The 142,828-nt window shown below is 41.9% G+C and overlaps 3 protein-coding genes across 4 annotated transcripts in view; 2 read left to right on the top strand and 1 right to left on the bottom strand.

Moving 5' to 3' along the window:
- Positions 1 to 4,826: 4,826 nt before the first annotated feature.
- LOC126292092 (uncharacterized) lies at positions 4,827 to 25,579 on the top strand. Its single transcript, XM_049985907.1, has 4 exons — positions 4,827 to 5,253; positions 5,348 to 5,964; positions 8,995 to 9,463; positions 25,524 to 25,579. Exons 1-4 carry the CDS (start codon positions 4,827 to 4,829, stop codon positions 25,577 to 25,579), a joined length of 1,569 nt encoding a protein of 522 aa, XP_049841864.1.
- Positions 25,580 to 38,438: 12,859 nt separating this feature from the next.
- On the top strand, positions 38,439 to 120,258 carry LOC126291622 (replication protein A 70 kDa DNA-binding subunit). Its single transcript, XM_049985173.1, has 13 exons — positions 38,439 to 39,013; positions 39,809 to 39,856; positions 40,623 to 40,822; positions 55,348 to 55,520; positions 67,155 to 67,275; positions 86,344 to 86,506; positions 87,487 to 87,691; positions 96,061 to 96,173; positions 106,483 to 106,729; positions 109,173 to 109,333; positions 115,737 to 115,820; positions 117,369 to 117,560; positions 119,781 to 120,258. Exons 1-13 carry the CDS (start codon positions 38,981 to 38,983, stop codon positions 119,886 to 119,888), a joined length of 1,848 nt encoding a protein of 615 aa, XP_049841130.1. The 5' UTR covers positions 38,439 to 38,980; the 3' UTR covers positions 119,889 to 120,258.
- Positions 120,259 to 140,080: 19,822 nt separating this feature from the next.
- LOC126291624 (longitudinals lacking protein, isoforms A/B/D/L-like) overlaps positions 140,081 to 142,828 on the bottom strand; it is a 6,994-nt gene continuing 4,246 nt past the window's right edge. For both annotated transcript variants that reach the window (XM_049985175.1, XM_049985174.1), the window contains exon 2: positions 140,081 to 142,060. In XM_049985175.1, the coding sequence (XP_049841132.1) occupies positions 140,474 to 141,781 (1,308 nt within the window). In that variant the 5' untranslated portion in view covers positions 141,782 to 142,060 and the 3' untranslated portion in view covers positions 140,081 to 140,473. The remainder of the gene's footprint in view (positions 142,061 to 142,828) is intronic.

Below are 142,828 nucleotides of genomic sequence, written 5' to 3' on the forward strand. Positions count from 1 at the left end.
ATGATGACTGCAGTAACCGAGATGAGTAGAGCTATCCAGGCTCTCCCCACGACTCTTGCAGCAACTGTGGAGGCCACGATTCGAAGTGTCCTTCGACCAGCGAGCGGCTCTACCACACATCAACATGAATAGAGCGCGTCGTTTTGAAGATCTTCGCATTGTCACTTACAATGCTGATGGGCTGTATCACGATCTCCAAGAAGTCAAGCACTTTCTTGTGGACCATAACATCGACATCATGATGGTCACCGAGACGCACCTGAAGCCTGCTCTGAGGGCAAATCTCCAACTACAGCTGTCATCGTACTGATCGCCTGACGCGAGGGGCGGCACGGCCATCTATATCAAATGTTCCATACAGCATTACGCTGTCCCTCTTCCAGCCCTTCGGCCGATGGAAGCCACGGCTGTCGCAGTTGAGACGTCGGCGGGGCTCATCACCTTCATCTGCGTTTATCGTCCGTCGAAATATCATCTGGACGCTGACGATGCCGCAGCGCTGCTCCGGCTCCCTGGCAAGCTCTTCCTTGCTGGGGACTTCAATGCTAAGCATGCGGCGTGGAATTCTCTCCACACCGCCTACAGCGGCAGACGACTTCTCCAGGTCCTTGAACGCGCGAATGCCTACGCCTGTGGCCCTGAGGAGCCGACGTGCTATCCCTCCAGAGGCACGCCGGACATCCTAGACATCGCCATCACAAAGGGATTGCACCAGTTTCTGACGGCTGACGTCATTCACGAGTTAAACTCTAACCACCTGCCTGTCCTGTTCGACTTGGCGGTCGGCGCTGCCGCCAGACTGCGGAAGTACAACCTCCGCCGCACGGACTGGGAAGCATATCGCACCGACATCACGGCCATGCTGGCACCCCATCTCGACGCGGATCCTCCCGCAGTCGATGCTGGCATGGCAGTTTTTACTGATGCCGTCGCAGCTGCTCTGCACTCGTCAACTCCGCCATCACGCGGCCCCTCTCGCCCGCGCCCAGGACTGTCTGCCGATATCCTCGACCTCATCAAAGCCCGTAACCGCCTACTCAAGGAATGGCGCTTAACTCGCAATGTGGAGCTCAAGCGAAGGATCAATCAGTTCCGCCGGGACATCAAGGCTGCCACTATTGAGTACCGGAATAGCCAATGGGCGCAGAAGATCGAATCGTTCACTCCTGATCCTGATGCATGGGACACGGTGTGATTTTTCACCAAGAGGAGGGCCACTATTCCACCTTTGGACGCTGCAGCTGGAGTGGCATACACACCGTCGGATAAGGCCACCGCCCTCGCCGACGTTTTTCAGGAGAACTTCCTTCCGGTAGCGGATCCCATTGACGCCCAGCATGTGCGACACGTCGAAGGCAGCCTTGTGGCATATCTTACTGCAGAGGACGCAGATGACCGACTTCCACTTATTACCACGGACGAAGTCTCTTCCTGTATACGGGCCTTGGGTACCAACAAAGCCCCGGGAGCGGACGACATACCAGGAAGGGCGCTTAAGGAACTCCCTCATGCAGCGTTTACATGTCTCGCGCTGCTCTTCAACCTTATTCTTCAACTGCAGATTTATCCTGCAGCGTGGAAGCACGCTATCATTGTGGCTGTCCCCAAGCCGGGACGCAACAGGAAAAATCCACTTCATTACCGGCCGATCAGCCTCCTGCCGCAGTTAAGCAAGATCCTTGAACGGCTGCTACTTCATCGCCTCAAGCGGATCATTGATCGCCGGCAACTGCTACCCCCGGAACAGTTTGGGTTCCGCAGCGGGCACTCCGCGACACTGCAACTCATACGTGTGGTTGAAGAAATTACGAAGGCCTTTAACAACAAGGAATATTGTGGGGCCCTCTTCCTTGATTTCAGTAAGGCTTTCGACAGCGTATGGCATGATGGGCTACTCTGGAAGTTGACTCTGCAGTGATTCCCGCGATCAAGGACGGACCTTCGCTGTTCGCATCGATGATGCCCTCTCCACGGTTCGACCCATCGCTGCTGGCGTGCCGCAGTGATTGGTGTTGGGCCCCACACTCTATTCCCTGTACACGTCTGACCTCCCTCGGCCTCCACGCATAGAACGGGCCATCTACGCTGACGACACCGCTCTCTTCACGCGGAGCCGCTGGTCCCAAGCCCAGTATCGACGCCTCCAGGACGCCTGTGCCGCCCTTGAAACCTGGGCCACCCTTTGGCGCGTTGGATTCAACGCTCGGAAGACTCAAGCTGTCGTCTTCACCAGGAAACGAGTTAAACCTCCAGACCACCAGCTTCTGCTCTTTGGTGACGCTATCCAGCGGACGACGTCAGCCACCTATCTTGGGGTAACCATGGACAGCCAACTCATCTGGCACTTACAGGTAGCCAACGTTCGCCGGAAGGTGGATCAACGACTGGGAATGTTGTACCCACTCATTAATGAACGGTCTTCCCTGTCCATCAACAACGGGATCCTGATATACCGGATGTTCATCCGTCCAGTCATGGATTATGCCTGTGCTGCATGGGGTAATGCGGGAAACAGCCATCTCCACCGCCTCCAAGCGCTCCAAAATAAAGCGCTCCAAAGGATTTTTCATGTGCACCCGCAGTTCCCATCACGGTACCTCCATGACGCGGCGTCAGAACTCGAGGTCCTCACCAGATTTCAAGCAACAGCGCTCATGACTTATCACCAGGTCGCCGCCTCTGCTAATCCCCTCCTACAGGCGCTCGGAGCTCCATCGGATGACAGAGATGTGTATAAAAAACCTGTTGCGCTGTTAAACAGGTAACCAGCACTTAGCCTGAAGCGCGGCTAAAGAAACCAGAAACCCAGGATGTAATGACCTATCCCACAAATAACGAAGACACACTCAACTCCTGAAGCCTATCTCCTTCCTACCCATTGAAGCAGTAGTAAATGCCTTCGGGTAAATGCTACCTTGCCTCACTTGCAGTAGTTTGAAGACGTGGACTGGAGCCGCGCTCACCATTCGAGTGCGAGATGTCGCAGAAGACAGACGTGCGCGGAGCGAAGGGTGTGGCGGATCGCCGTCCGGCGGGGCTTGCCCCGTCGGCAGCCTCATCCGGTCCCCCATCTATGACGACCAGGGCTATGGAGGAGAGGAACAAGAGTATGACGGACCCGGCTTCGACCATGGATCTCGATTTGGCCGATTTCTCCGACACTTCCATCGACGATGACGTCGTCCTGAGGCAGACACCATCGACGGCGGCTGCTCGGAAGAAGAGGGGCACTGATGGTGGTCCACACGCGGCTGACGTTCCAGACGATGGCTTCTGCAAGCCACCAAAGAAGCGCCAAGCTCGGGCGGCGCAGGCACAGCCGCAGGCGGCGGATATTCCGGTACACAACCGGTTTGATGACATCCCTGAAGACACTGACGATGCAGCCCAGCCCAGTCTCCAGCACCAGGCGCAGCAGTCGCAACCGCAACAGCAGAAGCGCATTCCACCTATCGTGCTGCAGCTTCCCTCGTCGTATAAGGAATTTTACGAGTGGTTAAAACAGCACTTAAAGCAGCCTTTCACCGCTCGCCAGACGGGCGGCGACAAACTGAAGCTTTCGGTCTCCACCCTCGACGATTACACCACCGTTATGGACTTCCTGGGTGCGCAAGGGATTCCAAATTATACTTTTCCGGTCGTTCGGCCGCCGACGCTGAAGGTGGTTCTTCGGGGGATTCTGGATTCACTCCCTAACGACTGGGTCAAAGAAGAACTAGAAGACCTCGGCTTCGCCGCCACGATCGTGGACTACCACAAAATTCCGGGCACTAACCGTCGGTCAGGCCTCAGAATTGTAATCCTTCCTGACACGCCGGACCATCGGAAGATTTTCAACGTCACCCGCCTTTGCGGACTTGTTATGTCTGCAGAAACACTCCGCAAGTCACGTGGGGTGACGCAATGTTACCGGTGCCAGGGCTTCAACCATGTGGCTCGTGGTTGTACGATGCCCTTTGTTTGCGTCAAGTGCGGCGGCGCCCATGACAGCCGGCAATGCCCAGTACCGAGGGAAGAACCAGTGAAGTGTGGCCTGTGTGGTGGACGACACCCCGCAAACTTCAGGTCGTGTCCCAAACATAAGGAGGCCAGCCGACGGCAACGAGGGCTTCCCCCGCTCACCGCCAGGGATCGCCGCCGAAGGACCACCGTCGTCAGCAGCACTCCTGCCAGCTTCCGCCACGTGGGGGCCCCGCAGCAGGGACAGGGCTCACTCTCGCAGTCCCGTCCTCCTAACGCCTGGCAGCGGCCACTTGCTGCACCATTTGTCATCCGCAGAGACGCCCCTGCGTCCTCTGCCGCTCCGACGGACGTTCCAGACGGCCCCGCCGCCTTTCCGCCGTTGCGCCGCCACCATCCCGTCGACCACACTCTGCAGCCCGGCCAGCAACCGAGTGTCGACTCCCACGACCTCTTCACCTTACTCCAAACCATGATGACGGCGGTCACCGAGATGAGCCGCGCCATCCAGGCGTTGCCCGCCACACTTGCTGCCACCGTCGAATCGACGATCCGAAGCGTTCTTCCCACCACCAACGACGCTCCCCAACGTCATGGATAGGGTGCGACGTTTCGAGGAACTTCGTATTTCAACAAACAATGCCGACGGACTTTTCCGCGATCTTCTGGAAGTTAAGCACTTCCTTGAAGTACACAACATTGACATCTTTCTCGTGACGGAGACGCACCTGAAGGCGGCTCTACGGGCCAACATCTCCAACTACAAGTGCTATCGCTACGATCGCCCCACCCGCGGCGGCGGCACTGCGATCTACGTCAAATGGAATATCCGCCACTATGTCGTACCCACTCCACTCTTACGACAGATGGAGGCGACGGCTGTGGCTGTGGTGACGTCAGCGGGGGTCGTCACCTTCGTCTCCGTTTACCGTCCTCCTCGCTACCTGCTGGACGTCGACGATGCCTATGCGCTGCTCCGTCTCCCGGGGAAGCTCTTTTTGGCCAGCGACTTCAACGCCAAACATGCGGCGTGTAATTCTCTGCATACCACCCACAGCGGCCGCCAGTTCCATCGAGTCATCGACAGGGTTGGTGCCTACGCTTGCGGGCCCGACGAGCTGACCTGCTACCCGTCCCGTGGCACGCCGGACGTCCTTGATTTCGCCATCACCAAAGGCCTGCATCAATTCATGACTGCTGATGTCGTCCATGAGTTGAATTCCAACCATCTGCCGGTCCTCTTCAATCTTGCTGTTGATCCCGCCGTCAGCTCGCCTCGGCTTAATCTTCCACGTACAGACTGGATTGCCTATTGTGCCGACGACTCCGCCCGACATCGACGACGTCGACGCTGACGCCACTGCCTTCGCCACTGTCATTCACTCAGCGCTGCTCCGATCCACGCCGCTGTCCCGGGGTTCGCTGTTCCGGCGCCCGGGACTACCGGCCGACATCTTGGATCTAATCCGGATCAGCAACCGTCTCAGCAAGGAATGGCGCCTTACCCGTTACCCCCTTCTGAAGCGGCGCGTCAATCTTCTCCGTCGTAACATTAAGGCCGCCATTAACGCCCACAAGAACGAACAGTCGGCTCAGAAGCTGGCATCGTTCACCCCGGATCCCAACGCATGGGACGCGGTGCGCTTCTTTACCAAGCGGAAGCACCCTCTGCCCCCTCTGGACTCGCCGACTGGTGTTGCCTATACACCCGTGGATAAGGCTAACGCCCTTGCTGATGTATTTCAGGCGAACTTCGTCCCACTCGACGATCCTGTGGACCAACAGTTCGTTCATGATGTGGACCGTGGCCTCGAGGCCTACCTCTCTGTCGACCGCCCTGACGACGATCATCTTCCCATCTTCACCACCGATGAAGTGACCACCTGCATCTGGGCGATGGCCGCTAAAAAGGCTCCTGGCGCCGACGACGTCCCTGGGAGGGCGCTCAGGGAATTGCCTCCTGCAGCACATGCGTACCTGCCCCGCCTTTTCACTGCAATTCTGGTGACGCATAAATATCCGGCTGCCTGGAAGCACGCTGTCATAGTCGCCATACCCAAGCCAGGTAAGGACAGGAAGAACCCTAACAACTACCGGCCCATCAGCTTGCTTCCGCAGCTCAGCAAGATCTTCGAGCGGCTCCTCCTTCACCGGCTCAAGATTCTTATGGACCATCGTCGCCTGTTGCCTCCGGAGCAGTTCGGATTCCGGGGTGGCCACTCCTCTACGCAGCAAATCGTCCGCGTTGTTGAGGCAATTACAACGGCCTTCAACAACCAGGAGTACTGTGGCGCCATTTTCCTTGATGCCACCAGGGCCTTCGACAGTGTGTGGCACTCCGGGCTGCTGTGGAAGCTCTATATGCATGGATTTCCTCTGTCCCTCGTCCACCTGATGGCAAGCTATCTGCGGGGGCGCACCTTTGTCGTCCGCGTTGACGACTGTAGCTCGAAGATCCGTCCTATTGCCGCCCGCGTCCCGCAGGGCTCGGTCCTCAGTCCGACCCTGTATTCACTGTATACCGCTGATATTCCTACCTCTCCCCGGGTGGAGCGCGCGATGTACGCCGATGACACGGCGATCTTCACACGCAGCCGGTGGCCCCAAGCCATGTATCGCTGTCTCCAGGATGCGTGCGCCGCCCTCCAAGGGTGGGCGACTCTTTGGCGTGTACGGTTCAATGCCCAGAAGAGCCAAGCTGTGATCTTCACGCGCAAGAGGACGCCGCCACATGATCAGCACCTACAGTTATTCGGCGAGGTCATCCCCTGGACGCCGACAGCCACCTATCTCGGGGTCGTCATGGATCGCCAACTCATCTGGCAGCAGCAGGTGCTAGCAGTTCAACGGAAGGTTGAGCAGTGGCTGGGGGCGCTTTATCCCCTGCTGAACGAGCATTCGGCGCTCTCTGTCACCAATGAGCTCCTCGTCTATAGGATGTTCGTGCGTCCTGTTATGGATTATGCCTGCACTACCTGGGGTAATGCGGCGCATCGCCACCTTCACCGCTTACAGGCGCAGCAGAATAAGGCGCTTAGCCGGATCTTTCACGTCCATCCGCAGTTTCCGGCGCGATATCTGCATGAAGCCGCCCACGAGCAGGAAGTGCTCACTCGCTTTCAGGCCATCGCACAGAAGATGTACGACAAAGCTGCTGCATCGGATAATCCCTTAATCAGGACCCTTGGGGCTCCTATAGATGAACGTGACCTCTATCAGAGGCCCGTTGCACTGCTGCTGCGATAATGCCGGCAGTTGCAACTAACAGACACATCAGTTCCCACAGATAGTATATTCCGAAAACCACATCCTTAGACGCCAATAAAGAAACTCCTGATGTTCTTCTTTTCCGACCCTCAGCCGGTGTAGTAAATGCCTTCGGGTAGATGCTACATTCCAACACTTGACGAAGTTAGATGATCGTGGACTGGAGCCGCGCTCACCGACGAGGAGGTGGCCGTGCAGATAACGGCGCTCAACACCAAGAAGGCTGGCGGGGCTGACGGCGTCACCAACCACCTGCTGAAGAGCCTGCCGGCGGGTGCACACCCATCCCTGGCGGGCATCTTCAACCAGGTCCTTCGCTCTGGGGTCTACCCCTCTGTATGGAAACATGCAGAGGTGGTGGCAATCCCCAAGGCGAACAAGGACCCAAGGGACGCCGCCAACTACAGGCCAATCAGCCTGCTGCCGGCACTCTCGAAGGTGTTCGAGCGCCTGTACGCCAGACGCCTGCTCCGCCACGTGACAGCAGAAGGCATCATATCCGACGAGCAGTTCGGCTTTAGGAGGGGCCATTCCACCGTCCACCAGCTTATGCGGTTGGTAGAAGAAGCCATGCGCGCCTTGGAGACTCGGGAATACCTTGGGGCGGTGTTCCTGGACGTCTCTAGGGCATTTGACTCCGTGTGGCACGACGGCCTCGTGTACAAACTTTTTGCACGGAGTCCTCCTCCGGTCATACCTAGCCGAGCGGTCCTTCCATGTCAGGCTGGAAGACGGAGTGCCGCAGGGGTCCGTTCTTGGGCCCCTACTGTACTCCCTATTCACCGCCGACGCTCCGCGCGTGACGCCGGTGAAGTTGGCACTATATGCTGACGACACTGCGCTGTTCATGCGGAGCATGAAGGCGGTCGAGATGCGCCGTCTTCTCCAACGAGGTTGCGAGGCCCTTGGCGCCTGGTCGACCAAGTGGCGCCTCAAGCAAAACGCGGCAAAGAGCCAGGCGGTGGTGTTCACTAGACGACCACTGCCGCCCGATCTTCCGCCAGTCACCGTCATGGGCAGCCCCATCCCATGGAGCAAGACTGGCCGCTACCTGGGTGTCACATTGGACCACAAGCTGACATGGAAGCCGCACATCGAGGACGTCAGGGGCAGAGCAATAGGGCGCCTACGCGTCCTGTACCCTCTGCTCAATCCCTCGTCTGCGCTGCCACCTCACCATGGCATCACGCTGTACCTGGCGCTGGTACGTCCAGTGCTGGAATACGTGGCTGTGGTGTGGGGCAACGTGGCCGAAACACACATCAGCAAGCTGCAGAGGGTGCAGAACAGGGAGCTCAAGCTCGCTCTGCGCCTGCCGAGGCTATACTCGACCGCTCGGCTACACGAGCAGACCGGAATACCCCTCCTCTGCGACCGCTTCAAGCAACCGGCGCGGGCCTTCTATGAGCGGGCCGAATGGTCCGACAACCGGCTCATCAGGGATCTGGGCCATCCTGCACACCACAGGCCAACAACACCCTGGCCTGACCTGCTGCGGGAGTGAAAACTTCCACAATAGAGACAGGACATCCCCATCCAGAAAGAAAAAAAAAGAAACAAACCAGAGGCCAATCCACGAAGAGAGGTAGTCCCTCCGAAATGTAAGGCTTACGCAGGAATAGCAGTCGACTGCTTAGCCTGCTCCTGCACGGGTCAGGGCAGACCCGTAAGGTAGAACAGTGAGTGAGTCAGTGAGCGCCGCGCTGGGACCGCCGGACCATCAAGTCCGCCATCGTTGAACATAAGAACCGTCAATGGGCGTCGCAGCTATCCTCCTTCACATCGGATGCGCACTTCTGGGACGCTGTGAGGTTCTTCGCCAAACGGAAGGCCTTCATTCCTCCTCTGGGCGTTCCTGCCGGCGTCGCTTATGCACCTTTAGACAAGGCCAACGCGTTGGCCGACATCTTTGAGGCGAACATTCGCCCCATCGATGACCCCATCGACCTGCAGCATGTTCACCACGTGGAGGGGGCTATGGCCACGTACTTGGCGGAAGACACTGGCGAGGAGGACGATCTGCTCGTTCCCATCACTCCGGCGGAAATCAAGTCCACCGTTGCTGCCTTATCGTCGACCAAGGCGCCGTGTGCTGACGACGTTCCTGTGGGGGTCCTGAAGGAATTGCCGCACATCGCTTTCGTGATACTGGCCACTATTTTTAACAGCATCATCTGGACGTCTAATTACCCAACAGCTTGGCGGCGTGAGATTGTTGTGGCTGTTCCTAAACCGGGTAAACCCCATCAGGATCCTCGCAACTACAGGCCTATCAGTCTGCTGCCTCACCTCAGCAAAGTCTTCGAGAGGCTTCTGCTGCACCACTTGCGGGACTTCCTGGACCGCCGACGCATTCTGCCACCTGAACAGTTTGGCTTTCGGAAGGGGCATTCCACCTGCCTCCAGTTGATCCGTGTGGTGGACGAAATTACCCTCGCCTTCGACAATAGGGAGTTCTGCGGCGCCATCTTCTTGGATGTCTCGAAGGCGTTTGATAGTGTGTGGCATTGCGGGCTGCTGTATAAACTCAAGGACTTGGGCTTCCCGAAGAAGATCGTTCATCTCTTCGCCTCGTACTTGCAGGGACGCCGCTTTCAGGTGCGGATAGGCGACGCCCTGTCCTCGACTCGGCTGATAACGGCTGTCGTTCCGCAGGGCTCTGTCCTGGGCCCCACGTTGTATTCCATCTACACGTCAGACCTCCCTCGGTCTCCCCGCGTCGAGAGGGCCCTGTACGCTGACGACACCCTTCTCTGCACACGTAGCCGCTGGCCAGCAGCTCTCCACCGTCGGTTGCAGGATGCATGCTCTGACCTCGAGACGTAGGCGACGAGATGGCGTGTCTCCTTTAATGCCCTCAAGAGCCAGGCCGTCATTTTCACCAGACGACGCTCGCCACAAGTCCAGCCGATCCGCCTGTTTGGTGTGGACATTGAGTGGACCGACGCCGCCACCTACCTGGGGGTCATTATAGACCGTCAACTGACGTGGCAACAGCAGGCAGCGGCTGTCCGCCTTAAAGTGCACCAAAGTCTGGGGGCCTTGTACCCCCTCCTCAATGAACGTTCTGCTCTCTCCGTGACGAACGGGCTTCTCGTCTACCGCCTCTTTATCCGCCCTGTGATGGATTACGCCAGCGCTGTCTGGGGCAACGCCGCCACTAAGCACATTCATTGCCTTCAACAGCTGCAGAACAAGGCCCTCCGCCGTATTTTTCACGTTCCTGCCACGTTCCCATCTCGCTTTCTCCATGAGGCAGCTCAAGAGGAATACGTTCTGGCTCGTTTTCAACGCCAGGCCGGACTTCTGTATCGTTCCGCTGGGGACTCTGCGAATCCTCTCATCCGGAGCCTTGGTGCCCCGTCTGATGACAGAGACCGCTATAAGCGGCCCAGTGCGATACTTACTCGCTAAGGTGCAAAGTATAGCTCTCTTCTTGTGATTCCGATTTCTCCACCGCCTGCATGCTGACATATAAATGAATGTGATGTCCCTTCTTTCCTTATTTCAATCTGCTGTTAGTAGTAAATGCCTCCTTGGTAAACACTAGCTTTCCTAAGTTGATGACACTCTGATGATGCGGACCGGCCGCGCTGGGCGCTCCTTCTGCTGTCTGCGACCTGCTAGGTGCTCTCCCAGTCGTTTTTCGTTGAGATTTTAGAAGCTCCAGTGCTGGGTTCCATGCAGCACTAAGTTGATATCCAGTGTCACGGTTGATGAGGTTTTCACTGATCTTAATCTCAATGGATTCTTTTATGACACTGTCCCAGAATCTCGGCGTCTGTGTTACTATTCTGGTGTTGTAGTCCATGGCGTGGCCAAGTTCTAGGCAGTGTTCAGCCACTGCTGATTTCGTAGATTGTCCCAATCTGGTGTGCTTTTGGTGTTCCTTGCACCTGATTTGAACCGCCCTAGTGGTCTGGCCTATGTATGCCAACCCACACTGGCATGGTACGCTGTAAATTCCTGGCCTCTGTAGTCCCAGGTCGTCCTTAGTATTGCCCAATAGTGCACTGATCTTCGTGGGTGGGCAGAATATGCTCTTGATGTTGTGTTTGGCCAAAATTCTGCTGATTTTGGCAGATACTGGCCCTGCATATGGGAGGTATTCCACCCTCTTGGCCTCTTCCTCTTCCTCTGCTGGTTCCTTTGCTGCACTTACTGAGTGAAACGCCTTCTGGATGTCTCTGGCAGAATATCCATTCCTGTTGAATACTGACCGCAAGTGTGCCGTCTCTGTCATCAGACTGTCAGAATCTGAGAGCGTCTGTTCCCGATGGATAAGAGTTTTGAGCACACCATTCTTTTGTGCTGGATGGTGACAACTGTTTGCTTGTAGATACAAATCCGTATGTGTGGGCTTGCGATACACACTATGCCCAAAGGTACCGTCTGCCTTCCTCTTAACCAGCCCATCCAGGAAAGGAAGTAGACCATCCTTCTCCAGGTCCATCGTAAACTTAATATTGGGATGGCGTGAGTTCAGATGCTCCAGGAAGTTGTCCAGCTCCTCCTTTCCATGGGGCCAGATGACAAAGGTGTCATCGACGTATTTCAAGTGCAGAAAAGAGGGCACTCAGGCAACTCCGGGAAGATGAAAACATTGTGGTGATGCCAGCTGACAAAGGCAATGCCTCTGTGATCCTATTGAAGGCAGATTATGATAGGAAGATGCAACGGCATACCTCCCATATGCAGGGCCAGTATCTGCCAAAATCAGCAGAATTTTGGCCAAACACAACATCAAGAGCATATTCTGCCCACCCACGAAGATCGGTGCACTATTGGGCAATACTAAGGACGACCTGGGACTACAGAGGCCAGGAATTTACAGCGTACCATGCCAGTGTGGGTTGGCACACATAGGCCAGACCACCAGGACGGTTCAAATCACGTCCAAGGAACACCAAAGGCACACCAGATTGGGACAGCTACGAAATCAGCAGTGGCTGAACACAGCCTAGAACTTGGCCACGCCATGGACTACAACAACACCAGAATAGTAACACAGACGCCGAGATTCTGGGACAGTGTAATAAAAGAATCCATTGAGATTAAGATCAGTGAAAACCTCATCAACCGTGACACTGGATATCAACTTAGTGCTGCATGGAACCCAGCACTGGAGCTTCTAAAATCTCAACGAAAAACGACTGGGAGAGCACCTAGCAGGTCGCAGACGGCAGAGGGAGCGCCCAGCGCGGTGCTCACTCACTCACTCTTCTACCTTACAGGTCTGCCCTGACCCGTGCAGGAGCAGGCTAAGCAGTCAACTGCTATTCCTGCGTAAGCCTTACATTTAGGAGGGACTACCTCTCTTCGTGGATTGGCCTCTGGTTTGTTTCTTTCTGGATGGGGATGTCCTGTCTCTATTGCGGAAGTTTTCACTCCCGCAGCAGGTCAGGCCAGCGTGTTGTTGGCCTGTGGTGTGCAGGATGGCCCAGATCCCTGATGAGCCGGTTGTCGGACCGTTCGGCCCGCTCATAGAAGGCCCGCGCCGATTGCTTGAAGCGGTCGCGGAGGAGGGGTATTCCGGTCTGCTCGTGTAGCCGAGCGGTCGAGTATAGCCTCGGCAGGCGCAGAGCGAGCTTGAGCGCCCTGTTCTGCACCCTCTGCAGCTTGCTGATGTGTGTTTCGGCCGCGTTGCCCCACACCACAGCCGCGTATTCCAGCACTGGACGTACCAGCGCCAGGTACAGCGTGATGCCGTGGTGAGGCGGCAGCGCAGACGAGGGATTGAGCAGAGGGTACAGGACGCGTAGGCGCCCTATTGCTCTGCCCCTGACGTCCTCGATGTGCGGCTTCCATGTCAGCTTGTGGTCCAATGTGACACCCAGGTAGCGGCCAGTCTTGCTCCATCGCGGCTCCAGTCCACGTCTTCGAACTACTGCGAGTGAGGCAAGGTAGCATTTACCCGAAGGCATTTACTACTGCTTCGATGGGTAGGAAGGAGATAGGCTTCAGGAGTTGAGTGTGTCGTCGTTAGTTGTGGAATAGGTCATTGCATCCTGGGTTTCTGGTTTGTTTAGCTGCGCTTCAGGCTAAGTGCTGGTTACCTGTTTAACAGCGCAACAGGGTTTTTATACACATCTCTGTCATCCGATGGAGCTCCGATCGCCCGTGGGAGGGGATTAGCAGAGGCGGCGACCTGGTGATAAATCATGAGCGCTGTTGCTTGAAATCTGGTGAGGACCTCGAGTTCTGATGCCGCGTCATGGAGGTACCGTGATGGGAACTGCGGGTGCACATGAAAAATCCTTCGGAGCGCTTTATTTTGGAGCGCTTGGAGGCGGTGGAGATGGCGATTTGCCGCATTACCCCATGCAGCACAGGCATAATCCATGACTGGACGGATGAACATCCAGTATATCAGGATCCCGTTGTTGATGGACGGGGAAGACCGTTCATTAATGAGTGGGTACAACATTCCCAGTTGTTGATCCACCTTCCGTCGAACGTTGGCTACCTGTAAGTGCCAGATGAGTTGGCTGTCCATGGTTACCCCAAGATAGGTGGCTGACGTCGTCCACTGGATGCTCCATCGCGGCGCAGACGGTGGAGGCAGCGCGTGCCGCGGCGCGGACGGCGGAGGAAACGCCTGCCGCGGCGCGGACGGCGGAGGGAGCAGCAGGCGCCAACCAGACACACCCTCTCGGGAAGGACCAATCACAGAGCAGAGGACTCGGCGCGGTCCGCACACGGAACGCCTAACACCTAGGCGTAAATACTGGACGCATTCCAAACAGGGACAAGTCCCAGGAAGCACCTGAGGAAGACAGTGAGGCACACTGTCGAAATATTGTGCAAGTTTGACACGAACATCCGGCAGAACACCCGACTACTCCAGAATGTCAGCATTTCGCCGGGAAAGCATGAAATCATACAACCTTAAAATATTTTTGAATGAATAAATAATTAAAGTTAATATGTAATTAGAAAAGCAAGTCGAATCAGCTTAGTGATTTGTGGGACCGAGTATTGTATAAATTATAGATTATATTAATTAAATAGTCCCAAGAGTGATGTGGCAGCTGTTAAACTAAAAATTAGATACTCGAAATGCATAAAGTAATCAATATCAACAAAATTCTAAAATCTTTGTATAGTGGCATGTCTGCAACTGATATTTATATGCCAGCTGTTGGTAAGTTTGCTATAGCAGACGGCATTTCCGTCTCCAAGTTTTTTTTTAATATATAAATGTGTTTATGGCCCCTGATTTGTCCCGGTGTGAAATATATTTTTGGATGCAACATTTGGATTTTGTCTTCTTTATCTTTAACTGTTGTGACAGCTCTAATGCCATAACTTGCACTATAATATTAGTACCCTGTGATATGGTTTCAATTGACGCCATATTGAAAGTTGTGCAACTGCATAGAATTTGTAATGCCACTACAGAAAGACACTAGCTGAGGCACATACTAGTTGCATATGTGAACCCAGTTTGACTTGAACATCAATCAAAGTCGAAATATATATAAAATATCTTGAAATTCAATATAATATTAAATGTAATACAAAAAAAGCAATCATTTGCTTGACATGAAATTCTGATTCAATTCAATTGAGATTAAAATTTTTGAACAAAACCGCATGATTACAACATGACTGCATACCAGGCACATCACACATTTCAAGCATTTCAGCATTGTTATGCAGATAGAATTCATCTTGTGTGTAAAATTTCCCATTGTAATTGTTGTGAAAGTATTCCTCATCTTGAATGTTCATTACCACGATCTCTAATGGATATAATGATCATTCAAAATAATATCTTTTCTATTTTTACTTTCTTTACGCATTTTCAATAACTTTCACAGATTTGCAAAACTATCACAAAGAAATTTATTGAAATTTGGTCAGGACAATGTCTGTCACGTCAGCAAGTTGTCTGATAAATATTGCAACCTTCCCACTTTTTGTCCCTCTGTGACTCATGTAGAAGATGAGGCCTTAGTGCCACAATATCACCCAGAACAAGTCTCTTTCATTCACTCTATTCCACGTTTATCCATAGTCTAAGCCCTGCCCCAGACCAGTCGCCAGTTCCACCCACTGGAAGTTACATCAAAGTTGTTAGCAATCACAGATTTGTAAGTCCAAGACACTTCACCCAAGGGTAGAGAGACATACGTATGTTTGTGGTGTAACACATGCATAGACCATAGATAATGTCTATGAATACATGTTACACTGTGATGACATTCCCTAATTAGTGAGAAATTATAGTTTTTTCAAATACACACATCAAAAAAAGTTTTATATCACCTCGGTTCCGAGGAATCCGGAACCTGTACAAAAAATTGGAATAGAGATCAACATAAGCATCATTTCTGCCTTTTTTATTGTTCATGGGAATCACACATTGCATGTTGTACCACCATACAGCGAGAGCTTCACAGGTGATGGTCCAGATGGCTGTACACACTGTACCTCTAATACTGAGTAGCACATCCTCTTGATGTATTCCTGAATTTGTCATGGCATACTGTCCACAAGTTCATCAAGGCACTGTTGGCTCAGATTGTTCCACTCCTCAATGGAGATTCGGCATGGATCCCTGTGCGGTTGCTGGGTCACTCAGCCATAAACAACCCTTTTCAATCTATCCCAGGCATATTCGATAGGGGTCATGTCTGGAGAACATGCTGGCCACTCTAGTCGAGAAATGTCGTTATCCTGAAGGAAGTAATTCAAAACGCATGCACGATGGGGACGCGAATTAGCGTGTAAGAAGACGAATGCTTTGTCAGTATGCTGCCGATATGGTTTCACTGTCGGTAGGACGGTATTCATATATCATACAGCAGTTTCTTCCTTGACCACCAGAAGCATACATCAGCCCCACATGATGCCACCCCAAAACAGCAGGGAACGTCCACTGTGCTGCACTTACTGGAGAGTGTGTAAGACGCTCAGCCTGACAGAGTTGCCTCCGAACAGGTCTCTGACGATTACAACACGAGCCCTGTACCTCCTTCCTGGTGGAATGACTGGAACTGATTGCCTGTTGGACCCTCTTCGTCTAATAGGCGCTGCTCATGCTTGGTATTTACATCTTTGGTTGGGTAGGGACACCTCTGAACAGTCAAAGGATATTTGTCTGTGATATAATAACCACAATCAATTTCTATCTTCAGGAGTTCTACGAATTCGGTTCACGCAAAACTTTTTTGATGTGTGTTGTAACATAATATGAATGTATATTATTTACAAGCTAAAATTCACCCATTACACATGCAAATACTAATGAGATAAGTCACATAAGGCAAATATCGTACTACTTTCCTTGTGTATTTCTACTATATGTAATTCTTATATTCTTTAATTTTCATGATCAAATCATAGATAATTTGAACTTAGAGAAAGTGGAACCACAGTATAGTTGGAACTAAAATTTTGGAATTCAGATACTACATGTGAAACAAACACCAATTTTGACTGTATTTCCAGAGGGCAACCATATTACTTTGTTATTGCTAGATCGATCCAATCTGTTCTTGCATGTTATTCATGGAATAGTTTTGCTGTAAAGTCTTAAGGGCAGAAAAAACTAGCTCAACTTGAAGAAGATACGTTAATTTCATAGAACACTGTAGCATTTGTTTCTTGTAAACCCACAATGTGACAAACATACAAGTCGCCATTATCAAAGCACAAAAGAACTGGTTGTGAATTCCACGAAATTACATTCAACTAGTGCTTGATTTGTGACAGTACACTCCATATGTCATACAGGTAAAAGCGCTAAAATAGTGTATCAAGGCGTCTAAAATTTAAAAAGGTCTCAATACTGGAGCACAATTTCTTTTTACAAATAAAGTGCTGCATACAACTCTTGGTTAACAACAGCTACAAGAAAGAATAGCAACATATTATCTTCCTGAGACGTTTGCAGTAGAACATATAACACTGACTTACCACACAGCAGCAGTCAGAATTCGTTTTAGACTCCAAATTAATATCGTTTATAATGTGCAGGAATGACGTTGGTAGAATTTATAAGTTAAAATACGTCCATTGCACATGAAGATACAAATGAAATGAGTCATATATATGCGAAAATCTTATTGCTTTCATTGGCCATTTTTACTTTATGTCATTCTTATATTCTTTAATTTTCATGACCTAATCGTGGATATGTAAACTAAACGACTTTGACTTGTTTGGGTATAATGTTGATTTTAGACAATCAAGTTATCTGGCTGCATCCTTGGCGTTACTACCGCTAAGAGTATTGGTTTCATATTTTATTTTGAATCTGATCTTCCCCTAAACGACTGTATTACATAAAGTGAATTACTTAATGAAAATTTATCTTTATTGACATTAACTAACATTGAATTTGTTTTTGGTTTCTTGTCACTAACGATGTTTCCAGTTGCTATACATATTTTTATTTCTTGAAAAATACACATTAATATTATATTATTATCTAGGAAAACTTAAATTTATTACTAATTACTGAATATCATCACAGCTCCTTAACATGTATTAGACTGTGATATCATTGTATCATTGGAGGGAGTGTCTTTGACTGACATAACTGTGACACTAACGAGATTGATGTAGCTTCTACTGGGTGGAGCTGGCAGTGGAGCTTAGACTATGTATAGGCATGGAGGGGGAAAGACTTGTTCCGGGTGATTTCCTGGTGCTAAGGGCTCAACACATTACCACCCCCCACATTGCAGTGCGGAGGACAATGGAAATCAGTGTAGTGTGTTATATATCTAGAAGCACAGAACTATACACAAAAATAATATGACATGCACAATGAGACAATATCAATAACAGAACATAAGAAAATAAAATTAACTACCTAAATACCTGTGGAACAATGTCTCTCACATAAAAACTGTAGATTATGTAATGATACAATCGCAATAATATTCATGAGTCATATAAGTTTCATGTGCACATCATCTCCCCACAAAAATACAATGAAAACAGAAAGAAAGAAAGAAATTATTTGTGAACATATGCACTAGTCGCTGTATGGCATAATATAGCACTTAGAACTAAACACCACATAGTCCACCAATTGGGCTGGTGGTCTACACCAGGATTCACAGCGTGACTGGGTAGATCAGCAGTCTCCACAGTATGGATGTGGTCTGGAGTTGACAGTTACAGCTGCACATTGTGTGAATCCCTGGAGTCAGCCTGCATATTGGAAGTAGCCTGTGAATATCTTGCAATATCCAAGCTGGTTTCAGCATATGTCCCGAAAGGGTAGATAGTTTTCCATTGAATGTAATGTCAAAAGTGTTGTCACCTTGGCATATAACTACGTGGGCCCAAATATGATGGTTGGAGCGCTGACCTAACTGTATCATCCTTCAGCATCATAGTCCTGCAGTTCTTTGCATACAAAAACTGGTTGAACGCCATATGATCTCTTGCGAGGTTGAGGAGGTTGGAAATATGAAGATTCACACATTGTACTAATTCCATCAACCCCCCCAGAATCTGATAAGGCTACTGGTTCGACAACTCTGTCATAAGGTTTAGAAATTGTCCATACACAATTTCTTCTAATGGTGCTTATAAGTCTTGCCTCACTGCTCATCTGACTCCTATTAAGATTCATGGCAGAGATTCATGTAACTCACCCCTGTGACACATTAATACTCCCTTTAACTGGCAAAGCCACCGCTCTACCAGCCTGTTGCTTAGAGAGTGGTAGACGGTGGTTCTATAGCATTTCACTCCACACATTTTACAAAGGTTCATGAACAGTGCCAACTCAAATTGTGAGCCTTGATCACTTGTGATGGTCACTGAGCCATCAACAATTCCATGATTGCTTTCACTGTGGACTCAGTTGTGCTGTCAAGAAATGGAGTGGCATCCACTCATCTTGTCACTCTGTCAATGGCAGATAAGATATATTTAAAACCTACTGCCTCCTCAACATGGGAAGGGACCAATAAAATTCAGGCAAACATGCTATTAATTCCCAGATGGAACCTAAAATGCACCTAAAGTAGGGCTTGTTAGTCCTCCTATTTTGTTCTTTTGACATTCCACAAAAGCTTGAGTCCAAAGTTTACAATCGATTGATGTTTGGCCACATAAAATTTTCTGTCACTAGTCTGATACACGTATGTATTCCTGGGTGCGATAATCTGTTGAGTTTCTGAAAAATTGTTTGTCTATACTTTTTTAGGAATGAATAGTCTGGTGTATCCTTATGGTGTGTCACACCATAACGTGTCTGCTATATCACTCATTTGTCAGCGTTCAAATTTTAGATTTGTGTGGTTTCATAACAATTGTTGGAGCTCCTCGTCATTTTCTTTTGGTGCTGCAATGTCGTCGAAGTTGAGGTATACTGAGAATTCATTTATTCTGGGAACATAGTTACCCACAATACAATGCATCACCATAATGTGTACCACATCCATCGAGAATCGCCTGATCAAATTCAAGTGCCAAAAACGTCGAGGCAGATATTCTTTACTAGAATTCCTTATCGTGTCTATCAACATTGCTAACTGTCGTCCTTCGATGTCTTCCTTAAAGCACCAGACTGCGTCATAAACCTTGAGCAGCTCCCTGTCAAATACCGACCACTTGCACAGAACTGCAGTTAGTTTTTTTGAAAAGAATCACAGTGGGTAAGATTTTCCATCGATTATCTGCTGCAAAACTGTTTCAGTCGTGTGGCGAATTGTGTCTGCTGTCATAGTTAAAAGGGCATCCACTATGTGATCTCTTAGAAAGCCTCTTGCATATCATCTGTCCACTGCAGCATACGTTTCCCATGATTATCTTTCCCCATCAAAGCGTCTGTCAAAGGTGCCTGCAGCTGCGCTGGTTGATGCAAATGTCTCCTGTAAAAGTTGATTGTTCCAAGAATTCGTTGCAGCCCCTTTGGAGGTTGTAGGTGTAGGCATAGAGTGGCTGGTGTCAATCCTATCAGCTGTGGGTCTAATACGAGATTGGTTACAGAATAACACATGGAGGTTACCTCATTTTTCAGAAGTTGACACTTCCCTTCATTGACCGTGACACCATGAATCTTATAATAATTTTTAAATGTATTTCATGCTCTTCTGATGATTTTGAGAAAAAAACATTGAGGCAATATAACACTGCCATGACTGGGCTACATTTTTTAAACATAGGGGATTCACACGAATTCAGAAAAGCCAAAAGACGTAATAACTGCCGTTTTTGAAATTTATTTCGGTGCTATTGGAATTTTATGGTATGCCTTCTTACAATCTATCACTCTAATCACATCTACACTTGCCAGAGAGTCTAAAGATTTGATATCGATGTGGGATAGTACAGGAGTTATGTGATATATAATTTCCACACAGTCTATGAGAACTGTCCTTCTTAGGTACTAAATGTGTTGGTGGTGTCCATTCACTAGCAGTAGACTGAATTATGCCTAAGTGCAAAAGTTTATTTACAGATTGTCTAGGAGCCCAATGTCTATCAGGTGCAAGTCTCCTTGCCTTGCTGTAGACTGGTGGGCTGATCTGTGTATTTTGTCTTTTCCAACTTGGTGTGTTGATATACCTGCGGTGGCAAGGCTGTAAGTCTCTTATGTCTGCTGTGCAACTGTTCTTATTGATTGCTTATTGTTTCCTGTGACTCTGAATTTTCTTGACACAGTAATGCTCTCTGCTGCACCATTTCCTGTAATTTGGTGTGAGTAATGGCAATCTCTTCTTCTATAATTTTCTTCAAATGTTTTCATTTATGTTCTTGTGCTGTTGTGCCAAAATTGACCATGTGTCTCGGCAGTCAACGTCCAGTAATAGAACAACTTATCGTTTCTTTTGCTAAGTCTAGTGAAAGTTTGTGGTGGCGAAGAAAATCCACCTCAAAAATTGACACAGATACATCTATTGTCACAAAATTCCAGTTGAAAGTGCGCCACAATCCAAAAATCTACTGTGAGCTGTCATGTTCTGCAATGATGCACCAATGTGTCGTTAATGGTATATAGTGGTTTGCTGCCTAGTGGGGATGTTGCAATGGTATGGTGCTTACTGCAGAACTAGAGTCAAGTAGGATGTGGCGATCAGACACCTTATCTCACACATAGATCCTTCATCTACATCTACATCTACATGGTTATACTGCAATTCACACTAAATGCCTGGCAGAGGGTTCATAGAATCATCTACATCTACATCTACATGGATACTCTGCAAATCAAATTTAAGTGCCTGGCAGAGGGTTAATCCAACCACCGTCACTATTCTCTATTATTCCAATCACGTATAGCATACGGAATGAATGAATACTTACATCTTTCTGTATGAGCCTGATTTCCCTTATTTGATCTTGGTGATCGTTCCTCCTTATGTAGGTCGGTTGTTGTTGTAGTCTTCAGTCCTGAGACTGGTTTGATGCAGCTCTCCATGCTACTCTATCCTGTGCAAGTTGCTTCATCTCCCAGTACCTACTGCAACCTACATCCTTCTGAATCTGCGTAGTGTAGTCATCTCTTGGTCTCCCTCTACGATTTTTACCCTCCACGCTGCCCTCCAATATTAAATTGATGATCCCTTGATGCCTCAGAACATGTCCCACCAACTGATCCCTTCTTCTTGTCAAGTTGTGCCACAAACTTCTCTTCTCCCCAATCCTATTCAGCACTTCCTCATTAGTTATATGATCTACCCATCTAATCTTCAGCATTCTTCTGTAGCACCACATTTCGAAAGCTTCTATTCTCTTTTTGTCCAAACTATTTATCGTCCATGTTTCACTTCCATACATGGCTACACTCCATACAAATACTTTCAGAAAAGACTTCCTGACACTTAAATCTAGACTCCATGTTAACAAATTTCTCTTCTTAAGAAACGCTTTCCTTGCCATTGCCAGTCTACATTTTATATCCTCTCTACTTCGACCATCATCAGTTATTTTGCTTCCCAAATAGCAAAACCCCTTTACTACTTTAAGTGTCTCATTTCCTAATCTAACTCCCTCAGCATCACCCGACTTAATTCGACTACATTCCATTATCCTCTTTTTGCTTTTGTTGATGTTCATCTTATATACTCATCTGAAGACACTGTCCATTCCATTCAACTGCTCTTCCAAGTCCCTTGCTGTCTCTGACAGAATGACAACCTCATCGGCGAACCTCAAAGTTTATATTTCTTCTCCATGGATTTTAATACCTAATCCAAACTTTTCTTTTGTTTCCTTTACTGCTTGCTCAGTATACAGATTGAATAACATTGGGGCGAGGCTACAACCCTGTCTCACTCCCTTCCCAACCACTGCTTCCCTTTCATGCCCCTCGACTCTCATAACTGCCATCTGGTTTCTGTACAAATTGTAAATAGCCTTTTGCTCCCTGTATTTTACCCCTGCCACCTTTAGAATTTGCAAGAGAGTATTCCAGTCAACATTGTCAAAAGCTTTCTCTAAGTCTACAAATGCTAGAAATGTAGGTTTGCCTTTCCTTAATATTTCTTCTAAGATAAGTCGTACGGTCAGTATTGCCTCACGTGTTCCGGTATTTCTACGAAATCCAAACTGATCTTCCCCGAGGTCGGCTTCTACTAGTTTTTCCATTTGTCTGTAAAGAATTCGTGTTAGTATTTTGCAGCTATGTCTTATTAAACTTATTGTTCGGTAATTTTCACATCTGTCAACACCTGCTTTCTTTGGGATTGGAATTGTTATATTCTTCTTGAAGTCTGAGGGTATTTTGCCTGTTTCATACATCTTGCTCACCAGATGAAAGAGTTTTGTCAGGACTGGCTCTCCCAAGGCTGTCAGTAGTTCCAATGGAATGTTGTCTATTCCGGGGGCCTTGTTTCGACTCAGGTCTTTCAGTGCTCTGTCAAACTCTTCACACAGTATCGAATCCCCCATTTCACCTTCATCCACATCCTCTTCCATTTCCATAATATTGTCCTCAAGTACATAGCCCTTGTATAAACCCTCTATATACTCCTCCCACCTTTCTGCTTTCCCTTCTTTGCTTAGAACTGGGTTTCCATCTGAGCTCTTGATATTTTTGCAAGAGGTTCTCTTATCTCCAAATGTCTCTTTAATTTTCCTGTAGGCAGTATCTATCTTACCCCTAGTGAGGTAAGTCTCTACATCCTTAAATTTGTCCTCTAGCCATCCCTGCTTAGCCATTTTGTACTTCCTGTTGATCTCATTTTTGAGACGTTTTTATTCCTTTTTGCCTGCTTCATTTATTGCATTTTCATATTTTCCTTTCATCAATTAAATTCAGTATTTCTTCTGTTACCCAAGGATTTCTACTAGCCCTCGTTTTTTACCTACTTGATCCTCTGCTGCCTTCACCACATCATCCCTCAGAGCTACCCATTCTTCTTCTACTGTATTTCTTTCCCCCATTCCTGTCAATTGCTCCCTTATGCTCTTCCTGAAACTCTGTACAACTTCAGGTTTAGTCACTTTATCCAGGTCCCGTCTCCTTAAATTCCCACCTTTTTGCAGTTTCTTCAGTTATAATCTACAGTTCATAACAAATAGATTGTGGTCAGAGTCGACATCTGCCCCTGGAAATTTCTTACAATTTAAAACCTGGTTCCTAAATCTGTCTTACCATTATATAATCTATCTGATACCTTTTAGTATCTCCAGGGTTCTTCCATGTATACAACCTTCTTTCATGATTCTAAAACCAAGTGTTAGCTATGACTAAGTTGTGCTCTGTGCAAAATTCTACCAGGCGGCTTCCTCTTTCATTTCTTAGCCCCAATCCATATTCACCTACTACGTTTTCTTCTCTCCCTTTTCCTACTACTGAATTCCAGTCACCCATGACTATTAAATTTTCATCTCCCTTCACTATCTGAATAATTTCTTTTATTTCATCATACATTTCTTCAATTTCTTCGTCATCTGCAGAGCTAGTTGGCATATAAACTTGTACTATTGTAGTAGGTGTGGGCTTCATATCTATCTTGGCCACAGTAATGAGTTCACTATGCTGTTTGTAGTAGCTTACCCGCACTCCTATTTTCCTATTCATTATTAAACCTACTCCTGTATTACCCCTATTTGATTTTGTGTTTATAACCCTGTAGTCACCTGACCAGAGGTCTTGTTCCTCCTGCCACCTGACTTCACTAATTCCCACTATATCTAAATTTAACCTGTCCATTTCCCTTTTTAAATTTTCTAACCTGCCTGCCCAATTAAGGGATCTGACATTCCACGCTCCGATCCATAGAACACCAGTTTTCTTTCTCCTGATAACGACATCCTCTTGAGTAGTCCCCGCCCGGAGATCTGAATGGGGGACTATTTTACCTCTGGAATATTTTACCCAAGAGGACGCCATCATCATTTAATCATACAGTAAAGCTGCATGCCCTCGGGAAAAATTACGGCCATAGTTTCCCCTTGCTTTCAGCCGTTCACAGTACCAGCACAGCAAGGCCGTTTTGGTTATTGTTACAAGGCCAGATCAGTCAATCATCCAGACTGTTGCCCTTGCAACTACTGAAAACGCTGCTGCCCCTCTTCAGGAACCACACGTTTGTCTGGCCTCTCAACAGATACCCCTCCATTGTGGTTGTACCTACGGTATGGCTATCTGTATCTCTGAGGCACGCAAGCCTCCCCACAAACGGCAAGGTCCATGGTTCAGGGGGGGTGGGGGGGGATGTAGGTCGGTGACAACAAAATATTTTCGCATTTGGAGGAGAAAGTTGATGATTGGAATTTCGTGAGAAGGTTCCATCGCAACGAAAAACGCCTTTCTTTTAATGATGTCCATCCCAAAACCTGTATCATTTCTGTTACACTCTCTCCCATATTTCGCGACAATACAAAACATGCTGCCTTTTTTTTAACTTTTTCGATGTACTCTGTCAGTTCTATCTGGTAAGGGTACCAAACCATGCAACAGTATTCTAAAAGAGGATGTACAAGCGTAGTGTACGTAGTCTCCTTAGTAGGTCTGTTACATTTTCTAAGTGTCCTTCCAATGAAATGCAGTCTCTGGTTAGCCTCCCACACAACATTTTCTGTGTGTTCCTTCCAATTTGAGTTGTTTGTAATTGTAATACCTAAGTATTTTGTTGAATTTACGGCTTTTAGATTAGACTGGGTCGTTAAGCTGAAAAAAGGAAATGTTATTCTGGTCCTTTGTACCTTGTAGGCTGCAGTCCTCTTGAGTCTAGTTGTCCATCACAGGAATGATAGTACATTGTTGCTGATACGTGAAATGCTTTTGCATGCTATTGGTTCAAATTTCTCATGAGACCAACATAGGTCCTTCGACCTCGAGCCAGTATTATGAGTTGATATTCTCTCTGTGCAAGGCCAAGAACCTCGTGCCAAGGGTGTTCCATCAGCAGGAGTCGTCTGCTTCTGCTAAAGCTCGGTTAATCGGCGTTCCATGTCGTCTCTGCGGATCCCATGAAAGCTTTTCTACTTCTCTGCAACCAATCCTCTCCTGCTGTGGCAACATGGCTCCCAGCATAGTATTACTAATATTTCCTATGTATGAATCCACTTCCTTTTGTAACTGCAATACTGCATGGAGTCTACTAGCCAAGTGTAATTTGATTTCTATAGTCCCATGCTCTCCTGAAATGAGTGTATCTTTCAGTGATGGTGGAAGCTTGAGCAACCTTAAGGTGTCATCTGAAGCTAAATCAAGTCCCACTGTATGCCTCACGTACCACCATAGTTGCGAAGATGCTCTGCTTTCGATGTCCTCTTCATAAAACACCTCTTGTACTTGTTCTTGAGGTGTCTGCTACAGGCGTGACAATAATGGTTTTTCACTGTGTCTAACTTGCCTGAAGTAGGTGGAGCAGCAGTAATGTCCCCAATGATATGAGAATGTTTGGCTAATTTGTTCAGCATTGCTTCAAACTTGTGTGTATCATCCATTACCCACTAACTTCGTAAAATGAATTGTTATTTGCAACCAAGCCTTTCAGTGGTTGGGCTGTAATGTTGGTAACTTTGGAATGATTTCCACTTGCCCTTGTTCAGCACTAGCTGCTAACTGGAGAGGCATTGCATTGGTAGATTCATATGACTAAAGATCCTGGCAGGTTTGTGGCTCGTTGAACACCCAATGCACATTTAAGTGATTGTCCATGTAATACAGGAGTGGTTGGGTTATTGGAGCACACATCATAAGACTCCAGCGGTTGTGGAATATAATGTGAAATGGGAGGAAACGTCAGATTATGAACCGGAGCGGTAGAAGCTGGCGTGGTTGTCTCTTACAGTAGCATCGGCTGATTGTGAAATGGTTCCAATTGTGCATATTGTAGGGTTTCCTGCACATTCACTCTGATACATAGCTGTATCTACACTATAACAATTTGCTGTCTGTTGTCTTGTTTACATATTAGTTCGCCATTAGCACTGTAGTCCATTAAATTAGTGGTCACCAGCTCATTTCCTCTCTGATTTGAGTCTTCTAGTGCTGATGAAGTAATGGTGGTTTGAGGTACTCCATCTGATACTTCCTTCTGAAGAAGGAATCCGTCCTGTTGCTGATTATATAGATTTGCCATTATGAGCAAATGCACGATATTGGCCCAACATAGAAGTTGGGGGTTGTTTTGAAGGGAGGAGATCAGAGTGCTAGGTCATCAGTCTCATCGGATTAGAGAAGGATGGGGAAGGAAGTCGGCCGTGCCCTTTCAGAGGAACCATCCCGGCATTTGCCTGAAGCGATTTAGGGAAATCATGGGAAACCTTAATCAGGATGGCCTGACCCAGAATACAGAAGTACTTAGTGTTATGAAGAGTCCGTGAAGTCAGGGTCACCATTGCAGTTAACTGGCATAGGCGGTACAGTCAACAAGATTTAGACTCACAGTAATTACAAGGTGACTATTATTGAACTATATAAAAAACCTACATTAGTCACAAACTACGGTGTGCACACACTTTACTCAACAAGTAAACATTACTACATATAATCGGATTTAGGTTGTGACATGTTCAATATGCCTGCCATCATTGTTGATGATGTGGCACAGGCGAATAGCGAAATTCCGCTGAAGTGTTGGAACATTGATGCTGTCAGTGACCTCCTGATTTGCTGTTTTCAGCTCAGCAATTGTTTTGGTGTTATTGCTGTACACCTTGTCTTTAACATAGCCCCACAGAAAGGAATCTATTGTGTTCATATTCGGAGAATATGGCGGCCAATCCTCTGGGTACCCCAGAGCCAGAAAATGGTTCCCAAAGTGCTCCTCCAGAACATCAAACACTCTCCTGCTTCTACGGGTTCGAACTCTGTCTTGTATGAACCACATCTTGCCGAAATCAGGGTCGCTCTTAATGATGGGGATAAATTGTCTTCCAAAAGCTTCACATACCATTTGGTAGTCACCGTACCATCAAGGAATAATGAACCAATTATTCAGTGACTGGACGTTGCACACCACACCTGTTGAGGGTGAGGAGACTTCTCGGTGGTGAAATGCGGATTATTGACGAACCTATTTAGATGAAAGTGGGCTTCATCGCTAAAGCTAATGGTCCAAATAGCTCTAAGAAATATGGGACTTAACATCTGAGGTCATCAGTCCCCTAGACTTAGAACTACTTACATCTAACCAACCTCAGGAACTAACCTAAAGACATCACATGGATCCACGCCTGGGGCAGGATTTGAACACATTAACCCAAGTAACGCCAACATTAAAATTCAAAGAGAGTTAAGGACAACTACCCACAAAAAAGTTCCACATCACAGTCCATTTAAGTGGGAAAGTCTATCACTGTCAAAAAATCGATTCCACTGGACTTCATTATTTCCAAAATTCGATGTTATTGTTATTGTAATTGCCACATACATCATAATACACGAGAAAGCTTTCATTATGGTCAAAACGTTTGTAGTGAAATTGATATTAACGTTCTGCCATCTTAAAATTTCTAGTTTTTCATCGAGTTTTACATCTAAGTATCAACATACACCCTAAATTTCAACTCATGGAAACATTTCTGCAAGGACTGTGAAACAGTACATTTTTACAACAGGTTTTTATCAGATTGTCTAATCTTTAGGAGGCAAAGCAATACTTTCCTGAGCAAATTTTATAAGTCATTGCTTCATTTTCTAGTACAAAGCAAAAAATCTGATCTGAGACAAACGTTCAGGGATGCAGAACAACTCCAGATTTACATCAACAAAAGACAAATTGTAAACCATAATTTGTATTAACATTAATCTACCTGCAACTGTATTGCTTAGTATTCATGTCTGTTCAAACTAATTTAATCAAGGAAATTTTAAAAAGTTGCTACTTTGAGAAAATGATGTAGCCTCCGGAGTTGTACTGAATAATTGTTGTTTATCTCCCTCTTGTAGCTTCAAATTTACTTGATTACACCTGTTATATCGAAGAGCATTGTTGCTTCCATTTGTAAGTAATGAGTCCTGTTTACAATGCATTACTAGTTGACAGAAAGGTTTACAATGAATACACTTACCTGCTATGTAAGTGACAGAACTTTTTGATCCTCATCTTCAGTCAGGTTTTAGTAAGAGAGGTTAACTGAGTGAATTTTTTGTTTGAATTGGTAGAAATTCCCAATTTTTTGCCTCATGGTAAATGGGAGCTTCTTTAATACCATATCTTTGTAGTAGAAGCTGTAACTTCACTTTGATCCCTAGTTAAATAATTGGTTACATGAAGAGTATTTCTAATGTGATTGTGTACATCACAGTTAAACTGAATCTTGTTTTTGTAGGCTGCAACAAAAATCATTAAGGACTTCATGTATTAGGAGTGAGTGAAGAATTCCAAGGGCCTTAAAAACGCATTCTGCACAATTCATGATTATGTTTTACACAATAATCTTGCTGTTCATTTTTGGCGAATAAACATTTTATTCATTTTCAGTGCCCTGCTTCAGAAGATTCATTATTAGGTTCTGTTTAATTAATTTCAAAGAAACGCATTAACTTCTTTCTGATATGCAATGGGCTATATGCAATGTGTTAGAGGGTAAAGCCTGCAGTGTTTTCTTGTAGACTGTCAGGAAGAAACGGTTTTTGGTAACTGAAACTTTGCACTATGTGGTCTAGTGCCAAAAAGTTCAACAGATTTCTTAAGTCAACAACAAACACAACAGAAAAATGAAATAATTAATGGTAATAATGCACGTACTTAATTTATCGGAATTGCTGTCACAGGAAAGAAGCGATTTGCGAAAACAGCGTTATGGACAACTTACATCCTTTTACTGTGTCACTTTATTACCTTCCACATAATCCAAATATTTTAAAATCAGCTTTATTTAACTCAATTTTTTTGCTGTGAGAACTTTTTATGAGGGGGAAGAAGAAAAACTAGTTCATACATCTCAGAAGTTAACATTATAACACAGTTTTAAAGCATAGAAACCTTGGAAATGGATACTCTTGAGTTACACAATGAAACAAATACAATGCATTAATTGCTGACACGTCAGCAATAGGGTTTAAGAATCATTCAGAGAAACTTTAAAGTAGGGGCAGTCAAGATTTCAGCTTACAGGCCCTGTCCGGCCATGAGTGCCAAGGAGCTCAACCACACTTTCCGTTTTCCCACTGCCATGTCACGCTATCTCAGCACGAGGAGCAGGAACAGGAGAAAACTGCGAATGCGCCGCATTTAAATGGCAGTTTGGTCCCACTGCATGCTTTTATTTTTTATTTACTCGTTCGGCATCACAGAGGCATAATTTACAATATTCTTATCACTATATACTAAAAAGAAAACAATATAATTCTACACTATATTAGATATGTTTTTGAGCCACTCTATGGCTGAGTCACTGAGTCTATGTATGTGCATGAGTTCACCACCATAGCCATACACTTTGCACTTGGCTTTATATTTCACAGTTCTCAACAACATAGGTCACAAACAAAGCAAATTATCAGTATTATCTAATTGTTTCTGGCGATCTGAAGACGCAATATGATTTTTATCTGGTACAAACTGTTGGCATATGGACCATCCTGACAATTTCACAGATTTTCGCCCTCGAGTTACGATGTAAATATGACTCATTTAGCCTCATAATCGAAAAAAAACTCACAAATACAACAATCGAAACGTTGTAGCACTTTTGCAACCTCATTTTGGAGACTTGGAAACTGTATCCAAAGATGGCGATGTAGATGTCCTGGAAGTTTTAACATAAAAAGATTAGTCATTAAAATGGGAGTTATCTTGTAGGTTAATCAGTTACATCTGCATATGCACAGGGTGCTTTCAACTAAAACAGCAAATGGTCTGAAAAAGAGCTCAGAAACAGATGTAATATTGACAATATCCTCAAAATCTTTATAAAACTATCTGTGTAATAACTTCCGATAGGACTGCATAAGGCCACAATGAATCCATCAAAACTCGCGTTTTCTGTAACGCCAGAGAGCATACGGAACTGGGCTGTTTTTGTCAGTATGTGTCCCTTCTACAACGCGATTTTCTGTACAAATGCATCCCCACACCTTGCAATGCCTTACAGTGGGCAGTGTGCAGTCAAGCTCACTTAATGCGCGAAGTCTGCAATTCATTCCGGATGTTTTAATTTTCGTTCCTGTACTCGTTTTTCCTTCCTAAATTGAGCAATAGCGAGTTTTAAATTGAAAAATCCTTCCAAGTATGCCCTTGACATAACCATCGTACTTTGCAATAATGTATAAAATCTCCCTACTCTTTGTTAAGTTCTACTGAAAGCTGTCGAAACTGGCATTGTAATAATATGTACGAGTATAGAAATTTTGCTGTTCATACCACTAATTTACTCACGTGTTCCAGGCCTGCAAATTTATCACAAAGTAATTTTTCATCCTTTCTTTGGCCACTAAATCCTTAAATCTTTAAATTCTTTCTACATGGTATTGTATGGTCGTTTCGTAATAAATATGTGGTGCCTGTCGCTTATGCAAATTGACAATTCTCATCCCTCTCTTCTGTCATTCTCATTCATTTTAAAGGACTGCGATGATAGATCGCTAGAGTGCCCCTTTTTGTGCAAACAGCCACTGGACCTGTGAATGTCCTTCATACCACGAACAAACAGCGAGAGTTAAACATGGTTGACATTATGGTCCTGCCAAACTCAGAGAATTTTGACGACAGAAAAATGCCACACAGCAATGCTAAATGAAATGTCACCTTACTTCCGACAAGGACCGAGCAAAGCCAAGTGACAAGCCCTGCCTTGACCTATACATGATCTGCATACACCGCACATGTGAAATCTGACATGCTGTAGCTGGCCCTGGTTTAATTTCATTAATTTATTTCACACAACAAGTGCAAAAACAGCAGTTCACCTGTACATTATAAGCGCTCTTTTAATTAAGAACAATATTGCCATGCTTATTTTCATATAATTTGATTGATATATCGGAAATAATTAATAACATTGAAAAAGTGTTAATTAAAATTATCGATTTATAACAATACAGAATAACGCCTGCAGCAAAGTAGGGCTCCAGGGAAATCAAAGAGAGTTTAACACGGCTACTTTTGTTTCTAAATTCTACTGTACAAACCATGTGTGGGAATTATTAGTTCTCTTGTCTTGTTTTTTGCGCTCTGAATAAGTCTATGCAGCTGCCGCGTGCGATATAGGGGGCATTTCCGCGTGATATGCTATGAAAGGAATCAGGGCACTGCAAGAAAATTGACTATAGTTAATTTATATGGAACAGACTTTCGCCGTAAGGTCACGGATTGAGAATTTCTGAGGAATTGTGTGCGCGAGAAAAGTAGCGCTCAGTATTTTAGCGCTGAGTATTAAATTCCATTACCAGCCAAATAACTGATAATAGGATTTGTGGGCTACATGAAGGGATGTTACACTGCATATAAGAACGGAACTCAACACTCCCTCTATACAAAACGCAGTCCTCCACAATCATCTAATTATTATTGAATATTGTTAAAACTAAAGTGATTTCCCTAATTATGAGTGTATTAGTAAATAATAACTAACAGCGAAAGATGGTATTAACTATCTTGTTTCAGTAATGTGGCAACAAATGAAGGGTGATAGACTGACCAAAAGGTTAACACTAATTATTATGAAAACCCATAATTTAGTCACTGTTACAGTGAAAATGTATACGGCTGCTCCATCTGATGTACAGATATAACTAAAAGTCGGGCATATACATTAGATAACAACATAAATATCTTATGTCAGAGAAGTCGACAACAGCAGATCGACGGAAGGCATCTACAATGTGACTTGATTTCTGCAGCTGTATGTGCCACCACATGTTTACTTAAGCTGATATTTTCAAAACAAACGAAAAATCACTGCCTGTATAACAAAACTATTTTTTGTGGAAGCTCCGAATCATAGCACTGTGTAGCTTCTGGTTGCAGAGTCTGACTCCATGATGCAACTTTATTTTAAAGTACTCGATGAGTATAGCTTTTTTCAGTTGGTGAATGGAATTACGAAAGGAGACTGGTTGAAACATATTCATACAGCTGAAGGAAAATATAATTCCGTGTATCCTGCTAAGCTGAGATAACTAGTTCCTTCAGAGGGTTTCTCACATTAAAAATGAATGTTTGTCTAATACTTTCTGCCCTCTTTTGCACAGATAAACATCGTCATTGCATATGGCAAACAAGACATCTCTATTTTTCTGTTTAAGATACCAGCAATAGAAATATTAGAACACAGTGCAATTTGCCAAAAGTGGCACGCCAGTTTATTGTTCAGTTTCCAAGCCCAATACGAATTTATAGAACCTGGATAAAGTACATAATACAGTCACGATTTATTACAATGACAGAGCAATATGAGAACGAAGTCTTTCGCGATGGCATGACAGAGCAGTTAGAATTAGTAGAGGCATCAGTTTGAGTACATACCAAAAATCTCTTCAAAGCAACTTGAAACTGCTGGTTTGGTATTCTGTCATCTCTAGCCCCAACCCACCCAACGACTCCTCACGGCACCGGAAAATACTCCCAGCTGGTCTTAACTGAGTTCATATGTTAGTACAAACATCATTCCTGGTGTAGATCTGCTTCCAATAGTATCATATGCAGCTAAATATGAATATAGATTATTATATCTATAAACCAGGTCTATTCCAGTGAACCACAAACGTTCGACAAGAAGATTATTCTAATGTAAATAAACAATCTTAAGCTTGCTTTACACATCAGGATCGGTATACGTGGCAGTAGTCATAAATTATAAACGCTTATTTCGCGTAAAAAACGGACATTGTGACATAATGGATTTCGTTTTTTATAAAAGTATAACAAAACATTTCACATATATACTTGAGGCGTTGTAAGAATGCTAATGCTACTTGCCAAACTGATCACTTGTCTTCTAGTCCTATGGAAGCAGTGAACTACGAGGGTTGGAACTTAAATAATGGCAACTATTCATTCACAACTGATAGAAAAGAGTTACATGTTTGTACCTGTTACTGTCCTTCAGAGTAGTCAATAGCGTAGTATAGAACCCGTTGCCAGCGATGTGGAAGGCGTATTATACCATTAACAAAGCCCGTTCTGTTGATGGTGGGAATGGAGCTGTATACAGCCTGTCGAATCTCTGGAACAGTTCTGCAGAGAATGCCACAAAGTGGTTTCTTCATCTTCGGAATCAAATAAAAAAATACAAGGACTTAAGTCCAGGGAGTATGGTGGATGGTACAGTACTTCTCAGTGCCATCGACCAAACAGAGTAGCCACAGTAGCCACACTGTATGCACCCAAACATTATCGTGCTTCTTTCGCAAAGCTGGGCGCACGTGATGCTCCAAAAATGAACAACAATACTGTACATTGATGGTCTGCCGTGGGGGAACATAATGCGTTAGGATAACACCATCACAGTCATACACGAGAATCACCATAACTTTAGACCGCTCCATTTGCACCATCGACATAACAGATTCTGCTAACGGTATTCTACACCTTCCATACTGCTGGCAATGGGTTCTGAACAACGCTGGTGACTACTTTGAAGGACAATAACAGGTGCAAACATGTAACTCGTTTGTATTCGTTGTGAATAAATAGTTGCCACTATTTAAGTTCCAACCCTCGTATAAGGTTGACTGTACATTAGAAACAGGTATTTACTGAAGAAAAGTGATTCTGTTGTTTGCAAACAGAACTTTCAGTATGTTCCACCAGGTACTGCAGAAAATATCTTCTTCTTATCGAATCAGGTAGCACACAATGGCAGCTATGTGGCAGCTCCGGCAAGCATGGTCTTGCAGCCGCAGGCGAGCCAGAATTAACGAGACGTACTTTGGCTGCACCCTGCAATATTATTGAAAATATTCGATAAAAAAGTTGATTTTCATGGCACTTATAGCTTTATGTGGCAGCATCATAGTGAATGCCCATCATCTCCCCAGCATTCACACTTGTGATATTCTCATTTAAGGAAGGCATTGTCAAAATTCGGAAAGTATGTAATGAAAAATATAGGTCACTATGATTTTGCGTTTGCTGCATATTACATAAAATGTTACTGAGAATGGAATTTAAAGGCACAAAATTTTTATTTAGGCTTGAGAGGAGGCCTCTATCTGTTTTCAAGCTCGAGAAAATAGATTTTATGCAGCGTGATCACTTCCAATTGCACTCATGTGAGAATGAAATATCCCTAACATACGTCACATGTACTAAACCGTTCGAGATATCGAAACGAGATTTCAGCAAATGGCAACACACAAAGAGGAGAGTATTTTGACGTATTGTTAACATACGAACTTTGTCATCGACAGGTAGTGAAAAGAAAATTTGCTATTATGAAGTTTCTTGTCATGTTATACAAACCCATACAATGAGTTTTCCATGAGGTATTGACCTCTTTGTTCTCCTATTGCTTGTTTAATGAGACATACTATTTCAATATTCTGTGGCAGTAGCTACTGAAAGGTGAGTTTGTACAAATTACACTGTATTTCGGCAAAAGGAGTAAAATTAAACCTGTCATCAATATACATGTAGGTGCTATTCATAAGTTATGATGCTTTATCAAATGCGAAGCGATTAACAATTACGACAAAAAAAACAATTCAGACACATATAAACAGCCAATTGTGTTGGAGTTTTGGCCCTGTACTCTAACTTTTTCTTAATAGGGAACGACTGGAATCGAAACTCAGCAGAGATTTCCTCCCTGCTCTTCGTCTGAGAAATATGAAACTTTTTTTGCAGAAAGTATGTATCATATTTTTGTTTCTATCCCAATTCAGGGTGAAGTCACAGTCCAATGCAACAGTCGTAACACTCCGTCTCGTTTTTCTTACCCTCAGCGATAACGCTGTCCCAAGCAGCCAGGAAACGACACTTCTGAATACAGTATCCGATGAGTGCGAATCCTACTAATGTTTAAACTGACTTGCAAGATAGTTTTTTACAATAGGTTGTGTACATAGTGTCATAAAAATCGCCAATAACTAAAAAATTACACCATATTTGTGATTATTTAGTTTCCTGAGGACCCTGAAAGGAATGAAACGATGCATTGCAGAACAATTTCTTTACGATGCTCTTGTAGTGAACAGGCGTCTACTGAATAATCTCGTTTTGCTTTAATAACAAAAAAATTGCTAGTAAACACTAGAAGACCCAACTTTTTATGGAAAGACGCATGTGTAAGCCACAACAACTGCAGCTTCAGGGACAATCACCCAAATATGATAATAAATTGTACCGTGTGGAAATAAAACCCTTTGGTAAGTATCAGTCTCAGCCATTCTTTGTTAAAGATACAGGGTACCCCTGTAATTGCATCAGAATTGGCGATTTATTTTCATCAGACTTACTAAACTCTTTAAACACTTCATCTTCAGAGAAGTATGGTACCCTTATTTAGATATCATGTTAAATTTTGCTCCTTTTGCCAAAACACAACAGAAATTGAGCACACATGTGACTATCAAAACAAATGGCAGGTGCTTGAATAAAAAGTACTGCAGAACTGCTGAAAAATATTTTTACCCTCACTCTGTGCCCTGGTAATAAACTATCTTTTCATGTATGTCTACGGCTATTAAGGTTTTTTAATTCCTGTTTTGGTAACCGTAACGTGATGTATACATAAATTTATTATATGTGTTATGGAAAACTTGTCATTGATGATACTTCTAAAAGAGGTTTAACAAGTCAGATGAAAATAAATGGTCAATATTTTGTAATCCCAGAAAAATCATGTAACTTGGTGTATCTTTACCAATGAACAGCAGTGACTAAAACGTGCAAAATGATTTCATTACTACATTTCAGTTATCTGTGACATATGAAAAATTATAGAAAATAGCATACCATCTTTCCATTCACAACCCTATACAGTGTGACTGTATGAATCTTCTTACTACAAATAGTTTTAATTCATCAGTGGTACTGACTTTGCTGGCAAGGTTCCGCAAGTTCTCAGTGTGCTCAAAATTTCTAAGTTTTATTGGATTAGTTCTACTCTGCAGCAAAAATGCGGCATTGTTATATTAGAGATTACAAATTTGATGCCTGTTTATTTGTGGATTACAAGGTTATGGGAGCATTACAGTTGTTACTTTATGAATGGCTTGAGACTACTCATTAAGGTTAAAACAGATTGTAAACATATATAATCTATCGTTAACTCATCGAGAGATAAAGGTGAAGAAGAATGGGGATAGGAAAGAAGAATGCGAATTGGAACAAAAATATGGTGTACTATATGCTGCAAATATTTTTCTTATTTCTCAAATGAAGAACAGGGAGAAAATCCTTTGATAATTTTCCATTCCAGTCGTTCCCTATCAAAAATACGTTGGGTTACATCGTCCTATTAAAATTACAACACAATGGGCAATTTATTTTAGTTTGAATTGTTAACCTTTTCTCAGATGAAGAAGCCTCATTAGTTATGAGTAATGACTACCTTTTTCTTGTTTCCAGGTGTAATTTTGCTTCTTTTGCCAAAACACAGTATAAATTGCACAAATTCAACTTGCATTAGCTATTGAGGTAGAATCTAGAAACTGTGTGTCTTATTAAACAACCAACAGCCGACCAGAGAGGTCATACCTAATGGAAAATCTCATTTTTTGGTGATGTAAGAGAAGAAATTTCATGTTTATTTTTATATTAGTAAATTCTCTTTTAATTAGTTGTCGATGACGTTTTAAAAATTACAATACTGAATTGAAAAGAAATTAAAATGAAAACTATAATTTCGGATGTATCGAAATAGAGAAGAAAGTTCCGTATGTCATCCAATTGGTGAAATACTATCTACTTCGCATGCTCTCATTTGCCAAAATCTCGTTTCGATATTTGGAGCGGATTCAGAGACATGCGTTTTGTTATGAATATTTCATTCTCACACGTGTGCGACAAGTCATCGAGCTACATAAAATCCATTTTCTCGAAATTAGGGACAGTTAGAGATCTCTTCCCAAATGTGAAGAAAAATTCAATACATTTGCTTAATACGATTCTCAGTAACTTGTGATATAATACGGCCGAAACGCAAAATCAAAGCGACCCATAATTTTCATTGCAAAACGTTTCGAATTTTCCTTAATGTCTTCCTCAAATGCGAATAAGAAATAAGTATGGCCATTTGCGAGGTGATGGACACTTAAGTATGAAGCTGACATATAAACCTAAACATACAGTAAAAATAATTTTATTGTAGTGAATAATTTCTGTGAATTCGTGTGAGAAAAACTGAATGCGAGTGACGTTCTATTCATAATGGGACTGCTACACCTTGACTAGCTGGCTAACCAGCGTTCTCTGTGTGCACTTGTATGCACAATAGCTGCGCTGGATAGCGTGGCAAGTCGGCACGCAGACTACTGGCATTCTATCAGTTCTTACACTTAGATGTTGACGGTAAAATGACGTGGTCTATGTCTCATCCTATAGTCCATCCAACACATCTATGCGCAGCAGCTTCCAACCCCATGACAATGGCCATGGTGATTTAGAGCTACTATTAAAAAGAAAAGGACGATTTTTTTCCATACTCAAGAACAGCATTCACAGTGGGGCTGTATAATGGCTGGTGTAATGTTGGTTTAATGTTTTCTTCCGAACAGTAATTAAATAACTTTGAACACAACTCGCTAAATTTATTTTAATTTATTATCTATCGCACTACAAGAATTATAAGTTCCTCTTAAGAAGTGCAGCTATTAACATCACAGAGTTATTTTGTGCTACAACAAAATAAAATTTTTAAAAAATGGATGAAATTAATGGCTCCCTGACGACAATAGAAACTTTGAGTCTGGAACTTTCGTTTTATTGCGGTTATCCTCAATAACAAATTACTGTAACAAACTCAAAAATAACGAAATTTATGACAAACGCAGACAAGGATGACACTAAGTATTACATAATATGACAGTTACAACAGATAGATAATTATTTAATACATTAACAAGAATCAGAGTTCAGTATTTGAGAGTTTGTCGCCATAGCAAGCTTTAGTCTCTTTCCCAACACTGAAAATTTATACTGAGAACATATTACTAAAGCAGCTGTAATACAAGAAATGGATGAAACTTTCGATTCGCTGTCAAATACCTTTGTCATTTCGAACCTTTTCTGCGGCGTATAATCGACTACTTCGCTGTAGTGTGCTATAGTATCTATGGGGTTGTTTCCCGCGGAATCTGCGTTTTGTGTAATTGCAATTGCAGTTGGGAGGAAACGTAGATAATTGGATGTGGTGTAGTGGATGTGCCAGAAGAATTGACTTAGTGTGGAAAATATTTTAGCAACGTTTATTTGTTGGTCTTACCCTCAAGATGACCTGGCAACTCTCGGAGGGAGCACTTGCTGTGAGTTTGTAAATTCATGTGGAAAATGTGAAATGGTTTATGTAAACGAATTGAGAGCTATTAATTTGGTTTCAGTTATCACACCGACTGTATGCTTTTTCGAAACTAGATGCAGAAAACTGGAACTTAACTTTTTAGAGTCATGTTATCGCTAAACATGGATGTAACATTATCGTTACTTTGTTTGGAGAAGGAAATTGAAACTACTACCATGCTGATGGGATTATTATCATCATATTGTGGGCTAATTACCATTGGTTATGTTTACTTGAAATGGTGTCATGTAGACTGGCTATACCATTTGTATACATATTTTCACCCCCCCCCCCCCCCCCTCCTCTTGTATTCGATGCAAGTCTCTTCATTATCGTACGTATGTAAAGCGATGACACGTTTTCCATGGTGAGGTATTTGACTTTTTTGGTATACTATCACATTGCTCCTCTCCTCCCCATTTTGTGAACACAACTACCTATAGCGAAGATAGAGGCCCAGTTTAGGTTGAAAGATTAAAACGTAATTGAGAGCTGGTGAAGCCAACGAATATGAATTACATATAAAAATTGTGACACAGCTTTGCTTGAACTGTTGCATAGCTCAGTGTTTACGTTCGTTTTGACTTGACTGCACCTCTCGTCAGAAAACGGAAACTGCTGGGTATACTCAGGAAACAGATAATTTAAAAGTTTTCAATAAGTGTTTTGATGGATATTATGTACATGCGCCATACATAAACTACGGAAAGTGCAAAAGGGATGTGCACTTTTATCAATTTTTTTTTTTTTTTTTTTCCAGACGATAATGCGTGGCGGTACTGTTGAAGATCCGGTAATGCAGATATTGGTGAGTATTACTTATCCTCATTTCTCAATTTTCTGCCAGTGTTTTATGTTACAGTTTCATCTGGTAAATGTTCTATCTCCGAAAAAGTAACTTACTTTGATGTATTTCTTACACTTAGCAGGATTACCGTTTTTCTTTTCTGGCATTGCAGGGGCATAGGTTTACGGGAGGTAGCACCACTCCTGCACAGTTCTAAGAGCTTGGAGAATTGTTGTGATAAAGGTGTTCAGCTGTTGGCTAATGCAGGGATGGGGTGGGGTCTACATTGAGAACATTAATATTGTGATGTTAACTATCTAAGAGTGTGCTAGTCCCATTACAGAGCGTCACATAACTGATATCTTAACTTCTGCATATTTTTTAAACAGAATTGTAATTCAAGTTGAAACACTTTGCATGCAATCACAATAATTTAAGTTTTCTGCACATTTTACGAATGTGAGAAATTTTGTATCTTGGAATCCTGAGATAACATGAAACTTGATGTGTCAGAAAATTCCATTTCAATATGAAACCCATGTCAGATGTTTAAAGGAAGAAAATAACAAAAGAATGACCATAGCAACATTAACACTTTTGAAATAGTGCTTGGGGTGTCAATGACACTGTTGGACTGAGGTCCTGCCTAAAAAATGTTTAGTGTGATACATAATGCCAATAAAATTTCATATAAATTAACTTCTCACTGAAAGCAGATGGCAACCAAGTTCCTTTTTCTGTGCTAATGTGTGAAAGTTGATTAACTGATAGATTGTTCAATTTGCAGGGCAGCAAGAGAATAGCTGGTGCAGGCTCAAGTGAGAGGTATCGTCTCCTGGTTTCTGATGGCTGCCATCTGAACAGCTTTGCCATGCTTGCAACACAATTGAATGACAAGCTTACATCTGGAGAGCTATCGGACTACTCTGTGGTCCGAATGAACCGTCTGATTACCAGTATGGTTAACAATGGAGGAAGGGGGGAAAAGTGAGTTCTTATTTGGTAATATTGTAGCATATTGGATAATGTATATTTTAGGTTTCTATATCTATTAAATTAATCTCATGTATGTATGATTAAATGATTATGGCGTCCTCTTGGTTAAATATTCCGGAGGTAAAATAGTCCCCCATTCGGATCTCCAGGTGGGGACTACTCAAGAGGACGTTGTTACCAGGAGAAAGAAAGCTGGCGTTCTACGGATCGGAGCGTAGAATGCCCGATCCCTTAATCGGGCAGGTAGGTTAGAAAATTTAAAAAGGGAAATGGATAGGTTAAAATTAGATATAGTGAGAATTAGTGCAGTTTGGTGGCAGGAGGAACAAGACTTTTGGTCAGATGAATACAGGGTCATAAATATAAAATTAAATAGTTGTAATGCAGGAGTAGGTTTAATAATGAATAAAAAATAGGTGTATAGGTAAGCTACTACAAACAGCATAGTGAACGCATTATTGTGGCCAAGATAGACATGAAGCCCACACCTACGACAGTAGTACAAGTTTATATGCCAACTAGCTCTGCAGATGACGAAGAAATTGATGAGATAAAAGAAATTATTCAGATAGTGAAGGGTGATGAAAATTTAAGTCATGGGTGACTGGAATTCGGTAGTAGGAAAAGGGAGAGAAGGAAACATAGGTGAATATGGATTGGGGCTAAGAAATGAAAGAGTAAGCCGCCTGGTAGAATTTTGTGCAGAGCATAACTTAATCATAGCTAATACTTGGTTTAAAAATCATAAAAGAAGGTTGTATACAAGGAAGAATCCTGGAGATACTACAAGGTATCAGATAGATTATATAATGGTAAGACAGAGATTTAGGAACCAGGTTTTAAATTGTAAGACATTTCCAGGGGCAGATGTGGACTCTGAGCACAATCTACTGGTTATGAACTGTAGATTAAAACTGAAGAAACTTCGAAAAGGTGGGAATTTAAGGAGATGGGACCTGGATAAACTGGAAGAACCAGAGGTTGTACAGAGTTTTAGGCATAGCATAAGGGAACAATTGACAGGAATGGGGGAAAGAAATACAGTAAAAGAAGAATGGGTAGCTCTGAGGGATGATGAGGATCAAGTTGGTAAAAAGATGAGGGCTAGTAGAAATCCTTGAGTAACAGAAGAACTATTGAATTTGATTGATGAAAGGAGAAAATATAAAAATGCAGTAAATGAAGCAGGCAAAAAGGGATACAAACGTCTCAAAAATGAGATCGACAGGAAGTGGAAAATTGCTAAGCAGGGATGACTCGAGGACAAATGTAAGGATGTAGAGGCTTATCTCACTAGGGGTAAGATAGATACTGCCTACAGCAAAATTAAAGAGACCTTTGGGGAATAGAGAACCACTTGTATGAATATCAAGAGCTTAGATGGAAACCCAGTTCTCAGCAAAGAAGAGAAAACAGAAAGCTGGAAGGAGTATATAGAGGGTCTATACAAGGGCGATGTACTTGAGGACGAGTTTGTGGCAGAACTTGACCAGAAGAAGGGATCGGTTGGTAGGACATGTTATGAGGCATCAAGGGATCACCAATTTAGTATTGGAGGGCATTGTGGAGGGTAAAAATCGTAGAGGGAGACCAAGAGATGAATGCACTAAGCAGATTCAGAAGGATGTAGGTTGCAGTAGGTACTGGGAGATGAAGCAGCTTGCACAGGATAGAGTAGCATTGAGAGCTTGTGATGTTACAAAATAAGTGATGTTATTCAGTGGAAAGTTGGAAATTGAGATTTCGCTTACTGTTTTATCAGTCACAATTGGTGTAAGAATCATGGATTGACCATAGTTATAAAATATTGCATTATGAGATGTGAATAGTTTTTACTTGCAGTTTCGCATGGCTTGAGGCAGTCACAACTAACGTGCTATTGATTACTAATTTGCTTTATCGTCTTTCTAATTACTTCATGATCGTAGGTACGATCATACCCGGTTGTGAAGTTATTGTTATGACAAAACAATTTCCTAAGGGACCAGAAAGTTCTTAGGGGCGCAAAAACAACAGTAACATCACACGAAAGGGAAATTAAATTTTAAAGATGATGCAAGAAGACGATAAAGCAGTTTTCTTTTTATCAATGTACCACGCACATTGGACTGCTGATCTTGGTGTCTGTAATCTTAGCAAAATGCATAATTAAAATGAAAATAATACTGAGGAGATGATAGGAATGAGCACTACTAAATGATTCAGTATTCCCAGAACAAATATATGGTACCTTAAGCTTAGTACTACAATGACAGTAGATTTTTATGTCCGTATCATGTCCATTGAGCACTCTTTTATATATCCATTGTCCTTTTGAGTCACACGTGCATCGTCACAATAACTTACAACATTTCTTCTTACACTTCACTTAAACTTAGACGGAACACGTTTTTATTTATTTAGTAAAAAATTAGATCAGACCGCCACAAGTCTGCATCCGTCTTACGAAAAAACAGTACAAGTCTTTTAGCGCTCAAGGCTTCATTTGTACTCAAGCGAACAAAATAGTGAAGGATTGCATATCTATCCGTATTTTTCTGTTTATATTGCCACCCAAAGACGATGAATTACATTATTTAGAAAATTCCACCATCGCTATGCGACGCCTTATTGTACATTAATCATTATTTATAAAAAAGTATTTGCCTTCTGGCTGAAAGTATTAACTACTCGTATTTGCTGTTTTAATGAAGTCAAAAATAGCGAATATCGCAAGCTGCATCAAACCAGTCTCAGGACTGAAGACCATAACAACAACAACAACATGTAATTAGAAAGTATTAAATGAAATACGATCCTTCAGTTAGTATTATGGCTGTTTCTCCCATTTTCTTTCTGTCACAATGTTATATTGACCTGTGGGATTTGTTTAAGTAGATGGTGTCCAGTTGCAGCTATTGAGCCACATAATGGAAAAATTCACAGACATAACTTCCAGTTCATGCTAGAGCTGTGGTAAGAATCCCACTGTTTTTATACAGTTCGTTGTTGTAGGAAAACGGTGTTTAATGTACAGTAGAAAGCTACTGAATCAGTCATTTTTGATTGTGTGTTCGTAAGTGCCTCTAAGGATGAAGAATCTCTCGTATTGTGGGAATTCTGGAGTATTGGATCCAATTTTTTTTTTTTCTACTCCAGTGTGCTTCAAATAAGCTCTATTTCTACTAATTTGAATGGGAGTGAACACAAGCAAAAGAAACATTCACATCAGTCGCTATTGGTTCCATCACTCACTTGTAATAGTTAGCAAGACCACACAGTGGAGGAAATGAACGAGAACATGTGCCAGCAAACACTGAAGAATGCGGTCGCTGTGCATTCTGTTTTATAAAGGTCATTGGCATATAGGTTTCAGTTAGGGCGAAGCTAGTTTAGTCATGAAGGAAAACTGAATGTAAATAGGATTATTTTGTGTGCCCACACTAGGATTATTTGAAATGGCTAGCCCTCTGATGATGAATTAATGTAGGGGATAGAAAATACGGATGTATGAATCTTCGTGCAAGGGTGAAATGTGTGGTGGTGGTGGTTGTTTCAGTTTCAGTGGCGGCAGTAGCAGTAAATTCACCACTGAATTCCATTAACAGCCTTTGTAACTTTTGTTCCAGAATGTTACATGTGTGTTGATAGATAAGTATCATGGACCACTCACTCGCTGCAGTTGAGTGGAAAATTTCAAACCAGAATTCTGTCCGTGAACAAAGTCAGTTGAGATCCTTAGAAACTGGATGTTAGTCTTGAGTACTTGTTTCGCATTTCACATATTATCTAGCTTGTGGCTAATTCAAATTCTTCTTGTCTGATGGAAGCAATAAATTATTTCCTTCTTCCTCACTCAGTTATTACGTTGATTGCTTTGGAAATTCCTTACCAATTAAAATATTTTGCCCTGTGGATGCCTTGGATCCAACACACTAAGAAATTTATATTCTTCTGTTAGTAATATTTTTCTCCTCCGCCACCTGCATTGTTCAGTAATTCTTGCAAGACAACAGCTGGCTTCAAAAGTGAATACCACACCTTGGCAACTTTATCTGAGAAACTGACAACAGAATGTGGCCAGCATGTGCTAGTGCTAAGCAGTCACAACCAAAGGATGTTAGCATTGGCTTGCATTCTGTGTAAACATTCATTCAGTTGAGTTCACTCCATTGCAAATCAAGCTTTTGGCAGAGTAGCTTTCTAAAATACTTTTTTAATTATTATTTGTTCTATTTTTTCACTTAACTGCTTCAATAAGCTGTCTTAAGTCTCAAAATTAAAGGCTTTCCTAAAAGAATAGAAAGATGACAAATGGTAAAAAATATCTGAACAGTGATTTGCTGTGTTAATGCACAGAATTACGTCCAACTCGAGGATAACCATTGTTATGGAAGTTTGAGTCAACTGAAACTGAGCTGGCTAGTGTGTTAGACAATACAAAAACATTTCATGGATGGTTTGGGAAAATGAACTCCACATACACAGGAACACATTGCACATTGCTAGTCTGATATATTGGCTATACAAGGCAGCATTGTGAATTATCCACAGGGTCTTAATTTAATAATGAATTCATGTGGAGCATTATTTAGTGTTCTGCTTCACATGAAATTTTACTGTCTGTTAACTATTCTAGTCAGTTGAATTGCTGCTGAAAACTAAGTTATGTGTTTCATTTATCAATCTCACAGAAACTGTTATGATGTGGAACGTGTCAAGTGCATAGGAAATGCATACATGAATCAAGGTGTTTTCTTTTCCCTTTTTTGCTTAAAATTTTTATTATCTACTTGATTCCCTTAAATGGCACAAAATGCGTATATTATACTTACAGATGTATTTATTTCTATTCTAGTATTCATCTAGGATATGGAAGAAGTTGTCAAGGAGATATGATTTCAATTTACTACTGTCTGTTGGACATTGTATTTCTTCTGGTGATTTATCGAAAAGTTTTACAGGAGCATATTTTACCCCTTTCTGGATATTTCATTCTACCTTCTGGTATTATAATCATGAATGTCACTCTTGCTTTTAAACTGGCCCATACTGTTGAGAACAAATGCCATTACTGAGTAAATGTACTGTGACGCTGTTGTAAGAATTCCTAACCTTTTAAACAGATGCCTACAAGATCTGTAACTGAGCCCCACACATTATTCTAACCACTTTCTTTTGAGCAGTGAATACTTTTTGTCTAAGTGCTGAGTTACCCCAAAATATTATTCCATATAACATCAGAGAGTGAAAATATGCAAGGTATGACAGCTTGCTAATTTCAGGTCAACAGAAGTGTCCGATCCCACGCATCAGTTTTGACCCGTGACGTAAGGTGTTGTCATGTGTGACGTCATGACGGCGCGGAGATTGGTTTGTTAGTGTGGCGTGTTTGTAGATGTCGTTGTGTTGTGGTTTGTTCAGGGTTTTAGTTTGTGTGGTGTAATGGGGCTCAGTTTGCTTTTGCTCATTATCCAGAATTGTTTGTAGTGGAATTCATTTCAGTAAGTTAACGATATTGTGTGAAGGTTAATTTAGTGTTGTTCGCTGTACATCGTGTGGTAATTTTAGTAAAATTAATCGGTTGTTGTTTTTGTTCAGGAATGGATACGACGGATAAAATTAACAGTGCGCAGGTCAAGGGAAGTGTTCAATCCCAAAGTGTGGTTGTGTATGTTGATAATGGTATCGGGAGTTGTTTTTGACCTATATGGGCCAAGGCAAGTGTCAGATCCTAATTTATGTGATCGGGAGCTGCTGTTGAGCTATATAGGTCAAGGGAAGTGTCAGAATCCAGATGATATTGTGTTTAGTGGTATTTGGAGAGTTTTGTGATGTTGGTTTTTTTTCGTCGTTTTGTGTGGTTTTGTATGGGGGTAGGTGTCTAAATTTGTTTATATTTAGTTTTCCCACACCCAAAAATACCCCATTTCCCGTGCTTGTCACGTTAGTGTCATTAGGCTTTTTGTTGAAAGTGTGTGTGTGTGTTTTTCGATGCATTTTCGACCTCATGATGTGTACGTACTGACTTTATGTGCACCATATTGGAATCGTGGTTTATGATCGTTAGCCATATTTGTGAAGTCCTGGGTCAAAGCAGACGGGCGGGATATATTTCTATATCCTCTGAATTAACAATTATTCTGATAGCAGAAGTGGTTGAACCTAGTTGCCGTAGGAGATCCAAAACATCAATTTTCGAGTTAAGATTCTCATCTATATGTACTCCCAAAAACTTGGTATGCTCTACCCTGGCCACTGACTTCTGTTGATGTATTATATTTATGGGAGGAACTGTATTCCATGCAGGAGAAAATTGAATTTACTGTGTTTTGTCAAAGTTTAGAGCAAACCCCTTCACAGAAAACCAATGAATAACTTTTCCAAATACATTATTTGTATTATTTTCTGTTGGAGTTTATTTTACTGAATTAATAATGATGCTTTTATCATCAGCATCACCCCCTGCTGGTCCGGGGTAAGAATAGGCCCAAGGTATTCCTGCCTGTCGTAAGAGGCGACTAAAAGGAGTTTTCAACCATTTCGGCCTACGATGTGATGAACCCCCTTGGGGTTTGACCTCCATTTTTCAAAATTCTACAGAAGTACGAGCCTTTTGGGGAAGGACGCCTAACGTGGTGTATCACTGGTCCTCAGTGCACTAAGGACTTGGCACTCAGCATTGTAACCGCACCCACTATTCCTCAAATTGGGCCTAAACGCCTGATGGGTTGCACAAGTTACGCCCATAGTGCATCCCCATCTGCACCTACGATCATGATGGACTTTCCATGGCACCCGAAATCCAGCACGGTAGCCAGCCCATTGTGGTGGGGTCGTCATGTACCCTGTAGGTTGTAGCCCCCTGACAACACAGGGATCGTACTGCTGATACTTGAGCTGCACCCTCCCCATGTCGGCCAAGGAGTAGATGCCCGTCTCCTTGGGGCATCAGGACTCCTGGCAACGGTCATCCTACCAGGTAGCCCTTGCTGAGGCTCGGTGGCGCCCGTGGGGGAGAGACCCTGGTCGGAGTGGGTGGTATCGGGGCGGACATTTTGCAGATGAAACATCAACATTTATCGGGTCGATCTGCGGCAGTCTTTTAAAAAGAAAGGTACTGTCTCTGGTTCTGTTTCTCCTGCCCTTTCCCCCTTGGCCACTCCCTGGGAGGAAGGGCAGGCCCGCTGGCTTGGGGCGAAGTACTTACCCCGCTATTTAGTCTGTTCTCGGACCGATGGGGGGGACGTTCGCCACCTCCAAGCCCATGTTCCTTGTCCAGCACATCGAGGACATCTTCGGGGAAATCGAGGCTCTCAGTAAAATGCCTTTGGGGTCCGTTCTTATAAAGACCACCTCCGCCACACAGTCGGCAGCGCTCCAGGTGTGCGACCGACTAGGGGACATCCCAGTGACCAGTGTTCTGCTGACACTGAATAGGCTGCATGGGGTTATTTTTCATCGGGACCTCGTGCTGAAATCTGATGAGGAGCTCAGGGCCAACCTGGAGCACCGAGGCGTGCATTTCGTCCGGCGAGTCCAGCGCGGCCCCAAAGACCATCGCATCGACACCAGGGCCTTTATCCTCGCCTTCGAGGGCGACCTTCTCCCGGAGAAGGTAAAGGTGATGTGCTACCAGTGCGACTTACGACCTTACGTCCCACCTCCTATGTGCTGCTTTCGGTGTTTGCGCTTCGGGCACATTTCGTCACGGTGTGAGGCTGAGCCCCTTTGTGGCGATTGTGGACGTCCTCTTCGTGAGGAACATACATGCGCCCCACCACCTCGGTGCGTCAATTGTCCTGGCCTCCACTCGCCTAGATCTTTAGACTGCCCCGCGTATCAGAAGGAGATTCAAGAATTAAAAACTTTGGACCGTCTCTCTTGTTCTGAGGCCAGGAAGAAGTATGACCGCCTCCATCCCGTGACGTTGACACTTTGTTTGCCTCAGTCGTGTCCACTCCTTCTACAGTATCCTCACCCCTATCCTGTCCCCCCTCCACCTCCTCACCCCATCCGGGGTCTATGCCTCCGCCTCCCAAATCCCTCCCTTCCAAATCCTCCTCCCTCGCGGCCCCTGCCCCAGGGGCCACCCTTCCTTCTCCTCCCCCTCTGTCGCCTGAGAAGCGATTCTCTTCTCAGGTATCCATCGGGAAACGTTCCGGACCCCGACTTCCGAGGTCCGGCGTTCCAAAACGGACGCCGCGCGTGAGGACCTTCTTCGGGGTCCAACCCACCATCCCCATGCCTCATCGGACTTTCTGGAAGGCCTCCAAGAAATAGTCTTTATCCCCCTCTCCACCCCGGCGCTCCATCTGTGAGTCGCTGCTCCTGGCCGTCCTCAGTTTCGCCGGGACGCTCAGCTGGCCTGTCGTCGGCGAATGATGCTGCCCCTCCTACGCAACCCAGGAATGCGGTCGCAGCTGGTGACGACTCGATGTAACGGGATCTGCCTCCCACCGGTTATAGCATTGTTCCCTCGAAACCTGGCCCTCCGCGGCCGTCGAGGTGACCAGCTCTTCACCCATTTTGTTCTCCCTTTTTTTCAGACTAGCGATGGCTTTGTTACATTGGAACATAAGAGGTATTCGATCTAATCGGGAGGAATTACAACTGCTCCTCCGCCTGCACTGTCCACTCGTCCTTGGTCTCCAGGAAACCAAGTTGCGCCCAACTGACGGTATTGCTTTTACCCACTATACCTCGGAGCGGTCTGACCTCACCCCTGTGGACTGTATTCCAGCTCATGGTGGGGTCATGTTGCTCGTTCGGGACGATGTCTATTACCATCCCATCCCATTGACCACCCCACTCCAAGCAATAGCTGTCCATATTACTCTTTCTGCCTTTACTTTTTCTGTTTGTACTGTCTACACTCCATTGTCGTCCGCAGTTAGTTGGGCTCACATGATGCACATGATTGTTCAGCTTCCTCCGCCTTTTTTATTGTTTGGCGACTTCAATGCCCATCATCCCCTTTGGGGCTCTCCTGCATCCTGTCAGAGAGGCTCCCTCTTGGCGGATGTCTTCAACCATCTCAATCTTGTCTGCCTCAATACTGGCGCCCCGACTTTCCTCTCTGACTCTACTCGTACCTACTCCCTCTTGGACCTCTCGATCTGTTCTACCACTCTTGCCCGTCGGTTCGAGTGGTATGTCCTTTCTGACACCTGTTCGAGTGACCATTTCCCCTGTGTCGTTCGTCTCCAGCACCACACCCCATCCCCACGTCCTTCGAGCTGGAACATACCGAAAGCTGACTGGGGACTTTAATCCTCCCTGGCGACCTTTCCGGACCATGATTTTCTCAGTTGTTACAGTCAGGTTGACTACCTCATGGCTGTTATCATCAATGCTGCCAAACGTTCCATTCCTCGTACTACCTCTTCTTCACGTCGCGTTTCCATCCCCTGGTGGAATGGGGCTTGTAGAGACGTTATCCATGCTCGACGATGTTGTTTACGCACCTTTCGCCGCCATCCTATGTTGGCGAATTGTGTTGGATACAAATGACTCCGAGCGCAATGCTGTAGAGTCATCAAAGACAGCAAAAAAGCTTGTTGGGCCTCTTTCACCAGCTCCTTAAACAGTTTTACTCCCTCTTCTGTCGTCTGGGGTGGGCTGCGCCGGTTGTCAGCCATTAAGGCCCACTCCTCGGTACCTGGCCAGACTTCAGGTAATGAGGTACTTGTTGATCCTGTGGATGTCTCGAACGCCTTCGGCCGCTTTTTTGCGGAGGTTTCAAGCTCCACCCATTACCACCCTGCCTTCCTTCCCAGGAAAGAGGCAGAAGAGGCTCGGCAACCTTCCTTCCACTCGCTGAATCTGGAAAATTATAATGCCCCCTTTACTATGCGGGAACTCGAATGTGCACTTGCACTGTCTCGGTCCTCTGCTCCGGGGCCAGATGCCATTCACTTTCAGATGCTGACACCTTTCTCCGGCAGGCAAAAGCTTTCTTCTTCGTACCTAGAATCGCGTCTGGACCGAAGGTAAAGTCCCCATGCGTTGGAGTGACGCCGTTGTTGTTCCTATACCCAAACCCAGGAAGGCCCAGGAAGGATATACACCTTCCTTCTAGTTACTGCCCCATTTCTCTTACAAGCTGTCTCTGTAAGGGAGATGGAGCGCATGGTTAACGCTCGGTTAGTTTGGATTCTTGAATCTCGACCACTACTTACCAATGTTCAATGCAGCTTTCGTCGCTGCCGCTCCGCTGTTGACGACCGTGTGATCTTGTCGACATTCATCGTGACCAACTTTTTGCGAAAGCGCCAAACGGTAGCCGTGTTCTTCAATTTGGAGAAGGCTTATGATACCTGTTGGAGAGGTGGTATCCTCTGCACGATGCACAGGTGGGGTCTACGCGGTCGCCTGCCCCTTTTTATTGATTCCTTTTTAACAGATCGAAAGTTTAGGGTACGTGTGGGTTCTTTATTGTCCGTCGTCTTCCTCCAGGAGAACAGAGTGCCTCAGATCTCCGTCTTGAGTGTAGCCCTTTTTGCCATAGCGATCAATCCAATTATGGATTGCATTCCACCTAATGTCTTAGGTTCTCTTTTTGTCTATGACTTCTCGATCTACTGCAGTGCCCTGAGAACATGCCTCCTGGAGCGCTGCCTTCAGCGTTGTCTTGACAGCCTATACTCATGGGGTGTGGCTAATGGCTTTCGGTTCTCTGAAGACAAGACAGTTTGCATCAACTTTTGGCGATATAAAGCGTTCCTTCTGCCATCCTTACATCTCGGTCCCGTTGTTCTCCCATTTGTGGAAACAACTAAGTTTTTAGGGCTCGCACTGGACAGGAAACTTTGTTGGTCTCCGCATGTCTCTTATTTGGCTGCCCGTTGTACACGTTCCCTTAATGTCCTCAGAGTTCTTAGTGGTTCATCTTGGGGAACGGATCGCACTGTCCTGCTTCGCTTGTATCGGTCCATAGTCCGATCAGAGCTGGATTATGGGAGCCTCGTCTGCTTGGCCATCCCTCTTACGCCGTCTGAACTCCATCCACCATCGGGGTTTACATCTTGCGACCGGAGCATTCTACACTAGTCCCGTCGAGAGTCTTTATGCTGAAGCTGCCGAATTACCATTGACCTACCGGTGCGGCATACTGCTTTGTCGGCATGCCTGCCGGCTGTTGTCAATGCTCGACCACCCCTCTTATCAGTCCTTGTTCGCCGATTCTCTCGACCGTCAGTATGGGTTGTACGTGTCTGCCCTGCTGCCCCCTGGAGTCCACTTTCGTCGCCTGCTTCGACAATTGGATGTTGCCCTCCCTACTACCTTCAGAGAGGGTGAGAGCTCGACACCACCTTGGCTCCAGGCTCCGGTTCATATTCATCTCGACCTCAGCTCACTCCCGAAGGAGGGTACTCCGGCTGCAGTGTATTGCTCACGGTTTCTCGAACTTTGTGCGCGACTTGCCAGTCACACCTTTATTTTCACTGATGGCACCAAAACTGACTATGGTGTCAGCTGTGCCTTTGTCGTCAGGGCCGTCACCTTTAAATACTGGCTCCTCGACCAGTGTTCCAGCTTTACGGCCGAGCTTTTTACTCTCCATCAGGCCGTTCAGTATGCCCGCCGCCACCGCCATTCGTCGTATGTACTCTGCTCTGATTCACTCAGTGGTCTTCAGAGCCTTGGAGCTCCATATCCGGTCCATCCCTTGGTGCAATGGATCCAGCAGTCCCTCCATTCTTTTGCTGATGATGGCTCTCTTGTCAGCTTTCTGTGGGTTCCCGGCCATGTAGGAGTGCCTGGGAATGAGGCTGCTGATGCTGCAGCCAAGGCTGCAGTCGTTCTGCTTCGGCCAGCCTCCCATTGTGTCCCGTCATCTGACGTTAGTGGTATTGTTTGTAAGAGGCTTGTCATTGTGGTGGGATACTTGGTCATCACTTCAAGAAAACAAGCTCCGGATCGTAAAACTGTTCCCAACTGCTTGGACAACCTCCACCCGACCATCTCGGCGAGAAGGGGTCCTTCTGGCCAGGTTGCGGATTGGGCATTGCCGGTTTAGCCACCGCTACCTGCTCTCCGGTGACCCAGCCCTGCAGTGCCCTTGTGGTCATGCATTGACAGTGCGCCATGTTTTATTGTCGTGTCCCCGTTTTAGTCAATCTCGTGTTGTCCTCTTTCTGCCATCTACCTTATAGGATATTTTAGCTGAGGACGCTCGAGCAGCTGCTCATGTTCTTCGTTTTATTACTTTGACTGGCTTGTCCAAAGTCATCTAACTCTTTCACTTATTTTATCTGCATCTTTGTAAGAACTTTCTGGTGGTCCCTCCACACCCCCCCCCCCCCCCCCCCCTTGAGTTTTACTAGTTTCTATGTGCTCTTACAATTGTGACTGGGCGCTAATGACCTCAGTAGTTGAGCACCCTTAAACCCCAAACAAAAAAAAAATCATCAGCATACTGTGTCAGTTTAGCTTGTTGTTTCAGTTAAGAAGGGAGGTCATTTGCATATATCAAGAACACAATGGGACCCATGATCGAACTCTGTGGAATACCTAATGTAATTTCACCCCAGTTAGATGAAGGGGGGAAACTACCCTTAAATCACTTAAACCATATTAGAAACTTTTTGCTTCATTCTGTAGATGTGATGCAAACCACTCTTATGCCGTTCCATGTATACTGTGGAATTGTACTTTCTGTAACATAATGTCATTCTTCACTCAATCAAATGTTTGGGTGAGTCACAGAAAATTCAGATTGGTGACATTTTACTATTTAAAGACTCTTTTATGTGGGCAGTGAAATTGTATATTGCTGTTTCAGTAGAATAGCATTTTTGAAATCCGAACTGTGATTTACTAAGTATCCCATTACTCTTGAGATGGCTAACTACTAGAGTACATTATTTTCTTGATGATTTTTGAAAATGCTGTAAGCAAGGATACTGGCCAGTAATTATTAACATCTGTGGTGACATCTTGGAAAATGGCACATTTTAAACTGTCTGGGAAAATATCTTGAGTTTGTGATGCATTATGGATGTGATAAAGAACATCTGTTGTAACTGATCCACATTGTTTTAATGTCTTGTAAGAGATATCATCAACTCCAACAGAACATTTATTTTTCGAAGATTTAAGGATTTTAATTATTTCACAACTTGCTGTTGAATGAAAATTAATCTGGCAAGGATTTCCCAAAACCGACTCTTCCATGTATTGCTTGGCTTTTTCTTTTGCATTATTCTCACAAAGTTTTTCACCTAAACTTAAGAAATGGTTGTTAAATACATTAGCTACTTATGTACAATTGGTTAAGATGGTCTCATTCTCTTTAATAGTACTAACTACCCCCAGTGGTTACTTTTCTTTTCTTTCTTCTAACAACCTTCCAGATTGATTTGATTTTATTGACCAACTTGTTAATTTTGTCTGTAATATACAATTTTCTTGATTTGCTGACAACATTTCTCAGTATGTTACAATAATTTTTATAGTGTACAATTATTTCTGGGCATTTACTAATTCTCAGTGTCTCATACAATTTTCTTTTTCTTTCTGAAGACACTTTAATACCTATAGTAAACCAAGGTTTCTTTGAAATCTGTTTTGTGTTACATTTTTGAGGGCAACAATGTTTGAAAAGGGATATAAATTTATCAAGAAATGTGTTACATTTATCATTAGCATTTGGCTGATTATATACATTTCCCCACTTTTACCTGATGGTTTCTGAACTGTACACTCTGCTGGGTTTTGTAAGCCAATCAGTTGTGCATCATGGTCTGAAAACTATTTATCACAGGGAAAGCATGTGCTAGTTTTACATTCTCTTCCTGTACAAATACATTATATATTAGAGTGCTACTGTCTTGAGCTATACATGTAGGGAAGTCGATCACTGATTCTAAGTTATTAATAACACTTCTAGCTCATTTTTCCTATCAGAATTGCCTAGAAAGTCTACATTGAAATCACCTCAGATTAATAACTTCTTCTTTTTGTCTGAAAGACAGCATAATAGGGAGTCAAGCTTTTTATGAATAGCTCCCAATCTGCTAATTGGTACTTGTACACTGTTGCTAACAGCCCTATGAGGTTAAAACCAGAAAAACGTAGAAAGGCTTGTTTAATTCTGTGAAACTTGAGTTTCTTCCAGTGTATAAAATGTTTGAATAACTTTTGATACTGCAGCTTTGTGATACTCTTGATAATCGATACTTAAAGAGGTGCATGCTGCACATCATTTTCAAGACATAAATTCAATGGGAAGTCACTGTGCAAGGAAGTTCAAAGCATCAGTATGTAAGCATTAGTGTTTATTACTGTTCTTCTCATTTCAAATATTCCTAAATTTTAAAACGAGTACGAAGCTGGTAATTTGCACTCAATTTTCATGCAGTAATCAGTATTTGTAGTTGCTGAAAGTGTGAAGGCTATAATGCAGTGGTTTTATATGTAAAAATACAGGTTATGTATACATTCTGTGCATAACTTTATATTAGTCTCTAGCCCTCTTCTTTTAGTAATATGAGATACCCAAATTTAGTAGCTATTGCAAATGTGTGTTACAGACGTGTCATGATAATCCTCGACCTGACGATACTGGCAAAAGGTACAGAGGTGGGCATGAAGATTGGCAATCCTGTGGCCTTTCCAGATGGTGGCTCCAGTGCAGCAGCAACGCCTGCTCCCACAAAGCCAGCGGTGGCGTCTCCTGCACAGTCGAGGCCACAGGCAAATGGCAGTAAGTACATAGTTGAAAACTCATTGCTATGCTGTGTGAGAGGTAGAGGTCCCATATGCTAAAAATGTGTGTGGATTGTAACTAGGTTTCCTATATTGTAAGCTGACTTATGAATTTTGAAACTGTGGGTACATCATGTGCCAACTGTGGATAATCGTACTTTCAGTATCTTACCAGTTGAAATATGTAGGCACTCTTATTTGACTGTGTGTGTGTGTGTGTGTGTGTGTGTGTGTGTGTGTGTGTGTGTGTGTGTGTGTGTGTGACAGAAGCTGTTTAATGTATTTTGAGCTGTGACGGGATCACAAGAATGTGTGGACAGTTGATTAAAAGTATCAATGACGGATCAGCGCAGACATGTTTCATAATAATTCAGGACAAATGAGTAAAAAGCGGGGTACAGTACAATTACTGTCAATATAGGCATGATAATAATTCATTCCTCCCCCCATGAACCATGGACCTTGCCGTTGGTGGGGAGGGTTGCGTGCCTCAGCGATACAGATAGCCGTACCATAGGTGCAACCACAACGGAGGGGTATGTGTTGAGAGGCCAGACAAACGTGTGGTTCCTGAAGAGTGCAGCAGCCTTTTCAGTAGTTGCAGGGCAACAGTCTGGATGATTGACTGATCTGGCCTTGTAACATTAACCAAAACGGCCTTGCTGTGCTGGTACTGCGAATGGCTGTAACCAAGGGGAAACTACGGCCGTAATTTTTCCCAAGGGCATGCAGCTTTACTGTATGATTAAATGATGATGGCGTCCTCTTGGGTAAAATATTCCGTAGGTAAAATAGTCCCTATTCGGATCTCCGGGCGGGGACTACTCAAGAGGATGTCGTTATTAGCAGAAAGAAAACTGGCGTTATACGGATCGGAGCGTGGAATGTCAGATCCCTTAATCGGGCAGGTAGGTTAGAAAATTTAAAAAGGGAAATAATGAATAGGAATGCGGGTAAGCTACTACAAACAGCGTAGTGAACGCATTATTGTGACCAAGATAGATATGAAGCCCACACCTACTACAGTAGTACAAGTTTCTTTGCCAACTAGCTCTGCAGATGACGAGGAAATTGAAGAAATGTATGATGAAATAAAAGAAATTATTCAGATAGTGAAGGGAGATGAAAATTTAATAGTCATGGGTCACTGGAATTCAGTAGTAGGAAAAGGGAGAGAAGGAAACATAGTAGGTGAATATCGATTGGGGGTAAGAAACGAAAGAGGAAGCCGCCTGGTAGAATTTTGCACAGAGCACAACTTAATCATAGCTAACACTTGGTTCAAGAATCATAAAAGAAGGTTGTATACCTGGAAGAAGCCTGGAGATACTAAAAGGTATCAGATAGATTATATAATGGTAAGACAGAGATTTAGGAACCAGGTTTTAAATTCTAAGACATTTCCAGGGGCAGATGTGGACTCTGGCCATAATCTATTGGTTATGACCTGTAGAAACTGAAGAAACTGCAAAAAGGTGGGAATTTAAGGAGTTGGGACCTGGATAAACCAAAAGAACCAGAGGTTGTACAGAGTTTCAGGGAGAGCATAAGGGAGCAATTGACAGGAATGGGGAAAAGAAATACAGTACAAGAAGAATGGGTAGCTTTGAGGGCTGAAGTAGTGAAGGCAGCAGAGGATCAAGTAGGTAAAAAGACGAGGGCTAGTAGAAATATTGAATTTAATTGATGAAAGGAGAAAATATAAAAATGCATTACATGAAGCAGGCAAAAAGGAATAGACGTCTAAAAAATGAGATCGACAGGAAGTGCAAAACGGCTAAGCAGGGATGGCTAGAGGACAAATGTAAGGATGTAGAGCATTACCTCACTAGGGGTAAGATAGATACTGCCCACAGGGAAATTAAAGAGACCTTTGGAGATAAGAGAACCACTTGTATGAACATAAAGAGCTCAGATGGAAACCCACTTCTAAGCAAAGAAGGGAAAGCAGAAAGGTGGAAGGAGTATACAGAGGGTCTATACAAGGGCGATGTACTTGAGGACAATATTATGGAAATGGTAGAGGATGCAGATGAAGATGAAATAGGAGATACGATATTGCGTGAAGAGTTTGACAGAGCACTGAAAGACCCGAGTCGAAACAATGCCCCTGGAGTAGACAACATTCCATTGGAACTACTGACGGCCTTGGGAGAGGCAGTCCTGACAAAACTCTACCATCTGGTGAGCAAGATGTATGAGACAGGCGAAATACCCTCAGACTTCAAGAAGAATATAATAATTCCAATCCCAAAGAAAGCAGGTGTTGACAGATGTGAAAATTACCGAACTATCAGTTTAATAAGTCACAGCTGCAAAATACTAACGCGAATTCTTTACAGATGAATGGAAAAACTAGTAGAAGCCGACCTCGGGGAAGATCAGTTTGGATTCCGTAGAAATGTTGGAAGACGTGAGGCAATACTGACCCAACAACTTATCTTAGAAGCTAGATTAAGGAAGGGCAAACCTACATTTCTAGCATTTGTAGACTTAGAGAAAGCTTTTGACAATATTGACTGGAATACTCTCTTTCAAATTCTGAAGGTGGCAGGGGTAAAATATAGGGAGAGACAGGCTATTTGCAATTTGTACAGAAACCAGATGGCAGTTATAAGAGTCGAGGGACATGAAAGGGAAGCAGTGGTTGGGAAGGGAGTGAGACAGGGTTGTAGTCTCTCCCCGATGTTATTCAATCTGTATATTGAGCAGGCAGTAAAGGAAATAAAAGAAAAGTTTGGAGTAGGTATTAAAATCCATGGAGAGACAGCAAAGGACTTGGAAGAGCAGTTGAACGGAATGGATAGTGTCTTGAGAGGAGGATATAAGATGAACATCAACAAAAGCAAAACGAGGATAATGGAATGTAGTCGAATTAAGTCGGGTTATGCTGAGGGAATTAGATTAGGAAATGAGACACTTAAAGTAGTAAAGGAGTTTTGCTATTTGGGGAGCAAAATAACTGATGATGGTCGAAGTAGAGAGGATATAAAATGTAGACTGGCAATGGCAAGGAAAGTGTTTCTGAAGAAGAGAAATTTGTTAATATCGAGTATAGGTTTAAATCACAGGAATTCGTTTCTGAAAGTATTTGTATGGAGTGTAGCCATGTATGGAAGTGAAACATGGATGATAAATAGTTTGAACAAGAAGAGAATAGGAGCTTTTGAAATGTGGTGCTACAGAAGAATGCTGAAGATTAGATGGGTAGATCACATAACTAATGAGGAAGTACTGAATAGGATTGGGGAGAAGAGAAGTTTGTGGCACAACTTGACCAGAAGAAGGGATCAGTTGGTAGGACATGTTCTAAGGCATCAAGGGATCACCAATTTAGTATTGGAGGGCAGCGTAGAGGGTAAAAATCGTAGAGGGAGACCAAGAGATGACTACCTTAAGCAGATTCAGAAGGATGAGAGTTGCTGTGGGTTCTAGGAAATGAAGAAGCTTGCACAGGATAGAGTAGCATGGAGAGCTGCATCAAACCAGTCTAAGGACTGAAGACAACAACAACAACAATAATTCATTTCCACAAATTTCTACTGTACTGCTGATGAGAGGGGTTAAAACAGTTTTGCATACATAATTTGGTTGTTCTGAGAAGATAGTATGGACTCAATGGTGCTTAAGTAGTACTTTTTAGTGGTGCTATTCATTCTAAAAGTTTGTTTACGTTAAGTATCAAACTATAGAAGTCCATATGAGGGAAGCTAACAAATGTGATTTTTATCATTGTCATTTTGAGGGGTATTTTTTTAACTCTGTCCATAAAGCTTTAATAACTGAAATTACTTATATTAGATAGCTGCATTAGAACCTGCAATAGCTAGTGAAAATTAACCAGTATGTAGTTATCAGTTTTCGATGTGGAAGAGTTAATCTGAAGTGCAGCTTTGTTTGCTTACATTGTGTATCATGTCAGTCAGTGTTTCCTCAATGTGCTGTATTTTGAACCACAAAGTGTACACTCAGCATTGTTACTGTTTTTAACCAAAGATTCTTGCCGTGACTTACTGTGTAGTTTGTGTTTTCCAATGATTAATGCAGGAAGATAAAGATCCAGTTTGAAACACATGAAGTTCTTTACACTGAAAGAATCGATGTATTATTTAGAATTTGACAACAAATGTAGTATAGTTTTCTCGTGAGAGTGGAGAGCAATGCCAACATGAGGAGGTAGGTGGTTATAGTTGAGAAATAAAAAGCATGACTGAGACGAACATCTTGGACATATTGCTATACCCAAAGAGTGTTTGGAGACATTAGGGATTCCTGTTGCAAATTAGGACTGTTCTGGAAAAATCGTGACGAATTGGAACTCTAGCCAACGCTTGAGGTGATTTAATCATGCAATTTTAGTGTGTGTTTAGAAAAATATGCCATAATTCTGAAGATTCACAATGCATCTTTCATTAAAAAAAATTGCATATAATATACAGCAGAAATCAGATTTGAACAAAACCAGTGCTTTTCATTGCCATCACCAACTGTAACCCAAACTGTCGACTGCTAACCTAGCCTAGACTTCAGTCTAAGCAATGGACCAGCCTGTCAGAATAACCTACATATAAAAAAAAATCATTGTTTAATCACTTTTTGCACGCGTATGTCACACCACATTTATGAACAGGTGAAAGCTTCATCAGTAGGTTCAGCTGACCCAGTTGACAATGTTTGTTTTTCCTTATGTATGATTTTTGGACCTGTAGGTGGTCTCAAAGGTGAGAGTTTGATTGTGAATTGCCGAAGCTAAAGAATGTAATGTCATGAGATTAACTAAAATTCTTACGTTTGTATTTTATAAATATTAACAATTGCAGACAGGCACAATGAAAACACTACTAAATACGCAAGGAAGAAGCAATCTTGGGTGGCTGGTGGCAAGAAGGAAGCTGAGAAGGGGAGGGATAGCAGGGTAAGGGTGGGGAATGGTAAAGTGTTGCTGGTGGGGCATACAGGGATGAGGTAGAGAGAGGGTAGGGCAACTATATGCAATAAGGAGTTACACAGAGGGGTGGGCGGAATAGAAACAGAGAAGTAATAAGACTGTGGACATGTAGAATAGAAAGCTGTGTAGTGCTGTAGTAGGAATGGGGAAGGGGATAGGTAAATAAAGGACAATGACTAACAAAGATTGAGGCCAAGAGGATTACGGGAGAGGATTGTAGGAGTATGGGACATATTTGCAGAGTGATCTCCCTGTACAATTCAGAAAAGCACATGTTGTGAAATAGTCATTCAAATGAAGAACATCCTGTTGGGCAGCATGCTCAGCAACTGGGTGGTTCAGCTTTTTGTCAGCCACAGTTCGTCAGTGGCCATTCGTGCGAACAGACAGCTTGTTGGTTGTCACGCCCACATAGAACATAGCACAGTGCTTGCAGCTTAGGTTGTAGCTCACGTAATTGGTTTCACAGGTGTCTGTGATGGGAAAGGTTATGGTTGTGACCAGACTGGAGAAGGTAACGGTGGGAGGATGTATGGGAAGGGCCTTGCATGTAGGTCTGTACAGTGATATCAGCCATGAGGTAAGGGGTTGGAGGCAGGGGTCATGTGGGAAGGGACAAGAATATTGTGCAGGTTCCCTGGGCAGTGGAAGACCGCTGTGAGAGGGGTGGGAAGGATGATGGGTAGGACATTCCTCATTTTAGTACACAATAAGATGTAGTTGAAACCCTGGCAGAGAATGTAATTCAGTTGCTCCAGTCCTAGGTAGTACTCAGTCAGAAGGGGAATACACCTCTGTGGCAACAGTGGGACTTCAGGAGATGGTAGTTGACTGTAGAGGAAGGGCAAGAGAGCTCTGTTTTTGTACAATTACAGTTTTTGAAGGCCTCAGTGAGACCCTTGGTATATTCAGAGAGGGGCTGCCGTACACTACAGATGTGTGACCAGGCTGTGTGCCAGGGACTTGGTTTGTAATGAGTGGCAGCTGTTGAAATGGAGGTATTGCTGGTTGTTGGTAGATTTTAGTGACTGAGGCAGTGATGTTGTCATCTTTAAGGTGGTCAACATCGAGGAAGGCGGTTTTGTTGGGTAGGACCAGCTTAAGCAAATGGGAGAGTAGGTGTTGAGGTCCTGTAGAAATGTTTTTGGTGTCTCCTCCCCATCAATCCAGGTCATGAAGATGTTGTCAGTGAATTTGAAACAAGTGAGGGGTTTGGGATTCTGGGTGGTTAGGAGGGATTCCTCTAGATGATCCAGGAGTGGGTTGGCATAGGATGATGCCATGTGGGTGCCCATTGCTGCACCCTGAATTTGTAGGTGGTGCCTTCAGAGTAGTAGTAATTGTGAGTGAGGATGTAGTTGGTCATCGTGATGAGGAAGGAGATTGTATGTGTGGAATCCATCGGACGTTGGGAAGGGTAGTGATAAATAGTGGCTAGGCTATGGGCAATAAGGGAACCCCACACATTCAATAATATTATCAAACTATCAATTTATTGACACATTGTCAGTGCTAGAAATATTGATGAGCAGTATTGATGGACCTCAAAATATTGTCAGTATCATTAATTCATACAGAATGTATAAGACCAAATATTGACTATTTGACAGTATTCTCCATTCAGATGTTAACAAAGCTTCAGGAACCAGCCACAAAGCATTAATGTGCAGTGTTCAGTTTTTTAGTTCGCCGTTGTGTATATCATACCTCAGATACAGTTTTTAAGGATGTTACAAAAATCTTGCTGTCAACTGACAATTTTTGTCAATGTTATTGATAGTGTGAGGTCACTTCAATACATTGAAGGTTTGACAGATTAGTATTGTCAATAAATAATGAACATGGGCAAGAAGTTTGGTGTAAAAGGAGGTGGCATCGATAGTGATGAGCAGGGCGCCATGTGGTGTAGGAACAGGAACTACGGAGGGTTGTTGTAGGAAACAGTTGGTGCTATTTATGCAGGAGGTTAGGTTAGGGGTAACAGGGTGAAGGTGTTTGTCTGTGAGAGTAGAGATTCTCAGCGGGAGCACAGTAAATTGCCACAGTGTGGGATCCTTGGTGGTATGACATGTGGACTTCAGGAAGCATGTAAAAGGTAAGAGTGTGGGGGAGTGGTAGGGGTGAGGAGAGATGTAGACCTCGAGCAGAGGTTCTGGGATGGGCCTAAGGATTTGAGGAGAGCCTTGAGATCCTGCTGGATTTCTGGAATGGGATCGCTGTGGTAGGTTTTGTAAGTGGACATATCTGATAGCTTGTGGAGTCCTTCTGTCAGGTAATCCTTGTGGTTCACAACCGTGGTGGAGCCTTTGTCAGCAGGTAGGGTGGTAAGGCTGGGATCAGATTTTAGGTGGTGAATTGCAGTTCTTTCTGTGGCTGTATGATTAGCTTACATTTTGATGGATTTGGGGAATGATGGTGAGGCAAGGTTAAGAATTTGTGGAAGGTAAACTGGGTGATTGGGCAATGGGGATGGTTTACGGTTGGAAGGAGAAGTCAGCTGTGTCAGGCAGGATTCAGTGTTGGTCTGAGGTTGCTTCTGATTAGCAGGGTTGGTGGCGAAAAAGTGTTTTCACTGAGGGAACCAGTAGAAGGAGAGAAGGTCTTTAACTAGTCCTGCATGATTGTATTTGGGAGTGGGGCAAAAGGGAAGGCCTTTGGAAAGAATGGATACTACTGTGGGCCTAAGGCTTTTGGATGAAATGTTCTTGACTGTTTCGGGACTATTTAGGTTCTGGATTCTGTGTAGTGGTGGGTGGGAGTTTTGGAGGGTGGGGTAAATGTAGTAAGTCTGCGAGGCAGGATTTGTCAGTTGTGAGGGGATGTGGAGGAGGTGGTTGTAGAGGTTGTGGATAGTGGCTGTCCATGAAAGTAGTAGGAAGTGAACAGGTTGGAGAATTTTTTCGGTGGCATTGTGCATGTTGCTCTAGTTCCTGGAGGGCAATAGTTTCTGTATCTGAAGTGAGATGCAAGAATTTTTGTTTGCGCAACAGGAGAACTTTACGGATGGAGAGGTGCTGCAATTAGGCTTGGACCAGATAGACGTGGTCTTGCAGGACTCTGTTGGTGAGGGTTAAGACTGGCAGAATCTGAATGGAAGGAGGTAATTGTGGAAAGAGGGGTTGCAGCTGGAGATAGGTAATTTGTTGGTTAGGTCATTTGGAATGACTGTGAACCCAGCAACAACGCAGGCAAAGTATGCAGGACAAGATACTGGCTAGGAGTAAGGGCACTTTTCTGTACTGGTGCAAATGGGAAGAGAAGGATTCCATGGTGGAGCATAAAAATATGTAAATAACATAAATACATCCCCTATTCTCAGTGACATCTACGGGGTCACATTTGCGGCTTTGTCAGATCCCTTTTTGCTCATACCTGAGCCGACTCTTGGAGGATTTCTTCAATGTTGCTGTGTAACAATACTGCATGAACTGTGAGCTGTACCATCTCTGAAGCTTCCTGTGACAGTTCCCAAGGAAACTCTGAAAGGGTCATAGCGTGTAGCTGGTAAGACGGTCTCGTTGTTTGAAGCCTCTTGCGTAAAGCGGTTCTTTCTACCTGGTGATCTTATGGTTCATATCGGGCAAGATCTTGAAGGCTGACTTTGAGTCAATAACTAGCCGGCTGCTGGTTTTAGGAACCATCTTCCCCGTTTTAATATTCTCATGAGCTTCCAGTTCGTCTGCAATTGCGTTTCTTCAGTGTTTCAGGTTGGGATCACCTTGGTGATCTACAGATGATGGAGCAGTCTCTTAACTGTAGTGATTGGATTTGACTGGTTTGCTGATCCGTTACCTGTTGCAATTCTCTTATCACTTTTGGAGGGTGTCGCCGTTTCTATACTTTTGATGGCCTGAAGTGTGCTTGTTTGTCATAATCGACTCGTGCTCTTGGTCATTCTTGATCTTTAGTTACATCCTCAATTTCTTTTGTTGCTGCTCACGTCATTGAATGTGAGATCTCAAGATACAAACACTTCGCAATTTTCAAGGTCAAAAAGTTGATAATTTGATTCTTCTTGCTATCCAATGAATGGAACTTTTCAGCCTTTCGTATTGTGTGCTTCGAAATTGTTTTGGCACATGAGCAAACATGTTTGATACAAAGATGCAAATGTGTCCAATGCATGGTTTTCATCCTACTCCACAACTCGTGGAGTTCGCTTGAAATTTGGTTTTGTCAGAACCGTATTTAGTATGTAAGGTACAGTAGGGTTGACAGCTTCTACCCATGAAAAAATTGGATGAATGTTGGCTTTGGACATTGTGCTTGCTCTTTCAGTAGTTGTTCAATAGCCTCTTTTGAATCAGCTGTTCCGTTGTGTGTATGGAGGGGTAATTATCAGCTGGATTCCAAGGTTTCTGAGAAGCTGTTTAGTTTCTCAATTAATATGCAGTACTTAGTATGATTGTCCACACACAACACTTTGATTCTTTGACGGAAGCTGTTCAGCACAAGAACGTTAAATTCGTGCAATTGATCAGTGTCGTTGTGTTAAAGAAAATAAGTAGTGCATCTAATTGTCGTATTTAAATTTAACAAAAAACTTTGCACTTTGATCCCATGGCCAACATTTGCTGAAGTGACTGTGTATTGAATGCCCCAGTCATCCATGCCAGTATTTCATTTTATTCACTGCACTGTTTACTTTAGCACTTGGGTTTTAGCATGAAAAGCAATCTATTTATAATGTTCCCTTGCTTCACTTCTGTAACAGTTTTTGTCAAGCACAAACTTGTCATTGTTTCATAAGTAGTGATTTTCATTGAACTACATGTTCCAAGAGTTAACCAAATTATTTGATGTCACTCACTCCATTTGTGATGAACTGTTTTGTTGATGACAGTTCCCATACCAGTGATATGGCATTATCTTCACAGAATAATACACATCAGCCATTATGTATGTGACATACCACTGTCCATCAGCCATATGTCTAACTGATTGTACTGTGGCATTTCACTCTAGTGCCCTGTGATGTTTCGACAACAAGACATGTTTTATCCAACAAAACTTTCATGTTTCTCCAGGTCTTGCTTTCTCTTCGAGCAGTCTGGAGATAAATGTTCAATCTTTGTAGTGAAAACACTTGACGGCAGATTGTATTTTTTGCTCTGTAGAACTGTTTGTTTTATAAGGTTCAATTGACTTTTTCTTTTGCTAACTGATTGTCGTCACTGCAAACATGTCCACTTCATTATCTGTGACCAATTGGTACGTTGTTTTAATGAGACATTCCAACCATATTTTAAAGTTTTGTTGACCACTTGGCATGCTGTCCCATTTTGCTTAGAACACATTGCACTTTGATGGCTGTGATGCCATGATTGTTAACTTCATGGCAGTGTCTGACTCAGTTTCTCGAACTTTTCGGAGCTGCAGTGCCAAGTATCAACTTTTTAATGTGTAGCTACTAGATCATCACATTCATCATATATTCAAGAAAACACTGTGTTAGGGATAACATACTTTCTTCTGATCATTGCTTGTGTGTGAATCTCAGTGTTCCACATTGTCTCACAAATGAACAGATTTTGCAATTGATTTTCATCTGCTGATGTGGAAATCAGGAACAGAGCCTAGGCATTTCCTTTTATTCAAGCTTTCATGGGTTCATTGCCAGGTTCAGCCAATGGAATTCCTGTTGTAACTACATCAAAACTTCCGTAGGTGTTGAGAATTATAGTCATCTGGAGTTCCATTACTTTTTTATTCTTCTCATCTATTTGTCATGCCATGATAAAATTTCTTCAGCCTTTGTAGATCAATTTGTGTCTGAGCCCGTCATGATTGAGATAACGAAACCTGCCACAATATAGTCGTTATTTCTTGTTAACTCCATTCTCCCTGATAGCACAACGGGACTTACTTTCAGTACTTGAAACAGTGGCCATGAGATAGGTAATTTGCATTCCATGACTGCATCTGGTGATGACACTGAGCTGACCATATTTGCTGGTTGAATTCCACTATTTCACTGTCGCAATCTACTTATTTTAATGTGTTGTTAGTGTGGGAATACGATGTTAATGGGAAATTCAAGTCACTGGACATTCACTCGTGATCAGAACTGCCACGGACAGAAGTGAAGGAAAAATAGTGGTAGCTATTAAGGATAGAACGCAAGATGATATAATTTTTAATTTCTCACACAACCAGTTAAACAGCATTGAAACTGAAAGAGGGTAATATGTCGAGTGGAATTATTTTTAAATGTGTTCAGAAAATAGAAAAACATATTAATGTGTGTAATATCTGTAACAAAAGAAATCTGTATTCTAATGAGATGTGTTAGCTTTTAGAAGCTTTTTGTTTGAGAAATTGAATAGAACTGTAAATTTTTTCATTAGTAGCTAACTGATGATTGAGAAATGTGGGTAACATGTGGATAAGTTCCTTACTGCAGAATGTTAAACATTGTCAAATACTCACTGGTATGAGGTAATGTTCTGTTCTGACTCGTGAATAATTTGAGAACTACCAAAATACCAACAGGAGCTCTAAATTGCCATAGCTACTGAAGAATAGTTTAAAACCAGTGGCATGAAGGCTGGAACAAGAAAAGAAATCTGACACAACTTTAATTACTTATCATTGAGACATTAGCCATTTTAGTGATAAATCACAAATTGTATGCTCTGAAGATACGTAATTATTTCTTTTTAAAATGTGTGGCTATGTTTCCAGATACGGCATCTGCCCCCACTCAACTGACACGACCACAAGTGCGAAATAACGCTGCTCAACTTTCATCTCCAGCTGACGGGCACATCTTCCCAATCGCAAGTCTCAGCCCTTACCAGAACAAGTGAGTACATTAGTGTCTTTTTTGCACTTAAGGTAGAGACTGATGATACCATTTACTATAATATTTGCCTAGTGGTGTTTACTCATATTGCAGTTAATCTCTCAAGATGATTGAGGTTTTCAGTTCACTGAGATAGTGGCACGATTGGGATCTCGTTTTCTCAGTGTAAAAAACAACATATTTGTTGATTACATCTTGCCTCAAATCATCGGAGACAAGGGTATAGGGTCGCTATTATTTTCTGTATATGTACGTGATACAAAGGACAGGGTGAGCAGCAATCTGCACTTGCTTACTGGTGATGCTGTGGTGTACAGGAAGGTGTAAAAGTGACCGTAAGATGATAAAAGATGACTCTCACAAAATATCTAGCTTGTGTGATGAATGGCAGGTGACCTTAAATGTAGAAAAACTTAAATTAATGTGGATGAGTAGGAAAAACAAATCTGTTATATTTGGAGACAGCGTTAGTAGTGTCCTTGACACAGACACATCATTTAAATATCTGGGTGTAACGTTGGAAAGTGATATGAAATGTAGAGTGAGCATCTGAGGATTGTGGTGGGTAAGGCATATGGTTGACTTAGGTTTATTGGGAGAATTTTAGGAAAGTGTGGTTCATCTGTAAAGGAGATGGCATATAAGACTCTAATGTGACCTACTCTTGAGCGTTGCTCATGTGTTTAGGATCTGTGCCAGGTCAGATTAAAGGAAGATAATGAAGCAGCCCAGAGACAGACTGCTAAATTTATTATGGGTATGTTCGAACAACCAAGTGTTATGGAGGTGCTTTGAGAACTCAAATGGGAATTCCTGGAGGGAAGGAGCCTTCTTTTTCAAGAAGAATATTGAGAAAATTTAGAAAACTGGTATTTGAAGTTGACTGCAGAATGAGTGATCCTGCTGCTTCCAACACATAAGGACAACGAAGATGATAGCCATATAACAGTCGTTTTTCAGTCACTGTATCTGTGAGTGGAACAGGGAAAGAAATGGCTCGTAGTGGTACAGTGTACCCTCTGCCACCCACTGTATAGTGGTTTGCAGAGTATGTATATAGATTATTGTAGCTGTTTGCTCTTGTTCCTTCATGTGTGCACCTCGAGACCTCATTTCTGTTAATCTTTTTGATAAAATTCTGACCACCTCTGGCCTCCTATGAAGTTGCTAAGTATGCAACAGGGTGGGTCAAGCCTTTGGGGTCAAATTTGCCTATTTCACTTGGCTAAGTGTGACATCCTATGACTGTAGTTCCACTGTGAACACTGCTTGACTCTGTTTAATCGCTTCCACAATGTCTTTTTCAACCTTGTTATTGTTCTTGGTAATTTTTTATTTATATGTTCATAGAGTTCATCACACTCTCAAATTTACTATTCAGTTACAGAGTTTGTAGCAATTTTCATGCCTTTCTGCTATGGTCTGCTGATTTCGGTGACATCAGTATGTACTGTTTGTATATTCCTTTGTACTTCCCTTTTTTGGTTTTTGCTCTCTCTCTCTCTCTCTCTCTCTCTCTCTCTCTCTCTCTCTCTCTCTCTCTCCCTTCCATAAAGGGTTACACTATTTTCTTTGCTCGTAGCTGTGGCCATTTATTTTAGTTTTGTAGTCGTGATTCCAACTCACAATTTTTTTCTTATTTGTTCCTGATTAGTTTTCCTACTTCAGAAATACTGATAATGTAATTTGTTTAGAATCTTTTTTTCTCTTTGTTGTTGCAGGTCCCTTTCATTCTTTCTTTGGAACCATTGTGCTTCCTGTTCTTTTATTAGTCTTTTTCCGCTGTGCCTCCCATTCTTCCTCCATTTTTCTCCGTTGTTCCTCCCATTCTTCCTATCTTCTTAAGATGATCTTGTTGATCTCACATGATTCTGAATAATAGTAGTCGTAATAATAATAATAATAATAATAATAATAATAATAATAATAATAATAATAATAATAATAATGAATAGGCCTCCGGTATGTTCTGCCAGTCGTAAAAAGCGACGAAAAGAACAAACCACTAATATGGCTAACCCCCCTTTTAGTGACATTAGTTGGTTCAGGACACAACTAAAGAAGCCTCGGACAAACGCCGTCATGGTCGGGGACGGCACTTGAACCCTATGCCCGCCCACAATGGTAACGACACTGCCAGCCAACTGGAAAATGATTTAAATCCAAATAGAGGTGTTTTGCAGGATATGCTTCCTGCAACCACCCTAGAAGGAAAACAAAGAGATGATGGGATGGTCAGATAAAGTTAATCGACACCTCATGTTCTGTTATTACCAAGCAACAAACCTAGGAACCAACACAACTGGATACAGATCACAAGTATACACAACATTTAGTACCAGATACCCAGAATTAAAATTTTTAACAGAACAAAGACTAGCTAATCAGATCTGTGTAATAATCAAAATTAACAGGATACCCCAGTCAGAAATAGAAAACATCAAACAACAAGTACAACAAATACTGGAACAAAATAATGTGCAATCAGAAGAAGAAGAAAATACAGTAATGGACTCACACATCCCAGAGCAAACAAACAAAGAACAACACGCATCAATTAAACAATCATAGGTAAACGAAATCTTAAGACTGCCACCAGAACAAGTACAAATAGAACACGAAGTGACACACATGTTAGATAGAGAAGAAAAATTTCAGCTGACATATATAGAATACAAAGACACAAATACAGACATTATTCTTGCATAGACCGCCAAATAACCCACAAGTTGAAACAACAATAAAAACTATCAACACAATCACTCAACAAAATAAATGAAAACACAACTATGGAACAAACAGGCCCGAACTATTTGAATCAGTTAATGCAGAACAGGGAATCAGCGATCATAAAGCGGTTACTGCATCGATGATTTCAGCCGTAAATAGAAATATTAAAAAGGTAGGAAGATTTTTCTGTTTAGCAAAAGTGACAAAAAGCAGATTTCAGAGTACTTGGTGGCTCAACACAAAAGTTTTGTCTCAAGTACAGACAGTGTTGAGGATCAGTGGACAAAGTTCAAAACCATGGTACAATATGCGTTAGATGAGTATGTGCCAAGCAGGATCGTAAGAGATGGGAAAGAGCCACCGTGGTACAACAACCGAGTTAGAAAACTGCTGCGGAAGCAAAGGGAACTTCACAGCAAACATAAACATAGCCAAAGCCTTGCAGACAAACAAAAATTACGCGAAGCGAAATGCAGTGTGAGGAGGGCTATGCGAGAGGCTTTCAATGAATTCGAAAGTAAAGTTCTATGTACTGACTTGGCAGAAAATCCTAAGAAATTTTGGTCCTATGTCAAAGCGGTAGGTGGATCAAAACAAAATGTCCAGACACTCTGTGACCAAAATGGTACTGAAACAGAGGATGACATACTAAAGGCCGAATTACTAAATGTCTTCTTCCAAAGCTGTTTCACAGAGGAAGACTGCACTGTAGTTCCTTCTCTAGATTGTCGCACAGTTGACAAAATGGTAGATATCGAAATAGACGACAGAGGGATAGAGAAACAATTAAAATCGCTCAAAAGAGGAAAGGCCGCTGGACCTGATGGAATACCAGTTCGATTTTACACAGAGTACGCGAAGGAACTTGCCCCCCTTCTTGCAGCGGTGTACCGTAGGTCTCTAGAAGAGCGAAGCGTTCCAAAGGATTGGAAAAGGGCACAGGTCATCCCCGTTTTCAAGAAGGGACGTCAAACAGATGTGCAGAACTATAGACCTATATCTCTAACGTCGATCAGTTGTAGAATTTTGGAACACGTATTATGTTCGAGTATAATGTCTTTTCTGGAGACTAGAAATCTACTCTGTAGGAATCAGCATGGGTTTCGAAAAAGACGGTCATGTGAAACCCAGCTCTCGCTATTCGTCCACGAGACTCAGAGGGCCTTAGACACGGGTTCACAGGTAGATGCCGTGTTTCTTGACTTCCGCAAGGCGTTTGACACAGTTCCCCACAGTCGTTTAATGAACAAAGTAAGAGCATACGGACTATCAGATCAATTGTGTGATTGGATTGAGGAGTTCCTAGATAACAGAACGCAGCATGTCATTCTCAATGGAGAGAAGTCTTCCGAAGTAAGAGTGATTTCAGGTGTGCCCCAGGGGAGTGTCATAGGACCGTTGCTATTCACAATATACATAAATGACCTGGTGGATGACATCGGAAGTTCACTGAGGCTTTTTGCAGATGATGCTGTGGTGTATCGAGAGGTTGCAACAATGGAAAATTGTACTGAAATGCAGGAGGATCTGCAGCGAATTGACGCATGGTGCACGGAATGGCAATTGAATCTCAATGTAGACAAGTGTAATGTGATGCGAATACATAGAAAGATAGGTCCCTTATCATTTAGCTACAAAATAGCAGGTCAGCAACTGGAAGTAGTTAATTCCATAAATTATCTGGGAGTACTCATTAGGAGTGATTTAAAATGGAATGATCATATAAAGTTGATCGTCGGTAAAGCAGATGCCAGACTGAGATTCATTGGAAGAATCTTAAGGAAATGCAATCCGACAACAAAGGAAGTAGGTTACAGTACGCTTGTTCGCCCAATGCTTGAATACTGCTCAGCAGTGTGGGATCCGCACCAGGTAGGGTTGATAGAAGAGATAGAGAAGATCCAACGGAGAGCAGCACGCTTCGTTACAGGATCATTTAGTAATTGCGAAAGCGTTACGGAGATGATAGATAAACTCCAGTGGAAGACTCTGCAGGAGAGACGCTCAGTAGCTCGGTACGGGCTTTTGTTAAAGTTTCGAGAACATACCTTCACCGAAGAGTCAAGCAGTATATTGCTCCCTCCTACGTATATCTCGCGAAGAGACCATGAGGATAAAATCGGAGAGATTAGAGCCCACACAGAAGCATACCGACAATCCTTCTTTCCACGTACAATACGAGACTGGAATAGAAGGGAGAACCGATAGAGGTACTCAGGGTACCCTCTGACACACACCGTCAGGTGGCTTGCGGAGTATGGATGTAGATGTAGATGTAGATGGAAGAGTTAAGACTACTGGTTTATATAGGAGACCTCACTACACTAAATATACACACTAGGCAGAGATCAGAACCAACCAACACACAGAAGAAACTCACAAAACCAGCATGGCAACACAGGCTACAGATCAGAATAGAAAAACTGAGAAAAGACATTGGACAGCTAACACAATTTATAAGACATCAAATGTCAGAAAAAAAAAACGAAAAAGGTTAGGTAAAATCTCAACAAGAAGCGATAGAGCAATTAGATGAAAAGAAGCAGAAACTACAAGCATTGGCCAAACGACTTAGAAGATACAAAAAAAAGTGAAAATAGAAGGAAACAAAACCAAACATTCAACACAAACCAAAAGAAATTTTACCAGACAATAGATACCACACACATTAAAATAGACAATCCACCAAACATAACAGACATGGAACACTTCTGGAGCAACATATGGTCAAACCCGGTTCAACATAACAGGCATGTACGGTGGATAGAAGCAGAAACACACGTACAAGATGATACCACAAATGCCTGAAGTGGTAATTTTGCAACATGAAGTAGCCAAAGCAATTAATTCTACTCACAATTGGAAAGCCCCTGTAAAAAATAAAATAGCAAATTTCTGGCTAAAGAAGTTCACCTCAACACATTTACATCTAACTAAATTATTTAACATATTAAAAACAAAGATTCCAAGACTTACCAAGCGGGAAAGCGCCGGTAGGCACAATGAATAAAACACACACACAGAATTTCGAGCTTTCGCAACCGGCGGCTGCTTCGTCAGAAAAGAGGGAAGCAAAAGGAAAGATGAAAGGATGTGGGTTTTAAGGGAGAGGGTAAGGAGTCATTCCAATCCCGGGAGCGGAAAGACTTACCTTATGGCGAAAAAAGGATAGGTATATGCACACACACACACACACACACACACACACACGTCTGCTTGTGTGTGTGTATGTGTGGGTGTGGGTGTGTGTACGCGAGTATATACCTATCCTTTTTTCTCCCTAAGGTAAGTCTTTCCACTCCCGGGATTGGAATGACTCCTTACCCTCTCCCTTAAAACCCACATCCTTTCATCTTTCCTTTTGCTTCCCTCTTTTCTGACGAAGCAGCCGCCGGTTGCGAAAGCTCGAAATTCTGTGTGTGTGTTTGTGTGTTTTATTCATTGTGCCTATCTACCGGCACTTTCCCGCTTGGTAAGTCTTAGAATCTTTGTTTTTAATATATTTTTCCCATGTGGAAGTTTCTTTCTATTTTATTTAAATTATTGAACAGTTACATTGCAGACCCATACTCATTCCCTGATACACTTACACAAGGAATAACTTATATGAAACCTAAAGATCAAGCAGACACAGCAAACCGAGCTAAATACCGCCTCATAACATGCCTACCAACAATATACAAAATATTAACTTCAGTCATTACACAGAAATTAATGACACATACAACACAGGACAAAATTATAAATGAAGAACAAAAAGGCTGTTTGCAAAGGAGCACGAGGATGTAAAGAGCAACTGATAATAGATGCAGAGGTAACATATCAAGCTAAAATTAAACAAAGGTCTCTACACTACGCATACATTGATTACTGAAAAGCTTTTGATAGTGTACCCCACTCATGGTTCCTACAAATATATGAAATATACAAAGTAGATCCTAAATTGATACAGTTCCTAAACATAGTAATGAAAAATTGGAAAACCACACTTAATATCCAAACAAATTCAAATAATATCACATCACAGCCAATACAGATTTAGCGTGGAATATACCAAGGAGACTCAGTAAGTCCTTTCCGGTTCTGCCTTGCTCTGAACCCACTATCCAACATGCTAAATAATACAAATTATGGATACAATATTACTGGAACATACCCACACAAAATCACATATTTGCTATACATGGATGATCTAAAACTACTGGCAGCAACAAATACACAACTCAACCAATTACTAAAGATAACAGAAGTATTCAGCAAGGATATAAATGTGGCTTTTGGAACAGACAAATGTAAGAAAAATAGCATAGTCAAGAGAAAACACACTAAACAAGAAGATTACATATTAGATAACCACAGCGACTGCATAGAAGCGATGTAAAAAACAGGTGCCTATAAATATCTAGGATACAGACAAAAAATAGGAATAGATAATACAAATAGTAATGAAGAACTAAAAGAAAAATATAGACAAAGGCTAACAAAAATACTGAAAACAGAATTGACAGCAAGAAACAAAACAAAAGTTATAAATACTTATGCTATACCAATATTGACCTGTTTATTTGTAGTAGTGAAATGGAGTAACACAGAAGCACTCAATACACTTACACAATCACAATGCCACAAATATAGAATACATCACATACATTCAGAAACAGAAAGATTCACATTAAGCAGAAAGGAAGGAGGAAGGGGATTTATCGACATAAAAACCTACATTATGGACAGGTAGACAATTTAAGAAAATTCTTTCTAGAACAAGCAGAAACTAGCAAAATACACAAAGCAATCACTCATATAAATACATCGGCTACACCACTGCAATTTCATAACCACTTCAACCCTTTAGATCACATAACATCAACAGATACGAAGAAAGTAAATTGGAAAAAGAAAACACTACATGGCAAGCACCCATATCATCTAACACAGCCACACATCGATCAAGACGCATCCAACACATGGCTAAGAAAAGGCAATATTTACAGTGAGACGGAAGGATTCATGATTGCTATACAGGATCAAACAATAAACACCAGATATTACAGCAAGCATATTATTAAAGATCCCAATACCACAACAGATAAATGCAGACTTTGCAAACAACAAAGAGAAACAGTAGATCACATCACAAGCGGATGTACAATACTAGCAAATACAGAATACCCCAGAAGACATGACAATGTAGCAAAAATAATACATCAACAGCTTGCCTTACAACATAAACTTATAAAGCAACACATTCCCACATACAAGTATGCACCACAAAATGTACTGGAGAATGATTAATACAAATTATACTGGAACAGAACCATTATAACAGATAAAACAACACCACATAACATACCTGACATCATACTCACAAATAAAAAGAAGAAATTAACAAAACTAATCGAAATATCCATATCCAATACAACAAATATACAAAAGAAAACAGGAGAAAAAATTGAAAAATACATCCAACTGGCTGAGGAAGTCAAGGATATGTGGCATCAGGATAAAGTTGACATTATACCAATTATACTATCAACTACAGGAGTCATACCACACAATATCCACCAGTACATCAATGCAATGCAGCTACATCCAAACTTATATATACAACTACAGAAATCCGTAATTATTGATACATGTTCAATTACCCGCAAGTTCCTAAATGCAATATAACATATACTGTACAGTTAATAGGAAGTCACACTTGATCAAGGTTCACGTCACTTTCTACTTTCGACCAGACATAACGTCTGAGATAAGAAAGAAATAATAATCTTTCCTCTGTTTTAACATTAAAAAATCCTAAATATTACGTTTGACCACTTGTTCTATTTTATCATCCTATTCTTTATTTATGCTCTCCATATACTTGTTCCGCCTCAGTCATAATACATAATTTACATAGTTAAGGCATAAAACAATCACAACTTGACTTCAATTAGTTCAAATCTTCATGAATTGTTTCAAACTCAAAAATCTGACTACTACTCACAATAATTCTACTGCACCAGTGTGTGGCAAATGATGACTTTGCTTTTTGCAAATGTACATCTTATCATTTGAATTGCTGCAGTTACTTAACATTGTGGCCCCTGACATATTGGAGACTGCTCATAGTTTTGTGAGACCTTCATTCTGGCCGTGTGGTTCACTATGCTGGTTAATGTCATTCCAGGTGCATGGTTCGCTATGCTGGTTCCTTGTCAGCGCTCGGTGTGTACCAACCTGCCTATTGTGACGTTTGACATTAATTTCTTCACAATCAATTTAAATTTTAATGTATAGATTTCAATTTATTCTCATGCCCCCACCCCAATCCTTCTTCATTGAAGAACGTCCTGCTCACTTACTGTAAGGTACTAGTGCAGGGGAGTAGGATTTGAGCAGTCAAGAGTCATCTCGCATACTACTTTGATGTTTGGAACCACAAGCTTTAAGAAAACAGTGAATCCGAACATGTTATTTCAGAAAAATACTTGTTTCTAATGACAAATAATTACCACACACATCCCTTTTCGTTCCTCATATACTTAGGATTCCAGATACTTTTATAATTCCAATCAAATTCCTTCACTCTGTGTACTAGCCTCCACACGTCTCTGAAACATAATCCAGAGAACCCCCAAAACAAAGGATATTTCACTTAAGGGTCCCTATGTGCGTTATTACAACCAAAAAGGAGCAGGACCAAATAGTGAAAATTTCAAAAACTGGTTTCACCCTATTTTGTACCCCAAGTTCAGTGACATCTAGAGGAGAAAGGATTGTCACAGCCACAGAAGGCTGATGTATTGCTTGATAATGTCCCTTGGCATCCCGATGACACCCCTCCCCCCACCCCCCCCCCTGCGGGTCCGGGGGTTAGAATAGGCACGAGCTATTCCTGCCTGTCGTGAGAGGTGACTAAAAGGTGTCCCTCCCCCTCAAGGGGGTAGTTAGCGCCTGCGTCCGGAGACGGACTGTTCCACGACCTATATTTGCGGTCATTTCGGTTTTTCACTTCTTCTGGTTTCTTCCTTCCTTTGGTTGGTGCCTTTCTTTGTTCTTCTCCAGCTCACTGTCTTACTTGCTCTCCTCCCTGCCTTCTCCTCCAATGCGGCTGAATGTTTCACTTTTGGCAGGGATGCCCATGAGGCTGACTGTCCACCTCCGTCTCCTCGCTGTGTGAACTGTCAGGGTCACCATGCAGCGTCCTCCCGCGACTGTCCCATCTACAAGGAAGAACGCTGTATACAGGAAATTCGGGTCAAAGAGAAAGTGTCCACCTCAGCTGCTCGCAAGCTATTTGCAAGTAGGAAGCCCACACTGCTCCCAGTGGGGAAATACAGTACTGTCCTCACCTCTCCTTGGACTACCAGGGAGGTGGCGACGCAGACATGTGATCTGACCTTCAGCATTACGATCGTCCGTTCCGCCAGTGCTAAGATCGCCCGGTTGACGTCTCCTCTTCCTCCCATCACCCCTCAGACACAAGCACCTTCATCAGCTTCTGCCAAGACGAAGACCCAAAAGTCAGATGCACGGGCCTTCAAGAAGGAACCGTCCCGTGCAGACTTCCTACGTACCTCAAACTTCCAGCCATCGACCAATACTTCCATGAAACGACCTTACAAGAAGGCTCATAGGAAGCACAGTTCTCCTTCCCCGCCACGGCGCATTTCTTCTCCTGCGCCACCCAGGGGCCTTCGCGGTCGCCTCCCTCTTTTTATTCGTTCCTTTTTAATGGATAGACAGTTCAGGGTATGTGTGGGTTCTGTCCTGTCAGACACCTTTCACCAGGAGAATGGGGTGCCACAGGGCTCAGTTTTGAGCGTCGCTCTCTTCTCCATAGTGATCAATCAATCGAATAATGGATTCCCTCCCAGCTGATGTACCAGGCTCCCTTTTCGTGGACGATTTTACCATCTATTGCAGCGCGCAGCGTACATGTTTCCTGGAGCGCTGTCATCGGCGTTCTCTTCGCCGTCTTTACTCCTGGAGTGTCGCCAATGGCTTCCGTTTTTCTGCCGAGAAGACGGTCTGTATTAACTTCTGGCGCTACAGAGTTTCTCCCACCGTCCTTACGACTCGGTCCCGTTGCTCTCCCATTCGTGGAGACAGCAAAATTTTTAGGTCTTACATTTGACAGGAAACTTAGCTGGTCTCCACATGTCATATTTGGCTGCCCGTTGTACCCATTCTCTAACTGTCCTCAGTGTTCTCAGTGGCACGTCGTGGGGAGCGGATCGAACCGTCCTACTTCGCCTATATCGGTCGATCGTCCTCTCCAAGCTGGATTATGGGAGCTTCATATACTCCTCTGCACGGCCGTCTATCTTACGCCGCCTCAACTCCATACATCAGGGTTTACGTCTTGCAATCGGAGCGTTTTATACTAGTCCCGTCAAGAGTCTTCATGCTGAAGCCGGTGAATTACCACTCACCTACCGGCGTAATATACTGCTTTGTCGTTATGCCTGTCGGCTACTGTCAATGCTCGACCACCCATCGTATCGTTGCTTTTTTGAAAACTCTCTCGACCGTCAATACGGGTTGTATGTATCTGCCCTGCTACCCCCTGGAGTTCGCTTTTGTCACCTCCTTCAACACCTTGGTTTTTCACTCCCTGCAACCTTTAGAGTTGCTGAGAGCCACACGCCACCTTGGCTCCAGGCTCAAGTTCACGTTCACCTTGACCTCAGCTCGCTTCCAAAGGAGGTTACCCCTGGTTCGGTAAACCACTCCCGTTTTGTCGAACTTCGTTCGAAGTTCATTAATATGACCTTCATTTATACAGATGGCTCTAAGACCAATGACTGGATCGGGTGTTCTTTTATTGTCGGGGCACTAAGTTTCAAATACCGGCTACATGGCCAGTGTTCAGTCTTCACAGCTGAGCTATTTGCCCTCTACCAGGCTGTTCTTTACATCTGCCGCCACCGACATTCTGCTTATGTCATCTGCTCCGATTCTCTGAGTGCCATCCAGAGCCTCAGTGATCCGTATCCGGTTCACCCTTTCGTGCACCAGATCCAGCGCTCTCTTCAGCAGCTGGTGGATGACGGTTCTCCGGTTAGCTTCATGTGGGTTCCTGGCCATGTCGGTATCCCTGGGAACGAAGCTGCAGATGCCGCGGCCAAGGCTGCGGTTCTCCAGCCTCAGGTGGCTTTATGTTGTGTCCTTTCATCAGATTGTGGCAGGGTCAATTGTCGGTGCATTTTATCGCTGTGGCATGCCGATTGGGCTGCACTTATGGACAACAAGCTTCAGGTCTTGAAACCTCTTCCTGCGGCTTGGACGACCTCCTGACGCCTTTCTCTGTGGGAGGAGGTCGTTTCGGCCTTGCTACGAATTGGACACTGCTGGTTCAGCTATCGCCATCTGCTGACGGCTGCGCCGGTGTCGTTCTGCTCATGTGGGCAATTGCTGACGGTCCGCCACATTTTAACGTCCTGTCCAGATTTTACTACACTGCGTCTTGATCTTGGCCTGCCATGTACTCTGGATGCCATTTTAGCGGATGACCCAGGAGCTGCTGCACACGTTCTTCATTTCATCAACTTGACACACCTTTCTAAGGACATTTGATTATGCTGCTGTTTTTTCTCCCCCCCCCCCCCCCCCCCCCCCCCCCCCCCGCCCCCCAAGTCCTCTGCCTGTTAATACGTCTTTTATAGTGTTGTCCCTTTTAGTTGCTGTTTTTTAACCTTGTACCTCACGATGCATACCTAACTTAGTCTGGGCGCTAATGACCATTGTAGTTGTGCGCCCTAAAACCTCAAAAACAAAAAGAAAAAAGTCCCTATGAGAAGATTCTCATATCCCGTTATGGTCTCATCATAACAAATTTTTATCTCCTAACATGACTGTCATTATGCAGCCAATGGAGCAAGACAGAATTGCATCAGTAAAACAATGCTACCTGTTTGGTCTACTGAGAATGCTAATTGAAGATGATGATTTGGTGGCATTCTGGAAGTAGTTGATATTTCTAGATACTATACACAGGATTTGTGATCACAAACAGGAAGCTGAACCACATGCACTAGTTCAGTCATGGAGGAAAATTCTTTCAGATGTATAAGAAAGAGATTTCAGGGTTTATGTTGAAGAAATAACATCTGCACAAATAATAAATCTGGCAGCAAGTTTAAATGGTTTTGAAGGTGTCAATCAAGAAAACTTGAATGAGCGGCTGAAGATAGACTTGTGTACACACAGCTTCCAGTACACGAGTTTTGCCAAAATTGTGACTGCTGCTTCGCAAGAGAATGGAAAAGACAGTGAATGTGAAACTGTAGACGAAGACAGTGACATCATTGTACTGCATTGCACTGTGTTGATGCTCTCCTGGACTATTTGGGTCACAGTGGGGTTTCGGTATAATGACATTACTGCTGCAAGAAAAATTCCAAATGCCATACGAAAAAATATCAACTCCACTCAGAAGCAGACCAACATCACAGTCAATTTAAAAATAAAAACAGGCTTACAGTACCTATACATACAACTTGGATAAACTTACGAACAAACAATACACGTTCGAAAGTATCTCAATTATTTGTGCCTATTCTCTCCCACATTACCCCAAGTTATAGGGAATATACTGTAAATAGTTTCATTTTTAAATTTTCTTTTCTTTAACTGAATATCTGAATTAATGGAATGTATTTAAACACTCAAGAATTACAAGATTATTGGTGAAATATTCTTAAGGTCAGAGAGATTCTTTTTTTAAAAAAAGATGTTTCATGGTACATGTGAAAATATGTTTCTTATAAACTATTTAGTAGGCTACTGTCTGAATGGTGTATAGGCTTGACAAGGATAGTTATGTCACAGATATGTGATTTTTGTTCTTTCAGATATGGACTAATTGAAGATATCCTATGCCAGTGAGAGTCACATTGTCTCTCAATCTTATTTTGAAATTTATTTATGTCCTTGTCAGTTACAATCTTGCAATAAGACAAGCAAAGGAGGCATCCTAGAAGGCCTTCTGTGAGGAAGTGGAGGGCACGGCTGCACAAGCCAGACATCACAAGAACCTCACTAGAGTACCAACCAATCCAGGAGGTACGTTGATGGAGGATGGGGAATATACAGACAGCTCATGAGACGCCGGAATTGCTCCTCAAAACTCGCTTTCCTCAATATTCTCTGCCGGACAACACAGACCAGTATGTAACCTGATAGAGACAACGGTTCTCAGGCACTCGAAGAGAGTACTGGGACTCGGCCAAGGAGTGTGTGAACTTCAACAAAATTCAGTGGGCGGTGGAAACAGTCCAACCGTTAAAGTTACCTGGCCCAGATGGAATATTTCTGGCTCTCCTGCAACAGGCAGGAGGAAAGCTTATAAAAGTCCTACGCAGGCTATTCCCAAACCCAGGGAGAATTGATCATACCAAGGCCAAGGATATGAAACCAATCAGTCTGTCCTCCATCATTCTCAAAAGTTGGAGAAACCGGTTAATGTATATGTTGGGGAGAGGAGGCTAAGTAGAGTCCCTGTACACCTGAACCAACACGCATACCAACCAGGTAAATTATGAGACAGCTCTCCACCAACTCGTTTGGAAGGTGGAAAAAGCACTTCACTTCCAAGAAATAGCCCTCTGCATCTTCTTGGATATCGAGGGGGCTTTCAGTAATACGACCTTCAATTCCATGGTAAGGGCAGCAGAGGTTCATGACCTGGGGACCACTATATGGAGGTGGACCAGGGCCATACTTAGTGGAAGGAAGGTAGAGGCTACCATGATGAATGAAAATGTGGTAATTAATACCACTAGAGGCTGCCCACAAGGAGGACTTTTGCTCCTCTATTGTGGAATCTAGTGGTGAATGAACTCATTGACGAACTAAGTACCAGACAGTGCTTCTGCCAAGGATATGCAGATGACCTTGCCATATTAATACTTGGCAAATTCACTGACAGTCAGGAATAAGAAGACTGTCATGGTGCCATTTACGAAGAGACATATTCAGCATTCAAGTTGGAATCTAAAGCTCTTCGATGAAACTTTACCTGTGAAGCGGACAGTGAAATATCTAAGGGTAACGTTGGATTAGAAACTAACTTGGACCCCTCATATTAAGAGTATCTGCTCCAAGGCAAAAAGTACTATAGTGAGTACCAGGAGGGCTTGTGGCGAAAAGTGGGGCCTAAACCCCAGGGGTATGCACTGGATACACACCACAGTGGTTAGACCTAGGATTTCCTATCGGGGCCGTAGTGTGGTGGAAGAAGGTAGAACAGCGGGTAGTTGCTAAAGAGCTTGCTGAGGTGCAGAGATTGGCCTGCTTAGCCATAACGGGCATAATTAGCAGCACACCAACTGCTGGAATGAAAGCTGTGCTAGATATGCCTCCACTTCACCTTTGGGTCAAGATGGTGGCAGCAGCTGGTGTGCACAGACTTAAAACTGGCCAAATCTGGGTCTCATTCGGATATCCAGAATCACACACTAACATAGTGAGTGAGGTAAATATAGGTATGGCTGGGGAAATGCCTGCTGACTATATAACAACTCTCAACTGCTTCGACAAACCTTGCAACATAATAATTAGAAGTAGGGAGCAGTGGGGAAAAAACTGTTAAGACACCGTATGGGGGACATCGTTTGGTTCACTGGTGGGTCGAAAACAGACCAAGGCGTTGGGGCAGGGTTGTACGGGGTTCAGCCAAGACTGGTGAGCATTATCTCTCTAGGGAAACTGGTCTCTTGTATTCCAAGCTCTGAAATTACTGCAATCAGGGCATGTGTGGAGGAGAATATCCATAGGTGCTACAATGAGTGTAGCATCTACATCTAATCAGACAGCTAGGTAGCCCTGAAGTCATTGGCAGCTCCTGCAACAAGATCTAAAATTGTTGCAGATTGCCGCAGTGCTGTGGTGGAGCTAGGGGGAAGCAATAGGGTAAACCTCAGGGATCTGTGGCAATTAAGAAGCCGATAGATTGGTTAGGATGGGGGCAACAACTCCATTTATTGGACCGGAACCTGTCCTGACAATCATCAAGGTTATGATCAAATGAGAACTACGGAACTGGCTTAGGAAACAGCACGTAGGATATTGGTCCAAGGCCCATAAACAAAAACATGGTAAGGTAATGATGCCCAAGCCATATTTTAAAAGAAGCTCTGTAATCCTGGGATTGAACAGGAAAGAGATCAAACTCGTGACTGGACTGATGACCGGCCATGGGAACTTAAAAAAACACCTACACACAATGGGTATAATGGAAGGGGACCCTAAATGTAGGATCTGTGATGAGGGTGAAGAAACTGCACCACACCTAATCTTTGAATGCTTGGCATTGGGAAGTAAAAGATACAGAATCTTCGGGACAACTAGACATGAAGAAATTGTCTAACAAAAAACTGGTAGAGGGACTCCTTGCACTATTGGCTTTACTAGATATACAGGGAGCGATACCACACAATAAACCTAGTTTTGGTGCGGGCAGTGGCGGGTCAGACCTAAGCTGTTTTAGCTCTCCTGTTAAAATAAATAAATCAATCGATCATTGTGAACATTTTCTCACATCCATTGTGTTTTAGGTTGTTTTTTCTTAAGGGCATGCTAGATTTTGTGTGAAAATTTTTCCCAGTGTGGTATGACAGTGAACTGAGCCCTTTTGTTATAGAGTATTTTGGGTAAGTTAATACTGTCTTTATTTTCATTGGCTTGTAGCTTTTAAGCACAAATTTTGTCATCTAAGGTGGGATTCTAATCATTTTCAGGTATTTTTGTTAGTGTTTCTAGTTCATAAATTGTTTCCTTTAGTTACTGGATAGTTTGCTAGTCCCCCAATGCAGGTCTGCGATTTGGATTGCAACAGCTATTGTGAATTTGCAGTGAGTAGTTGTTCCACTAGAACCTGTTTAATCTGTATGTTACTAAATTTTTGTCGTTTGAGATTGTAAATTTTATTTCATTATGTTGCTCTTGATATATTGTGTGGCATTTTTTGCAAGTTATTTCATTGCAAGTGAAATTTGTGTATTCATTTTTCTGTGTCTCCAGATCAAACTAGTGTGTCATCTACATATTGGTATTGTGTAAGAAAATAGTAGCTAGTGCACCAGCAATCAATTTTCCTTCGTGAAACTGTACTCTGAAACAAGTTTGAAGACGTCCACATCAAACAATGCAAAACTTCTTTCCTTGGGTGTAACAGTCGTGTATTTTAACGGTTGATGAAACTATTTAAATTATCAAACATTATTTACATATACATCATAAAATGAGTGAAATAGTAATGGGGAATTCATTATTGTTGTGTCTTCAGTCCGAAGACTGGTTTGATGCAGCTCTCCATGCTACTCTATCCTATGCAAGACTCTTCATCTCCAAATAAGTAAACCTATATCCTTCTCTGTCTACTGTATTCATCTCTCTGTCTCCCTCTGCGATTTTTACTCCTCCTCCTCCACCCTACACCACCACCACCACCACCACCACCACCACCACTACAGTTCCCTCCAGGACTATATTTGGTCATCCCTTGTTGCCTCAGAATGTGATCTATCAACTGATTCCTTCTTTTGGTGAAATTGTGCCACAAATTTCTTGTCTCGCCAATTCTCTTCAGTGCCCCTCATTAGTTGCGTGATCTACCCATCTAATCTTAACCATTCTTCTCTAGCAATACATTTCAAAAGCTGCTATTCTCTTCTTGTCTAAGCTGTTTATCTTCCATGTTTCACTTCAATACGTGGCTGCACTCCATACAAATACTTTCAGAAAAGACTCCCTAACCATTAAATCAATGTTAACAAATTTTTCTCTCTCTCTCTCCTTTTTTTAAACTTAGCTTGCCATTGCCAGTCTACATTTTATATCCTCACTACTTCGACCATCATCAGTTATTTTGTTCCACAAATAGCAAAACTCATTTACTACTTTAAGTGCCTCATTTCCTAATCTAATACCCTCAGCATCACCCGAGTTAATTCGACTACATTCCATTATCCTTGTTTAGCTTTTGTTCATGTTCATCTTATATCCTCCTTTCAAGACACTGTCCATTCCATTCAACTGCTCTCCTAAGTCCTATGCTGTCTCTGACAGTTACAATGTCACCGGCAAACCTCAAAAAGTTTTTATTTCTTCTGCAAATATTTCTTGGTTTCCTTTAGTGCTCGCTCAATGTACAGATTGAATAACATGGGGGGATAGGCTACAACATTGTCTTACTCTCTCCTGAATCAATGTCTCCCCTTCATACCTCTCAACTCTTATATCTGCCATTTGGTTTCTGTGCAACTTGTAAATAGATTTCGCTCCCTGTATTTTAGCTCTGCAACCTTCAGAATTTCAAAGAGAGTATTCAAGCCAACATTATTGAAAGCTTTCTCAAAGTCTGCAAATGCTACCTTTAGTTAACCTGTCTTTTAAGATAAGTTGTATGGTTGGTATTGCCTTGCATGTGCCCACACTTCTCCAGAATCCAGCCTGATTTTCACCAAGGTTGGCTTGTACCAGTTTTTTCCATTCTTGTGTAAAGAATTCGTGTTAGTATTGTGCAACCAAGAAATATTAAATTGATAGATCAGTGCCAGGAACTGCTTTTATTGTAATTGGAATTACTACACTATATATATATATATATTTTTTTTTTTTTTTTTTTTTTTTTTTTTTTTTTTTTTTTTTTTTTCTTTTAAGTTTGAGGGTATTTCACCTGTTCGTACATCTTGCACACCAGGCATAAAAGTTCTGTCATGGCCTGCTCTCTCAAGGCTATTAGAAGTCCTGAGAGAATGTCATATACTCCCAGGGCCTTGTTTTGACTTAGGTCCTACAGTGCTCTGTCAACTTCTTGTTGCAGTATCATATCTCCTGTCCCATCTTCATCTACATTTTCTTCCATTACTGTAGTATTGCCTGCAAGTTCATCTCCTGTGTATAGACCCTCTATATACTCCTTCCATCTTTCTACTTTCTCTTCTTTGCTTAGGGCTGACTTTCCATCTGAGCTCTTCATACCCGTGTAGCTGAATCTCTCTTCTCCAAATACCCCTTCAGTTTCCCTGTAGGCAGTACCTATCTTTCCCTTGGTGATACATGCTTCTGCATCCTTAAATTTGACCTCTGATACAGTATTAAAATTAGCATTCCCCCATAAATATTTCATATTCAGCTACAGATTATATATACTATGCTGAGCAGTGTGTGTGAAAGACATTCCTGACTAGGTGGTACCAAACCAATTTTGAAGTGCACACATTTTGACAACAATCTGTGGGCTTTATAAAAATGGGAAATATTATTACTGAAATGTGTTGCATCCATTAAAATATTTTATAGAAGTAATATGTAATCAGATTTCCATTCAGTTCTGTCTGCTTCCAGGTGGGTAATCAAAGCTCGTGTTGTAAATAAGACACCAATAAAAACTTGGTCAAATGCAAGAGGAGAAGGGAAACTATTTTCAATGGAATTGGTGGATGAATCTGGGGAGATACGTGCAACAGCGTTTAAGGAACAGTGTGACAAATTTTTTGACCTCATAGAGGTGAGTGAACTGAAACTTTTGTTGAACATAGACGCAGCAAACCGTGACTAGTCACTTACAAAATATTTGTTTATTTCCCTAAACTAGTTTGTAAGCCTTTTCAGGCTCATTTTGAGATTGGACATGCCGAAGTTACAGGTTTCTGTGTGATGGGTTCTGGCGTGTGGCTGTATGGATAGTATTGTTAACATACAAATGGCAGCCTTCATTTTCATGGCCCATCTGTCACAGAATTCATTATAAACACAACCACCAGACATCTGCTATCACTCAGCATGGGTTACACCTTTATCAGAATAACAGTGATTGATAGCTATAGTTAACAACAGGACAACAGCTGTAGAAATGATCAAGAAATGATATTGGTTATGACTCGAAGCCAATACCATTAGTGTTAATTTGTTTTCATTATATGCTTTGTCTCTGTGTGTAGCCTATTTGTTCTACATGATGTAATCTCACAGGTTAGGAAAGAGATTAGTATAATAACAGCCTGCAAGCTGAACTTATTACCGATGAAATGGTGGCAGACTTTGGTGATTCCATCTTATAGATGTGACATTTGAAAGTAGGACGGAAATCTGTTATTTAAATAAATAAGTTTTGTGTGAAGAAATTAAAGCAGCAAGTAGATGAAATCATTTCCAGTCATGGAGGAGTCTCATTGCTGATAAAATCTCACATTATTCACTTAAATAATAAGCAGTAATATGTGAAGATGTTTTATGAGCCATATATTTTGACACTTTTCAAAATTATTTTCCTCATAGCATACCATTGGATAATCATGGACAAAATAGACAGCTAGTATATTACGAAGCAAAGTGTTGCCGTGGTTCTTCCAGAAAAGAGTTTCATTTTCAGCTTCTTATTTATGAGTAGTGTGTCACTCTTTTTATGAGATGTAACTTCTGAAGTGCAATCATGAAAGATGTACACCATTGCTTTCACATGGATTAATATATTGTAACTTGTTTCAGGTGGATAGAGTGTATTTTATTAGTAGGTGTCAGTTGAAACCAGCAAACAAGAAGTTTACCAGTGTGAATAATGATTACGAAATGACATTTACGGGTGAGACTACTGTTGTACCATGTCATGAAGATGTTACTGATATCCCTCACATTACCTTTAATTTCGTACCTCTGAACAAGCTCGCTGAAACTGAACTCACGGCAATTGTCGGTAAGTATCTTTGTCTGTGTGAGAGAGCATAATTTTTGTTTTTGAACAGAATCCGTTTCATTTCAAGCACTAAGATTTATAATTAGAGCCAGAATATGAAACTGTGAAATGAGTAAACCTCTAAATGAAATAGAAGAAACTGTAAGTAAAACATTTTGGACTGGTGGTGTTCTAATGCTTGTGTAATTTTCAGAAACATCTTATTTGTATGAGCACCTCTGGACATCATTTAAAAACTTCATTGTTAAACTGATTTTGGATTTAGCCCATTGCAGTGGGAAATAACAAGATGATAAAATGCAGTAAAACAATAAATTGATTGCAAAGATTTACAATAAAACTTCACAAGAAATTGACAAAATCAAGCAAATATTGGCGTGAGGCTTAAATTGTATTTATCTTCTATGGATTTTCCCCACATAACTGATGTGGTTGTATTTGTATACGTCATGAACTGAAAACATTGCATTATGTTTTCTGTACACTTGTACTATAATGTACCTCATGAATAACGTGAACAATGCACATTATAAATATGGTAATGGAAATAATTCACAGAATGTAAATGTGGACAGAGTAAAAGTGACAGGTGACTATATAGTTTGAGGCCTTGATTTATCAGTAAACACTGAAACAAGACTGAGAATTTTGCTGAGCTTTGAAAGTAATGTTCCTCTTGAACTAAGGGAAGAACTAACAGAACACATGTCCATTTACTTGCTTACACGTGCACAGCAATATTGTGCCCTCTGACCGCATTGTACTGGCGGTGAGGGGTCGTATCGAGTGAAGTTGATGAGGGGGCAGAGTATTACCGATAGCTGGAAGGGAGTGGCACCAGGCACACACAGGACAGGAACGGGCCACTGTCGGGCTCACAGTGGTGCAGGCAGGGGAAAGTTGGATGTGGCACACAATGATGTGGACAATTGGACTGGGAGGGGGGGGGGGGGGGGTTGAACCGCTGTCTTACGGACAGCATGTGGAGTCTAGAATAAGATCCGTGAGGAGCCGCGGGGGCAGGAGTGGATGTGGGGTTTGGAATGGGCTAGCAGTGACAGAGGCCAGGAGGGTTGTGTGTTGAAAGATGTGTAGTGAAGGCTATTACTGTCTGTTCAGAGAAGTTACTGTTGATGGGACTGGATCCAGATGGCTCGGGCTGTGACCAGCTTGTGGTAGTATTCGTTAGTCAGCAAATCTTTCCTCCACCAAGGAGTTGACTTTGTCCTCGGCCACAGATTGCTGATCACACACACACACACACACACACACACACACACACACACACACACACACACACAAAACTGCTGTTGTGATAATTAGTAGTCATAGGTAAAAAATAATATATATTGTACTTAACTTGTGTTACAGCCTTCATCATATGCTGCATACTTATAATTACAAATAGATATCTAGAGAGGCATTACTTAGCCATACTTGACTAAGCGCCTTATTAGAAGTTGCTTCCTATCAGCTGAAGGCTATGCTACATTCCTAGTTGATGTCCCGAGCAAGAGTGGATGAGAGCTCTCCAGATACTTGTCACAAGCCGCGGAGCAGCCCTAGTCGCAACTCGTGGTTCCAGCAGTATCTATTATGGACTGGGGTTGATATCTGCAACCCCTAACAAATGTGGTATCGAATGTTGATACCACACATTGTTTTCTAGACTGGGTGGACGGCGGAATAGCTTTTGGGAGACAGCAGTGTTTTGTGACACAGTCTGCAGCTCGTGGTCTCGCAGTTGCGTTCTCGCTTCCCGAGCATGGGGTCCTGGGTTTGATTCCAGGCAGGTTCAAGGATTTTCACCTGCCTCGAGATGACTGGGTGTTTGTGTTTTCATCATCCAGGAATGTGGCAAAATTGGGCTTAGCAAGTGTTGGGAAATTGTGCGGGTGATGATAACTGCGCAGTTGATCGCCCCATAAATCACACATCATCATCATCATCTCGTGACACAGTTCAAAGGAGCTTCTATCATCAGTCTCTTTTCCTTCTAACCATGCTTTCTCTTCCTCGCTACCTTTCTCCGGTCACCTATTCCATCGTATATGATCTGTCACCTCAGTTGGACTGCGGTGTCTCTACAGTGTAGTCGGTCAAGACATTGTGGCTGTTTGCATGTATTGGTGACTTGACTCCTCAACTGTGTGCTAACGTAATACTTGTGCTATAAGCTTAGTGTTTTATAGTAGCAACAGCTCACAACAGTAGTCTCTGCAAATGTACCCTCTGTTAGCTAGTATGCATGTCTATTCAGGGGTTGCTAATGTAACTTGCAAACATGTACCTAGACCACTTCATTTGTGAGCAAAAACAGCTGAGAGATCAGTAACAGGAATGCGAGACAAGGGCAAATTGTCGCATAGTTCTTCTAATTTCCTCTTCAGAAGTAAGTATGCATTCTACATTGTACAGAACTGATAGTTTGGTCACAGTTACAAGATCAAACAGTGTGTAAATAACTAAATATGACTACTATGTTAACAGTAATAAGTAAGGAAAAACTTCACCTCCCTGTAGTTTTCCTACCACTTCACTGGGTGGTTGTTTCTCATAAATGAGACTTAAGGTATGTACTGCATAGCACCCACTATCTGCTGATGTGTACTGTCTAAGGAAGGATACATTTGCTGAGAGCCACATTTTGAGCTGTACTTGAAGTGCATTACTCGTGCTATAAAATGCTGTCGTTATACTGCATGTGTGTGTGTAAGGTTTCATTTTTCTGTTTAACTGTTTTCTTTAATGTATTGCAGCATATTTTAATACAAAATTACATTGTGCAATGTTTTCACTTTGTGATGTGTATCAACATTTCTGGAGTAGTTTTGTGAGACAAATCCTTAACCAGATAAATAACATACTCATAACTCCTGTTCCTGTATTATTTTTATGATTCCTTGATTATTTCTTTGATAAAATTTTGCTACTGATTAATTGTTCATTTGTATTTCATTCCATTAGTTTTCAGAATTAAACTGTTTAAACAAAGTTTTTAACGCAGCTGAGAGTGTATCATCGAATATGATATCGTTCTTGAAGCTCCAAATGTACAGCAGTGGTCAAAAGTATTTTGTGTAAAGCATTGACTACAACTGCATAAATGTGAGTGTGTAATAGAAATAACTGCCCGTGGATAGTTGAAAAATACTTAATTCTAATACCTTATTACAAAACTATATTTAGTTTAAGCAAAGTTATCTTAAAACAGAAATAACAATTTCTGTAGCTCGAAAGTAATTTGTAGTTCTAAGTATGTAAGAGTAAAACGAAGCTATTGAGTAATCTGAAGAACAATTCAGTATTTTTTTGTGTACCCATGGGCTTTGATCATAGCTGCACATCTGTTTGGCATTGAATCTACAGATTTCTGTAATACGTCAAGTAAAGCCGACCATTTGTCCAATAATGCAGCAGCAAATTGACCCTTGTTTGAGTAGTTTCTATGACGAACACATCAATCCAATGTATCCCAGAGATGTTAAATGTTGTTTAGATCCAGGCTCTGTCTTGGCCATGCCAAAAGTTCAATGTTGTTATCTGAAATGTTCTTTTTAAATGGTTGTAGATATGTTATGAAACATTGTCCTGCTGAAGTATATAATTATGTTGCATATTTGTTTTCCTATGTGAAATCTGTTCTTTTCTGTAATGTCAATACTTGTACTAGAGGACCAATCGCACACCTAGAAAAACATCACAACACCATGACACTGCTACCACTGTGCATAATGGTCAGTGGGTGGTACTTTGTATTGCCGTTTTGGTCACCAAATACGGCACACCATTAGAAGAAATTATATTAAATTTACTATCATTGCTCCATAAACATTACCCCAGACTAGCATTTCAAATTTGATACTTCTTGGAAATCTGTATCCTGCCTATACATGATGTTTCTTTACCATATAATCACCTGCTACCAAAAGGCTTTTTACAGTAGACATGTAGCTTCAATCCTTGATGCTACTTCAGGTCATCCCTGACTTGTCGATTGATTTTATTGGGTCAGCAACAAACTGCTTACAAATCGTTTTGTCCTCCCCTTGCTGTTTTTCGAGGGCATTCTGACCGTGGCTTAATGGCTGTTGTTCGTTCCGGTTTTTGGCGCTGACTCCACAGACTTATTAGTTGTTGTGATATGTTGTAGTCTCTAGCAACTGCGACTTTCCCTTCTTTGACAATATTATGAAAAGGAATGCTACTCACCGTATAGTGGAGATGCTGAGTCACAGATAGGCAAGACAAAAAGACTCTCACAATCAAAGCTTTCTGCCATTAAGGCCTTTGCCAACACACACACACACACACACACACACACACACACACACACACAGACTGCAGTCTCAGGCAACTGAAACCGCACTGCGAGCAGCAGAACCAGTTCATGATGGGAGTGGTGACTGGGAGGGGGTAAGGAGGAGGATAGGGGGTGGAGGGGGAGGGATGGTATGGTGGGAGTGGAGGACAGCAAAGTGCTGAATGTCCATGGCACAACCTTTCCCAACACCCAATGGATTTCAAACCAGCCACTTCCTTCCTAGTCCCCATGACCAACTGTATCCTCGCCCACGATTACTTCTTCTTTGAAGGTATTACCTACAAACAAATCTGGGGTACTGCTATGGGCACCCATATGGCACCATCCTATACCAACCTACTCATGGGCCATCTAGTGGAATCCTTCCTAAAAACCCAGAACCCTAAACCCCTCACCTGCTTCGGATTCATTGATGGCATCTTTGCTATCTGGATCAAAGATGAGAACACTCTATCCATATTCCTCCATTACCTCAGCAACTTCTCCCCCATTTGCTTCACCTGGTCCTACTAACCCAACAAGTCACCTTCTAGATGTTGACTTTCACCTCAGATAGCTACATCAGTACCTCCAGCCATATCAAACCTACTAACCACCAACAACACTGCCACTTAAACAGCTGCCACCAGTCCATACAAAGAAGTCCCTTCTGTACAGCCTAGCCACCAGTGGTCATTGCATCTGCAGTGACAAGAGTCCCTCTCGAAATTTACCCAGGACCTCACTGACGCCTTCACTGACCAAAATTATCCTCCCAGCCTTGTACGAAAACAAATCTCCTGTGTCTTATCTTTCTAGTTTCTCACCACCTCCCAACGTCTCCACCATCTGGCACAGAGTAGCATTCCCCTCGTAACTCAGTACTACCCAGGACTGGAGCAACTGAATTACACTCTCTGCCAGGGTTTAGACAACCTCTTGTCGTGCCCTGAAATGAGAAATGCCCTTTCCACTATCCTTCCCACTCCTCCCACAGTGGTATTCCGCCATCCGCTGAATCTATACAATATACTTGTCTATCCTTACACACGTATGTGGCCATGTATGGAAGTGAAACATGGACGATAACTAGTTTGGACAAGAAGAGAATAGAAGCTTTCGAAATGTGGTGCTACAGAAGAATACTGAAGATAAGGTGGATAGATCACGTAACTAATGAGGAGGTATTGAATAGGATTGGGGAGAAGAGAAGTTTGTGGCACAACTTGACTAGAAGAAGGGATCGGTTGGTAGGACATGTTTTGAGGCATCAAGGGATCACAAATTTAGCATTGGAGGGCAGTGTGGAGGGTAAAAATCGTAGAGGGAGACCGAGAGATGAGTACACTAAGCAGATTCAGAAGGATGTAGGTTGCAGTAGGTACTGGGAGATGAAGAAGCTTGCACAGGATAGAGTAGCATGGAGAGCTGCATCAAACCAGTCTCAGGACTGAAGACCACAACAACATCCTTACACAACCCCTGCTCCCAACCCCTTACCTCATGACTCATACCCCTGTAATATACCTATATGCGAGACCTGTCCCATACTTCCTGCCTATGAAACAAGTCGTGGTCTACAAGTGTAAGCTGCAACGACTATACTGAATTCTGTGTAGGCATGACAACCAACAAGGTGCCTGTCCACATGAATGGCCACCAACAAATTGTCGCCAAGCAACAAGTGGATCACCCTGTTGCTGAACACAATGCCAAACATGATATACTTCATTTCAATGACGGCTTCATAGCCTGTGCCATATGGATGCTTCCCACCAACACCACCTTTTGTGAATAGTGCACGTGGGAACTTTCCCTGCAATACATTCTATGTTCCCGTAACCTTCGTTAGTCACTGTCCTCACCCATTCAGCCCCTTCCCTGTTCCCATTCCAGCACTACACAGCCGTCCTTCCACTATCACATCCAGTCTTTCTATTTCTATTCTTTTCTGCTACTCCCACCAACTCCCCACCTCTCCCTTGCCCTCTGTCTAACCTGCTGTACTTCACTGTCCGCCACCCCCACAATACTATTCCTCCCACTTCCAGCCCCAGACTCTTCTTTACCCCCATCCAGTGGCCACTCCCATCATGTACTGGAGCTGCTGCTGCTCGCAGTATAGTTTCAGTTGCCTGAGTGAGACAGCAGGTGTGTGTGTGTGTGTGTGTGTGTGTGTGTGTGTGTGTGTGTGTGTGTGTGTGTGTGTGTGTGTGTGTGTAGGGGGTGGGGTAAAATGGTGCCAAGTCTAAAAAGTTTCTGAGTTTAAATAATATTTAGATAGCTAATCCGAAACACGAAAAAAGGAAGTATAAATTAAATTATTTATTTGTTATTCACTGCATTCAAACTTAACAGTGAAACAATTAGTGGATGTAAGTGGATTGCCGGTTAAACTTAAGAATTGCAGGTAAAATATATATTCAAACATCACATATCAGATTCTCTTAAGCAACTATTTATTTAAGTCATCCAAATACAAAATCCCGTAGTGCTAGAGTTTTGCAGGAGTCCAACAGTTAGTCCACAAAAAATATGACAACAGTTTTGCAGAAGTACAACAGTTAGTCCACGAAAAATATGACAATCTCCATGTAAAAAGCAATTTTTAATCTTCATGGAGCACATCACCGAAAACAGTACAGATAATTCCAGGTCTCATCCACTGCTCAGTTTTAAATCCAGAAACGTGTGGAAAAGGCAAAGGACCCTGGTTCTAGACACAGTCCTGCACACAGTATTAATCTGCTAGGAAGTTCCGGTCTTAAAGTATTGACCCAGCTGTCCAGAGACTGTCACTTGTAAAATGTTGATGTATAAAGTCACTGCAGCTCTTGAATTTAATGCAAACCAAATATAGCTCTCAGCTCCTTGAGTGATCAACAACCACTGTATGCAGGCTTTCTGATGCTTGAACTTAAAACACACACATTTATTTGTTTTTAATCATATGGTTAGGCCGTTCCCCTGTCACTCCTCATACACCAAAATGACATATCAGTAGTTATGAGAATTCCCTTGCCCAGAATGCTGAAGATCTCGGGCACTGCACTTGCCACCTGTTATCATCCCAGACTATAGCGGCTGAACAGTCACCAGGGCTTAGACTATTTTTATCATTTTGCCCAGAATTGAGGATTCTACCCAGGATCTTTACCACCCCTCATGAAGTGGTGTCTGCTGTCCACTAAATTTGCACAGTATCCTGGTCAATCTCTGTGCTGGTCCCACTCACCTAGGTAAAGACCTGTCTTGAGACACTGACACAACATACCTACTCCAGTCCCGTCATGGGCTTATCGTACCCCATCAGGGACAGCAACACCTGTGAAAGCAGCCATGCTGTGTGCCAGACCTGCTGCAATTTCTGCTCAGCATTTTATATTGGAGTGGCCACCAGTAAGCTGTTTGCCAGAATTAGTGAGCAGCACCACACACTATCTGTGAGCAGAGTCGACCACCCTGTGACGGAACACTGTGCAGAGCACATCTCACTTGATTTCAATTGCTGCTTCATAATATGTGCCATCTAGCTCTTTCCCCACCCAACCACCTTTCCTGAATTATGTAGATGAAGTTCTTCACATGTCCTTTGTTACCATAACCCACCTGGCCTCAATCTCCACTAACCCTCCGCTTTTTCACAGTCTTCCAAACACCCCCCCCCCCCCCCTTTCCTCTGTTCTGTTACCCCCTCCCAATCCACTCCCACAGGCCACTGGCTGTGGTGCCCGTGTGCCGCATTCCTACCTCGCACACCTACCAGCTCCCCTTTGAGCCATAACCCCCCCCCCCCCCCCCAGCTCTCTCTCCCTCTCCCAGTGTTATTTCTCTCCTCACCCAATCCACGTGACACAACCCCTGTGTCAACAGCTGTTGGCAGGCCCTGATGGCTGAGCAATGGGCATTACATTAAAACTTCTTTATAAATAACCTTCTTTTTGAAAACTTCACATTACCTGCTTGATAAATTACATTTATTTCAAATGTGAGTACACTATGTCTTTAAAACTGTGATTATGCAACAAGCCACCATTAATCTTTTGTTTTATTTATCTGTGTGCAGATGTCATTGGCGTACTAAAGGCAGCTGGTGGCGTTGAAGTTTTCACAGCTAGAACAACAAACAGGGAAATGAAGAAACGTGAGGTTACCATTGTTGACCAGAGCAACACTGCGGTAAGGAAGCTCCTGTAATAGGTTCAGGTGTTGAGCTTGTAGCCCACTTAACTTGAATACTGATTATTTTCTATTAATTTGCAACATTTGAGCTCTGTATGTGGCTGTTTTATTGTTACATTCATTGGATATTTCAGCACTCTGTTTCATTAACACTTCCTTTTGTAGAACATAATTAAGTATAGTGTATATCAGCCACAATAGTTTTGTCTTAATAGATTGCAAATTGTACTTCACAAATGCTATTGAGAGCTATTCCTTGACTGTGAATCCTATTCATGTGCTCTCTCAAAATAATTAGATATCTTCACAGCTTATCTTTTTCTTCTTATTTTTAATGCATGGTGAGAAAATGTGCCAAACATTTTTCCCCTCCAAAGTAACGCTAATCACATGTTTATGGCATTATAAAATCAAAAAAGAATTAATTTGGCATTGCAGTTCCAATAAACTTTTTCTGATAAATACAGGATAACCTCACTTTCATATAATGTTTCCATATTTTTTGGGTTCCATTAAATTTGCTATGTTAACAGCATTAATTTGTGCCCACTTCTGTGTTATCAGATTTATAAGTATCCTATGATATAATCAAACAATGTTGATGGCAGAAAAGAGTCTTTCATGTAAAATGACACTGGCGTGGTGGTGGTCTTTACACACGCCATGAGTTTCCCTCTATCTATATCTGCATTGGTTATTTGTCATTGTTAGTCAGAACATTTAATGGTGCCAGTGGAGCATCCGCTGCTGCTGCTGCTGCTGCGCCAGAGCTAACAGAATATATTAATTATTCACTCCGAGGGGGCTCCCTGGCTCACAGGAGTAATTGTCAGTATAATTTGGAAGACGATGTAAGACTTCTGATCAATATTTAATTGTTTCCAGTGACAGTACTTCCCACTGTTATTACTGTAACTACATTATTTCAGTGCTACCTTCACATTGTGATTATAATTATGCACAGTGGATATTTGCTGTCCAGTATTTGTAACTACTAATACAGTTTGGTTTATTGTACATGGACACACTAAACACAATCATCAGCTAGCTGAGGGTGCCACAGTTGGATGCACCAAGAAAGCTTCAGATATGCACAGAGACTGTTTGATATGTTCCCACAGCTATCCATCAGCCACCGAGCAGAGAATCTTAATTGTGTGTACTGTTGCTCGTAGCTAATACATTTGTGACTGTTAGATGTTCAACAACATTGATTTTTCTGTTAGAGTTTTAAGGTGCAGAATATTATAAATGTAGATGTGAAGACAGTTCAGATGGAAGAAAAAGTAAAAATGCTCAGGGAAGCGCTGTGATTCACCCTGGAATGTGTGTTGAACTTGCATGTAGTGTAGGGATACTTGTGTCCACGCTGAATACCATCACTAAAAAATGTAACTCAGTTTCGGAAAGTGCAAACAAATGTGGTTCAAATCCAAGAAGAAAGAAAAACAAAAGTTACTTCAGATATGCAGAGCTGGAAGAAATGACAAAGAACCGGTTTCAGAAATTTTGTTCAAACATCCTTGTGAACGGTGTGATACGTTAAAAGACGTTGGAGATGGGCAGTGTACTCATAATTGAGGACTTATCCACATCTGTGAGCAACGGCCTTGCTGCAGTGGATATACCAGTTCCAGTCAGATCACCAAAGTTAAGACTGTTGGGTGTGTCTGCCACTTGGATGGGTGACTGTCCGGACTGCCGTGCGCTGTTGCCATTTTTCGGGGTGCACTCAGCCTCATAATGGCACTTGAGGAGCTACTCGACCAAATAGTAGTGGCTCCGTTCAAAGAAAACCATTGTAACGACAGTGTACTGACCACACACCCCTCCTGTCCGCATTCTCAGCTGAGGCTGACACGGCAGTCAGATGGTCCTGATGGACCACTTGTGGTCTGAAGACAGAGTGCTGTCTGCATCTGATAGCTGGGTTTAGTGTTTTAAGAAGTGGGGTAATTTGATTACAAAGTTGTGTGTGAAAAAGAAAACAATGTGAGCAAAATAACTTGGTGGATGGATGAGTGGTAAGTTAAAAGAACTTGAATGCCATTATGAACCAAAGGGCATAAGTATAGTCTTCAATATTCTACTGGGTAAAACACCTGCATTTAAAGGCAAAAATTGCCACAGAGGAAACATAATAAAGTTTACATTACGGTAATGTTAGAGATTGGTGGTGATGGCGCTGATAAATTGAAGGCCTTTGTGATGAGGGAATCTAAGTTGTTTTAAAAATGTGCAAATATTGCCCACAAACTGCAACATTCAAGGGCGATGTCAGAAGCATTTGAAAAAGAAGTGAATTTTCTAGATGCAAAAATGGGAACGGATTGAAAAATTATGTTAGGTAATTGTAGCTCAGCACATGCTAAAAATTTTAATTTACGGAAGTACTATTATTTCTTTCCAATGACTATCATCAACCATGCTTTGAAAACATGCACAAGATCTAAGATGCAGAAGGAATTAACTTTGATGGAAGCTGGAAGGAACCCTGCCTCTTCTAAAGTGTAGATTTTGGATGCTCTGCACCAAACGGGGTGGTCCATTGATAGTGACCGGGCCAAATATCTAACGAAAACTGAAACCCATCTAGCTTGAAGGGGGAAACCAGAGGGCACTACGGTTGGCCCGCTAGATGGCACTGCCATAGGTCAAATGGATATCAACTGCTTTTTTAAAATAGGAACCCCAATTTTTTATTACATATTTGTGTAGTTAGTCACAAACTTATAAATACGTGGTACCACGTAACATTCTGCCAGTGCGGACGGTATTTGTTTCGTGATAAATTACCCATGTTAAAATTGACCATTTACGGATTGCGGAAAAGGCCGATATTGTGTTGATGTATGGATATTGTGATCAAAACGGGCGTGTGTTATCTACATCTACATCCATACTCCGCAAGCAACTTGACGGTGTGTGGCGGAGGGTACCCTGAGTACCTCTGTCGGTTTTCCCTTCTATTCCAGCCTTGTATTGTTCGTGGGAAGAAGGGTTGTCGGTATGCTTCTGTGTGGACTCTAATCTCTCCGATTTTATCCTCATGGTCTCTTCGCGAGGTACACGTAGGAGGGAGCAATTTACTGCTTGACTACTCAGTGAAGGTACGTTCTCAAAACTTCAACAAAAGCCCGTACCGAGCTACTGAGCATCTCTCCTGCAGAGTATTCCACTGGAATTTATCATCTCCATAACGCTTTCGCCATTACTAAATGATCCTGTAACGAAGCGCACTGCTCTGTTGGATCTTCTCTATCTCTTCTATCAACCCTATCTGGTACGGATCCCACACTGCTGAGCAGTATTCAAACAGTGGGCGAACAAGTATACCGTAACCTACTTCTTTTGTTTTCGGATTGCATTTCTATAGGATTCTTCCAATGAATCTGTCTGGCATCTGCTTTACCGACATCAACTTTACATGATCATTCTATTTTAAATCACTCCTAATGCGTACTCCCAGATAATTTATGGAATTAATTGCTTCCAGTTGCTGACCTGCTATTTTGTAGCTAAATGATAAGGGATCTTTCTATGTATTCGCAGCACATTACACTTGCCTGGATGACATCATCCAAGTGTCGGGACCATTCACCGGATAGTTAAGTTATTTAAGGAAACAGGAAGTGTTCAGCGACATGTGTAACGTCAACCACGACCTTCAACAAATGATCATGCCCAAGTAGGTGTTCTAGCTGCTGTCGTGGGTAATCCGCACATCAGTAGCAGACTAATTGCGCGAGAATCGGGAATCTCTAAAACTTCGGTGTTGAGAATGCTACATCAACATCGATTGCACTTGTACCATATTTCTGTGCACCAGGAATTGCATGGTGATGACTGTGAACGTTGTGTACAGTTCTGCCACTGGGCACAAGAGAAATTACGGGACAATGACAGATATTTTTGCACGCATTCTATTTAGCGACAAAGCGTCATTCACCAACAGTGGTAACGTAAACCGGCATAATATGCACTATTGGGCAACAGAAAATCCACAATGGCTGTGACAAGTGGAACGTCAGCGACTTTGGCGGGTTAATGTATGGTGCGGCATTATGGGAGGAAGAATAACTGGCCCCCACTTCATTGATGGCAATGGGAATGGTGCAATGTGTGCTGATTTCCTATGTAATGTTTTACCGATGTTACTACAAGATGTGTCACTGCATGACAGAATGGTGATGTACTTCCAACATGATGGATGTCCGGCACATAGCTCGCATGCGGTTGAAGCGGTATTGAATAGCATATTTTGCAACAGGTAGATTAGTCGTCATAGCACCATACTGTGGCCCACACATTCACCGGATCTGACATCCCCGGATTTATTTCTGTGGGAAAATTTGAAGGATATTTGCTATCATGATCCACCGACAATGCCTGACAACATGTATCATCAGCGCATTGTCAGTGCACATGCAAACATTACGGAAGGCAAACTACTCGCTGTTGAGAAGAATATCGTTACACATATTGCCAAACGCATTGAGGTTGACGGGCGTCATTTTGAGCATTTATTGCAGTAATGTGGTATTTACACAGCTAATCACGCTGTAACAGCATGCGTTCTCAGAAATAATAAGACCACAAAGGTACATGTATCACATTGGAACGATTGAAATAAAATGTTCAAAGGTACCTATGTTCTGTATTTTAATTTAAAAAACCTACCTGTTACCAAATGTTCGTCTAAAATTGTGAGCTATTACAGGGCTATCTATCACAAAGTGAAAAAAGTGGTCCGACTAAAACATTCATATTTCTTTATGTACTACACGAATATGTAATAAAAAATGGGGATTCCTATTTAAAAAAACGCAGTTGATATCCCTTTGATTTATGGCAGCGCCATCTAGCAGGCCAACCATAACGCCATATGGTTTCCCCATTCAAGCTAGACAAGTTTCGTTCTTTGTAGTTTTTTCGTTTGATGCTTATTTTGTGAGATATTTGGCTCAGTCACGATCAATGGACCACCCTGTATAGCAAAGTTGTGGGGGAGGTTCAGGCAACAATCTCAAATTTCTTCTGAAACGTTAGATTTATCAAAATAAATAAAGGAAATTCATCTTAGCTACTAAACCTGGGTAATGATGCTTGCGTCTCATCACTTAAATGGGGGGGGGGGGGGGGGGGCAGCTGTAAACCAAGTATCTAGTGCAAGTTTTCCTGCATATTGAATTTGTCAGTGTAAGACAGGGTCAGTTCTCGTATGCAAGATAAAGGTGATGTCGCAGGAAGTGATTGTGATGATGACAATGTTGTTGTTGTTGTGGTTTTCAGTCCTGAAACTGGTTTGATGCAGCTCTCCATGCTACTCCATCCTGTGCAAGCTTCTTCATCTCCCAGTACCTACCGCAACCTACATCCTTCTGAATCTGCTTGGTGTATTCATCTCTTGGTCTCCCTCTACGATTTTTACCCTCCACGCTGCCCTCCAATACTAAATTGGTGATACCTTGATGCCTCAAAACATGTCCTACCAACCGATCCCTTCTTCTTGTCAAGTTGTGCCACAAACTTCTCTTCTCCCCAGTCCTATTCAATACTTCCTCATTATCTATGTGATCTACCCATCTAATCTTCAGCATTCTTCTGTAGCACCACATTTCGAAAGCTTCTATTCTCTTCTTGTCGAAATTATTTATCGTCCACGTTTCACTTCCATACAAATACTTTCAGAAAAGACTTCCTGACAGTTAAATCAATACTCGATGGTAACAAATTTCTCTTCTTCAGAAACGCTTTCCTTGCCATTGCCAGTCTACATTTTATATCCTCTCTACTTCGACCATCCTCAGTTATTTTGCTCCCCAAATAGCAAAACTCCTTTACTACTTTAAGTGTCTCATTTCCTAATCTAATTCCTTCAGTGTCACCCAACTTAATTTGACTACATTCCATTATCCTCGTTTTGCTTTTGTTGATGTTCATCTTATATCCTCCTCTCAAGACACCGTCCATTCCATTCAACTGCTCTTCCAAGTCCCTTGCTGTTTCTGACAGAATGACAATGTCATCGGCAAACCTCAGTTTTTATTTCTTCTCCATGGATTTTAATACCTACTCCGAATGTTTCTTTTGTTTCCTTTACTGCTTGCTCAATATACAGATTGAATAACATTGGGGAGAGGCTACAACCCTGTCTCACTCCCTTCCCAACCACTGCTTCCCTTTCATGCCCCTCGACTCTTATAACTGCCATCTGGTTTCTGTACAAATTGTAAATAGCCTTTCGCTCCCTGTATTTTACACCTGCCACCTTTAAAATTTGAAAGAGAGTATTCCAGTCACCATTGTCAAAAGCTTTCTTTAAGTCTACAAATGCTAGGAACATAGGTTTGCCTTTTCTTAATCCTTCTTCTAAGATAAGTCGTAAGGTCAGTATTGCCTCACGTGTTCCAGTATTTCTACAGAATCCAAACTGATCTTCCCCGAGGTCGGCTTCAACTAGTTTTTCCATTCGTCTGTAAAGAATTCGTGTTAGTATTTTGCAGCTATGGCTTATTAAACTGATTGTTCGCTAATTTTCACATCTGTCAACACCTGCTTTCTTTGGAATTGGAATTATTATATTCTTCTTGAAGTCTGAGGGTATTTCACCTGTCTCATACATCTTGCTCACCAGATGGTAGAGTTTTGTCAGGACTGGCTCTCCCAAGGCAGGCAGTAGTTTCAATGGAATGTTGTCTATTCCGGGGGCCTTGTTTCGACTCAGGTCTTTCAGTGCTCTGTCAAACTCTTCACGCAGTATCGTATCTTCCATGTCATCTTCATCTACATCCTCTTCCATTTCCATAATATTGTCCTCAAGTACAACACCCTTGTAGAGACCCTCTATATACTCCTTCCACCTTTCTGCTTTCCCTTCTTTGCTTAGAACTGGGTTTCCATCTGAGCTCTTGATATTTTTGGAAGAGGTTCTCTTATCTCCAAATGTCTCTTTAATTTTCCTGTAGGCAGTATCTATCTTACCCCTAGTGAGGTAAGTCTCTACATCCTTAAATTTGTCCTCTAGCCATCCCTGCTTAGCCATTTTGTACTTCCTGTTGATCTCATTTTTGAGACTTTTTTTTTTTTTCCTTTTTGCCTGCTTCATTTATTGCATTTTCATATTTTCTCCTTTCATCAATTAAATTCAGTATTTCTTCTGTTACCCAAGGATTTCTACTAGCCCTCGTTTTTTACCTACTTGATCCTCTGCTGCCTTCACCACATCATCCCTCAGAGCTACCCATTCTTCTGCTGTATTTCTTTCCCCCATTCCTGTCAATTGCTCCCTTATGCTCTCCCTGAAACTCTGTACAACTTCAGGTTTAGTCACTTTATCCAGGTCCCGTCTCCTTAAATTCCCACCTTTTTGCAGTTTCTTCAGTTATAATCTACAGTTCATAACAAATAGATTGTGGTCAGAGTCGACATCTGCTCCTGGAAATTTCTTACAATTTAAAACCTGGTTCCAAAATGTGTCTTACCATTATATAATCTATCTGAAACCTTTTAGTATCTCCAGGGTTCTTCCATGTATACAATCTTCTTTTATGATTCTTGAACCAAGTGTTAGCTATGATTAGATTGTGCTCTGTGCAAAATTCTACCAGGCGGCTTCCTCTTTCGTTTCTTACCCCCAATCGATATTCACCTACTACGTTTCCTTCTCTCCCTTTTCCTACTGACGAATTCCAGTCACCCATGACTATTAAATTTTCGTCTCCCTTCATTATCTGAATAATTTCTTTTATTCCATCATACATTTCTTTAATTTCTTCGTCATCTGCAGAGCTAGTTGGCATATAAACTTGTACTAGTGTAGTAGGTGTGGGCTTCATATCTATCTTGGCCACAATAATGCGTTCACTATGCTGTTTGTAGTAGCTTACCCACATTCTTATTTTCCTATTTATTATTAAACCTACTCCTGAACTACCCCTATTTGATTTTGTGTTTATAACCCTGTAGTCACCTGACCAGAAGTCTTGTTCCTCCTGCCACCAAACTTCACTAATTCCCACTATATCTCACTTTAACCTATCCTTTTTCCTTTTTAAGTTTTCTAACCTACCTGCCCGATTAAGAGATCTGACATTCTACGCTTTGATCCATAGAACACCAGTTTTCCTTCTCCTGATAACAACATCCTCTTGAGTAGTCCCCACCCGGAGATCCGAATGGGGGACTATTTACCTCCGGAATATTTTACCCATCATCATTTAACTGTACAGTAAAGCTGCATGCCCTTGGAAAAATTACAGACGTAGTTTCCCCTTGCTTTCAGCCATTTGCAGTACCAGCACAGCGAGGCCGTTTTCGTTAGTGTTACAAGGCCAGATCAGTCAATCATCCAGGCTGTTGCCCTGCAACTACTGAAAAGGCTGCTGCCCCTCTTCAGGAACCACATGTATAAATTGTGTGTAAATTTATGCTGTTTGCAGTGTATCACTAATTTGTTGATAACCCCGAAAGACACTCATTTTGCTAGAAGGCAACAATAAAACTCCATTAATTTTGACTGTTGTGAATGTCAGCTGTGTTTCACTGCTGTTACATCCAAAAAATTTGTTTCCTGATGGATAAAGGGCAAAGGATTTCTATGTGCCACAGTATTGTAGCTTGAATAAAACAGTGTTGTGATTGACAGATTGCAGTGGTGGGGGCTTCATGACACACAGCATATAGTTACAAAACAGGCAATGCCGCAGAGCCTATGGCAGCACTTGAGTCACTGAAATGTCTATCCAAAAGTTATTTTAATCCACATGTAGTGTATAATCATCATCCAGTTTGTTGTCTGTTATAACATACTGTATATTGCAGGGTGTTTGTATGCTACTTTTTGGAAAACTCTAGAGTGCTGTGGCATATAAAAGGTTTTGAACAAATTTCTGACAAAAGTGCTTGTAACTGAGTAATGTTTTTCCCTTTCAAAGTGTAGATTACCATGTTTGTTTCCCACTGTAAGCAGCATTCTTCATAATTTTTATTTGAACTCCGTATTATCATATTGAAATATTTAGAAATATATAATTCTACTTCTTTTAATAAAAGTATATTATTTTATTCTTACTGATTGTGTAATGAAGCTTGGGACAAGAATTCAAAATGTTTTACTGTTAAATGAAACAGTTTACACACACACACACACACACACACACACACACACACACACACACACACGTGCATGCATGGTGTCCTGCCTAAGAGTCATCAGGTGTTTGATACAGTTGCAACTTTGTCTTTGCTATGTGTAGATGGAGTCGAACCAAACAAATACTGCTTGTAAAGTTAAGTTCTTCATGCACTGACTAGTTTTGGTAGGTGTAGATTTGTTTCCCATTTTTTTTTAAAACAAAGTTGAATTTTATGTGGCCATTCAATAGAGCTGTACTAAATTAGTTCAGTGTGGTATTCATTTTATTTATCTGTATTAACAGGGACAGTAAAACACAAGGAATAACTAGTACTCCAGCAGCGAACAAGCAGTGCTGCTACGTGGAGGTAGCAGTCAGCATAGGCCAAGGGTGTGCTGTCTCCTCTAGAGTGCTGGTTATTTTTCATGTTTTCAGCACCCCTGCCAATAAATATTGATAACACGAATATCAAACTATACTAATTTGGGCCACACTATCGAACAAGCATGTAAAATTCACTTTAAAAATAATTTTGATTATAATGTGAAACAATGACACTTTCCCTTGATGTTACCCATTGCATGAAAGACATGATGAGTAGTATTTGTTAGAGCTGGCACCTGCTGCACGTGGAAAAAACAGATATTGGAGATACCTGCTGAAACAATAGAGGAGTGCCAGTTTACTCTAAGGAGGGACACCTGTTATCATGTATATACCCTTTTTGGTATTATGTTTACAAATGAGGACAGTCTCTAAGATACAAAATGGTGTTTTGTTTTATTTTATTATTATTTTTTTTCATTTTGAATTTATCAAATTTTAATTTGTTATGAGTACTTGCTTTATCATGGGTTTAGTAATGCGGTTTGAAGATCAGTGTAGAATTCAAATAATTCCTTCTAGCAAGAATTGAACATAACTACCTCAGGATTAGAATCCTAAAATGCCTCACACTCACAGGCACTTTAGTTAGACAATAGCTCGTAGTGTTATACACTTTATGCGTCGCAGCACTGTAGGGAGTTGATGTCAACATTCTAGAAAGATCAAAGAAAATAGTTTTCTTGTGAGGCAGTTGATGCAGAATGTCTCAGTAGAGGCCACATCACAATTTGCAGTTCTGTTAGATTATTCTTACTGCTGATAGGCTAAACTTTGTCCCACAGATGGCATTGACATTGTGGGGTGAGCAGGCCGAAGAGTTCTCTGAGACACCTGGTGCTGTGCTGGCAGTGAAGGGTGTCAAACAGTCAGACTTTGGTGGTGGGCGATCGGCATCAGTTCTGATGTCGAGCACCCTGCAAGTCAACCCAGACATACCAGAGGCACACAGGCTGCGTGGCTGGTATGACAGTGTCGGCCACAGCCAGGAACACGTAAACATTTCAGCCAAACAGCTAGGAGCAGCAGGCTGTGAGTAACTACTTGCTCCCTTTAACAGAAAGAATGCCATTCTTGAGTTATTTGTTGGTATGTGATTTTGTGTGTGTGTGTGTGTGTGTGTGTGTGTGTGTGTGTGTGTGTGTGTGTGTGTAAAACTGCCCTCTGAAGAACTTCAGAGACAGAATTGTGATAAGTCGATCTCATTGATAATTGAGAAATTACGTCTTGAATGCAGAAATGTTTATTTTGTGGCAACCAGTTTCAATCAGTTTTTGACCATCCTCAGACTCTCACACCGTCATGGTATGACAGTCTGAAGAAGGTCAAAAACTGAACAAAACCAGTGGCCACAATATAAATGCCCGTTTGCAGTCAAGACTGTTTTATGCATTTTTAAAGTAATTTTTGCCAGACTGCTGTTCTCTATGACAAATGTTTTCAGATTACTAATAATTGAGAATGACTTATTGCAAGTAGGCCAATTAAGGGCATTCTTTACAGGGGGAGGATACTTTTTAAAAAAATGATCATACCTATCCTTCGCAGCAGTGTCATTAACGAAAACTTGCTGTTTGCTGTTGCAATAAATATTTATAAGTGTATGAAATTGTCAGCATCCATAATAGGTAATTGGAAGTGAAATGCAATAAGACAGAAGCAACAATTGGCACCCTAGGGGACCATGTCCAACCAGTCTTGTCAGGTTGTGAAGCTGACAAGATTCCAATGGACAATCAGCTTGGAGGTTGCTATTAAGATTCTAGTATAGTGGATGGAATGGCTGTCTGCATTACACCAATGATAGCTTTAGCAGTACTGTGTTGCCACTTCCACTGTGCAAAGTGCTGTGGTTTCCAGTTCTCTGTGAGATACTGCAGCAGGAGATTTGTGGAACATTTAGTTAATTGTACCTTACAGTGTATGATAAAAGCAGCTGAAAGGGGAGGGGGTTATAGGAGTGACACTGTGGAGCTCTATGCTACATATGAATTTCAAACAGTGGAAACTCTTCAAGTTGTAATATCAGCAATTTAGGAAAAGGATCAATTGCTACTCAGCATAAAGATAAGACTTAGGTGCAGGCAGGCACAATGAAAAGATTGCTACACATTAAACTATCAGCCGAAGCCTTCTTCAGAAAAGAAAACACACACACACACACACACACACACACACACCCAAGTGCACATCACTCACTCACATCCACCTTCTGTGGCAGTTTGGAGCTTGCCCGCCCCCATAGCCCACACCTTCCCTCTCTACCCCCACACCCGTTCTCCACTCAGGCCTTTGAGCACATCAAAGGCAGCGCTAACAGTATGTCGGGCAGATACAAACCATTAGCATAAAAAAATGTGAGCATTGCTTTCACTTCGAATCTGCTCATGTAACCCTTCTTGGTGTGTGGTGACTGCAACTTGTGCCGCTTGCAACTCCATTAGTCTTCCAAAACCAAGAATCATCTCCCATTATAACTCCGCCAATAAAAGTAGCATCATTTCTAAACAGTTAAGGAAGTTCTTCACAAATGAACACTCAATTTGTTGTTTTTCATCTGTCGGCATGTTCGGTACCAGTGCGTACAGTTTCTTCTTTTGCAATTGTTGGTTAGTCTTTTGGATAGTGGATTTGGGTACGTCCAGCCTGAGGTATCAAACGTACACTCATTTTATGTCCCATGTTCAAAAGTTCACGTACAAGAAACACTGCCTTCACCTTCCGACGCTGGAGGGCATTCGGAGTGAGTTCGTCAGGGTAATGCTGGTCTTCAAATAAAATTTTGTCCCTCCGAACACTTATTTTGACAGACATTAATTAGCAAATGGCTGTTCAGTTGTTGCATTTTGCTTGCAGGTTTTCCAAGTTTAAAGCAAAATTTGATTGTTACCATTGTTAAAAGTTGCAGATGGGACCGGGCCACTAATTGTCTGGCATTTCACAGAAAACTGGGGTTGTTCACTATGGGAAGCTAAGGACTCCCATCAGCTAGCCTGGGTAGGTCGACTGTGCTCCCATTAGTAGGAGTATCGTAACAGAACTGGTGACATTACTTTCTGGACAAACTTCGTGATACGTTACCAAGTGACAGTGACAGCATTCCAAAAATATACATTGTTGTTGGGAGAGTCAGAAATAAATAATGGCACAATGTTGTGCCTAACCTCTTAGCTGGGATAAGCAGTGACTGGTGTATGTTGCACGAACATAAATAGTGTGTGTATTGGTGACAGTGATGAGTTCTCTCTCTCTCTCTCTCTCTCTCTCTCTCTCTCTCTCTCTCTCTCTCTCTCTCTCTCTCTCTCTCTCTGCAGAACGCATCAGGCAGCTTTGCTTTTATTTGCACACTGCCATAACAAAATTGAAGACAAAATCCTGGTAAACGCATTGTAATTTTTTCTGTTACTGAATGTATGTTTTCAGCCTTTGTTAGTCATTTCCCCCATTGTTTACTAGTGTTCTTCTAACTTAACAGCTGGAGGTCTGACACCTTGGGCAACTCTGCTGGAGATCCGGGATAAGCAGATGGGTAGCGGAGAGAAAGCAGACTACTGCCAGACAAAGGCCACCATAACAACAATTCGCAGTGAGAACTGCATGTACATGTCCTGTGCTGGTGAGAACTGCAACAAGAAGGTGAGCTATGCATTACTTTGCTGATTAACTCATTTTGACGTGTAGTAATTCGTGAAGCTGTCTCAGAGGTATTTGGGGTAACTATTAATGCTTCATCAAGTGTTTGTAATGCTGGAAAATCTATGGTTGATACAAAGAAATGCTAAATTTGCCAAGTACAGCTGCTCACCTCAGAAAATTCTTATATTCCATACTGTTGTGACCCCTCTGTATGACGACAGTTCAATCCCGTGTCCGGCCATCCTGATTTAGGTTTTCCGTGATTTCCCTAAATCACTCCAGGCAAATACCGGGATGGTTCCTCTGAAAGGGCGTGGCCGACTTCCTCCCCCTTCCTTCCCTAATCCGATGAGACCGATGACGACGCTGTCTGTTCTCCTTCCCCAAACAACCAACAAACCCCTCTGTATGTAATGTTTATAGTGGATAACATTAACTTACCTCTCATTGTATGATTTAACTGATGTATTTATTGACACATTTAGCTTGTTCACAGATCACGTTGTCATTTCAATGGATGTTGCATGTTGCTTAATTGTGAGTCCTGTGATTGTGCAACTATATGCTGCAAGTGACTTGAGAATGGTACAAATATTTATATAGTCTTTGGATAAATGTTCCACCAATTTCTTGGCACAACAGATACGTATGTAACCTGAACTTCTGATGATTCACTTTGTTGTTATTGTCAGGAATTATCTGTTGAGTATGTGGACTTCATTTAGTTGGCTGAATTTCGTTAAGATGATGTCACAAGGATACAGAATTTCCATATGTTTACTCAAGAATATAGCAATGTCCTTCTGGCCTTTTGGCATGGAGCATCTGTACTCCATTAAGGGTGTAGCTGCTGTCCTGGTTAAAGTTTTTGTTGCATGTTCCAATCTCAGTGGATTCTTTGATGACAGAATGCCAGTAGACTTAGTGAAATTGTGATATTTAATGTGACATTTGTACTCTGAACAGTATTCTGAAATTGCACGTGTAGGCTGAGCAGTTTAGTTGCTACCGCAATCTTAAGGAATTTTATAAATTCCAGGAACACTTGAAACAAACGCTGACGTTCAATGGACATAGCATCTCCATAATTTTATTTGATGGTCAGAAAATGGTTACAATAATGTCTCTACCTATTTTATTTTTAGCAGCCCAAAGAAATAGAGCAGGTTGATCATCTTGGGAATAACTCTGGTGTTCATTTCTGGAGGTACCTAATTTAATATAATATTGACTATAACATTGAACAACAAATTTGAAGTGAAAGCGTGTAAATTGCACGAGTTTGAGTTAGTTATGTTTGTCCAGTATAAAATGATACAAAATGATCATCTTCATAGATATTTAGCTCTAGCTTTTTTTTAAAGGTAATCTAGATTTTTGTTTAAATAACAATCTACCTAAATACACATTCATGTTCTAAGACTCAGCATAACAAATTTTAAGTGAATAATTACTTCAATAATGTTGTGTGTTATGCATTGATAAATTTCAGTGCCATTCTGGAAGCACAAAAGTAAAATATTATGAAAAAATGAAGATAATATTACATGAATGAAAATACTTTGTAAGAGAACTATATAGAGGACAGAAGAAAATATATAAATTAACTGGTAGCAAATGTATGTAAAGGATTACAAATGTTAAATGTCCATATGTACAGTATATACAATAACATATTTTGTTCAGAGATAAATTCAGAAGCTGGCTATTTTCACTTAGTTTGACTATTACACACAAACTCATGAACATCTCTTATGACAGTCCAGCAGTAATCTGCTAAAATTGTAGGGCTTCACTTTTTGGCATACCTCTTCTTAAATGTGGCAATATCTTGATGAAATTGCTCCCCATGTTCTCACTTACTGCACCACAATCTTTGGGGAAGATGTCAGGATGGCTATGTAAGAAACGCATTTCCAATGACATGTTGCAACCAAGATTTTCGTAAGCTGACAACATGTTACTTACAGTTTCCTTATAATTTATTGCTTATTTGTTCCCTAAAAACTGTGAACAGACTGTCTTAAAACATTCCTATGCATGCTTCTCAGCACCTTGTATGTTTCAATCAAAGTATTGTCTCTGAAAAACTCTTGAATCTGTGGACCTACAAAGATGCCCTCCTTTACTTTGGCATCCCTTAAATAAGGGAATTTTTGCCTTAAGTACTTAAATGCATCACCATCTCTCCTAGTTATGACTTTGACAAACCATTATAATCTTTGATTTTAAACTTGACATAAAACTCTGTATGTAATTATCTCACTGAAATAAAACTAGAGCTAATTTTGAATTGTCTTTGTGATATTCGTGATCAGCACATTAGAATTGGTTGGCATTGGCTATTTTCATTCGATTTACATTTTCCATTGTTGCACAGTGTAACCATTCTTTCTGAACAATGGAAAATTTAAGATTACTAATTTTAATGATTGAGAACCACCACAACTGTATTGATATATATTTGTGTTACAACCGGTTTAATTCATTAGATCATAATAGAAACAATCCTGTTGGAGCGACATCCTCAACTGAGCATTATATCAGAAGTTGGAAAATACCGCTACAGTTTTTAAGTTCTTCTATTATCACACGACCGGTTTCGGGCTCTTATACGCCTATCTTCAGGTGTTGTAACTTGGTGCTGTGACCCCCGAGCACAGAGGTGGAGATGTGCAGGGCGTGGTGTGCTACCTAGGAGTGCAGAGCTCAGGGGGTCACAGCACCAAGTTACAACACCTGAAGATGGGCATGTAAGAGACGAAACTGGTAGTGTGATAATAAAAGAACTTTACTACCGTAACAGTATTTTCAACCTCTGAGATCATAAGAGTTGCCAAATAGTGCCAATATCTCGATTTAAGAGATCTAGTTGACTTCTGTAACACTAGTGACTAAATCTGTAAATGATGATAATATGAACATTATGCAATCTGCCTGGCACAAGCTTGGTGAGCAATAAGTGGAGCAGAGCATTCTGTATAGAGTAGACTAGATCTGTTCACACCTCAGCTCATGTGAACTGACACAGGTTCACACCACAGCAGTGAATGGCAATCTGGTTGCCAGTGACTGGTGGTGGGGGGAAGAAATGGTAATGGAGGTGAGTGAGGAATTTGAGCAAGGTAGCTTCAGAAGAGAAAAGGTCCTCAGGAAAGTGTCTACCTCTGTGGTCGCTAATCTCATGATCTACAGAGCTTATCACTTCACATTGACTTATGAAAGTGTTTTGTGGCAAATTTGTTAATGAAGCACAGGATGTGGGGCAGCTAAGTACGAAATATGGTACATCTGAAGAATGGTACATCTTCATGATGAGAACCATTTAGAAAATTAAATTGGCAAAATTGTATTTTGTGGCCATTTTATTCAAATGTTAAGCAGTAAAACACAAGATGTCAACAGATATTACTTTCTTGCATTTTCACAAAACCATCAGTGGTCTGTTACCACTTTCTGAGGGCTGCTAATTTTAAGAAGAGCTTTAAGTTTGTTTTAGCAGTGAGATTCTGTGGGGGAGGGGAGGTTCTGTTCTCGTCATCGGGGAAAAAAAATAATTGCATACACAAATATGTATAGCCAGGCATGGAAATAATCATAGTTAAAGTACTGGAAATTTATGTTGAAAAAAATTCCCATGAAAGAGACACTTAATTTTGTTGTGAATCTTGTCATCCAACTGCCTGACAGGCTAAAGTCTCAGAAGTTGCTCAGTTTCAGCATTGTCAGCATTAAGTGAACACACAGTTGACTTTCCAAATCCTGGAAATGAGTCTCAAATTTGTGGAGGTCAGGAATGTATTATGTACTGTTTCTAATGCTGCTCTGCCCCTATTGTTACGGAAGGCAACTTGGCGAAACGAATAGTGTTCCCATTTCATACTCCACAAAGCATTTTTCATCTTTAATCCCTGAATTCAGTCATACATCTTTGAAATTAACATGTTTTTACCTTGCATTACTAAATTCCAAACATTAACAATGTGTGTAATGTCACAGAGGAAGGCCACATCTCCTGTCAACCATTCATTTTTCAGTTCTACAGCAGGTAAACCAGTTGTGTCCATAAAAGCATTTATTTCACTCTAAGATCAAAAAAATTCTCTCAAGGACTTTGTTTTGATTCAGTTAGGATATTTTATATGATGTGGCACATCCCCATAACGGTTTCCAGATCTTCCAAAAAGGCTTTGGAACTGGCATTGCTTGAGAGCATAACTGCAGAGGAAATTTGCTGTACAATTCACTGCACTTATCACTTCCTATGTCCACTATCTTTGTGATGAATGCAGTGTGTTGCAAAAATCTTGTGTGGAATGGGTAAAGAGTTTACCATCGCTTGTAGAAGTGCCCCTGAAACTGATGTTTCAGCCAACCGTAGCCACTTAGCCATCTATAGCCACAGAAGCGAGAATGTTAAAGCAAATTCATATTGTCAACACTCTCTTGAACACACAAGAATATCTGCTTCTGTTGTCTTTCATCATACATTACCTCTTCTATGACAGAAATATTACTACCTAATATGAGAGTGTAAGTTGCCAACTGAGCAGAGTCAAAAACATCTGTGCTCTCATCCAGTGTCAATGGAAATGCAATAATTTGTTTGCAAGAAATATTACCTAATCAGAAATGCTATTGACTGACTATTTCTTGAATTCTGCATCAAACGAGTGAATTAGAGAGGCGAACTGCCTGAAACTTCAAAAATGTCTTATATTCAAAGCTGCAGGCACTAAACATGTAATTGTAAACTTCTTTCAGTGAAACTGTGCAGTACTTGAGCAATCTGAAATGCAGGTGCATTTGTTGATTCATCCTGATAACAATATATTTTTATGGTGGAAATATTGGGGGAAATTATTCAGATGTTTCTTTCTGTGCTCTGTCATAAGTACCTACTTTTGTCACATTGCTTAAAAGTGCTTTAATTTTTGCATTTGTGCTTATTGCTCTTCATCTTCATAGTGTATATCATCTTTCATGTGGAAGATATAACCTCATCGAAACTGAATTTTTGTGTGTGTACAATGACTTTAAAGCACACTAGGCATTTCAAGAGACCATCATGCATCATAAACGTATAGGCATCCTTTTCTAACCAACTGTAAACTGATCTCGATGTGTCTGGTCCTTCACATTGAGGTTTGTGAGCTGGCCATTGTATTATCTTCAACTGATTGAAAAAGATGTATTCTTCACTGTGCTGTAGGAAGATAGCCTCATGTCAGAGGCTACACAAACCTAACAATGATCACACCTCTGAAGAGGTGCCTCTCCCTTGCTGCCTCTCCCTTGCACCGTGTAATGAAATCTGACAGCTCCATTTCACCATGAGCATTCGCTTCACAGGTGGGGAGCGAGTGTGAGCATTCCTGTTCACATAGCTGCTCCTTGAACAGGGAGCACAGCTTGTGGGCTTATGATCGCGTTCCCACTTCCCGAGCATGGGGTCCTGGGTTCGATTCCCAGCGGGTTTTTCACCTGCCTCGAGATGAGTGGATGTTTGTGTTGTCCTCATCATTCATGAAAGTGTCGGGATTGGACTGAGCAAAGGTTGGGAATTTGTATAGGTGCTGATAACCGTGCAGTTGAGTGCGCCACAATCCTATCATTTAGTGTACACAGCAAACCATGTTGCATGACGGTGAGCAAGCTTCTATTTCATATTCTGTGGTTTAGACTGTTCAGTGGCAAACTTGGAACCCATGTTGTCATTTATTCTTACAGTGACATTTTCTGAAGTGATAGAAAGTTAATGTAATGACCCTGTTTTGCTTTTTTACAAAGATTATTTTAAACTATATGCACAGTTCTGTCTCAGCATGAATTAACATAGCTTTTAGTGGTTTTTTAAAGTCTCATCCCCCCTCCTCCCCTCAGAAAGCGATAGTCTAAAATGGTACACTTCACATGTTATTGTAGCTACTAACCAGTCAAAAATGAAGGTTCCATTATTTTATTGCGAGTTTTTTAGAGTTTCGCAGTTGTATGTAAAATCAGGTGGCAGCTTTCACTTAACACAGTTGGAAAGTATTAGGTGAGTACTGTGGCATGAAATTAACTGAAGGGACACTTGAGTGCTTGTTGAGATGACAAATAAGGTCTATGAAAAATAATGCAGTAGGTAAATGGTTAAAAAAGAGACAGAAAAGCAAAAAGGCACAAATTGTAAGGCATGTAAAATTACAGATAATCCAGTGCGGTTGGCTGTAACATACATTTGTGTTGCAACAAAACTGTAAATTATTACTGAAACAATCATTTCAAGATGGTAGCTCATAATGCTCTGTGTTAACTGCAAACAATGAATCTGTTGAAAGCACTGCTTGTAATTTTGGTAATGTTCATAACTACCTCTATAAATGGTTACAGTTCTAGTAAAGGCCTATTCTTTCCACAGGTTATTGACATGAATAATGGAATGTACAGATGTGAGAAATGCAACAGAGACTATCCTGGCTTTAAGTACAGATTCCTCATGTCGGTAAGTCATTTTCTCATATCTGTTTAGTTTTAGGTGTGTATACTTGTGACTCTGAGATTAAAGTTAATTTGCTGTCTATTCTTTGGGCACCCAGTTTCAGAAGTTGTTTTGCGGAATTATATGGTGTTAATACATGGACAGAATGTTAAGAAATAGGTGACTGCAGTAGGTTATATACACTGATCTGACAGAACGTTATGACCACCGACCTACTACCGATATAAACCCGTCCAGGTGATAGCGTCACCTGGTGAGGAATGGCTGCTAGCCAGACACACTCAGGGTGCATGTAATATCAGTGAGCGTGCTGTCCATGTGTAGAATGGGGAATGCATGGGATCTCTCGGATTTGACTAAGGGTAGACTGTGATGGCCCAGCACAAGAGTTTCGGAAACTGTACTGCTTGTTGGGTGTTTGAGGAGTTCTGTGGTGAGAGTCATAAACACATGGCAAAGCCAAGGCGAAACCATCTGCAGAGATAAGGTGGTTGGGCGGTCACTGCTTATTACTGATGTTGGATATAGTGGGCTGAGCAGACAGGTAAAAAAGGAAATGCAGTGAACTGTAGGGGAACTCACATCAGGCTTTAATGTTGGGCACAGTACCGGTGTGTATGAACACAAAGTGCACGAACACTCAAGACGATGGGTTTCTGCAGTTCACTACCCATGCATGTTCAAATGTTAAGACCACGACATCAGGAGATATGGCTGAAATGAGCACATGACCATTGGCACTGGGCACTGAACAGTGGCAGTTGAATCCCAATAACTTTGTCGTCATGCCAATAGGAGGGCACAACTGTCATCTTCCAGGATACAGCTTCTTGACACGTCTGTGGGATGGAGACAAGATGGTGGGGGCTCTGTTATGTTCTGGGGAACCTTCACGTTGGCATCCATGGGTTCAGTGTAGCTCGTGCAAGGCACCATGATGACCAAGGAGTATTGTACATTGGTTGCAGACCATTTACACCCTTACATGACAATCATGTTTTTTGACAGCAGTGCTCTTTTTCAACAAGAGACTGCATTATGTTAAAAGGCCAGGAGTGTGGTAGTGGTTCGAGGAACGCAGTGACGAGTACATTGATTTGCTGCAGCTTCCCCCCATTTTGCCAATCAAGCACATCTGGGATGTGATCGAATTTGGCATCAGAGCTCATTACTGCCTCCCCTCTCCCCAGTCTCACCTTCTGGAATTTGCACTTCTTGCACTTCATTTCTTCCGTGCCACGATGCTCCACTGCTGTTATCTGTGCCAAAGGTGGACATACTAGCTGTTAGGTGGGTGCTCATAATATTCTGGCTGGTAAGTGTAAGTGCAAATGCCCTGTGGATAATGGCTTGAAGAATGCAGATATACTTCAACATGAGAACTGTAGTATAGGAATAGTTGTAGAACTTGTAAGAATAGCAGTGCACATTGGTTGACGAGAAATTAATAGCTATAAGAAATAATTAATTTTGTGCAGAACATTCTTCTTTCTGTGTTACCTTTTTTGTTCCACTTGGGTGGATGTATTAGAGATTGAAAATTATTTCTAGGTTTGTATTGGTGACTGGAGTGGACAGCAGTGGGTGACCTGCTTCCAGGACACAGCCGAGGCTTTGCTGGATATGAAGGCAGATCAGTTTGGTGAAATATTCTCTGACAAGGCCCAAGTGCAGGCTATTGTCAACAACGCAACTTTCAAGTCATTTGTATTCAAACTGCGTGTCAAGTTTGAAACATTCAATGTAAGTTGTGTGTCATTGTAGTTTCATTGAAATTTTTTATCACACAGTGAACACTGTGATAAAGGATTTAGCTATAGACTAAACTGCACCATTGACAACAAAAATTGAGTTTGCCGATGCCATGCCATGCAATGCTTTGGATTGTCATTTGATATACATTAAGTTCCTTATTATCTGACACTGTATGATTTGTGCATGGTTTGATTATTTTCAAAAAAAAAAAAAAAAAAAAAAGCATGACACTTGAAGTATCCTGTCATAATTAGAACAAATATTTTCATTTAGATTACAAATTTCTGTTTGTGAAGAAGTAGTTGATGAAAACATTCGTTAGTAGTTAAACAGTGGTGTCTTTGAAGTAAGATATTAGCAGCTAAGTGAGACCTTTGAAGTGAAAGAAGTATGTTCTGTAGACAAAGTGAACAAAGGTGAGGTGATAAAGGAACTTGTCACACTCACTGGCACGTGAACATGTGTTCATCTGTTACAGGGCACAATTTTACTACACTGATGCTTTGAGTCACCAGAAAATGAGAACCATCCCCAGGAAAAAGAAATAGAATGAAAATCAGAAATGCAAAAAAATTGGACAATTACTTCCCTAAAGTGATACGAAATAGTGTTTTAAGTGGTTTTGTAAATGTCTGTTTCTGGCTTAAGTAATGCAGTGGGCTTTCAGCTGTGGCATTTAGTCATGTTTTGAAATACAGTGAAACCCCTATTTAATAATGTTTCCATGCAGTCAGACTTGAGAAAAGTGCAGAATTCCCAAAATACAAACAAAAACACATGTACATGGCATATATGATTAAAAATCACAATCATCTTCAATACTTTGTATAACATGTCTGAAGTGAAGGAAATTAAACGTGCAATACAACATTTATACAGTTGTGTGCAATAATGGATTTCATCAGTTCTTAAAAAATCACAGATGTGTAATAGCAAGTAAAAACTCGTCTAAAAATTTAAATTTGTATCTGGGTACAAGGAAATTGAACTTTTTTTCTGATATCTTGCGTTCACAAATTATACATTCAAAACGTGTTTTTGAGATATCATCCTTTGTGCTCACCCAGAATAAAGCAAAATTTGATGAACATGTTGAATTAAACCAAAACATCACAGAAGCTAAGTGGTTAAACCATTAGGATAAATGTGGACATGTGCTTAATGACAAATTGTCACCATCACTGTTGTTTAAAGCTTTTCAAAAGAGCCACACTCCATATGCTCACCAATGTTAGTGTTATTTTAGGCTTGATGAGAGAATAGACTTGAAAAAATGAGTTTACTTCCCCAATTGATGTTACAAGCTTATTAGAAGTTGGCTCAGTTAATTTCTGTACATAAGCATTGAACTTTTTTCCTCAGATAGATATTGCATAACAGAGGTTATAATTATGGTACTGCAGAACTTTATCACACCGCTGTAACAACTAGTCTTGAACAAAATGCAAAATTTTTGCAAATCACTCTCTTCAAATTTAATTTCTTTCCTCATGGTACACACTGCTCTGTGTTAAATGATTTTAGTTCATTTTGTAGGCTACACATTCCTGAAACCTCATCTCAAAATTGTAAATGTTTTGGTGATAACCACAAAACCAGTATTAGGAGGTAACTGTTAAACTAGTTTTGCTTCAAAAAAAAGTTAGGCTTTTGATGCTGAGTTGCACACCTACAAGAGTAAGGTGGACTCCAAACATCTGTGCGACCTCAAACCTTTCACGTTCACAAGTAATTTGAAAAATATCACTTTTCATCTGCCGAGGGTACAGTCTGTTTAGGTTGCCTCCAGGCAAAAATTTGGAAAGTGACTGTAACATGTAGACAAGTCAACAGTGTTGGCGCATTTTACGATTGAGTATATAATGAATTTTACTATTGATGGCATTAACATAGGAATTATTTATTTGCTGCCAGTTTTAATACTGCCATGTAAGCTGTTATAAATGACTTGATGATGATCTGAAGATTGGAGCCAGTTGTGGATAAGAAAACTGTCAACTGCTTTTGACAAATAAAACATTTTTCTCTTCAGTTTCTCATGATTTATGGGGCATCAACTTCACAAAAACATGGTGTCTTGCCAGAGGTGATAAGTGACAGAAATATTGGAAAATTATCAGTCTAGGTGTAATGGGCTGCACAATGCAAATCACAAATTATCTCTGATTTTCTCTTGTATTTGTGATGAAGGGAAATTTTTTGTTGCAGGATGAGACAAGACTGAAGGTTGTAGTGATGAATCTGAGGCCTGTCGATGTGAGAGAATACTGTATGAAGATGATATCAGAGATCAAGACTGCAAATGGAATGTCCTAGTGAATTATGTGGACAGTTGGAAAAACTGGGATAATGGAAAGTGTGTACTGAGTGTTATATATTACGTTGGTAGCTTGAATGGAATCTTCACTAAGTTTTGTGTAAACCTGTAATGTAATTTTAAATCAGAAATAAGACACATTTCAAAATGTAATTTCATATTTCTGTAGCATGTTTATTTCTCTTCTTACTTATCTCTTGTGACAAAAAGAGTGCATTTATTTCATGGAAGTATGCACTGTTTTCCTGAAATTTATTTACTGTGTCTCACTGTATAGTGCCTGGAGCACACTTTTTATATATTTTTTTCATGGTTCTCTGTATGTCTATAGTGTTTCATTCTGTCTACAATAAATTTTTTTATGTAAAACTGTAAGATGTATAATTTACAATGATCACCACACACACACAAAGTAATTAAATGACATATTTCCAGAAATTTATTTGTGTGTATAATAATAGTGAGATCAAGAAATGTTGACAAATAAATAGACAGCAAGTAATTTGAAACTTTTTAAGATGACCATTGTTGACCCAAGATGTGTGAATAAGTGACACTTGACTGCAGACAAGGGGAAAAGTTTAATTTCAAAATTGAGTGTAGCTCTGAGTGAATATTGCTACCAAAATCTTTCCTCACAACTCTCTGTAGCTACAACACAGCCAGTTCTTACTGGCACAGGTGCCTTTCCATGAATTGCTAAATGATTTTAAAAAATCACTGGCATGAATAGTAATACAATAGCCAAAAGCCCCTGTGTCTTAGTTTAATAAACTACCTACTTATTGAGCAAAATAAACTCCAACTCTAAAAAAGAATTCTGCACAGTTTGTTAAAATTTATATTCTGTTGTAAAAATTATCAATACATATGAATAAAGTTCCTGTTGGATTTTAACTATTTTCATAAGAAGCCAGGTCTGATTCCCTTCTGTGTCCAGTGCAGCCCAATTCAAACTGATAATACGGATCTGTTGAGAGGTTAAAACTGGGAAAGAAACCAAGCAAGTCCAGAGATATTCAAAATTTTGTTGCAAGGGGAAAGAACCGGGTAAGTAAACTTTTCAGGGTAAAGATATGGGCAGCCGTGAAAGAGCAGAGCAGACAGAATATTTATGAAATCTCTCTGTCCATTAAACTGGAGCAAGGAAAAGCAAAAACATGGCGATCTGCATAGACCTCGTAAAAATGTATTCTTGCCCAATATAGCAACCAATGACATTTAAGTGGTCCTTTCAATGTATTCATTCACTGACCATGTTCTTACAACATGGGAATGCTCTTGTATGTTAAACTCGAATGTGTAGTGATAAAGGGCAAATGAAATGAAGTAGACTCTTTTTCACCCATGCCTCGTATGATAACATTGAAAAGCTTTGTACAGGGCAACCCAGGTGGAATAATCAATAGTAAGCGTTCTGACAAACAATTATTCGAAGTGAAAATGTCTAGTAAACGTGGTCTCCAAAATGGGAGCTCTATAACACTTCATCAGTAGAAGAGATGTTACACAGCAGCGAAGATGGAAAAAGTGGCCATAACTCCTAAAATACGCACTTTTAGAACCAACATTTACTAGATTGTCATATCCGTGACTACTGACCATTCCTCTTGGGGCATTCTGTACATTTTCTAATTTCACCTGTGGTCAAAGTAAAAACTTCACCACCTTCCTCTTCATTCATTGTGCAACTGTCGCATTAGTGGCCTGAAGAGGATGAAAATAACATTCCCTGTACATGGCCGTGAAAACACCTGAAGATTTCAAGGAAATGATTGATGGAAAATGTTTCATTCAAAATGTACTGCGTGATGTCCTTTCAAAACTCAGCCTATTAAGATATCATCTGAATCCAATCACTGCTGTATGTTCAAATATCAAATTGTTTACCATGAAGGAATTGATTGTAAGGACTGCCCATACCTGATTATGACGATATATTTGACGTCAGAATTCCTTACTTGTCTAGTGCACAGTAGCTTTGCATTCATGTTCACTGTAATTGAACTCTTAACAGTTGGGTTCTTCATTACAGATTCTTTGAATTTTCAGACAAAAATATAAAGCTTTATAAGCCTGATTAAGTTTTTCCATCCTGGTGCTGTGAAGTTCCTCATTTTGCTGCTATACGGGTAGGTATACACAATATGAGTACTATCACTGTATTATCACTACTGGAAATTTGTTTAGTCATGGGTATTTTGGAACTACTGCATCTGTTTTCTCGACTTAAAAGTTTATTTCCCCTTAGAGTAAGTTTGACTGCATTTTGGAAAATGCAAAGTCATGTAAAAACCATGGGTCACTAAGGGGACAAAAGTACCTTGTGAAAGGAAAAGGGAAATGCGTCTTTTGACAAGAACAAAGAGACCCTGCAGCAGTTGTGCACTACAAAAACTACTTAAAATTACTAAGAAAGTGTGTTAAAAAATCATGATACATGCACATAATGTCAGAAATCAGTAAGTCTGACAACAGAGTTAAGGCAATATGGAATTTAGTGAAGCAAGAGATAGGACCACCAACCACAGAAGATAACATTACTATTGAATTGAAGGGTTATAAATGACAAGTCATAAGTAGCAAATGTATTTAATAATCATTTCTTAAACATAGTAGAAAGCATAGGGACCAACAGTTCAAGAGAAAGAGCACAGGAGTATGTTCAGAAAGTAACTCGCATTAAATTACATCATATGAATATACCACCAACTTCTTCTGAAATTGTGTCGTACATATTCTCAAGAATAAAAGCTCTTCTGTTTTGATGGTGTTTCCAATAGAGTACTAAAGATTTGTTCCCATGTAGTAAGGCCGGTATTGTCCAAAATATGTAATGCATCACTAACACGAGGCATTTTTCCAAATCCCCCTGTGGATGCGGGGATTAGAATAGGCCCAAGGTATTCCTGCCTGTCGTAATACGCGACTACAAGGAGTATCACACATTTCGGCCTTTATGTGATGGTCCTCTGTAGGGTTTGACCTCTAATTTTCAAAATTTTCGCGAAGAGCAAGCCAATTGGGGAAGGGCACCTTACATGGTGCATCGTGCCTTGAGATCTTTAGCCCACTTTCTCGTTATTGCACTGCAGTCCAGCTCATTCTCCATCTCTTGGGCAAGGATGCCTTCCTGGGTGTGTTTTCCACGATGCACTATGCAGTGCATGATGACCATGGACTTCTTTGCACCTCATATCCAGCACGGTAGCACTGTTGTGGGGCTGCCATGTACCCTGTTGGTTGTAGCCCCCTGACAACACAGGGATCGCTCTGCTGATGCCTGTGCCATTAACTCCCCACGTATGCCAAGGAGTAGGTGCATCGGCACTCCCAGCAATGACCATCCTGCCAGGTGGCAGGGCGGATGATGCACAGTCTCTAAGCATTCCAAGTCTCAGTATAATGCTAGAAAGTACGACCATACGAGTTGAAAGCTGCTTTCCGTTAGAACTAGCACAAACAGGCAGCCTGGGTGGCTGACTAGAGGGATAAGAATATCTTGTAGAACAAAGTGGCAATCATATCAAAACATTAGAAATAGTCAGAATCTAAATGCAGCAGCCCATTACAAACAGTATTGTAAGGTGCTTAAAACTGTTATTAGGAAGGCAAAAAGTATGTGGTATGCAGATAGAATAGCAAGATAAAATTAAAACCATATGGTCAGTTGTAAAGGAAGTGGCTCATCTGCAGAGACAGGTTGAGGATATAGAATCAGTGCGTAGTGGGAATATCCATGTTCCTGATAAGTCGCATATATCTACAGTATTTAATAATCACTTTTGAATATAGCAGATGAACTAGGAAACTTAGTCCCAACAGGGAATCATATATCACTCTTAGAAAAAAGTGTTCTGAGACTGTTACCTGAAATGCTCCTCCATGATACTGACAAGAGGGAGATTGAGTTAATTATTAACTCACTAAAGAGCAAGAACTCTCATGGATATGATGGGGTATCTAGCGGAATACTGAAGTATTGTTCTATGTATGTTAGCCCAGTACTTAACCATATCTGTAACTTTTCCTTTAGGAGTGGTCGGTTTCCTGGCCGGTTTAAGTACTTGGTAGTGAAGCCACTTTATAAAAAGGGAGACGGGGATAATATTGACAATTATAGCCATGCCATCAGTGTTTGCTAAAGTTATCAAGAAGGTTGTATATACAAGGTTACTGGAGCACTTAAATTAACAATTTGCTGTCAAATGTTCAGTTTGGTTTTAGAAATGGTTTAACAACTAAAAATGCTATATTCTCTGTGAGGTTTTGGACGGATTAAATAAAAGGTTGCGAACGCTAGGTGTTTTCTTTGATTTAACGAAGGCTTTTGACTGTGTTGACCACAAAATATTACTGCAGAAGTTGGACCATTATGGAGTAAGGGGAGTAGCTTACAATTGGTTCGCCTCTTACTTTAAGAACAGAAAGCAGAAGGTAATTCTCCACAATATTGAGAGTGGTAGTGATGTTCAGTCACAATGGGGCACTGTTAAGTGGGGCGTTCCCCAAGGGTCGGTGCTGGGGCCACTGCTGTTTCTTATTCATATAAATGATATGCCTTCTAGTATTACAGGTGATTCAAAAATATTTCTGTTTGCTAATGACACCAGTTTGGTAGTGAAGGATCTTGTGTGTAATATTGAAACAGTATCAAATAATGTTGTTCATGAAATAAGTTTGTGGCTTTTGGAAAATAATTTGATGCTAAATCACAGTAAGACTCAGTTTTTACAGTTTCTAACTCACAATTCACCAAGAACTGATATTTTGATCGGACAGAATGGGTGTATTATAAGCGAGACGGAACAGTTAAAGTTCCTAGGCGTTCGGATAGATAGTAAGCTGTTGTGGAAAGCCCATGTCCAGGATCTTGTTCACAAACTAAATGCAGCTTTATTTACCATTAGAACAGTATCTGAAATAAGTTACACTTCAACACGAAAAGTAGTCTACTTTGCATATTTTCATATGCTTATGTTGTATGGTATTATTTTTTGGGGTAATTCTGATTCAAAAAGGGTATTTTTGGCTCAAAAACGGGCTGTTCGAGCTATATGTGGTGTAAGTTCGAGAACCTCTTGTCGATCCCTATTCAATAGTCTGGGAATTCTGACATTGCCCTCACAGTATATATTTTCTTTAGTGTCATTTGTTGTTAGCAGTATTAGCCTATTCCCAACAGTTAGCAGCTTTCACTCAGTTAATACTAGGCAGAAATCAAATCTGCATGTGGAATGCACTTCCTTGACTCTTGCGCAGAAAGGAGTGCAGTATTCTGCTACATCCATTTTCAATAGCTACCGCAAGAACTCAAAAATCTTAGCAGTAGCCCAAACTCTTTTAAGTCTAAACTGAAGAGTTTCCTCATGGCTCACTCCTATTCTGTCGAGGAGCTCATGGAAGAGCTAAAAAATTAAGCAAATTCGAGTGTTACATCGTTGATTTTCTTTATTTAAATTTACGACTTGTCACCTGAATATGTTTTTTTTTTATATTTCATTTTATCTGTTTCTAATATCGTGTTATAATTTCATGTATTGACTTGTTCCATGAGCATGGAGACTTCTCCTTAATTTGGTCCCACGGAACAATAAATAAATAAAAAAAAGTGAATCATTCCTCTCCCTGGTCATGCCATGGGAGGAACGTCAGGCTAAGGATGGCAGCAAACCTTATTCACCCCAGTACCACTTTTGTACGAGAACTGATAGGGACTCCTTTGTTTCTATGAAGCCACAGTAGTAGTATTTTTTTTTTTTTTTTAGTAGAGCATTTAGAGCACAAGTTTGGGGAGGTGAAGGACTTGTCCAAAATGCGATCTGGGTCAGTCTTGATGAAAACATCCTCTGCCCAGTCGCGGAGTTCAGTCGCTTGTATCAAGTTGGGGGATATTTCTGTTACCATCACACCACATAAGAGATTAAATGCAGTCCAGGGTATTAGCTTTAACAGGGACCTTCTTTTGCAGTCTGACAACGAGCTGCGCGCCAATTTAGAGCGGCGAGGCGTTCATTTCATGCGGCATGTCCATCGGGGCCCAAGGAATAATCAGGTTGCCACTGGTGCCTTCATCCTGGCCTTAGAGGATGACACCTTACCCGAGAAGGTCAGGGTGATGGTCTACTGCTTTGACATCAAGCCATATATCTCTCCCCCGATGTGATGCTTTTAAGTGCTGTAAGTTCGGCCATATGTCTTCCCACTGTACGTCCAGTGCCAAATATCAAGATTGTGGACATTAATCACATCCCAATAATCAATGTGCCCCGCTTCCCATCTGTGTCAACTGCAGAGAGCATCATTCACCTTGCTCACCTGACTACAGGTTTTTACAGAAAGAGAGGAAAATCATGGAATGTAAGACCCTGGACCGACTGACCTACACTGATGCTAAGAAAAAATGAGTGTCTACATCCAGTGGCTAGAATCTCCTCATTAGCTGCTGCTACTAGAACTGTTGTAGCCCCATCAGTTCCGCGAATTCCATTCGGATCTGAGCCAGAATCCTACACCTGCCCCCTTGATGATGATGGTGGTGGGGGGCACTTCCCCCTTTGTTGCTCTCGCACCACCTACCTCAGGAGCACTGACCGCCCCCCTCCCCAACCATCGGGGACACCAGTCCCCATTTCTCAGCCGGAGAAGCGTAAGTCTTCTTCGGATCCTCTTGCCAGGAATGGGTCCCTTGGGTCACTCTCTTCCCAGGTTTCTGCTCATTGGAAAGATGACGCCCGCCAGTGGCTGAAGTGCCCAGAACCAGCTGGTCGTTGGGCTTCACAATCATCCTCAGTACCGGAGACTGAATCAGTGAAGCCCTCCCAGCCAGGGAAACCCAAGGAGCGGCGAGAAAAGTTCAAAAAGAAGACCCCCTAAAATCAAGGAAATTACAGTGGCACCCACACCACCGCTATCTACAAGCTATGCGTCTGGAATAAGGTGGAGATTCTGGCATTCACTGAGAACATAGATCTTGCTGGACTGTCAGACACAATGGATATAGGCTGCTCAGGCAATAAGCCAGTGGCAGCATGTGACCCTGAGGCATAAACTTTCTAATTGGATGTTCCATGGCTTCCAGTCTCACAATGCCATCAGCCTCCAGTGGAATTTCGATGCTTTTTTTCCACCTCCTGGCTAAGATATAGTACATGTTAAACTTTACACCTGCTTTCTGCATTACCCTCCAGGAAACCTGGTTCCCGGCAATGCGCATCCCTACCCTCTGCGGCAGCTATAAGGGGTATTACAGGAACCGTAGCAAATATAATAGTGTGTCAGGTGGAGTTTGCATTTATGTCCTAAACTCAGTCTGTAGTGAAACTGTGCCCCTCCAAACGCCACTTGAAGCTGTGGCTGTCAGAATAAGGACGACACAGGAATAACTGTCTGCAATGTATATTTTCCTCCAGATGGTGCAGTACCACTGAATGTATTAGCTGAACTGATTGATCAACTCCCTAAACCTTTCATACTTTTGGGAGATTTTAACGCCAATAATCCCTTTGGGGGTGGCACCGTGCTCACTGGCCGAGGCAGTGATGTCGAAACTTTACTGACGCAATTCGACCTCTGCCTCTTAAATCCTGGGGCCACCGCACATCTGAGTGTGGCTTGTGGTAGTTACTGGGCCATTGATTTATCCATTTGCAGCCCAGGACCTCTCCCATCTAGTCACTGGAGAGCACATGTCCTGTGTGGTAGTGACCACTTCCCCATCTTCCTGTCAATACCCTGGTGTCAGGCCCACGGGCGCCTGTCCAGATGGGCTTTAAACAAGGCAGACTGGGAAACTTTCACTTCTGCGGTCACTGTTGACTCTCCCCCACCCGGTAACATCAATGTGATAGTTGAGCAGGTGACTACAACAATTGTTACTGTGGTGGAAAACGCTATCCCTCACTCTTTAGGGTGCCCCGGTGTAAGGCGTCTCTTGGGGGTTGTCAGAAGTTGCTGAGGCAATTAAGGATCGTTGGTGAGCTCTACAGTGGCATAAGTGGCACTCTTCCCTGGAACACCTAATAGCCTCCGAGCGGTTCCGTGCCCGCGTTCGCCAGCTTACAAACAGAAGCAGGAGTATTGGGAGAGATACCTCTCACCATTTGGTTGCCATACGTCACCTTCCCAAGTTGTCTTTTTGGGTACCAGACCCCCAACAGGTGTCCCTGGCATTAACATCAATGGCGTGTTATCTACCGCCGCAAACGCGATTGCTGAGCACTGTACTCAAGCCTCTGAGTCGGAGAACTACCCCTTCCCAGGCCTTTCGCACCCTCAAACGGCAGATGGAAATAAAAGTTCTCTCGTTCGCTACATGGCACAGTGAACACCCCATTTCCAGCATGGGAGCACCTCAGTGCTTTTTCACATTGTCCCGACACAACTCCTGGGCCAGATCGAATCTACAGTCAGATGATTAAACATATCTCTTATCTGACTACAAGCAATAGTTCTTCATCTTCAACCAGATCTGGTGCAATGGTGCCTTTCCATTGTAATGGCAGGAGAGCACCATCATTCCGGTTAAAACCCACTTGATGTGGAAAGCTATCAGCCTCACCAATGTTCTTTGTAAGCTGCTGGAATGTTTGGTGTGTCAGCAATTTGGTTGGGTCCTGGAGTCATGTGGCCTACTGGCTCCATGTCAGGGCAGCTTCTGCCAGGTTCTCTCTACCACTGATAATCTTGTGTCCCTCGAGTCTGCCATCCAAACAGCCTTTTCCAGACTCCAACACCTGGTTGCCGTCTTTTATTATTTTGTTGTTGTTTGTGTTGTGTTGTGACACGATCTGGCGATGTCATATCCTTGCCACATTATATGAGTGGGATCTGTGACCCCTGCTCTCGATTTTTATCCAGAATTTCATGTCGCACCATACTTTCCTTGTCCAAGTTGGTGCCTCCCATATCCAGGAGAATGGGCTCTGCAGGGCTCCATTTGAGTGTCTCTCTATTTTTAGTGGCCATTAATGGTCTAGCAGCAGCTGTAGGACTGTCCGTCTCACCTTTCTGTATGCAGACGACTTTTTCATTTCATACTGCTCCACCAGTGATGGTGTTGCTGAGAGGCACCTACAGGGAGGCATCCACAAGGTGCAGTCGTGGGCTCTAGCCCACAGTTTCCAGTTGTCATCCGCAAAGACGTGTGTTATTCATTTCCGTCGGCGTTGTTCTGTTCATTTGGAACCAGAACTTTATCTTAATGACGATCCACTCACCGTAGTGGAGACATTTCGGTTCTTAGGACTGGTTTTGGACACCGGCTTCCTCAACTTTGTCAGCTTAAGTGGAAGTGCTGGCAGCACCTCAGCGCCCCCCGCTGCCTGAGCAACACCAACTGGGGTGCAGATCGCTCTACGCTGCTTCAGCTCTACAGAGCCCTTGTTCAATCCCACTTTGACAATGGGAGTGTGGTTTATTATTTGGTGGGACCCTCGGTGTTGCGTTTACTCGACCCAGTGCACCACTGTTGCGTTCGACTAGCGTCAGGAGCTTTTAGGACGAGTCTGGTGACCAGCGTCCTGGTGGAGGCTGGAATTCCTCCATAGCAGGTTGGGTGTGTGCAATTACTCTCCAGTAAGTTCCACACGATCATAGTTCTCCTGCACATCCAAATCACTGTCTCCTTTTCTTGCCCACAGCAGCTCGTCTCCCTCATCTGCGGCCCATATCCGGGCTTACAATTACAGTTTGTGTGCAATCCCTTCTCTCCAAACTGCAGTCCTTGCCTTTACCACCTATACTTGAGATTCATTCACGAACACTTCCATGGTGTACACCTAGGCTGCGGTTCACCTGGACCTTTCACATGGCCCTAGAGGCTCCGTTAACCCTATGACTCTCCGCTGTCACTTCCTCTCAATTCTCAACATGTACCGGTGCCTTGAAGTGGTTTACACTGATGGCTCAGTGGCTGATGGTCACATTGGCTTTGCCTATGTTCATGGAGGACATACAGAACAGCACTCCTTACCAGATGGCTGCAGTGTTTTCATTGCAGAGTTGGCGACCATATCTCGTGCTCTTGAGCACATCCGCTCAAGGCCCCCCCCCCCCCTTTCTTTTACACCAACTAACCAACCATTTTTCCAGAGAGACTAAAGTGTCCCGTTGTTAAAGCCCTCTTTAAGAAAGGTGATAAGAGAGATGACAGTAACTACCGACCTATTTCACTGCTGACATCAGTCCAAAACTCTTGAGAAGGTGGTGTATTCTAAAATAGTATCTCACCTTGGCAACAATAATATCCTCAGCAAATCACAGTTTGAGTTCCAGAAGGATTGCTCTATTGAGATTGCCATTTACGAGTTTAATAATAATAATAATAATAATTTGGTGACATTTAGAGTACAAATAGATGTACAAATTAATTTTCAATATGAATGTAAAATCACTCGTTCCACATCATGATGATTTATCGTGCAAAATGATCCATAGGACATGAAAGTAAATAATGTACTTAGTTTATTGGGGGAACACTCCAGATGCCAGTATTGCTATTTTCACATTTGATGCACCCAAGGTGTTTAATTTATAAAATAGAAAGTATTACGTGTTCTTGTATATTAATGTAATCACGGTCAGATCACTTTTTCTGGCTTGGTTATTTGCCCTGGCCCTTCATATATGAAGCAACAAATTTTGAGGTTGGTTTGATCCATGGGAGAGTCAGAGATAGTGAAGAAACTGAACTGGAAGACTCATACAGATAGATGTAAACTATCCCGAGAAAGTCTTAAAGTTTCAAGAACGAGTGTTAATTGATTGATCTTATAAATGTACTACAATACCACGTGTATTGCTCAAATAGGGATCGTGAGGATAAGATAAGAATAATCACTGCACGCCGGAGGCATAGAAACAGTCATGGAACAGTAAGAAACCCTAACTGGTACAAAAGGACATACCCTCCGCCATGCACCTCATGATGGTTTGCAGAGTATAGATGTAGAGGTAGATATTAAAACAAAGATTCCAAGACTTACCAAGCGGGAAAGCGCCGGCAGACAGGCGCAGTCTGCCGGCGCTTTCCCGCTTGGTAAGTCTTGGAATCTTTGTTTTTAATATATTTTTCCCATGTGGAAGTTTCTTTCTATTTTATTAAATCTCACCTTTAGTCTCCTGTTTTAAAAATTTTGTGATTTTTTTTTGCTCTTGTAGGAAGAAAACGAGTTATTTACTTTTGTTTCCAAGTTTAATTAACTTTTTGTTGTTTATTAACATTACAGTGTGATCCAACACCTTGGTAACTATAGTGGTTCATTTGCTACTAGAAACGAGACAATTTTCAGAATTTTAGTACTCTTCTTTTTTTTAATATAATTAAATTGTTAATTTAAGAAGGAAAAACAAGATACATAAAGTACAATTGAGAAAAAATTACTGTTATTATGAAAAATAATTCACAAAAGGAAAAATCAGATAGCAAAAGAGGTCCCTTTACCTAGTTATTTCAAACAAGAGGGCTTCGGTAAACACTTTGAGTCTGGCTCACCTGAATTAGTATATTATGTTCTACTATAGCCACTACTATATGTATGTGTGTTGTGATATTAACTCTACATGATTTGTGTGTAAGGTATGACAGTATTATTTGTTGTTACAATTGGTTGTTCCACTTAACTGCGCTGTAAGCGATAGATGACCTCGAGCTCAGTTTCCTTGAAGGGCGCTTCTTATCTATGTTGCGCGCTCGTCTTTGTGTATTTACATCTTAGTACATTGTATATGTTCGTTTATGCAAAATTTTATGTAGTTCACAGATTTTACAATTTTCATCTTATACATTTTTACAATTTCCATGTTTGAAAATAATGATCCAAAGAACTAAATAATTATTTGTTTTACTTGTACAAACAGGAAAATGTGTTGTTTTATTTCTATTACTACCTTATTTCTAAATTCCATGTTTGTATTACTTGTGGTATTGTTGCAGTCATCTGATCCACTTCTATGCCGTATACGCATCCAGTGATATTGGAGTGTTCATGTCATCATCTGTGTCTATATGCTCATCTGTTTCCATATCAGTGTTTGTATCTGTTGTCCCATGGATCATGGATCATGTTGTGTACGGTGTGTTTTGAGTTCTTATTGTGTATACAGCTGTTGCTGCTGCTTGTCAGTTTTGTGTAGTCCTCTTGATATTTTATCATTAATTCGGTTAAGCATGCTCCAGTTATCTGGGTCTCTTAAAGCGTGCCCTATGTACGATTTCTGATGAAGGCCGTACACACGTGTGTGCGTGCACACGCGTGCGCTCGCCATATTTTAGTGTTATGTATTTGGGGGGTCTATGTTCCCCACATTCACATATAAGACTTTGGCTATGGCCAAAGAGGTGCAGATAGGTAGCCGTATCCTGTCAGGAAGTATACCATTCTGTGACTTAGGTCAACATGTCTGAGCCTCAACCATTCCCAGATGTTCGGGAAGAAGATAACCTGACAGCCCTTTTCAGATCCTTCAAATATTTTATTGGCGTTTTTCTGTAATATGCACCCTTCTACATACATTATCCAGTATTCTTCTTTTGAGCCAATAAGCTGCTGCTCTGTGTCCAATGGTTACATTGCAAGTACAATGCACCGGACTTCCACAGATGTGGTGCCAAATGGCCCTAGTCCCTTGGGGCTCAGTATTCGTTTGCTGAGAACAGGCTTGGTGACCTAAGGTTTCCTGAGCTGGAGACTGGTAAGTGCCACCAGCCCTCTGTCACCGTAAGCTCTGGGCATGCTTCAGTGACCACCGTGCAGCGCAGCGGTGGAATTTTGGATGTTTCGGAGAACGAGGGTCTCGGCTTCACTGCCTGGACCACAAGGAAGGATACACCTCTCTAAAAAAACCTCAGCCTCAAGGTGTGCTATGTGCTAATGAGGTAAGTGACTGTTGAGGTAAAACAGTCTCTAGCAGGCAACCTCTGGGGCACCTGTTGCCTCTCTTTATAGTGAAGAAAAACCAGAGACTCTTATGAGGAAGGGTCAATAAGGCACTATAGTGGCACAAAGTGTAACGTAGGTACACAGATATCTGGAGAGACTCCAGTGACCATAGGGGTTATGACAAGGCTGCATGATAGCACTTCAATTATTTAAAACACACTTGAAAACCACCTTAGCACATTGACTATCATGAGCCTGTTGGTGGCCACAGCAGAGTCCAATGCTGTTAGCCTGCTGGTGGCCACAGCACAGCCCAAAGCTGTTAGCCTACTGGCAGCCACACAGAGCTTCACGCACGCCGCCTCGGCTTGCTAGTGAAACATCTGTCAGTATGCATGCAGCAGTCTCGATGTGTTAAGGCTATGGAAATGTTCCTGTTCTTGTATGGGTTTGAATATAAATGATAACAATCTCTTTACTTTGCATTTTGCTACAGGGTTAGAAAGTTAGATAGAGAATATTAGAAATGGAGTTAAATCATTAATTGAGAGAAAACAAAATATTTAGCTACTGGAGGAGTGAGTCAAGACCTGACATTTGATGGGATAGTAAGGCCTATGGACTCATAAATATTTGGGAGTCATTATTAACGAAGTTAGATATAGCAGAAGCAAAATTAAGAACCACGTTAGCCAACGTAGATCAGAAGTAAAGAAATGTAGTTTTATTAAACACATACATAAAATCAAATATGAAGGTTTAGGACATTTAAAATTGTTGTAGAGAGTAAAGCAGTGCATGAAGCAGAATCGTGAGAAATAATTGAAAAATTTAAGAGAAATTTTTATCAATACAGATGGGATTTGGGAGTGTTGCTGTAGGCTGATACTACAGGATAGAAATAAAGACATATTTAAGAGAATGAATCTGGGCACCACTGTAATTGATACAACTGAAGCAAACCAATTTATTCAATGTGGGTATGTGTGCCAGTTGTGTGAGGACCAAAGGCCTAAGATGATGGAATGAATACCAATCAATAGAAGATGCACAAAAACAACATAGGAACAGGGACTCAGGAGAGTTGTCAGAAATTTGCAAGCTGACATCTGGAAAGATAGGTGACTGGAAGCTAGGATGCTAGAAACAACTATAATGGTGTATCTCAACTAAAAAATACTAGTAAGAAAGCTACTACTTTGAAAAAAAAAAATCTGTTGCCTACTCTGTTTTATTATATAGCTGCTGTTAGTAGATTAATATCAATTTATGACAGTGGTATTTTTCACAGGAAATATTTTAATATCTAGATATACCGAGTCCTATTTCTAGTAGTCATGCAGCTAACAGAAATTTTCAATCCTTGAATCTAAGTTTAAAATAATGTGTAGAAATTTAATTTTCTTTTCAATTTGTGGGGATTCCCAGTGCATTGCTTTACATTAGATGGGAGCTAGTTGAATAGCTCATCATCAGAGTACATTAAATTCAGTTTTTGTTCCATAGACCCAAAAGTGAGATGATTCTTGTGGACGTGAAACACACGGTAACTACTTTCTGAGACCTGGACATGGAGGCAAAGTCTACATGAAAACTATTTTTGTGTATTTTATTGGACTGCATTCACTACAGTTCAGCACTACCCGTTTTTTTATCATCAGGAACAAAAACTATTAAGGAGTTGGGAAATGAATGTAATACTTTCAAGATCCTTAAAAAGGTTCCTGCAAGATGCATTAAGTTAGTCATCTTAATCATTGCTTTTTCCCACACACGACTTGCCAGTAGTGCCTTTAAAGGAAATGTAGACCCAATAAGACAGCAAAAATATTGGGAATCAACCCTGACAGATGAATTTATAGCCATCTGGATCACTGCTACTGTCATCAGGGATTTGGATATTATTTGGTGTAATGAATTTTCTCAGTCCATGCTTACTAAAATATTCATAGCTGTCTTTGCATGGAATTTATTTTTTGACATGGTTAAGTATTTGGAACACTGCTCCCAGTGATCTTGAAATCTTGCTTAGAACTACGACTCTGCATTAAATAAAGCTCTTTCTTTCTGGCACAAGAAACTTTTCTCTCAGGTATTAATCTCCCTTTCTCTCGGCTTCCAGTGCCATTAATTCTGAACCCTTATAGCAGGCACTGGGTTCATAGTGTTGGAAGAATATTTTTGGTTATTCTCTACGAATAGTGACACCAGATCAGCTTTTAAGGTGCTATGAAATTGTACTTTCTTTTCAGCTAAACCGGATTGATGCGGATGATTTATTTGTGCCATTTGACAGCCATGGCCAGACAAACAATTTTGCTATGGGGCTCACATTCATTTAATAAGAGACAAGTTTAGAAATAAATTATCGATTGATGTTGTAATAAGCAGAATTTCCCAAGCAGAACAGTTCAGTAAAAAGAAAACAATGTTAACCTCTAAAAGTAACAGCCAATATGAGGGCTATCTGTAAAGTTCTTGGCCTCACCCATAGTTCACCACATTACACATGTGATTTTTTTCCCCTTATGCTGCTATATGTATTAGTAGATGCCACATAAAATTTCAGCTCATTCCAGGCAACAGTTGACTGTAGGTAGTCATTTGAAGCAGTTGTGGTGCATGTGGTGTTAAAAATGGAAAAAATCGTGTGTCATACAGTGATTTTTCGTACAAGAAAGTTTAACAACAATCTAAATTCATTTGCAGTTTGTAAAAGTGTATTATGAATCTTCAGTTTCCATTGTGAAGTAAAGGATGGAAGAATTTAAATGTATCCCTGAAAGCATCCAAGATGATCCACATGATGGACATCAGAAGAGTGGAAGCACACCAGAAATCATCTACAAAATGCATGACATGATTTTGAAAGACTGGCGTATGAAGGTGCATGTAATTCCTAATGTTCTAGGGATATTAAAGGAGCACGTTGATCACATCTTGCACCAGGAATTGAACACGAGAAAGTTTTGTGTGATATGGGTGCCACATGTGCTCACAGTGTATCTCTAATGCATTCGCACAACACTTTCTGAAATGTGCTTGGTATGTTTTAAGAAACACAGAAGTGACTTTGTGGCATCAATATGTGATAGTCAATGAAACATGGATTCACCACTACACCCCCGAATTTAAACAGCACTCTATGCAATGGATAGAAGCTGGTTCTTCAGCCCCAAAGAAGACAAGGACAGTGCCATCAGCACAAGAGATCATGGCGCTGGTGTTCTGGGATGCAAAAGGAATTTGGTTGATTGACTATCTTGAAAAAGGTAAAACCATAACTGGAGAATACTTTTCTCAACTTCTAAGGAAACTTGATGTAAACATTAGTGAAATAACACCCGGCTTAAAGAAGGATAAAACTCATCTTCCATAAGGACACTTCACCTGCCTACAAAAGTGTCTTGGCAATGGAGAAATTGAGAGACATGCAATATGAAGCATTGGAACATCCACCCTATCCCCCAGATTTGGCTCCCTTGGACTTCCACAATTCAAAACTGAAGAAATTCCTTAGCAGTCAGCACTTTTCATCCAATCAAGAAGTCATTGTGGCTGTAGGTGGGTACTTTTGCAGCACTTCTGGAGGGGCACTACAGAGGGAAGATAATGGCACTGGAACGTTGCTGGATTGATATTAGAGGAGATTATGTTGAAAAATAAAACTTCTTTGGCAGCATAAATTGTCATTTTGAATATTAGGCCAAGAACTTGTCAGACCATCCTCAAAACAAGGTAAAGGTTTCTGAACATGTTTTCCGTGTAGCACTGTATGCCTGAAAGACTTGCACTCAGGAAAGGAAGATAGTGACTTCTTTTGGGATATGGTGTTACAGGTGCAGCTTGAAAATCAAATGGACTGATAAGTCCATAAAAGAGTGGGATTGAAGAGATGTTTTTGGAACATCATAAGCAGAACAGTTCAGATTATTGCTTATCTATATCTATTGAGATATGAGAAGCTCTTAAAAATAATAACAGAGAGAAATTTCACTGCAAGAAGGACCAGAGGAAGACAACTGAAGTACACAGATCGAATTATGAAAGATTTTGGATGTAAGTCAGATGGCAGAGAAATGTAAAGACTGGAGATCTGCTGCTAGCTAAACTTCAGACTGAGTACTGAAGGGAAGAGATCTGCACTATGTCCAACTCTTGTTGGAAACGTTACTGAGGGGGGGACAACAGAGCTGGACATGTGGAACTCTAGGTGCCCCCAATCATTACCATCCAAGAAAATAAAATCAGTACTGAAATCATCAAATAAATAATTTCCTGCTTGACTGTGTCTTATTAGTGCTGTCTCTGATTAATTAAGTTTAAAACAATCACTGTTGGGAGAGTGTACACTGTCAGAAGCGCAAATGTCTGAATCGCAGCACCAAGAGTTGTTCAGTGCATTTTTGTCTATGCCCTGGAACTTTATTTTTGTGTATACAAGTCCACAGTGATCCACTTTTATACACTACAATCAGCTTTACTTACATCAGTATTTAATTTTTCAGTTGAGCCACTGTAACTTTATTAATGTTTTCTTTAACTGCATCAGAATATTTCCTTTTGTTAGCCAGTTTACATACGCATAACACATCTGCTAACACTCCCCTTGCTCTTCCATCTTTCTGTATTTTCATTACAAGTTCATGCTTTGTATTTCTGAGGCTTCTTAAGGTGTGGTGGAAATTCTAAATGAACATTCTTTTATATGTATGTTTCTGTCCAGCTACAGTGGTTTGCTTTTCTAGTGACTGTTTCTACAGTCACCACATTTTACTTGCAACTCGTAGGCAGATTTTACACTAAAAATCTCTAGCAAAAACATCAGTAATTACTATGATTGATTATATTGTTACTGTTTTGGTCAAACAAAACGCTTCTGCCAAATTGTTATGAGTAACCTTTAACAAACATGGTAAGTCTCATAGTGGCCATAGGACCTTCAGAAAACACCTGCATTTGATGGGTACAGAGAAAGAAGCCCCTAAGTGTACACTGTAAGATAGGGGTGCTGAAACTGCGCCACATCTAATCTCCGATGCAGAGCAATAGAAGCCAAAAGGCACGAAATATTTTGCTCACTAATTCCTGAACGGTTTCTATCAGAGATATAGTAAAGGGTCTCCTACTAGGGGGTTCAAGCGTACTGGCCAGCTTTACTAGAACAACAGGGAGAGATACAGCACAACAAACTTAGATCAGATTGGGTTCAGTTGTCATTCCACAGAGCCACAAATGAGGCAATTTTCTTGTATGTGGAACAAATCAGAAAATCTCAAATAAAAATCAGAAAATGTTTTGGCATAATAAAATGTGTGAATACAATGAAGTGGAATTGCTAATAATTACAGTATTAATACACTGTCTGAATGAAATGTAGTTTCTCACTTTTAATAAATTTACCATACACAAAGTACCTAATCCTGACTGTTGTGACTATGTGCTGCGAAAACTGAAATCTAACAGACATGTTTACTTAAGCTGGTCTAACAATCCCTGTTAAGATATTCATCTATAGAGTAGGAGTTGCCTATCAAAAAGTCTTTCAAACTCTGTTTAAACTGTGCTTTATCGGAAACCAAGTTTTTAACGGTTGCTGGTAATTTATTGAAAATGTGTGTTTCTGAATATTGAATCTCTTTTTGTACCAAGGTAAGCGATTTGAGGTCTTTATTTGGTGTGTTCATATTCCTAGAATTCATACTATGTATTCAGCTATTGGTTGGAAATGAGACATATTACTTGCAACAAATTTGATTAAGGAATAAATTTACTGAGAGACAGTGATTAGAATACAAAGTTCCTTGAACAGATTTCAACATGTGTACTTGAATTTACACCACAAATGAGTCTTATTGCACGCTTTTGACAAGTTACCCAAGGATATGATCCCATATGACATAACAGAATGAAAGTAGTTTTGGTACACGCAACAGAGGGCTAAGACCACTGTTGTTTTATTTCCCAGAATAAATGAAATCATAACCTCTAACAAGAAGCGCCAGTGTGGTTGAGTGGTTCTAGGCGCCACAGTCTGGAACCGCGCGACCACTATGGACGCAGGTTCGAACGCTGCCTCAGGCATGGGTGTGTGTGATATCCTTATGTTAATAAAATAGAAAGAAACTTCCACATGGAAAAAATATATTAAAAACAAAGATTCCAAGACTTACCAAGCGGGAAAGTGCCGGTAGACAGGCACAATAAAATAACACACAAACACACACTCAAAATTTCTAGCTTTCGCAACCAACGGTTGCTTCTTCAGGAAAGAGGGAAGGAGAGGAAAGACAAAAGGATGTGGGTTTTAAGGGAGAGGGTAAGGAGTCATTCCAATCCCGGGAGCGGAAAGACTTACCTTAGGGGAAAAAAGGATAGGTACGTACACACACACACACACACACACACACACACACACACACACACACACACACACACACACACACATCCTTTTTTCCCCTAAGGTAAGTCTTTCCGCTCCCGGGATTAGAATGACTCCTTATCCTCTCCCTTAAAACCCACATCCTTTCGTCTTTCCCTCTCCTTCCCTCTTTCCTGAAGAAGCAACCGTTGGTTGCGAAAGCTAGAAATTTTGTGTGTGTGTTTGTGTGTTATTTTATTGTGCCTGTCTACCGGCGCTTTCCCGCTTGGTAAGTCTTGGAATCTTTGTTTTTAATATATCCTTAGGTTAGTTAGGTTTAAGTAGTTCTAAGTTCTAGGGACTGGTGACCTCAGAAGTTAAGTCCCATAGTGCTCAGAGCCATTTTTCTAACAAGAAGCATCTTGACAAAGGCCATGTTGTGTTTGATAGAACACAACTATGCGTGAATGTCTGACTCCAAATTAATGTCCCAGCTTGGCATTTACATTCTCTGTCCAGTGCTTGTTGAACTGCTTCAAAACATCATGATGATCATGTTAGTGTAAAGGGCATTCTCAGTGATGTGTCTTATCTTATCCTCAGTGGTGCTATAGTTATGGTCTAAAGTGTTGCCTGCACTCCCTCCCACCCCACTGGCACTTTTAGTTTTTCCAATAATGAACAATTAATGAGAAGGTGGAGCATTACTCACTGACAAACATTAAGAGATATGTGCTGTTATGCCTAAGGACCTTCCTCCATTTGTCAGAGCAAGTTTTCAATATGCACATATTTAGCACTTGAAATTTGACATCTTAGCAAGAATCATCTGTAATTTGTGTTTTTCTCAGCCTCTGAAGTCTGTTCTCTTAATCATTGTGTTCAAGAAATGCCATTAGTATAATTAATGGAAAAAATAGCATGAAAACCATTTTGAAAGAAAGAGTAATTCATCGAAAACACTTTAATCATTCTGCAGATATGGCCTGCACATTTGTTTCCAGTCACCTTGCATCACCACTATATCATTAGTATGATAATATGTGTATTCTCTTTGCTTGAAAACAAATGGTAACTTGTGACAACTATATGATTTCCTCCTGGTCTCTATTCTAATAAACTAACTTTAACACTGTTTTCTGCATGCGGACATTAAAGGTTTGAATGTAATTGGGGAGCAACATTGATGTTTGAGACAGTATTATCAAACTACTTGTTCACTTACACACTGTGAGAGTTTTGGAAGCACATTTGTACTGGTAGCAAGGGAAATTTATCAAGCACTTAAAAAAAAAATTATATATATATATATATATTAAGGTTTCACGTTTAATCTGTTACATTACTTGACACTCTCACTACTTTGATGATGTTTTTCAAGGTGCTTCCTCAGTGTTCCATTCTGAGTATACCTTGCTGGACAGTATGGACAACAAAACTGAGGTTCTTTCCCACATTCATATTTTAAATGTTTTGTTAAATTCCTGTTGTACTTGTACACCTTGCCACAAACTCTGCACCTAGAGAAACAAGGTCTTTTTGACTGGGGGAGGCCCGAATAAATGTCACACGTCCAGTCGACCACACTTTCAATACTCATTCCCTCACTGAGAAAGTTCGCCCTGTCACTAGGTGACTGCTGTTCTCGGTGCACTGCACAGTCCACATCATTAAATGTAAAATTACGCGAAACATCGTCAGCAAAGTTGTCGTCAGTGTCCATTAACTCACTTTCACTTTTAACTGGTGTTTCTGTAAGTGCTCCTGGTTTCTGGAGAGGACATTTTAATGTGATTGCTGTCTGCTCTGAAGCTGCTTTTGGCAGTAGAGTATTTTCACGTTTTATTCTATCAGTCTTGTTCTCTGGAACATCTGGCAAGTTATTTTCCAACACAGACTTTGGAAATGCAGCAGAAGTCAACGGTGTTAAAGCATGTGCTGAAATCATTGAACTAACCTGTGGTTCATTGGATGTACCATTTAAAGTGCTCAGGTGATTTTCGGTTGCAGAAGAACTATTCCCAATTTTGTTCTCGTGGTGAGCAGATAAACTGTGCGAAGCCCTGAGAGCACAATCGATTGGTGACGTATTTTTTTCTTTTGTACTGAGAGTTTCCTGTGCATCAGGAGATGGTAAACTGTCATCTGATAGATCAACTACCTCTGTGTCTGGTGGGAACTGAGTGACTGTTGCAGGTTCTGCAGATTGCTCAACTGCTGTACCACTCTGTAGGACTGAAGAGCACATTTCCTTAGTTTTGTCCACTTCCACCTTCCCATCTACTCTACTCTCACCACAGTCTGACAAGCCTTTTATTTGCAGCAACTTTGCTGCCTGCAGGAGACCTCCCAGCCGATCCTTGGAAATGTTGACCTCACCACAGTACATGTAATCCACCACAGCTCTCAGTTCCTGAAATCTGATGTCTTTCAGTACAACTATCGGGTGTTTCTCATAGTGCTGGCTGAACAACAGTGCAAAGAAAGGGCTACACGATGAGAGGATCACTCGGTGAGCTTTCAAGCAACGACCTTCGGCTGCGATAGTGCAGTCGACAAGTGTTCCGCTGTCTAAAAGGGTTTCAAAGACAGAAAGTACTGTACTCTGATGGTTGTTCCACCTCAAACATACATTACCATTTGCTTCCATATTTCACTTGTAACTAGCTTGCACACTGTACCAACAACTTTTACTGAAAAACTGTATTTATTTGTTCATTTATTGTTTATTTGGATACACACGGGTGCCAACTATTGTATACTGCCTCTTCCAAAGTAGTATTCACAATTGTATATTACATTTACACTGCCAAGTTAACAGGATATCTGCTCTCAGGTAAGACTGGATTCTGTTGCTCATTTACAGCGAATTGATTGAATCCTTCTGGTACTCTACGTGGATATGTTTTTGTAGCACCATAAATCCATCCTGTGAAAAGAAAGTAGCATGAATAAAGCAAACTTTCGTAAAAAAGGCACCTTGTAGTATATGAAAGAATCAAAATCTTTATTCTGTGCAACTAATATGAGGACTATTCATACATTAAGCCCTGTTAGGTATTAAAAATAAACAAATGTTTAAAGCTTCATGGCACTTGCATGGTTCAAAAAGGAGACTTTTAAGGTCATGTTGCATCAGTCAGTTCTCTGCTGCATTCATCAGTGTCTAAGCAGCAAGTGGACGAAATGGACTGAGCTGTTCAGTCTCCTCACAGTTACGCTGTGTTTCGTTATTTGTTTCCTGCAAGCAGAATGAGTCAAGATTTGTCATCAGTTGTGTCATTGTATGGTGATGGGGTTATGAGTGTAGTAGCTGTGAGGGACTGGTGCAGAAAATTTGAGGCTGGTCGTACAGATATAAACAATGGAAGTGGTCAAGGAAGACGTGCAGACGTAACTGACGAACTTGTCCACCATGAAACTATTCATAGTTTCCAAAGATGTGCTTCTGATTTCAGGGATAACCCTCTTTAACATTGTCAAAGTGGGTATTAAAATGTTTAACTGATGTTCAAAAAACTTAAAGAGTGGGTTCATCTTTGATATTCAGCATTACCATGAAAAGAAGAAATTTCTGGACAGAATTGTTACTGGGAACAAGACGTGGGTACGGTATGTGAACTCTGAAACTAAGGAGCAGTCCAAAAATTTGATGTACACTCATTCTCCCAGAAAGCCAAAAATATTCAAGCAGACT

Source organism: Schistocerca gregaria, chromosome 9, assembly GCF_023897955.1.
Source record: "Schistocerca gregaria isolate iqSchGreg1 chromosome 9, iqSchGreg1.2, whole genome shotgun sequence".
Lineage (NCBI taxonomy): Eukaryota > Metazoa > Arthropoda > Insecta > Orthoptera > Acrididae > Schistocerca > Schistocerca gregaria.

Coding starts and splice junctions, on each gene's coding strand:
- LOC126291622 (XM_049985173.1), top strand. CDS start 38,981: ATGACCTGGCAACTCTCGGAGGGAGCACTTGCT. Junction 39,014..39,808: donor TCTCGGAGGGAGCACTTGCT/GTGAGTTTGTAA, acceptor TTTTTTTTCCAG/ACGATAATGCGTGGCGGTAC. Junction 115,821..117,368: donor AGTACAGATTCCTCATGTCG/GTAAGTCATTTT, acceptor AATTATTTCTAG/GTTTGTATTGGTGACTGGAG.
- LOC126292092 (XM_049985907.1), top strand. CDS start 4,827: ATGGAGGCGACGGCTGTGGCTGTGGTGACGTCAGCGGGGGTCGTCACC. Junction 5,965..8,994: donor GCCTTTTCACTGCAATTCTG/GTGACGCATAAA, acceptor TGGGCGTCGCAG/CTATCCTCCTTCACATCGGA. Junction 9,464..25,523: donor TGTGGCTGTTCCTAAACCGG/GTAAACCCCATC, acceptor TCTCTGTGCAAG/GCCAAGAACCTCGTGCCAAG.